This window comes from Lampetra planeri, chromosome 3 (genome assembly GCF_965212315.1).
Source record: "Lampetra planeri chromosome 3, kcLamPlan1.2.h2, whole genome shotgun sequence".
Classification (NCBI taxonomy): Eukaryota; Metazoa; Chordata; class Hyperoartia; order Petromyzontiformes; family Petromyzontidae; genus Lampetra; species Lampetra planeri.
Window position 1 is genome coordinate 14,489,809 of NC_136109.1, and position 144,179 is coordinate 14,633,987.

A 144,179-nucleotide genomic window follows, 5' to 3' on the forward strand; every position below is an offset into this window, starting at 1 on the left:
AGTGAGTGATCACGTAGTGAGTGATCATGTAGGGCCTTTACCATGACCTTTGGTGATGTTCCCCCAAAACTACCAGGGTAATGCAGGACCTGCATCACCAGCCCCGTTAAAACTGGTTCAGAGAAAACACAAAAACAAACACTCGCCAATACTAAATCTCCTTTGTAAGGCACACAAAAGCAGTGGCACAACAAAGATTATATAAAAACACAATGTGCACTATTTTCACGTAGGAATAATAATGAATAATGGATTATAGTAATACTTATTAATTATAATTGTAATTACTGCCCAGTTTTCACACATAGTTTTTGTTGTGGCACTGATAATTATTATTATTATAACAATAAAGCCTCACTGAGTCGTAGGACTCGTTTTTATTAGGATGTTTGATCAACACTTTAAAGGAGTGTTTGGCATGTGAAAGGATATGCGAGAGTCCGGAGAAAACCCAAAACCCACACCAGAACACCACTTTCTAGCCCTATGTCTACACCACCTAGCGGTCACCATTAATTGAATAACCAGTCTTGCACCTGCTTAGCTTCTGAGATCTGATGATGTGAGGCACGTTTGACGCGATTTGATTGGCATGCAAATTTTATTTAAACCACACCTCTTCTTCATGTTAGATTCCAAAGCTATAAGCTATATCTAACATCTGCAATAACAGTAATGAATTCCATCAAATCATTTGTTGAAAGCTCCCCTTTATTCAGGCCCCAGTGTCTATGTTCGGCACTTAAAACTCCTAAGCCAGAGTCTTAGCTAACAGCTGCATCGTCCTCATGATCCAAGTTTCTCAGGCCCACATTAGGCATAGTTTTATTGAACACTTAATCAAACGTGACATTGAACAAAAGTAGGTGATGGCATTCTCTCTTGGCAAACACCAGTCGTCATGTCTCTCTGCAAACCACGCATAATGCAAAAATTGCTGATCGGCGAGACCCCGTGGATATTAGGAGTCATGGATAATAGGGTCACTGGTCAGATAAGTGATGTTATCCTCACGTTAAATACGTGTACTATATTTTTATTCGCGTGCGTAAAGACATAAATATAGCTCCACACCGCCAGTATTATATTTTTTTATACGTGATGATACAAAAGATATTGCGACTCATGCTTGGATGCCATGGATATATTTTGTAACAAGACTTGACCATTCGCCTTTTGAAAAATAATGCATCAGTCAACATCGCACAAGGTAAAAGTGTGCCTCCATTACTCAGTGCACACACAAACTGAGGTGAGGTTTCAAAGATCAAGGATTGACAAATAGAAGCTGCAGAGACAGCATAAGAGTGGTCGATTGGTGCATGAACATGTAACATGCTAGAAAACAGGCATATCGGCACTCTTGGGTGTTAACATGGGGGGCCAAGTGAGATGCACAAAAGCCACAATGGTGATAGGTCAACGAGCACAACAGGTTAACGTCTGTATGAGTTGGGTGACGACGAAGAATCATAAAATCCAGATAGGAAAGCGGGGGGTATGTGAATGAGTCAGCAAGCACATACGTAGTTAGCTTTCGACACATGAAAAAAAATCTTTATTTTCCTCAAGTGTACGTTTGTTAAAACTTAAATTGGATGTCCATATATATTTTTTTGCTGTGTTTTCTTTTGCTTACGGTGAATATGATTCATTATAGCAGTGTGTAACAATGCCCTCACTTCCCCCACTGAATCTCAGAATTTTTCCTCGAAGAGTGTCCTGCATTGGAATGTTTTGCCAATTCTATTGACGAGTGTTTGGCATGTGGGCGGACATGAGAGGACTCGGATTATACCGGTGTGTATATAGGGAGGTAGCACTCAAGAGCACCACGCATATATATATTCACGAGTCTACAGCTGTACTGCCATCAGCCTGTCCAAGTTTCCAACAGCTGGTATACCCCAAAAATGTTCCATTTAAGTTCTAACCAGCCTCAACCTGCGAAGCTTCTGAGATTTGAAATTTGGTGCATTTATTGTAATTTCATGAGACGATTCCTTTTTTTACAAGCAAACGACACTAAAAATACTATCAATAATCTCCTAACATTCCTGGATATTTTAATTCGACTTCAACATCTCATGATAAAATATGACCTCCATCAAAGGTAGCATTGAGTATACATTGTGTTTTTTTCATTGAGTTAACCATAAACTTGTGAGTAACATTGATATAAAATGCCGATAATACATGCGGTACTATTTAAGGTGTTTAATTGTTACATTGCTGCATATTTTACAATCATAATGGCGGCAGGATCAAAGTTCACGGCTGACTGTTCCAGCTAAGCTGGTCACAGCAGGCTTCCCTTTAGCAATTTTCCAACATCTTCCTAATTCCCGGCTTATTTTACCAAATGTACTTTTAATACATCCCCAGGTGGTCAGCTCATTCTTAGATGCACATCATTATTTAAATAGATGAGTTTTCTAAATACAGGGTGGGTAAAATAGTAAATTATTATTAAAATATTTGATTTAAAAGGATGGTAAAACGCATCTGTGATGTGGAGAGACAAGGCCACTGGATATGAAACTTGCAGACAAAATCTTTCCTCAGATCACCTCCAATAATGCACAGTCCTCGTCGTCTGGCACACTGCTTCTTAGTCACACATGTTCTATGATGCTGCCTAACTCTAAATATTTAACAAACGTTTTAGAATATGAATGGATTAAATGCGTTGATGCTGAATTCACCCCATCTCCGTTGTCAAATATGGTCGAAGCACGACTCTGGTTCAATCTTGATTTGAAGCTTTCGTGACTGCAGGAATCCATACTCTTTGGTTCTTTCGGTAAAGTCACGTAGGTAGAAATAAAATAAAATAAATCACGACGTTTCGATCGCAACACAAGCAATCGTCATCAGGTGGGACAACTACAGCAAGAAACAACAGCAACAACAGCAGTTGTTTCTAATAAATAAAATACGTTATTTAATCACTACCTCCCAGAGCTGCTGGTAAAATGTCTTACAGGGAAGTTGATCTTTTATTGCCTCTTCTCCCTTGAGATTAGATAACATGTCTAAATCTGTATTTATTGGTGTTTACATAGCCTACACTCACATGATAAACACAACACGAAGGGTGAACAGCGACTTGCACCACTGCAGTCATACTGGGAACAGCAGGTAGGACTCGACTTGTATGTTCCGTATGTTGAACTTCTTTTGCACTGTACGTAGCCAATCGTGCTAACCGTAGGTGTCTTCCAATATGTGTGTGAATTGTACACATATACAAGCGAGATAAACGCCGACACCATTCTGAATCCTTAATTTATTATGTACTTTTCAACATGGATATAATTCTTCATTTAGGGTTTTCTGGTAAGTTGCCCTTTGCCGCATGCCTGGAAACCCATTGCATTGCATAGTTTGCGAGGCCACAATACAGATGGCTCAATTACAAATGTGATTAAACGTTTCTCTTTAATCAAAAATACATATGACTGCTTGGGAATCCATCGATAATGGGAAGAACCTTGGATACCCTGATGGCTGTGGATAATACGATTTCTGCTGAAGAGAATGATGGATAATAAGAGTTCTGCTATGCTTGCAGATATAACCTGGCTGCTCCATTAATCAATTAATAAATTTTAGAAAATCTGTTGCAATGGCGAGCACACTAATCTCTTTGCGATTCAATCCCTTTTTCTTTCATTGACAGTAAATTAGGATGGATAATTTATAATACAAGTAGGATGATGACCCAAGATACACGAATGATCTAACATTACGCGTGCCTTTGTTCTTCCCTGTCCCATGTTGGCATGCCAGAGCATCGTCGTCATCTGTGCCGCGAAGGATGGCCGGCTCTCCCTCTGCGCAACACGGGAAGCAGGAGGCATCGGCAGCAGAAGCTGCCCCTGAGGCCTATGAGCTGGAGACTCTGATGGCACCACACAGCAATGGTCATGCAATCCCATTCTGCAGTGCAGCAAGAGGAATAACAACCCCTGACACTCTGTTTGTTCAATTGCGAGCCACGCATCCAGCCGCGGTGGAGGCAGAGCTGCAGAGTTTAATGAGCACCTCTCAATATCGTAGTTTGGACAGCCCACAGCAGCTGATTAAGGTAAATCCCATGAGTTGACGTGGGTGCAAAGGTCACGGCACAAACGCGGGCGTACTGCTACATAAGCTTACTGCCTCTCTTAATAAATACATTCCTTCGATACTTGTACTACATAGTGTGTGTTAAGCTTAATACATATATATCGGTGAGTTTATTTTGGGTAAGGCTCGTTGAGCTAAGAACACTTTTCTCAATAACGCTGTTGCCTTACAAGTACAAATATATAAAAGGCAAAATTTCATGCGATGACCGTTCATTTTTGTACGTGCCATAAAGACGATGCATAGCCCAAAACATCACCTATTTTATATTTTACTGTTAACGCCACAGTGTCATTGATGAATGTGTTGGATTTTTTCGTGTTGCATATATTTGTGCACCACTGCCAATGCAGGATCACCAAATGTATGCGTTGTTCTGTCTATTTACATTTCCAATTATAAATGGATGCCTTCATAGTTATGTTGTGTGTACATTGTTCTAAAATAGTGTCACACATCACGATGTAAGTCTGATCAATCATACAGTTTTGTCTGGATAGTATATACAAGGTACCTTCAATTCATAGGATAACATGTCAATGAGTGGTTCAGTAGAACTTTATCATCATATTTTTGATTAACAAAACTGAACATTTGTGCTATGGCAATGTATAAGCTGGCTAACCATTCTTTACGAGGTGCCTACACTTTGTCTGGAGGCAATACAGTACAACTTGCTAAAAAGAATGAGTGGATTATTATGGCTGTGCAGGCATCGTTCACGAACAATGAACCCTAAATTTACTAATGCGACATTTCCATGGCTGCTGGCAAGAGGCTCAGCGACCCAGGAACTGCACTAAGATGTCTGACCAGTATGAAACAGTAGGCCAAATACCCTCTGGAGGGGCTCTTATAGTGGATTCTCTTCTACCAGCAGTGGTGTGAGTGAGCAATTACAGGGTCTCACATTTACCCCAATTAAATTCAGATTGTGCTATCAGCATCATATTATGAGATTAACATTTTTCCATTGAGAACCCTGCAGCTTGCTGTGCGTTTTCCTGTGTCAGAGTACGACCCTGCGAGATAATGTCACAGATCTATTTCTGAAGTTACCTTTCTTTTCACTCAGGGCACACCTGTTAATGTCCTGCTAAGAATGTTTGTCGCATGCTGATGACACCAAAATATTTTAAGTTTAGAGTCAGAATCTTGTCAAATTGAGTGAAAAGACAAAGGTAATAATGAGGGGATTATTTGTGCAGTCATCAGTAATTGGGCTGAGGCCATCAACTTGCTGCACTTGAGGACTGTTTATTCACAGGTGCTGGTTTAATGAATGGTTTGAACCCAGGTATTCAGCGGTGCTGGCTCCATATTCTGCCAAGCCACCCAGCCACCTCTTCTTTTCAATAACGTAAACAGGATGATGTACTGCTAGGTGTAGAGTTGTGAATACATTGTCAGTCAGGTTCAGTTAGGCTATATCAAACAAAAAGTATAAATTCTGTACATTTTCTGCCATTTTCATTTTTACAAAACCACAAGCTTGAAGTCAAAACGAAGTTGACGTAAGTGAGAGAGATAGAGAGAGGCACCACTGACATCATGGCCATTGTCAACAGTGTGTGGCCCTGTGTGAAATGGAGCCTCCCGGCCCACTTGGTGTCAGCACCAGAGCCCGGTTGGTGTCAGGTTGGCTTGGCAAGGCCAACCTGACACCAACCTACTTCCCTGGTTCATGACCCAAGTTGGCTCATTTCCCATGGAAATACTACATAAGTCTTGGCCTTCGTAGCAGCTGTCTGAGCTTTGAGCATTAATAATGAACGATTAGAACCACGAGGATAAGGTAGTGGTGCCCTATACCTCATTGTGGTTGTATTGTTAATGTATCCTGGATGCTAGATGAGTAGGTGCCGTACGTATTGGTGGGCTCAGTCTGTCCCTGCAACTCGTCAAGCAGATGCATGATGTCAGAGGCAGTTACAAGCGATCTGGGGCTTTGACTCTACAAACACTTGTGACATCATGGTGACCCCATAACACGTTTTGCCTTCCTCAAATATTAAACTGAGCCCGTTTATAAATATGCAGTGAAATATTACGGAATATAAAGGTGCGCATATAGCATATCCTAATTGGAGATTTCATTACATTCCACATTATATATACAGTAAGGAATTGACCAATAATTTCTAAAGCCTACTGGCACTCCTTGATCCCACATCCACTCCCTCAGATGGAATGTTCATCCTTATAGAATACATTTTATGAACAGTATGATGATTTAAAAAGCAATAATTATTCACTCTGCTCATTCCTAGAACACACTGCCTACATTTGTAAAAAGTCTTGAAACTCTGAACAATCCCTCACCTTGCTTCCCAATCACCACTCTTCTGAAGCCACCTAGATTTGTGTCGAGTGGGAATATATTTTCCTTGTCTCAGACACGAGGCTATAGTGGGTAGGAAAAGCGTGGTAGGCATGAAGAGAGGGGCAGTATAAAGGAAGGACACAATAGACGAGGAAGCCATGTAGTTCATTGGGACAGCTTTGCACAATTGTACTTTTAAACATGTGACCTCATCCAAACTGTTATATTTACAACAGCAGCAACATTCAAGAGGTGGTCAGGAGGTCAGAGTGCAGAGTCATCAGCGACAATAACCTGGGTTTGAATCCTTGTAGCCACACTGCGATAAAACTGGGATCACAAGTGTAACAAGTTGATGACTGCACCAAAAAAATCATATTCAAGTTGGTTTAGTGCGCAATATGGCTAAATTCTATGTCTAAGCATTACAAATATTTTTTTATTGTTGTGCGGCAAACAATCCAACAGCAGGGTGTGTGATAAATTGCGACCCCTGCTGTGTAAAGGATTAAGAGGAAAATCCTATAAAAGGGTTTCTGCAGCCAATCTCTGAAACACGGGGCATACTGCTATGCAACATTTCTGAAATAATTCTTCATTTCATAAAATGAGGAGTTGATCAAATGAAACCTTCTCAATGACTATGACCACAGTTGTGTTGGACAGCCACGTGAAGCTGAATTTCCCCAGCATAGCCACAATAAAATAATAATAATAATAAAATAGTTGGACAAGCTCGGTTGCATAACTTTGGATTTATATATCAAAGTTAATTCCACCGTTTCAGTAAGAAGTATGCTATTTTGTATGCTGTATTTCCTCCTGGAAAAATGAATGCTTTTGCTGGAGAGGTTCCCACACTGAGGGATGAAACACAGCAGCCTCTGCAGGCCCTGGCAATGTTAACACGATAGGTGTGTCTATGGATAATATTGTTAGCCTATTAAAAAGTTGCAAAATAATTTAGGAGAGTTTTGGAAAAAAAATCTGCATTTCTAATCATGTTTTTTTTTTGTGACAGACAAACACTGCTGAAGGAGCATCAGAGTACTCCGAGATGGAGGTCACCGACAACCAGACATCGCCATGCGCATTTCAGAAGCTGCCAGATGAAGCGGACTTGTTCAACTATGAAGACTCTTGCAGCAGCGCTGCGACTGGCCGTGCTCAGGATCCAGTTAAGGACATTTCCAGTGTAACAGAACACTGTGCTTTCACTGCCCGCACCGAGGTTCAGTGCGACGTCCGCAATGGCAATGGAGATATTGGAGTTCCAGCTCCAGCTTTGTGTACTAAAGACTTCAGCGAACTTTCTGCTCCTCACAGGCACGCTCAGAGTAGTGGAGTCTCAACTGCAGAGGCTCCTGTTTCTGAACGGCATTTGGAGGCAGTTGGTTGCCGCGACTCGCGAGCAGCTTCACTGCAGCGACTCGCAGAGGCAGGCTTGAGTCCCTGCTCCAGAAACAAACACGACACCCTTCACGTCATCACTACCTCAGCTCTAATTCACCACAACCCATAGATCCCACACCAGAATCTCATGTCAACAACTACAGGCATCTCAGGTCTTTGGGGGGAGTCTCACATGCCCGTAATTGCACTCCAGGAGTGCTCTTTTAAATAATACAAGAATTTTCCGGACTTAACATTCAATACAACCGTGTCTTCTGTTCATCTCTTCAGGGTTTAACACATGCCTTTTGTTTTATTGATGTTGTTACTCACTGATACATATTGACTGGAATTGTTTAAATGAGTGGATCTTTTTTTTGGACACAACGTTAAACTCTATCATCTACAACAGCATCAGAATGTCAGAATGTTACTATGATGTAAAATGTTTTTTTTATTCTTATTATTTAGAGTAGCCAAAAGAAAAAATATATATACAGAGTCATGTGTCTACTGTAATGTTTTTATAACCGTTGTTTTTTTAAGTCATGACGCTAAACTACCTCAAATTTTCAAATCAAATTGTGGACGGTTTTATTATCCAAAGTTCACTTGGGCAAAGAAAAGATACCATGTATGATTAGGAAAGTTTTTTAGCGAAATTATGTTGCATACATTTTTCAGAAAATAACACTATTTTAACAAGAGAATAGTTACAACGCCTGGCTTTTCATTGAATGCTTTCCAGATCATTGCCAAAGAAAGATTACATCAAGTCAAGTAAAAGTGTCTCAAAAGTGTCTGAAAAGTGTCTGCAGTGAATATTCGGGATGGCACTCATTTCCATTGGCAGCCATTAACAAATGGTGGAAATTCCATATTCCCATCGTGGGGACCAGGTTCTCCTCAGGTCGACCACTGATGTATTTTTACCTTGTGGTTACTGTTTTTATTGGTCATGGGGGGGATAATGTAATGGGTTGACTTCCAATTATGAGTAAACTACTCCAACTGACAGCACTACCAATATTATTTAATGTTGGTTTGGATGTTTGTGTTTAAGTGCTTATTCCAGTTACCTTACGAAACTTACACAAAAGCACACATATATATTGGAATCGTAGAGATTGCGGAACAAATATTGACCAAGCAAACTTGGCGAGTTTCATTCTGCTTTGCAGGAACGTTCCAGGTGACCTGTGAGAATGTTTTCGTTATTCGGGTGGATTTTATGCATCACAAATCATGTTCCTAATCATCCCAGTATTTTAGGTGATTGAGTGTAGAATATCAGTGAATGTTCTTACCTCAATTCAACTACCTCGGTGTCTTTCATGAAAGTGGCAGAACATTCAAGCCACACTTGTGTATAATTTCATCAAAAAATTGTACTATTTTACAACAGTTTCAGTCTCTATATCCCGTGACAGGATTATTTTTTCATAATATGTAAAAGCAGGGTGTCGTTATGGTGTAATGGCTATCACGCTGGATTTGCAATCCAGAGGTTGCCTGTTCGTTTAATCAATCTAACCGCCCGTGTTTACCTAGCAGTGTAAACGGCAACACCGCACTTAGTGGATCAGCACTTTTCACGTGACAGGGCAGAGTGTGGGTAACTCCCACGTCTTCCAAGAGTAGGCCAAAATACCCTCCAAAGGTCCTCCCTAGATATCCCTGTACTGTAGTGGAGACCACTCTGCCGGCAGTGGCATGTCCAAGAAACTGCAGGATTGCGCCTGTACCGAATATGAGAGCAAGCTTCTGCCGTGGAGTTATCCCACCCTCTCCAATAATATAACCCTATTGGAGAGGGTGAGATAACTCTCTGCAGAAAACATCTATCCTCTCAGCACATGTTTCAACAATGCTATCATTTTAACCACACTAAAGGAATGCAGTTCACACATGCATATTAATGCAAGTGGGTGTCCATGTGTGAGTGTGTATATAGCTATCAGGTCATCTGTGCAAGTGTACTTGTATGGATGTGAATGTGAATGGTGGTATTTTAGCAGCAATGTGGGTCATAATAGTGAGGTCACTGTTGAAGAATTGTAGACAATGTTTACTGTGCTTGTATATTTTTCTTTTTAGTAGTCATACGGCATCTTAATTCAATATTCAAATTATGTTGGTTGAATTCATGCAGATATGGTGTATAAAACTACGTGTAGAATTTGCGAAATGTAGTTACGTGGCCATCCGGAATATATAACCGGCGAAGGAAATAATAAACCAATACATATTTGGATGCATGCAGTGTCTAAATGCAACACTCTACAGAAACAGTGGGCATACGTGCTTTACAGAAAGAGGCTTACAGTCGTTGAGTCTGGTCTTGAATATGAAGAAGGAAGTTGGATGGCTGTGTGGAAGGAAGTTTCAGACAGACTATGAGGGTCAACAGAGGAGAATGAATGACCTCCTACTGAGCAAAGGTTGACTGGGGGCTTCAAAAGACGCCTTGATTACTGAAGTGGCAAGTGTATGGAGGAAAGTGGTGTGAGATGAGAGGGGAGAGGTAGCCAGGGGCAAGTCCATAAAGAACCTTGAAGACGGTGAGTGCGATCTTGAATTGATCCAGGGTTGAATTGGGAGCCAGTGGAGCGATTGGAGTATTCGGGGCAGTGTGGTATCATTGACAGATGTTGGTGAGAAGTCTAGCAGCACGATATCGGATCAGCTGAAGGAGTATGGAATGCGTAGAGGAGGGAGTTACAATCGTGAAGTTGGGGTGTAAGGAAATGGCAGATGCACAAGATGTTGGACAGATGGAGTTATGAGGTCCTGAAGAAATATGTTGGAAGAGAAGAAGCCTTGGAATCCAATGACAATTCCAAGATGGTGCACACTATTCACCAGTGTAATGTCAGGGCCTCAAGAGACAAATACTCAAATTGGAGTATTTCTGATAAGGGGTTTTTCAGTTTTGGCAACATTTATCTGACGGAATACAACAAAATCCAAGATGAGACTGTGTCAAGGCAGAATGTGAGAGTGGCTGGTGGAGTCAATATTTAGTTTGGTGTCATCAGCATATAAATGATTGTCGACATTAAAAGTGCAGATTATGTTTCCACGCAGGAGATGTGTTCAAAAGTGCCGAGGGGCGAGGACAGAACCTCGTAGACCACCATACTCTCGTTAAAGAATAGTGCTTAAATTTGTGGAAACTTTAGAGTAAACTACATATATTTTTCAAACCAAAATACGTATTTTTCTTGTCGCTTAGTACCTGTTTGCATGAACTGATTTCCATGCAGAGTATGCTAGTTTTATTTATGGATGATCAGGTTCACTGGACTTGTTTCCAATATAGTGCTATGGGGAAAAAAGCTTCAATTTAAGAACATGTATATAAGAGTCCTCCGTTTTTTCCTCCATATTTAGAATCAACATGCGTTTTGAGTATTTGGCTGCAATACATTTCTGCAGGATAAGCCACTTCGTTGAGCTATCATTTATAGGCCAGGTCGCTTCTGAAAGAGGGCTCAGTAGGCCTTGCCTGGTAAAATAAAATAAAAATCTAAATTTGATAGAAATTCTGTCCACATGTTAGTGTCACATTGAGCATGATTAGAGAGGCTCCATGCCTGATTCTCTCCATCCCCTTCCGTGTCACTGTCTTTCTTTCCGTCTCCTTCCTATCTCTCTCCCTGTGCTTCTCTCGTATCTTTCATGTCTTCCATTTCAAATTTCTCTTTCATAAAGCTCATGGGCCACTCTATACCGCATCCACACAAACCATGGCAGATGCAGATACCTGATGCACAAATGGAAAATTAGAAACTCTCTGGTGTGCAACTATGGTCACCCAGAACAGACCATAACACGTATAACGACGCAATGCCCGATCCACAAATACGAAGGAGACATCACAGTGATACACTTCGCTAATCCCGACCTCGTTATCTTGCTTGACCACCTGAATGTGAAATTGTAGCTGTTCTAGATTTGAAGCTTTCGTGACTGCAAGGATTCATACTCTTAGGTTTTTTCGGTAAAGTCACGTAGGTAAGAAATACAATTACAATTTATTAAAGTAAAATAAAAATCACGACGTTTCGGAGGCAACACAAGCTTCCGTCTTCAGGTGGAACCGTCACAGCACGATTGCTGTATCAAGTAAAGAGCTTGATACAGCAATTGTGCTGTGACGGTTCCACCTGAAGACGGAAGCTTGTGTTGCCTCCGAAACGTCGTGATTTTTATTTTACTTTTATTAATTAAAATTGTGTTTCTTACCTACGTGACTTCACCGAAATAACCTAGAGTATTGTAGCTGTTGCTCTGCGTCTACATCAGCCATCTAAAAGAAGAAGTTCACATGTCTCCATGTCACTCTCTCTCTCTGCAAATTGGTCTCTCAGTCTCTTGAGTGTATCTTATTGAATGCTTCTCTTGCGTCTCGCTTTGTATTTTTCTGTTTCACAATTTTAGTTATCTGTATCACTGTCTCTGTACTTTTACGTTTCTCTTTGACACAATCCCTCTCCATATACTTATATCCCTCCATTCAGCAATACTATCCCTGCATCTGCCTTAATTATGCCTGTATTTGCGCTTGCATCTATGTGTAGGGCTGTTACGGGAGGGCTGTAAGTGCATACGATCCAATGGGTAACAAACACAGTGGGCGGAGTTACGGGAGTACACGGGGGGGGTGCCCGCAGCGACGTCCGCATCAGGCAGCCTGGGGGGTTGTGATCCTGTTGGGGGGTATAAAGGGGGAGGACAAAGAGAGCTCGGGGCTCAGTCTGGGAACGAAGGAGGAAGAGTGAAGATCCTCTAGCTAGAGCCCTGGACTCCCCTCGACGCCGCCCTTGTCAGGGCTGCAGAGGAGCGAGCCAGAGGCGTGGTTCCGTGAACCAGGGTTAGACCCTGGGACTCCGGAGACCGTAGCCCGACTCACCAGTGTCGGGCCAGTTAGCCTCCCCTAGCTCGTTAGAGGAGGACTTGGGGATAGGTGAGATTAGCTAGGGGGTATCCCCAGTTATCCGGGTGAGGGGGCCGCTACCCCCTCTAGTGTTGTCCTGTACCGATAAGCTGAAAATAAATATACGTGTGCCTCAACCTGGGTGTCCAGCGTCTTCACCGGTACTTCATCTGGTGTCAGAAGTACTACGGACATGGAAACACGTCAGACAGCTCGAGCCAGAGTACCGGAGGAGGACACTGCTGAAGTCGTTGAGCCCGAGGCGGCTCACCAAGACATGGCGCAGCCGGGGGCCGACGCCTTCCTACCGGGGCATCGGCATGAAGAGGGGCCGCAGCCAGACGCGCTACGGCTGGCTCACGAGAGACTGGCGGAGCTACTGTACGCCGCTGCCGCCACGCTGGAAAACATCACGCGGCTGGGGGCTGGTGGTCCACCACGGGGCGAGGGGAGTCGTCAACCTGAGCGCCTTCCCGCCATTTCTGAAAACTCAAACTTTGAATTTCCCGCCATCGTCACGGCAGCTGCGGAGGGCGTGGCCGGGCTCAACCTTGGGTCCGACACCGCTCTCGCTGGGACAGCTGCGTCATCTCCAGCGGAGGGAGCGTCATCACATCCGCGACAGGCGATTCCATCTGCCATTCGCGCCGACGCACAGCCGAGTCCCGGGGATAGCAGCCTACAGACGTCCAAGGCGAACGCTGCGCTACAACAACGGCTGCCTCCGCTGAAAGAATTTGTTGGTGCAGAGGGCGACTGGGGCGGCTTCCAGCGACGCTTCATCGCCCACCAAGAAATGGCAAGGTGGTCCGACGATGAAGCCCTCTGCGCGCTGCCGGCGCTCCTCGACGCAGACGCGCTCGCCGCCCTCACATCGGCGCCGAAAGAGAAGCGGTCTACTCTGCCGAAAGCACTACAGCTGCTGGCCGGGGTCTATGGACCTTCAGCGGAATGCAGAGAGCGGTTCTACGAGCGCAAGCGGGGTGAGAAGGAGTCGCCCCTGGCATACAGGACGAGCCTCCTAGCGCTGGCTAAGACGGCTTTTCCCCGTATGGACGACGATGGCGTGGACGCGATGGTCACGGAGAAAATACTCCTCCTGGCAGACGACCTGGACATCGCTGTCGTCGCACAGGAGGACGCCGAGATGACCTCTCTTCAGGCGGCGCGCCTCCTTCACGCCAACCTTCTGTCCCTGCGGCGGAAAGCCAGCAGGGCATCGGCAGGGCGTGCGGTGGCTGCAGCCACCCTTCCGACGGAGGAGCTCTTCGCCGTCGACCATCGACGGCAACAGGCGCAAGAAGTACGGTCGGCCCGGGACGGGTCAAGCCGTTTCAACCGCCCGTCGTCTCCACCGGGGCTCCCGCGGTGTTTCAACTGCGGCGTCCGGGGCCACGTCGCCTCGGGGTGCCGCTCTCCTCGACAGCGCGGGACGACGGCTCGACGGGACGCCGGGCCTCCTCCTCCCAAGCTCCAGCAACATGACCCGGCGAGTCGCGGCACCACACATGTTTGGCCAAAGCACCTACCCGTTGCACGCTCTCGCACCACAACAAACGGGGGGCCGATGTCGCGTTGCGTGGGGCCAACGCGGATCACTGCGGGGACTCAAATCGAGCCCAAACAGTGGTCCGTGTTGGCCCATCGTGTGGTAGCCGCGTCGTCAGGGTCGTCGGCCGTAGTCGGACACATTGACGGGGTAGAAGTACGCATCTTGGTCGATACGGGGGCATCGGCGACAATCATTTCGGAATTAATTTACAATATTCTGCCCGTACAAAGCCGGCCTTTACTGCCGGTTAACGTCCCATTCTATGCCGCTAACGGGGGCTCTCTCGGCATCATGGGACAGATTCGAGCGCAAATTTCTATTGGGGACATCAAATTGTCGGGGCCGATTTTCGTTTCCTCCTCGCTGGCGGTTCCGTGCCTGCTGGGGACGGATTTCTTAGGTAAAATGCCCATTCGTATTTTGATCGACCAAGGATGCATTGAGCTTCCATCGGGGCGGCGCATGGCGTTCCTGCCATCCCCTGCGGCGGCTCGGTCGGCGTTCGCGACGGTACCGGCGTTCGTCGTTGAAACTGTTCGTGTGCCGCCGGGAGCTCAAATGCTAGTGCCTCTCAAACTTCGTAAGCCCTTCGCTAAGGGCATAGGGGATCAGGGTGTTTTGCTGGGACCGTCTAGGGCCGGGGTTAATGGGCCTCATTTGATTCCGGCCCAGACCGTCGTAAGAGGGGACGGGGACCCTTTCATCGCGGTCCTAAATGTGGGATCGCAGACGGTGGTGGTTCCTCAAGGGACGGTGCTCGCTCACGCGACGCCAGTGCCCTGCGAGGAACCTGTCGCGAACCACGTTGGCACTGCTTCCCGGATGCTCCCACATTCGGACAGCGATGAAGGGTGGATCGACGCGCTTTGTGCGGGATCGACGGACCTGACAAATTCAGAGCGCCAACAGCTTAGAACGCTACTGAGGGAATTTTCCGACGTTTTCAGTCGTGATAAATATGATTTGGGTTGCACTCACCTGCTGCGTCACCATATTGACACGGGTGACAGCGCGCCAATTCGCCAAAATCCGTTTCGGTTAAGTCCCGCCGAAAAGGACCATGTCAAATCGGCTGTTGATGACATGTTAGCCGCCGACATCATTTCTCCCTCCACCAGCCCGTGGGGAGCGCCGATCGTCCTGGTTAAAAAGCAGGACGGCTCGTTGCGGTTTTGCGTGGATTTTCGGCGCCTTAATAAAATTTCGGTTGCCGACGCATACCCGCTCCCACGGATGGACGAATCGCTGGACGCTTTGGCGGGAGCGCGATTCTTCTCCACACTAGATTTACTTTCGGGATTCTGGCAGCTTCCTCTGGACGATGATTCTAAACCTAAAACTGCTTTCCGTACACCGCACGGCCTGTTCCAATTCAACCGGTTGCCGATGGGCTTACACTCAGCGCCGGCAACTTTCCAGCGATTGATGGAATTGGTTTTGGCTGGATTGCAATGGGAATCGTGCCTGATTTATTTGGATGACGTTATTGTCTTTGGTAAAACTTTTGATGAACATCTCCAGAGGTTGCGGGCGGTTTTCCTAAAGATGCGGGCTGCTAATTTGAAATTTAAGCCCCAAAAATGCCATTTGTTACGCGAGTCGGTGCGTTATTTAGGGCACATCGTAGGGCGCTCGGGTATTGCTACCGATCCCGCCAAAACGCAGTGTGTCAGCTCCTGGCCGACTCCCACCTCGGTGGGAGAGGTCAGGAGTTTTATTGGCTTCGCATCATATTACCGACGCTTCGTCGCTAATTTTGCAACAATTGCCAAACCCCTACACGCGTTAACTTCTAAAGGGGTTCGGTTCCACTGGGGTCAGGATGAGGAAGCTGCTTTCTGCTCCCTTCGGGACGCGCTGGTGAAGGCTCCTCCCTTGATTTACCCAGATTTTTCGAGGCCGTTTTTGCTCGACACCGACGCGAGCAACACGGGTATTGGAGGCGTGCTTTCCCAGGTGGTTGACGGCGTGGAACGGGTGGTCGCGTACGGCAGTCGGGTGTTGTCTCCAACGGAGCAAAGATATTGTGTCACCCGTAGGGAACTGTTGGCAATTGTCTATTTCATCCAACAGTATCGCCCATATCTGTACGGTCGGCATTTCACCGTCCGCACAGATCATGCGGCACTGCAGTACGCCCTGAAGGTTCAACAGCCATCGGGACAATTGTCCCGATGGCTGGAGGTCCTCCAGGATTTCAGTTTTGAAACCACTTATCGTAAGGGCGTTCGCCACACCAACGCTGACGCTCTGTCACGGATGCCAACCGCCTCCGAATGCGCATGTCTCCTGGGGTCGGGGCGTTGCAAGCCAGTGGGGGACGTGATGGTTCCGGTCCTGGCGGCGGCCGCCGACGATGAAACGGTAGTCCCCATTGATATCGCCGAACAGGGGAGAGATTCCCTGCTTGGATTGCCCGTTGATGAATGGGGGCGCCTCCAGTTGGAGGATGCCTCCCTCCTCGCGTTGCGTCGTCGCGCCGGGGAGAGGGGGCGTGTGACGGGTCATGCCGACGCATGGGAAACCCATGCGGGCTTGCTTATGCATTGGGACGGGAAATCCCAGCGTCACCGGCTGGTGGTCCCTTCTGGCCTACGAGGTAAGGTGGTGTGGGCTGCTCATGAGCGCCTCCTCCACCTAGGTACCCAGAAAACACTCGCCTTGCTTCAGCTGAATTTTTTTTGGCCGGGTATGACAAGGGATGTCGCTGATCTGTTGGCGGCATGCCCTCAGTGTGCGCAGCGCAAACCACCGGCACGGGAGTCGAACCCGCCCTTACAATCCATCCAGGTCTCCAGAATAAATGAACTGGTCGCACTGGATATTCTGGGGCCATTCCCCGCCACCTCCAGGGGAAATAAATATTTGCTTACTGGGGTCGAATATTTTACGCGCTGGCCTATGGCCTGGCCCCTGGCGAATCAGTCGGCAGCAGCCATCGTCGACGCCTTTGTCCAAGGTTATGTCATGGACAAAGGTGCCCCGGAGCGGTTGTTGACCGACCAGGGTAGAAATTTTTCGGGGAAACTCCTAAAACAAGTCTGTGATCTCCTGGGAACGAAAAAAATTCGAACCTCCCCCTATCACCCGCAAACGGACGGGATGGTCGAGCGTCTGCATCGCACCATCACGTCTATGTTGTCGCAGCATGTTTCGGACTCACAGGCTGATTGGGACTTACAAATTCAAGGGGTTCTAGCGGCATACAGATTGGCTCCCCATGCTGCGACGGGGTTTTCACCTTTCTTTCTTATGTATGGCCGCGAACCCGACCCACCTGTTCGGGCACAGTTGCAGATCCCCGTGCCGCTGGGCAAATCTAAATTGGACGATCACGTTAAATTTAACCTTGACAAACTGACTGAGGCGCGGGATGCGGCGAGGCTAAATTCTGACAGGCGTCAGAAGGCGAACGAGCGCCTCAGACTGGCTCGCGCGCACGTGCTGCAGTGGAAGCCGGGGGACAGGGCATGGCTGCACTGTCCCCAGGTACCACTCGCGACCTCCTCTAAACTCGTACGCCCGTGGCGGGGCCCCGTCGAGGTTATTGAGGTTTTGAGGCCTCAGTGCGTTCGAATCCAATGGGGGAGGCGCCGGTGGTTTGTACACCCCTCTAGGCTGAAGCCGTTTGTTGCGGTGCGGGGGCCCACGCCACGCACGCGAGGCCAAGCATGTGGGGGGTCGACCGACTCGGAGGGTCCGTCGCTGCTCTCGCCTGATGTGTTGCCGGCTGTCCCACCCACAGGTGCACCGGGAATGACGGGCTCACGCCCTGGAACCCCCACAGGTGATGCCGACAGTCGCGCGACTTCAATCGCGACCTCACCTCGCATGGGACAGCCGCCACCGGATGGTCCGCCGTCCGGGGTTGCCCCGTGTGACGGGCCTGCGGCAAGGACGCGCGCTAAAATGCGCAGACTCTTATAATATACAGCAGGAAGAAAAAGAAAAAAATTTATTTTCCTTCACGTGTCATGGTTACTGTATGCTGCGTCGGTGGTGTGCTCCTTGCACACTGAGTGTGTTGTGTTGTGTGGGCGCGGTGTGTGTGTTGTGGGTGCGTTGTGTGTCGTGGGTGTGCTGTGTGTGATGGGGGAGTTCCTGGCTAGTTGTACATACGTGCTTACGGATTTCGTATTTATGCGGGGGGGGGGTGCGTCGGACATTCCCTTCGGGGGTATGGTTGTTGTTCTTGTTGTTGTTCTTCTATTTGCATTTTGTTGAAAAAAAATGAGGCACACACGGGGTCGAGGGGTAATTGTTCCTTTATTTGGAATTGTTGCAGCCGGGACGGCTGCGAGCTGTAATGGGGGGGGTGATGTAGGGCTGTTACGGGAGGGCTGTAAGTGCATACGATCCAATGGGTAACAAACACAGTGGGCGGAGTTACGGGAGTACACGGGGGGGTGCCCGCAGCGACGTCCGCATCAGGCAGCCTGGGGGGTTGTGATCCTGTTGGGGGGTATAAAGGGGGAGGACAAAGAGAGCTCGGGGCTCAGTCTGGGAACGAAGGAGGAAGAGTGAAGATCCTCTAGCTAGAGCCCTGGACTCCCCTCGACGCCGCCCTTGTCAGGGCTGCAGAGGAGCGAGCCAGAGGCGTGGTTCCGTGAACCAGGGTTAGACCCTGGGACTCCGGAGACCGTAGCCCGACTCACCAGTGTCGGGCCAGTTAGCCTCCCCTAGCTCGTTAGAGGAGGACTTGGGGATAGGTGAGATTAGCTAGGGGGTATCCCCAGTTATCCGGGTGAGGGGGCCGCTACCCCCTCTAGTGTTGTCCTGTACCGATAAGCTGAAAATAAATATACGTGTGCCTCAACCTGGGTGTCCAGCGTCTTCACCGGTACTTCATATGTATATGGGGGTTTCGTGAGCCATTCTGAAAAATTCTGCCACTCGGTGTCAGTCGGAACAGGAAATGTTCAAATAATATAAATCCTTTCAAAAAGGGAAATCTGAAAAACCATAATCTCTCATGGATTAAAGGATGCCATACACTTTAAAAGTGTTGCCTAAGTCAGAACACAAACTTATTTTCCAAGCTGAATGCTATTTGTGAGGTTTTTCAAATAAAAGCCTCACAGACGACCCCACCATTGCTCCGCACGACTTTGTTCTGCCAAGAAAACTACGGTGCTCCACGAAACCGCTTCAGACCAGCAACTGGTCGCTGTGCACACCTCCTCCACAAGTGGATATTTAAAGACAACCCACAGTGTGACTGCGGCCACCCGAACCAAGCCATGGACCATATCACAAAAAACTGCATCCTACGCTCGCTCTCCGGCGGACTGAGCGGTGTTAGTTGCGCAACTCCCAAAGCTATCACGTGGCTCACAGACTTAAACTTGCACGTGTGATTTCCACATACTTCCCTATGCTAGACAGAGAAAATGCTATTTGTCATGCAAAAAAAGTTTTCTAAGTATTTTACATACTGCTTGTCTAGTCAGGTGACATGGTTCACAATCTGATATAAATATTCTACATGGTTCACAATCTGATATAAATATTCCACAATATTCTACATTCTAGATTTGAAGTTTGCGTGACTGCAAGGGTCCATACTCTTTGGTTTTTTCGGTAAAGTCACGTAGGTAAAAAATAAAATTAAAATGAATTAAATCACGACGTTTCGGAGGCAACACAAGCTTCCGTCTTCAGGTGGAACCGTCACAGCAAAATTACTGTATCCTGAAGACGGAAGCTTGTGTTGCCTCCGAACCATCTACCATGTAAAATATTTATATCAGATTGTGAACTAATTTACTGTTCGAGAGTTGACTGAAGCCTATTGTCATGACAGGGTTGATCACATCGGTACGACTTTGTAGGAAGTGAAGATTGTCCAACGACTGGGCACCACCATGGGAATGTGGAATATGCACCAATAGCTCAGGGCCACGAATGGAAATGAGCAGCATCACATTGGCTGTTGGATTTTGACTTCCTAATCTGCAGCGGTGACTGAAGCCATACATGTATGTATGTTGAACTTCTGTTGAACCTTACATAGCCAACTGTGCTCATCGGAGATGCACCATGCTGACACAAGGTGACACACTCAGACACACGGTGATGCACATAGATACCATGGTGACACACATAGATACATGGTGACACACACAGAAATATGGTGACACATATGGTGGCACACACGGATACATGGTGACACACAAAGATTCATGGTGACAGACACATGATGACATGCACAGATACATAGTGACAGATACATGTTGACACGCAGACGCTTGGTGACACAGATGCATGGTGACACACATACATTGTGACACTCACAAAATGTGCATACGAGTTGATTCTTTCGTGCCATGTTAAGTTTTTTTAATCCACGAATCCGATTTTCATAAATTCCAAAATTCATTTGGTGTCTCACAAAGATATAGCATTCAGTGGACATTAAACCCCCATTTTTTTTAAATATACGTAACGTATTTTTTTGTCAATTGTCTTTTCCTTCAGGCTGATAATTACGCTATACATTTTCTTTTGCAATTTGACCGTATATCAGAAATTGCGTAGTTTCGTCTTGTTTTATCATTAAAAGTTTGATTTGTGAATATTTTGTCTACAATTTCACCTCTCGGCATTATCCCATCAGCCATCAGCCCTATTGTTAATGCTTTCTTAAAAGTAACACAAATTGCGATGGCTCAAAGATCGAAAGACAGGGACGTAATGCATAAGGACACGACACATTGAAACGGTATACATTAAATCCTTCAACTACAGTAAAAAAAACTGCACGCATTGGAAACACCTGGATATGACTATTAAACTATAAGCAGATGTCTTCTGAGATAATTGCGTGAGTATGCGATTATATAAGAAACATATGGTGTTGATATTTTAAAACGACATATCCCGTGTATATAAGTTTCGTTTAATCACGATTAATTCCATAAAATCACATTAGTAGATGCATTGCTAAAATAAATGTTTTACCATTCACTGACTGCTTAGCACGCAATGAAAAATAAATAATCACCTTGGATTACAACACTTGGAGTATAACTAAACGTTAAAAGTAAAAATTAACTCGTATATGTTTAAATAATTACCATTAAATGTCACAAAGATCCCCCGATAGCCTTAACAGGGGCAAGTGTTGTTAGCGAACACCTATGGAAGCCGACACACAAGGGGTCAGCACCACGCCAAACCGCCTTTGTCTCCCTAGTGGCAATGTTTACACATGGCACCAGGTACTCATTTGAGGCTGAGTCGACTTAGGGGAGGCTCAGAACCGGTTTTGATAAGCATCACTGGTGTTGGCCGTAAGCGGGAATCGAACTCTGGTCGCCGCGTTAGTAGTTCAGCACACCAAGCGCGACACCACCGCTCCCCACTTAAATGTCACTCACACACATACACGAGCATTCCAACATATACAGCAGTATTCAAATTCAACATATACAATTCCATTGACAAAAAACAAACCTTAACAGTTTTTATGAAACCGATTTTTTTTGCTTAAAAAAAATACACGTGTCATCGTTATCATTTATCAGAATGCAACAGTCGTAACGGTGGTAATGTATTGTTTATCTGCTATTAAACACACCGTGGACACTATAGAAAAATGCATTCCAAACACAACCAAAGTAAACGAACTACCACCGCACTTGTGTAAGTGTTGGCACACCATAAATCCAGGCATGCCTCTTAAACAATTGCACATTGTCGTGCATGCATTGCCATTTCCAGGCCGCACTAAAAAGGGTTTTCTTTTGCGAGTGGGTGGTCTCCACTAGTCTTCACCACAATCCCACAGACACGCCATCCTATGCATAGATCTCAAACTTAATTGAGACCATAGCAGGATTTATTTTTCTTACACGTTACACCGTTGCATGCATATGGCAGTTGTAATGTGAATTAGACGGTTTTTTGGATAACCTAGTGGCCATCATTCTTGTTGACGATTCGGTTTACGAGGCATTATATTAACCAAGTGATTTTCACACGTGTCTGGCTAGGTTCCTGGAAGTGTAGGTAATTGTGTGCTGCATCATACATACAAGCCTCATTCGGATCATTACCCACAAATACACTGTAATCGACTCTAAGTACGTATGATTTCCGAGGTCTCGCTCGCAAAAGGGATAATACATTTCATTGGGCTTCTAAAGTAGTAAAATTAAAAAAAAACTAAAGCTTAAATAAAACGTTATGTAATTCAGTAGTTCATGGCTCCATACAGCTCACTGTAACCCACATTATTTATTTGCTCTGTTACTACTAATTTCAACTACAGTCATGCATTGTAAGCCAACCCGTTTATTCTCAAAGCAAGTGCATGGTCATTGCAACATATTTCCCACATAAATCATGAACATTGGCTTAATTAAAGATTACAAAGCTTGAACACGAATGATGACATGAAACAAAAAGTTACATCATTTAAAGCGATCATTGTTGCATTTACCGTTTCAGAATTGTATTTCCGTTCACATTTTGTTTGACTCCATCGCTGTTATGCAACACAATAGTTTTTGTTGTAAGCACACATGTATTAGTGAATACTAGTCCATATGGATAATAAATAAACTAAGTTATCTTGGAATATAACGACTGTACAGTAAGGTACATGCAAACCTTCAGTATGAATGTTTCAATACACTTGTGTGGACTTTGTGCAAAAAACAAGGCCGTATATGTGGTTTTGATTTTACCTGCAAATCGTTACAAGACGTTTTTAAATACATCTTTATGCAATTTTTACTTTATTTGCTATTATCTGTAAACTGTTTAATGAGAAATCCAAAAACCATTTTGTACATGACATACGTAGGCTGTGTATAACTGGAATCCATGATCTCGATTCCATTTACAAACATCTGCTGGCCACTTTCATCGCATATTATTACATCTTCAACAGTGGACTAATTCACAAACGCAACGGCCAAATGTGTGCACGTCCCGCAGTGAAAAGCCATACTTCCTGGTGTCCACGTGACTGCATTAACAACGTCCTTGAACTCTGTGAACTCCCAAGCCCGGGTCATTGCATTGTGGGAACTCTCAACATTGAATGTACAGGCTTGAAAAGTGTCAAGGTGGCACAATGCTGTGAAGCATTGTTAGAAATCAATTAAGTCTGTGACTCACGTTAAGTTCATATGCCTAATTAGCATGGACATTGTAACGACTTTTAAAGCAAATGAGCATGGGTCTTTAAAACAAACAAACCACATAGCAGGCAAAGGAGATGGAACAAAAAAAATAAAACGAGAAAAAAAATACCGTATTCTATCGTTGTTTTCCTAAAGTTTTCAACGTTGTGTGGACGTCTGAAGTCACGTCAGATTCTTATCATGATTGTTGTATTCAGTGCATCTCACCGGGAACAGACTTCACACCCACTTGGCAGTGTCACAGCCCCCCACGGAATAGCATCGCCGCAGAACGCAGAGCTGTGCGCGCGCCTGTGACCGAGTCACACCGTAGAGTGACTGGAGCGACAGATTGTCTATGGGTACTGAATCTTTTCAATGTATCAACGAGTGTAATACTGTAACCAAATTCCCCATTCTGTAATGCGTTTATATATTTTTAATAGCTCTGTATGAACAATGCATTTATGAATACACCCCGTTGTCTTGTAGATGCTGTAGACTTTTAATGACCAAAAGCTTACTTTGTACAGATGTAGTCAATAGATTTTATCAGTGTTGACTCGCATTGCTGCAGTATTTGGTGGTGTAGCTCGGTTAGATATTGCGTAATTTGTAAACAGTCGAGGTTTTAAAAACAATGATTTAGACTACGAGGTTTATGCGTGTAAACTGTATATCTGCAACTATGTTATTAAAGGGGTACTCTCATGCTTCCTCTGTTTGTGTGTCATGCACTTACAGAGACTATTCTGTATATTAGTACCGACTACCAAGACGGACGAAATTACATTATGTTGTAACCTTAATGGTAGCCTCAACCCGTAATCAATTAAACATAACTTAGTTCAGACCTCCATTCTGTATATCTCCACATTTTAGCCACCGGTTAATTGGTTTTCCAGGCCAATATTTTCCCGTAGCATTTGTTTAAGCAAGCAAACTCTAGACCTGGATCCCATCGGCAATCAGGCTTATTAAACAAATGTTGCTGGGTTACGAGATGATATTGGCAAGAGCGCCCTATCTAAACAGTTCGGCCTTGTTCAACGCAAACAAAAACAATCAATACACCTGACCCTCGCTCTGCACTGGTCCTTTCTGCACGGATTTGCAACTGCGCGGTAATGTTTTTGTTCTACTTACGAAAAACATTCGGAAAGCGCACGGGATGGGGTTCGCAGCTGCACGCACGGGTCGAGAAGCTGTGGGATTACGCTTCTCTCTCTCTCTCTCCACGTGGCTTTTGCGCGGCCGCGGGGTGACTGGCTGTGAACGTGGAGCCCTTGAATTTCGGTCAACATCGCCACGTGCTCACCCTACTCCAACAATAGCGCGGAGGGCTGCCCCTTTCGTCTCCCTCCTTTATCTTGAGAACGTTTCGCTTTACTAAAAATTCTGCCCGAACAAGATTTGTAGTCCGGAGTCCACCCGAGCCACTGACATGTGTTTTGGCTTTTTGACCATATTTAAGTGAACCAGACGCACACAAAACATACACCAACACAACTCTCCTGTATTTATGATTACAGATCTTAAGCATTGTTTTGTATTACATCATCGTACACTACAAGTATTACATTTCCTTCTTTATTAGTGCATCGGTGAGAGAGGAGTGAGCTTTACTGGGTCTGGGGAGGGGGTCTGAATGGGTCTGGAACGTAACCCCCCTCGGACTCTGAAAAAACTGCATCACTGCGCGGATTCACTCTGCACGGGTTTTCTCAGAACGCACCTCCCGTGAAGAGCAAGGGTCAGGTGTGTTGTTTACAGATCCATTGTGCGTTTTACAGAGTATCATGGGAGATATTTGTAAACAGACCTCTGTGTGTATTTATATAATATTACGCTTGTTAATCCAGGAAAGCCTCACTGAGACGCAAGACTCCTTTTCAGTCGGGTCCTTGCCAGGTTTTTCGCAATTGGAGCGATGTTGCTACGTGTAATCCCAAATTGAGTAATTTGGTAATTTTTAAGCATTTGGATATTTGGCCAATACCAGTTACACTGATTTTTTTTACTTCTGGAGGAAATCGGAGAACCTGGAGGAAACCCATGCAAAGCAGTGGGGAAACTTACAAGCTCCACACAGGAAGGTGCCCGAGCCGGGAATCAAACCCAGGTTCTTCCTGCTGTGAAGCACAACGTGTTATCGCTGTGCCACCCTGCCAACACTGCAGTGAAGTATCTGTGAGAGAGAGAGAGAACGCACGTGGTGGTGTTGTTCACTGTGACGCCATCCCTCGCTACATTGTTTTTAGTGCTGCTCCACAACAATGCACAATGGTTTGTATTCAATGATTAGGTTCATACTTCGTATTGGCTTGTTTTCGTATTGGCTTTCGAGTTCCATTTAATGCAAACAACCTTAGCCTCAACCGGGTCTTATTGTCAGCATAAAATGCAGCTTGCACAGCATCGTCGCGTGCAATCAGTAAATGAAACTTTCTCATTATTTTCCACATAAAAAATACATGCATTGTGCTTAATTCACAATCATTAGACCACTGGTGCTAAATACCATTAACCCTTAGCTATACACCTGCGTGCATTAATGTGTAATATCGTCGTAAACTTTAGATATGAAATACAATAAATATGACTTAAATTATTCATTAAACTAAATCAAATAAACACAGCGTATGTCCCCCGTTTCCATCTCATTCTTAATTGGAACTTGCAGAGATAGAATATTTTTCTCTGGCATGTACGCCGCAATTTCTAAGGGTTTCTCTTGAAAATGGGATTTTGTTTTACTCTTAATTGATCGCGGCTTAACAAAGTGACTATAAAATAAACCTCAGAGGCATTCAATATTAATGCATGTGAGGAATACTATAAATTCCATAGCACCAAAGGGTAACTAACTTTGAAATACAGAATATAATTTAACAAGCAGGTACTGTCCACACAATAAGAAAGATCGCAATGGCTAGGTACCGTGCAGGATGGAGGAAGGTAGGTTATTTAGGCTGGCATTGGAGTGGACATTCAGAGGTCAGCGATAAAGAGGGGAGACCTAAAGCTAGTTGATGGGAGATTGTAAAAGCAGACCTTGAAGGTCGCGTGTTCATGGTGCAACAGCTAAAAGGTTTAGTAATTGTGATAGCAGTGGTGCCATGAATGGCATGGGTTCTGCTGATTGTTCCAGTCGACATCTCTATGCCAATAATAACGCCATCTCTGCATTACAGCAGCGTAGTATTACATGCCATTGTACAGCAATGCAAGATGCTTTTGTGTCTTACTTAAACAGAAAAGAAAAACAATTCAAACACGTTTTACAAGAGGGACAGAATATTATTACTCACCCAATACATCTGACCAATATCATCATTAGCCCTGATTTTATAAAAGAAACATGTGTAGCAGGCTACTGTTTTGAGCAATTTATTCATAGCAGGGGTGGCAGACAGAATATTTCTTTGATTTCTAGGTGGAGACCACATTTTAAAATGTGCTTTTGGTATGTGCCAAAAGAACAATTGAAACACGTTTTATATTTCTTGTAAGAAAACAATGCTTAGAATTAAAATAAGAAAATGTACTCGTTCCAAATTGCAGTACTGCAATTTTGGGGGTCAATAGTGAAAAGCACTGTCAGTGTGACATTTGTAATCCCACTACATGTATTATGCTAAATACGTCAGTTCTCAGTAGAGTTGACCTCATTTGCAAATACATTCTTAGATAACGTGATATTCTAAAGAAATCGGACACATTACACTTTTACAGTGAAAACATTTAGTCACAAATATAAATCTACAAATACACATGTTCATGCAACCATCTAATACCATGTTCACAATGCAAGTTTATTCAAGCTTTGTAAATTATTGTATTTATATGAAATTATGTAAATCAAATAAATTATAACCATTTTTAATTCACCAATGGATGAATGCCTCCCCATGCAATGTCGACTCATGGGGGATTTGGGGAGGTCAGAAACTGATTCTGATATCACTTTTCAGGAATAAAACTAAGTGAGTAGGTTTAGAGTGGATCACGCTAACCACGTAACGCTGCTTTACCTTGTATGAAATGGTACAGTACATACAGAATTCACGAGCATTTTGCTTGCTACACAAACGTATGTTTTGAATTACGTTGTAGATGAAACATTAGTCCAACGAAATATAGCCACATTCTGCTCTATTTCCACTTAATTTCCGACAGACATCTGAGACTCCACATTATGACATCAAAGTAATGATATATCTTCAATGAGTGTGGCAATTGAAAACCTATGGCGGGTCATACAACGATAGCACCAAAAGCCTTTCACATCACCAACTATAGGTTCACATGTATGTGGGATTGTCAATTACCTGTACAATAATTTTAAGTTCTACACCATCTGTAAAAGTTACGCCTCCGCTGCAATGTACACTTGATACATTTTTAAAGATATTTCTGCAAGGTTGACTAGGAAAGGCCAAAACGGTTCTTCACCTCACCAATGATGGTCACATTCCTAATGACAATCGCACGTTATTTATCATTTGGACCCTCTTCATCTCGCAAGGTTGAACAGTTTTACTGAAACAATGCACATCTAAACTGGTATAAAACACATGCTCCTTATATATTAATCCCTCGGTGTACCACAAGCAAAAAACAAGAAGTTGCTAAATCAGCACACACACACCTGTAACGCGAGAATATCTAATTTTTCAAAGTATAGTATGGAGAGAAAGGTGGTGCAGTGGCATGTGCACCGTGCTATGCTAGGCGACCTGACTTTGATTTCAGGCAACGGCTAACATCAGTGGGTGGTGCCACTTTACCAACCCTTACCATCCAGCGTGGTAAAGTAGAGTCACACAACCACAATGATGATTGGGAGGGCTTCAAGCCGTAGTGGATTGTCAAAGGGCTGCAGATGTTTATTTTATGTTGCTTAGCATATAAACAACTGTCAGATCAGTTGCACCAAACTGAATTGTTTCACCATTCATAACGAAAATCAAAATATTAATTTTAGCATGTTTGCTATGGCAGTATTCCCTCGCTCGTAAAGAGCGTTATTGTACCGACTCAGAGGCGCGAGGAAGAACCACAGACGAGCAGGAAAGGCAGTGAGGCGGTGACCCAGTGACAAATTCCCCTCCAAGCTCTGCGGTCCTCGATATATTAAGGTGTTATCGGCCAATTAACGAGTGTTTACATCGCCATGTTACGCACGGTGCGAAAGAAGTTCAACATACAGCACAGACATACCATCACCTGCCAAATAGAAGTGGACCAATGCGTCGCTTAATGTCAGCATTTAACAGTGTTGTAAAAGCATAAATGTTTTCACATTCATGCAATTTACATGTACAAATGTTGTGCCGATGTTAAATTCTGGCTAACAGAGCGAACAAAAGAGTGCAGACGCGAAGTGAAATCTTGACAATGGGCAAACGGGCAGGACAAAAACATCGATTTTGAAACTGAAACGCGGCCCGGAATCGCGTGCCACAATCCATCAAGCAGCCGGGAGGAGGCAGACAGGCGACGATTGGTCACACCCCTGTACAAAAATAACAAAAAAAACAGTTACTCAACGCGTTCGTCAATAGGCGACGTTTCGGGCAACAATTCTGCTCCTAGTAAGAAGGTCCATTCCCCACAATAAGGTCGTTTTTAAACACACCGTTCACCTCTTTCGGACAGTGTTATTGACAAACGTGTTGAGTGGTTGTTATATGTGCTCGTGCACCAATTCACCGCTGAGAATTAACGCAGGGTCACACACAGGTTGTTTGTGTGTTTTTTTAAACACGTTCAATGGGTCAGCGTCATTCGCGGGACCCAGAAGACGACGAGCAGGAGGATTAGGAGGACGATGACGACGCCGAGGAGGAGGAGGACGACGAGGATGATGATGAGCGCGGCGAGACCTCGTCACGAATCTCGCACAGCGCCGAGACGGCCGCGGCAGGAGCAGAGGCAGAGAGAGTCGCAGCTGCTCCCCCCCCTCCCCCCCACGGTCTATCCGACTCGGCGTTACGCCGCGGTCACCACGTCACCACGTGCTGCTGCTGCTGCCGCTGCGAAAAAAAGCGCACTCACTCACTCAGCGAGGAGGCGCGTCGCACACACACACGTGCGCACACACACACATACACACGTGCGCACACACACACATACACACGCACACGTGCGCACACACACACACATACACACGCACACACACATGCGCATATACACACATACACACGCACAAGCACACGCGCACGCACACACGCGCGCACAGACACACACGCACACACAGGCACCCACGCACACGCAGTGGGGTGATGGGGTCGTGGTGGTGGAGTGTTGTGCCGGGGTGACACTGCTCACGCACACGGGGGGGGGGGTACTATAGCGGCGGTGGTTTTGGATTGTGGTGGGGGGAGGGATGTTTGGATTCGTGTGCCTTAGGGGGGGGCGGCAGCGGTAGCGTGTGGTCGGTGTGTGTGTGGGGGGGGGGTTAGGAGCGCGCAGCGCGAAGAGTGAAAAGACACCACCGCTCTCGCACGCACGGGGCAAAGCAGTCGTGGTTGGTGGGGGTGGTGGGGGTGGTGGTGTTGTGTGCGCGTGTGCGTGGCGGGGAGGAGGAGGAGGAGGCGGGCGGGCGGGCGGGGTCAACCCCGAGAGTGCAAAGGCACCACTGCTCGCGCACGCAAGCACGCACGCCCCGGGGTGTGGGTGGTGGTGGTGGGTGTGGGTGTGTGGGGGTGTGAGTGGGGCGTTGCGTTGCGTGAGCACCGGGGGGGACAAGGGATTGGGGGTGGGGGGTGAAAAGACGGGGCGCTCGCACGCACGCACGGGGGGAGAGAGGGGGGGTTAGTGGCGGTGGGGGGGGGGTTGAGTGCGTGAGCGTTGGGGGCAAGGAGAGTCAGGGGGGTTGGTGGTGGTGGGGCAGTGTTGGGGTTGGAAGACGGCGCTCGCTCGCACGCACGCGGGGGGTGTGTAGAGAGGAGGGGGGGTGGTGGAGGCAGCGAAGGGGTTCTGTGTGTGCGTTAGGGGGGTAGGGGTGGGGTGGGCAGTGTTTGGGGAGGGTGAAAAGACACGGCTTGCGCCTGGGCGCTCGCCTCCGCCAGCGCACCGAGCGAGGCGCGCTCTCACTTTCACGCGGCGCTCGCACTTTTAGCCGGGCGGCGTTGTGCGCGCAAGGGCAGTGGCAGCGGCGATTCCACGGGGGCGCATCGTGTCTCCCCCCCCCCACCACCACCGCCACTACCATCGTTATCACCAGCAGCGCACCACCGACTGCTCACAAGCACCGGCAACCGCCAGCACGAACTCCTCCACCCCCGTCCCCTATACCTCCTGCACGCCTCTTCCCCGCCCGGCGTTAGGGGAGCCGGGAAGACGCCGCGATGACGGCGCGCGCCGCGCTCCGCGGGACAAAAGCCGCGCGCGCCGTGCGGGGAGATGCGCAAAGATGGCGCGAGCGCGATTGACCCCTCGGACCGAGCCCGGCTCTCGGCACCGCTGTCGCTGCTACTGCTGCTACTGCTGGTGGTGACGGTGGTGACGGTGGTGGTGGTGGTGACTCCCGCGGGCTCTTCTCGTGGGAGCGGAGAGGGCTCCAACCTCTACGAGCGTCGCCTTCGCCGTCCCGTTGCTGCTTTTTTGGGTGTTGTTGTTGTTGGTCTAAACTGCTTTTTTTTTGTTGCTCATTATTTTCGCTTCGCTTTCTCATGGCCGTCTCCGACAACTACCTCAGCCTCTGGGCGCCGGCGATGCTGCTCACGCTTCTGGCCGGTGAGTGAACGGTGGCGAGCGAGAGGAGAGAGAGAGAGGAGAGAGTGGAGAGCGCGCGGAGTGGAATCCCACTCCGTGCGCTCTCAGATGGATGGATGTGCCGACAAGCGGAGCGCTCTTGAGTGCCCGCGAGAAGAGCAACCCCCGCGCGCTCTGCAATGGGCAGCGAAAAGTTGTGAAGCCGCGGAATCCCTTCCCCCCCCACCACCACCACTACTCCCTTCCTTCGATTCCTCTCTGCGGAGTTTACCCGTGCCTAGCCTGCTCGGTGAACTTTGTAGCCCAAGAGTGGTGATGATGATGATGATGCGCGCTCATCATCATTACCATCGATGTATATTCTCACCAAATTCCGTGGATCGAAAATGTGTCACAATCGCGCCATACGCAGTAAGGTAAACAAACGTTTCAAGGAGCACGTGGCACAATTCCCAACTCTTGTTTTAGACCGCTACGGGTAGTGTGAGTTGCTTCAAACTATGCGTGCATTGGCGTCACTGCGAAATTACGGTTCACGGATGGATATTCTTTGCGAATCGGTGGTGGAGCGGGACAAATTCCATGGCGTTTTGGTTTTGGGATCTCAACACGATTTCTAAGCTCGGATCTTAGGCTCTTCTTGGATTGGGATCCAGTCGACTGGAGCTTCATGGCCCCACGTAAGTCCACCGGTGGTAATGTTCGCCTCGATCGTGCAAGGTACTCACCCTAGGTCTACTCAGCCAAAAAAAGGGTACGTTGTGCGGAATATCAGTATGTTTTCGTATATCTCCATGGATTACACGTGGTAGCGTGCACCTTCTGCGGTGATGCTCTTAGTTAGATGACTATGAGGTTTGTTCCCGCGGATTTTCATCTAAAAGAGAGAACATTGGTACATGTGTTCGATAAGAGTGTGGGGACGGGAGGTAAGGTGCGTGGAGGATTTCGTGTATGGAATCTGGTCAGCGTGGACAGAAGACAGAAACTTTATAACCAATTGAGGAGGCTCATGTGAGGGGGGCTACAAGTCACCTAAGGTGGACCCGCGTTACTAAAGTAAATAGCAAAGCAGGTACACAGCTAAACAGCGCACAGAGTGACGTTGGCAATCGCATACGAATGAGAGTTCATTATGAAGCATTAGAAACAATTAGAACTTAACATTGTAAACAAACACAAAGCTTTTGACAGTGAAATAGTAACACGTTTGTGCAATAAACCATGTAGAATATGTAACTGGCACACGCTAGTCTGCTGGGTGCTTCTTAAAGCATGCTTTAAGGATTTTAAAACTTAACATGATTGCCAAACTACTTGTCCAATCCACGGCTGGGGATTTGTTTGACCATACTTCACCACACTGGTCAGTGCGTGCTGGTGAAAGGGATGCCCAAGGACCAGTTCAGATACCACGTGGCGTCCACTCATGTTAACCGTGGCCGGTAGTCAAACTCAGCTGGCCGTGTTTCGTGGTGCGGTGAAACCGTGATATTGTAGCGTATGGGGGAACAATCCTTGTTTTAAGCCCAGTGGCAACAGTCAGGCTGGCGATTGTCCTGTTGTTATAGTTAACAGCTGCTGAACGCAAAGATTGCCAGCTGCATTTACCTACTGCTCACGCTGGTGCTGTTGCCAGCCTTTGCTGCTGTTTTACAGAAAAGTTAAGAGTAGTCGAAGGGGCATTAGCAAACGAAACCAAAGTCATTTGCTGAATTAGGAGTTAGCATGTTAAAGCTGTCTTGGTTTAATAATAGTAGAGCATGTGTTCACGTGTGCAATTCAGGATGCAAATTCACGTTTCAAACACTCATCTCCCTAACGCGAGAGGAGCTGAAGAGTAGATGAGTTAAAGAGCAAAGTGAGTCACGCACGGAGTTGGGTTAAAAAAAACGTGGAAGAAGTTGAGCACAGCACGTGTTCACTGTGCAAGGCCATTCCCGTCACGACTGCCTCTGCTTGCCAAGCTCACGCTTACAGGGAGGGGGGGGGAGAGCTTTGTCAGGACCCTTTCAGGGTCTTAACACAAAACACTACAGTACCGCCACATAACAAAAAAAACACCCTACCATCAAAACCCGCTTTAGCGCACATTAACGCAAACGCGCAGGGGTTTAATTGGCAGCGTATTTCTCCGCGAAAACCGACTTTGCGGTTTTTGCTTTTTTTTTCGCGAGTGCCGCGCGCGACTCGCCACGTCTTTGTTGCTCGTCCGCTCCGGTCTCGGGCGGTGAAAAGGCATTTGTGGCGATTCCCTGCTCGGGCAGGACAAAGCGTGGGTTTTGACCGGGAGAGTGATACATGGCTTTAGCAGCACGGCCGCTCACGCGACGCCTCCACCCACCCACCGACCCCCTCCTCCTCCTCTTTATTGCGTTCTGCTGCACATGCAGCCCGGCCGCGGCAACGCGTTTGGAAGTGGCCACGTATTGATTGGTAGCGTTAGGTTTATTGCCGTGTTTTTCATTACTGTTTATGGGCAGATTTGAAACATAATATCCCACTGGCCGCAACGAAAGGACGATGTGGGCTTAATTAAAAGCTGAATGGACGAGACTCCGCTGCGCGTGGTGGTTTTGCTTTTCCATAGGTGAACCAGAATCTTGATTGAGAGCCCTTTACGACTTCAAGTTCCATTTATTTGGTTAAGGGACACCTGAATAGAATGTTGAAAGAACATTGCACTGTTGTCAGTCATGTTGCACGCGCAGGGGTAAATTTAAGATTACATTGCAAATTGTAGTATGATAGGTAAAATATGAATGTGAGAGCCCATTGAGATCACACGTTATTTTCAAAAGAGACCTGGGGTTACTGAAGTAAATACAAATGCAGATACTGCATGTCTCAAAAAAACCTTTGAATAAGTGCTAAACTATGAAAATTATAGAGGTACATTTTAAATTACAGGGCATATCAGCCAAATATTTGATGGGAAAATATTAACTAAAATTCTGGAAAATACAAGATACAAACCAGATTAGGCAGATGGCAATAATGTGGTGCTGTGGCAGAACTCTTAACTCACAATCCGAAGGTCTGAATTTAAATCGTGGTCGAGGGTCAGCTCAATCCATCATTCATCCCGGCCTCTTGGGTCAATAAAGGAAGTCCTGCTCGTGGGAAGTCAACTGTGATTGTCCTATGGCTAGGATGTGAGCATAATTTCTGTCACAATCTCCAACGGAGGTGAGCAAATCCCAATGCCCGTTTGATTATAGAAATACTTTTCATAAATTGGTTACCAGCTGTTGGTCGTCTACTGTAGTTGTAAATGTACTAAGCAATAGTAGTCGGTGTGTTTTTAGTTGAAAATCACTTTGGTGAATAACTAAACAAGCCTTTTGGTGACCGTGTGGAAAGTCTCAATGACCAAAAGCAAACTGCTTCCGATTTACGTTTAGTCCTGGTTTCCCGTATGCAGTTTATATATTTAAGTGATAACCTGAACTAATGCTTACCTGCCCGTATATTGACATGAAGTTGTTGGTTAGACAATGCGTTTATAATGGAATTGCAGCTAATTTTCCTCATTTTGCCAAGCAAATTTGGAAATTTGAAATATAAAAAAAACAGTTCCAAGTGAGTCGATAGGATTTCACGTGCAAATGGAATGGATGAATCCATATTTGAATAATACCTGATGAATAACAAGCCAAGACTGAGTACTGATTGAAACCTAATTTCTCGATTGAAAACTCGTTCTCGATTGAAAAGAATTTCTTTAGAACTGCGTTTTTGTGTTTAGTTTGTTGTCCTTCCCCCGCACCTCCGATTTGCACAGTTGGCTACGTACAGTGCAAAAGAAGTTCAACATGCATGCATACATACTGCATGCTGTCTGTCATGAGGCTGTTGTGACAGCAGACCCTTCAGTGGGTGGGTCCCTGGTGGCCCAGCAGCCTGGCCGTGAGATGCCACACACCGCCTCGTGCTTGACGCTCTTCCTGATGGGGCGAGCGTACATTTTATTGGCTGTTTTACAAGATGCGTGTTTGTGTTTTCATGCTTGTAACCACAAATGAAGTATGTTGTAACTCTGAACAGAATCTGATTGGGCGAGCCTGAGACTGCTTTTATTTAATACACTTGAGTTCGTAGGGACTATGGGGAGTCGCAGTTCCTCTTTGAAATGAGCTCTTGTCTGCATGCATTTAATGGCACGATTTGTGTTGTTGCATTGGTCTTAGGATAGCTTCTAAATATGTTTTACATTGGTCTTAGGATAGCTTCTAAATATGTTTTTACAGTTTAAGGACAAACCACAGTTAAGCATTATTTAAAACACTTATTTTGATTCAGACATATTTCCAGATATGTACACAATGCTACTAGTTCACTGACGTGCACTAGCATATATTTCAGAAAGACTTATTTCATGGCATTTCCCAATGCACTTAACATTGCATTCCTCGCCATGAAATGCGCATCGACACTCTTTCCCAGTTCCATAATAATGGTGGGGGTATTACATTTTACATCACGCATTTCCAGTTTGAGGGCAGAGGAGTGTTTCCTGTGGGCAGTGTTGTTTAGCACGTGTTTAGCATCAATGTAGGATTACATGTGGCCCCACCTTCCTCCCCACTGCTTCCTTCTCTGATCGCTTTAAGGGTTTTATCGCCCAGATGCGGCTAGTAGCTTCCACCAGGGAGCGGCCAGACTGTTTTTACAGCAGGAAGTAGTTACAGCAAGCCCATTCACAGTCGGCTGTCTCCCAAACCACCGATGGCTCGTGTCGACAAATCGAGCCACAGTCCGCTGCACACCTCCAGCGCACAATAACGTGCAGCTTATCCACCCAGCTCACAGGGCCTCATTTCCTGCTCTTTGTCCTTGCGCAAGGAGGCCTGCCCTGGGAGAAGCTGTGGCCATAAACAAAAAAAGAAGTTGCATAGTTCACTCTGAGCCACCTCTGTTCCTTACCCCTAAAGAGGTCTCTGTGATCACTGTGTCATGGAAAGCTATTAGTCCATCACGTGGCTTGCAAAAGCGTGCAGGCATGAGGTTCAATAAACTTCTGCAGGGCCACGCCAGTGTTTATATTTACCAAACGGTCAGAGCCTTTGATCTGCACTGCTGAAAGGTATTCTAATGCAACACTTTCACAAGCAACGAAATGTCACCGATGAGAAGAGTCACGTAGTTTAATAAAAGTGTAACGATGCATGTATTAATCAGTTAATATTAGTGTTTTTTAACTCATGACACCTGCATCTGACCACGTGTGGAAGATTCAACGTGTGTATTATATGTGTGTGTTAGGTAATTGGGCTCACTTTACTCATTCAGCCACTAGAGGACGCTGCATTGATTACAGTGCAAAAAAAAATTCGGCTCTTGAATGGAATCACAACCTTGAATTGGTGGTGGGGGAGTGTGGCAGCAACTTGTTGTACCTCTATAATGTAACCATTGTTTTATGCCACGATAAAAATTGCACGTGGAAAATCTGACTCTCTTGAATGTGTGACGTGCACCACCACCACCACCGCAGGGCCCTGCGCTCCAAGCGAACTCGCCTTCCTCGAGGAGCCCCAGGACACAGTGGGCGTGCGGGGGCAGCCGCTGGCGCTGAGCTGCCGTGCTGAGGGCGTGCGGCCCATCGCCGTGAGCTGGCGGCGAGATGGCGTGGCTCTCGACCTGGCCACGGACGGCGACGCGAGCAGCGGTCCCACGGCGGCGCCTCCCGCCGCATCTGCTACCCCCGCCACGCACGCCCTCCTTCCCAACGGCTCGCTGTACATCCCCTCGTTCCGCCGGAGCGCCGGTGGCCGCGAGGGGTCGGACGAGGGCGAGTACGATTGCACGGCCCAGAATCGCTTCGGCCTGCTGCTGAGCCGCCGTGCCCGTGTGCTGGCCTCAAGTGAGTAACAATGTTGTGCTGAAGGGTCTAGGAGGTCAGGAGGTCATCGTGGCCAATGCCGTCGACACCACCACACCTTGCCATCGATTATTTTGTTCTCCTGCATTCATCAAGTCTCGACGACGAATTTGGAAATCACCCACAACTGAATATTAAATAATTGTCCTTAAGATGGGGGAAAAGCACCACAGGGCATTTTAAGATAGTGGTCCTGCGTCAGCTGTATTTAAATGATGCTCTTTTGTTACTTTAGGGTGTAAACAACTTTCTAACAGGAGATGCCAACGCACTTGTCTTGCATTGGCGGCATCATAACCGTATGCTGGTGCGTGCCAATGTTGTGGTGAGAAGTTCAGGAGGTCAAGAGGTCATCGTGGCTAATGCCGTCGCCATGATCATACCTTGCCATCTATTCTTTCGTACTCCTAGATCCAACAAATCCCAACTTCATATTTCTAAATCACTACCAACTAAAACTTATATCATTGTCCCTAAGAGATGATTAAGTTCAACTACTTTGCTAGCAGAGTACTAATGTAGCTCTCAATTAGCTCGCAAAGTGACCAACCAATACGTTACATTTTAACTAATCACTTAACTTGTATACTTTAAAGGTACATTACATTTCTGAATTTTTTCATGTTTATCAGCCGCAACTGTAGTTATAGTGTTAATATAAACTCTCATATCTCGAGTATAAATGTTAACCACCACATTCAACCCCAGGTTCTTTCTCTAGCTGCCATCCTCCAAATCCCTCACACATCAGCAGCATGACCATTCAAAACCAGATCTAATTTGAGAGCATGTGTCATCGAATGGCATCAAAAAGGGTTGTTTCAATAGGCTAAAACGTTTCATTTTCAATCAGCATAACACCTGATCGCTATCACCGCATTGCCGAAGCCATTCCATTTGAAATCCCGAGCGCTGTCCTAATACACCATAGTTAACGCTGTAACATGTCACACACTGCAGTGAAATTGAATTTAACTACATTTAACGTTAAAATCTGCAGTTGCATGATGGAGTCGCTTAAAGGTTCGATTATAGCCTGCCGTGTAATGCTCGACTATTCGAGAAAAAAGGTAAGTGATTTTAAGTAATTGTTTGTGATGTGAATTTGGTTTGACTCTCACAGATCAATCTTTACTGCTCTTTTATGCAGTGTTCAAAACACAGTACATTCATTTGATTAACCAAACACATTTATCAGGTCAGTTTTTCCTAAGCAAGACGGCATGTATCTCAGAAACCTTTCATAGATGATACTCGAGCATCTCATCATCTCAGGACAAGATTTAGCATTTTTCACATGACAGTTTATTGTGTAAGTCAATCCCTTATGGGCTTTACAGCGCTGTTGAACACTTTGGGTGAATTTGCTCAGTTATAGTTTTTCAACTACGGGACAACACATCACCAACCATTGTCGGTAAGACATCTTATGTGGTAGGCCCTCTCACAATATTTGGCTCCACCAAGACACAGTGGCCAAAACATCATCATCATCATCATAAACCGTGATCTATCCACTGCTAGATGAAGAATTTCCCAAGCTCCTGTCATCTCTCCCGGTCATGCATAATCCATCTACTTGACTTGATAACTGTCTCTGCGATGGATGTATCCTTGGGTGTTTTCTCTCCGTTGGATGCCAAATTGCCGTTAGTCTCGACTACCGACTGTCATCCCTCACAGCGTCATGTCCTGCCCAAGCCCACGTATTTTTATTCAGTCAACTTGCGTATTATATTCTCCAGTCCTCTTTATGTCTCTGAGTAGAGATACAAGCATGCACCTATCCACGGTTTCCACACCACTTTTCAGAGTTCCCATCTCTTTGTTAATGTCTGTGTGTCTGATCCGAGTCATGGCAGATACACGTACACTGGCTAAACACTCTCTTCTTGCTTGAGGGACATTGATGCTCTGCTTTTCTTTGTTAAGTTCCGTTTTTGAAAAGCACTCCGACTTGCTCTCATCCGTCCTATTATTTGATTACAATATTTTGATCCTGGTCCACCTTCAACAGCTAACCTGAGTATATGTTATCACGTGTGTTTTACAGTTGTGTCTCTCCCCAATAGTTTATTCCCTCCAACAGTTATCTTCAATCGCCATGTGATTTATGTCATACCGATTACATGGTGGCAGCTTGTGGGGGGGGGGGGGTGGCTTCATCCATCAGTGGATTGATCATGGCTGATTATTACCAAGTACAGTATTCTTATTAGCTGCAGTGATTGGCTGTGTTTTTTTGACAATTTTTTAAATTAATTTCTTACGGATCAAATAGACCAATTTTTCTCCATTGACACGTGAGGAAGAATTTCACTTGCTACTGCCATCGGAGCAGTAAGTGATTTACATCATTCGCACGGTGCCTCAGCATGCCAGCACAGCAATTCTGACATTTGAGGCCAGGCTGTAGTAGCTTTGATTCTCTAATCACACGGGTGTGCATGACTACACACCGTCACCTAAATGTTCAGCAGTGGCCAGGGCCATTGAGATGCCACAGAATTTGGCATGTCTCTGCTAGGGTAATAAACATGTCAACCGACTGCTCTTTATGCCCATGAGAAGGGTGGAATGCAGTTCTATAGGAGGCTGTAAAAGTCACTTTGTTACACATCAGCAGAACCATGAGAAATATGTGCACACAAAGGGTTTACAAAATATTTTATATTTTGAGTGTGAAACAGATTCCAAAGCAAACATGTTTTTGATGGACACTAATAAGGATGTTTCATTTTATTTTATTAACGTTTTCAAGATGACAATTTTTGTTGACTGCTTATGACCAATGACCCCATCAGGAACAGGCATGTATTTCAAATGGCATACTGTGCATCAGTTAAGGTAATACAATACTTCAAAAGATTAGATGGTAATAAGTTAAAAAGAAAACAACTCCTGTGCAATTACGGTACAGAATGTGAGCTGGCTGTTAGTTTAAATTGTAGGTTTATCTTAGCGACCATCAGCTTGCATCAGCGTGTGCTGTGGTTATAAGGGGAGCGTGATTGGTGCTTTGCGATCCGCACACTGTCGGCTATGTGACCTTGCTGATGCTTTTCCGGTGGTTTAGACTATTTCCTATTCGGTGGATCACTTTACAAACTCGAGTGCCTCATGTCTTAAAAGTCAACAGCATGGGTCCTTGTTAATTGTTTGGCTGTTTAAGAAGTCGTAGTTAGAGTTGGATCATGGGATGTTTATTCCTCTCTGCAGTAGTGTGTCTGTTCGTGAGAGTGCAAGGCTAAGCTCCCAATAACAGTCACCTGGTTACCGATCACTGCATGTGTACAAATCGTGCAACTGTATCTTTAAAATGATTTGCAAGCTTTGTAATGCGTTGTAATTATGTATGCGTTGTTAAACCATTCACCAAGTATACATGAGTCGTTGGGCCACCGTTGCTCCAACATGCCAACATTGGCGCAATGTTGCATGTTTACTGGGCAGTAACGCACGTAATTACGCGTTATAATCAGACATGTTAAACTACTTCTTAACGGGAGATAAACGACTGACCACTATTCTATAAATGTAGAAATACTGTCGTGAAATTGCAACGCCATATACATTCAATAATTAGTGATCGTCAATGAATCATGCAAACCTTTTTTTCTGTGGCCGAAACTACAAGAGCACTACTTCAAACATTCTGTTCTGACATAAAAAACAAAAAATCCTCTGTCCAGATGGGAACCTCATGTTCAAGTTCAGAGACACGACATCAATGGGGAAGCTTGTTTTCTTCTGTCATAGTAGTAATATTACTGGTGAATGACCTGACCCTCTCTTCACCACTCCCATCTGCCTGCTGTTTTTATCTTGGAGTGAATCCAATGTTTTGTGCTCTTTAGCGTCCGATAATTTGGAGTAGAAGTTTTGGCAGAATGCAGCACACATCTGCTAACCACCTTCCTTCTGAACCTGTGACTGACTGCTTAGCAATCATCGATTGTGTTATCACGCAGCTGTGGGGCCCAATGCAGTTTAAGGCTCTAGAGAATAGAAAACAAATCTAATATAAAACAGTCATTACAGATTTTCACAGTCGATGAAATGTTAAAGGTAATAATTTTACATGGTATTGTATGGAAAATTCCTTTTCATGACTTACAAAGCCACATTGGACTGAAAGGATAATTGCTAACGTGTTTCTTTCTCGACTGAAACGAATACAAAGGTAGGCGGTGCAGGGGTTAGCAGTGCACTGCATTGTGAACTCAGTCACCTGAGTTTCATTCTTGTACACGGTTAACATCGGTGGCGAGTGATATCTGCCTACTGCTGCGCTCCCCACTTAACCAACCCATCTAGTAAAGCATGGTGTTGTTAGGCTTGCATCTAGCAGTGGATTGACAACATACTGTCATTTACTGTTTATTAATACTGTACAGGTATAACTATAATACTTGGTTGTAAAATATCTCCCATCACTGTAAATCTTGTTCTATGTTATTGCATATCCATCGTGACTTTGCAGTATATGGATGTTCAAGGAACTACACTTTGTTTGCAAAGACGATGTGTACAACCAATGTTAACGGTGTTATGATAACTTTATTAAGTGCTGTACAGGGGAACATTCTTGGGATACTGTGCAGATAATTTTCATCGATCCATTCATCTTTCTACTGCCATGGTGTTCAATCTGTTCTTCTCCTTGTAGGATTTATGAGTTCTGACAGTTGGCTTAACATTTGGCAGGAATTCACATTGCTTTGTCATCAGGCAGAGGTTGGAGAAGACATCATTGTTTGCAGGCCCAGACGGCCACTGAATCGGAGGTGATACAACGTGCGTTTGTAACAAAAATATCCCTAGTGATTTCATTTGCTCTCAGATTTTAGTTTTACATCATATTCTTACATTGTCGTTTTTTTATGTTTTATTGAACGTTAAAATTCAAGCGTATTCACAAGTGGTAATAGTGTAGAATTTACTCAATGATGTATAAACTATATAGTTTTAACATTTCTTCTCCAGTAACTTAACATGTGTTAATAGACATATGGGGGCATTAGGAAAGCAGTTAAACATGACATTAATTATATTTAATGCTGAATTCCATAACTGGCAGCATTTGTAATACTGCATTATAATCTGCTTCAGGGCATTGTACAATTTGCGTAGAAAATAAACCCAAATTTCCATGATCCCATTTTCATATTAGTGTCGTCTGAATACCATAATTGGCTATGTTTCTCAAATCATCAATGGCAAGTTATGTTTCACAACGATTGGACACACATATACACACGTGTGTGTCACATATAACAATAGATGTTGCTAAATTCTGACAAATTTTGTTAACAGTTATAAAAAAAGAAACATCAAGTTGCACTTTTACAAGTTTCCACTGCAAATCCTTGTGGGTATGCTTGCAATCACAATCCGTTGTTTATATTTCTGCATCTACCCACAATATTCCATGATGCATCTTATATTCTTTAGGGGTTTGTATACGTAGTAATTGATGGTAGCTCTTGTTACCAAAATTGCAGGCGTTTAACTTCACGTTTTACTTGTCAGACATCTTACTTGTGTTGTTTTAGTTGTACTGGAGGATTTAAATTACTGCAATTTGTAAATTGCAGGTGAGTAGGATACATGTCTAGAGATTTCTGAGTTGGCAAAGCCCACACGTGAATGGAAACCCAACGTTTGTCAATGCAGCCTTCGCGTATATGGAGTTCTGGCACTTGACCAGGTATTATTTCAAGGAAAAATGTTTTGTTTGCGATGTTAGAAATTAGAAATTACAACTTCCAGTGGTGGAAAGGGAAGGTTGCCGTAAATCTAAATTGTCTTCTTTGCTTGGATGTTGCCGTCTGCGGCTATGAATTCTGGCAGTGGTGGCCATAAATGCTGTTGATTTATTCATAAGATATAAAATGTGTTTTAAAAAGGGCTGTAGACAGAAGCATATAAAATGCATTAAAACATCCCCGCAAACACGTACCGCCTTTCCACATGGGAAAGTTATGTACAAGGTGGAATCAACATCGCAGTATTATATATATTGATTCATCTGCATAAACAGACTTGGTACTGTGTATACAAATACTTATAAAATAATCTCTTTAAATTAAATACGAGCAATTGCCTTTTGACATTTGTATGATTTTCGTGAGTATATTTTGGCAGCCTTAGACAATGTGTTATCACATTTAAAAACATATATTGTGTTGGTTGTACATGCGAACAGTTTCATTTTTTAATGGATCATCAAAAAATATAACACCTATCAAGTATAATTAAATGGTCACATGTAATGTTTTAGGTTACATGTACGATTGGGAGCCAGCATTTTCACAGAATTCAATCGGTCAAGGCGGGGAGCATATATATATAACGGGACATATAAGTGTAGTATAACACTTGGATTTGCTACACTGCCCCTTTGCTGTCTACCACGTAGCCCTGCAGCATATAACAACCTTTTAGGTGTGGTGGTCACACACCCATGCACTACTAGGGTTATACCATCCTTATCTTCTGAGATATGATTACGTGATTGTCCGAATTGCAGGTGGTTTCATCGTAAGGGATTTTGTCGTAATTAGCTGGTCACAGTAATACATGTATATAGTTCCTATTTCATTTAAAAAGGGTTCATTAAAATACAATAATTGCATGAGAAGAAAGGAATATCTCGATGATTCAGCCAAATGACCTTTGGGAAATATTGAGGCTTATAATGAGAGTATTTTAAATGTCCCTTTACTCTCAATAGGCATAAAGAATCCTGACATTAGTACTTAAAAGGAGTAAGGTTAGCCTTCGAGTAAAAGTCAGAGTGTCTTTTAACAGCAGCCATGGAATGCTGTTCATTTCTGTTGAAGGCCTTTAGCCAGTGGTGGAATTTCCACATTCCCTTTATGGGAGCCAGTATTTTCACAGAATTCAATCAGTGGTGATGGAATTTACAGTACAATATGAATTGTGTTTGAACAAAACAATTATGGAGCTTCGATTGACCCAGCGGATATTTTTTTCATCTTTAAAAGCAGTCATTCAAATGTAAAGTCGTTTTTTAGATTATATATTTTTAAAGAGTGTATATAGTATATTTTGTGTTAAAAGGTGTAATTTATTCTTTTGAAACTGATTTTTAGACCAAGAAAGCACTTTATTTTCATTCGTCATGAATTTCAGTGAGCAGTTTTGTTTCCGTTTGTAAACAACTTGAGGGAATACGTCTGACAGCATGTCGTATCAAGCAGCACGATAATTCAGTTAGCCAGGGGGATAGATACAGTAAGTACTGTTCTTAAATCATGTGTTTTAATGCACATATACATATTTTTAAAGTCCACCTTTAGAGTCTCCCAGATATTCCTTTGGGGTTCACAAGTATCCGTTTTAGTTATAGCGAATCTCCGTCCCAGCAGCCCTGATCTGCCCTTCTGACCTTTGTGGCCCCTCCCTGGTCATGCAGCATTGCCCTGCCAGTTATTTTAATCCTTCCTTCTAATCCCTGCAGCACAAACGACTTCTCCAGTTACCACAGGCAAGTAATTGGCTGTGAGTTGCGCTTCTGATTCTGTTGCTGCTGCTGCTGCTTTTGCTACTTTCTGCGCCAGGATGGCTGCGACAGAGAACCTCAGGGATCTGATAAACAGGCTCCGAGTCAAGAACTGCTTTTCCTTTTATCGGCATCTAGGATCTTAAGTTTGTCCCACACAGCACTTTACACTCGGTCTCTAATCTTACCTTGGGCCCAAAGTGAAAATGTGTTCTTGAAGAGTATACACCAGCAGTGCTCGACCCCTTTTCAAAGTGTTTATTGATGTAAAAAGAAAGTATTTTTGTTTGTATCAATAATGTTCCGAATGTAGTGAAAGGAAAGCCTTATATATTTTTACTATTTTAAATATTGATTTTATTTACAGTTTTATTCAACCAGTCTTTTTTAGCTTGTAAAATTTCATTCAAGTAACAAATCTCATTGTGGGTATACAGTACTGGATTTGGCTTTAGTTGTATTTATAACGTTAATATCATCGTAAATCGTTTAGAATGTTAATGTAACATTTCCTAAATGATTAATGTGATTTTTACAGCTTAAAACCTACATGTACTGAAGCGTAAATTATCTAGATTTGCATTTTTCATAAAATAAAGGCTTCTAATGTAGAAAATTTTAACACAATTTTATTCTGATATTTACGAGTGAGGTTTAAGTGGCGTTGCATTGCTGAACACGGTGCTCCAAAGCACATTGGCTTAAGTGTGATTCTCTGCGGCTAACACCAGTAAAGAGTGATATCTAAACTCATCCTGGCCACCGCCACTCTTTAACGAGTGTGGCGAAGTATGATTGAACAACACCCATGACGTTCGTAGCAGTGGCTTGATAAAGGGCTGCAAATCACGAATGTTGTATTATCATCATCATCATTATTATTTCTAGATTTGAAGCTTTCGTGACTGCAAGGATTCATATTCTTAGGTTTTTTCGGTAAAGTCACGTAGGTAAAAAACATGAAAAAGTAAAATAAAATAAAAATCACGACGTTTCGGAGGCAACACAAGCTTCCGTCTTCAGGTGGTACCGTTATATAAACGGAGTGGTAGCTACTGCAATCTCTCATTTACTTGATACAGCTGTCGTGGCTGTGACGGTACCACCTGAAGACGGAAGCTTGTGTTGCCTCCGAAACGTCGTGATTTTTATTTTATTTTATTTTACTTTTTAATGTTTTTTACCTACGTGACTTTACCGAAAAAACCTAAGAATATCATTATTATTATTTTGTAGGACAAGCTGGACACTCTGAGCAGAAAGGTGTTGAAAAGCTCAGGCTTCTGAAATTAGCAGGAGAATCATTGGAATTCAACAGTCCCTGCGGTTCTGTTTGTGCAAGCCAGTGCGAGAAGCCTCGGTGTGCCTTTTCTATTGTGAGCATGTGGTCTCATGTTCCTTGTATTTTCTGCAGGCACGTGGTATTTTGTGTCAGTGGACCTGATGTAAAGAGGTGACACAAAATACACTTTATACAACGCAGTTGACAGGTGACATTTGTATCAAAAACTGCTGCCTTAGTGTAAGTGATGTAATGGTTTGTTAGTTTGCAGTGTTAAGTAAAATGGCTGTATGTGTGTTTTTTTTAGAAAGCATTGCCAGTTATACATAATTAAGCGTGACATCTAACAACTCATGGCACCAACATTTCATGCTCTTTGAAAAATAAGTGGTTTCCAGTGCAAATCGGTAAAGGTTAAACAATAATCCCGTGAATTGGAAAGACTTTTCGACTTTTAAATGTATGAAGCGTATTTTTTTTGTCTTTTACGCAGTCTGTGCGCTCCATTGGACTTGAAACAAGGATGTTTCCACTTGAAGTGTCTTGCTTCAGCCACCACCCACTGAGCCACCCGCTGTCCCTGAAATGTTTAAAATGCAAAGAAACCACAACCGTCTCACTCTTAATTGCTTCTTTATTTTTGCGTGATGCACACAGTGCACGACGTGAATTTGTTTCATCTCTCGCTAAATATGATCGTCATCGGAGAAAATATTCACTGGAACGTGTGCAGAATTTTCGCGTCATTGTTGCAACGGAACAAGGGAGAGGGGAGAAAATATGCCCTCTCCGACCAGTCACAGCCCTGCTGGGGAGAGGGAGGGGACAGCCTTCTACGTTATTGATGACTCCCTTTGGAAAGGCGTTAGAAGGTTTGGTGGGGGTGGGAGAGCCTTGGTGTTGGCGTTTCTTTCAGTTCACGCGAGGGCTGTGCACGCTTCAAAAGGTGGCTGGGCAGGCAGGCTGGCTGGATTGTTGTGCAAATTGCCAGAGGGAGCTGCATTTGCTGTCAGGATGTTGGGGCCACGCACAGGGGGGGTGTGACTGGCAGCAATGGCTCTCGTTGTGCTGCGGACGATGTGAAATGAGGCCTTTTTGTTTGTGCTCGGGGATTTAATTTAAGGATATCACACACACAAAAAAATCCCCCATCCCGTTATCTAGCATGGTTGTGATGTTGATGTGAGGCGCTTCATGTATCGGCTGTCATTATTTGATGAAAAACGTCAAGATGTGTTTTTTGTAATACGATAATATTTGTACGATTATAATTATTGACTTGTGTATGCATCTGCATACATTTTTTTAATTCCCCCACTAACGTGTATTGGCTAAATCAGTTTGTGTAATCTGCATGGAAATATTCCGAGTAAATACTTAAAGAGGGAATAACTAACTTGGGGGAGTATAAGGCTTCTGGAAAGTGTCTCCATAAAAACGTTTAAGGAGAGGCAAGTTGGTGAGTGCGCTTGAAGAATTGGGTATTTTTTTGTGTGCCCCTTTTTCGTCCCCCCCAACCCTCTCGCCAACCTCGCCAGGGAGGTCACGGCTGAATGTGAACAAGATTGATGGCTGAGGCTTGGAGAGCTGTGTGGTTTATGGCCTGTGGTCTGGAGGCGAAAGCGCCCTAATCTGGGAGAGGGTGGGACCCGCCTGACCGGCTTGGTTGGCCTGACCCTCAGGGTCATCCCCCCTCCCCCGACCTCCCCACAGAGCTCCTCAGGCTTTTAACATCCTGTTTGCTGCCCCGCTAAAGAGAGCGAGCAAAACAAAAATGAGCAGAGAACCTTAGAGGCCAAAGGGAAAAAAGTATAGCTTCCAGGCTTCTCTTATCACATGATTGGGCATCACAAGATATTTGGCATTCACCAAGGACTGACGCATGCCTCATTTGCCAACTCGGACATCAGATAAGGTTGGAGTGCAATAGTCATCAAGATGAATTGGTTAGCAGGCACTCTGCTATATGGAGGGTAATGCAACATGAGGCCTTCAGTATGAAGGTGAACACATTTTAGATATGCTGGAGAAAGCAATGTTGTGGGCAAAAAATTGAAACTTAGAACACTGGTAAACTGAAGCCAAATCAGTAGGTTATTCTTCTGCTGTGTAGAAATAAGATAACAAGTTGAAAGCGTGAAAGCGACGAATAAAACAAGACGAACAAAGATTCAGTTGAAATCAAAATGAACATTGATTAATTCTTAAAAATGCAGCTTTATTGATCAATTCTTAGGACGAATGAAAAGTAGAAGGGACATTTTTTCTTATAATCCTATTGAATCCAACAAACAGATGGAAATTGACCAAGGCGCTTTCAGCAAAGAGTCAGTTGCTTTATCTCCTAGGCAGATGTCCGGACCCTGCAAGCCAGGTTCAGGGGCCACACTGGAGCGGGGAGGGGGAGGTCAGAATCCAGAGGTCATAAACAGGCAAGAGTAAGTGCCTGCATTCTTAAGAACACTGCCTGACCAAAAAACAAAAGTAAAGGGCAACACACAGTTATCCAACATGCAGGACACCAAGTGCGAATAAAAAAACACGTGCATAACTGCACCGTTTTGTGATTATACAGCGAGATGAAAAAAACACGAACACGTATTTAACACGTATATTGTATTTCGCGAGTGGAAAAATACGACATTTCACACACATGGCGGTGATTCACTTTCGCAAGGTATTAAGCTCTTGAATGAGGAGCGTACAAGTACAGCTGCACATAGGTGCGTGCTTGATCTACTAAAACAAACTGTGCAAAGCTCGTGTTGTGTTAGGGGCAGTAAGTTGCACCCTACCAACTTTAAAGGTTGTGGAGACTTCCTTGTATTGAAGTGGAAAAAAAACACATTGCTAGCACTAAATATTTCAAAGATAACCATCAGGGGTGACAGTTACACAAAAAGAATGTTCATGGCCCATAAAAAAATAAATGTTAGAACGCTAATCCAAACTAAAAGCAAACCCTTCAAGGTTTTACATTTACCCATTTTGGCATTTTACTTGATAATGGACATAAATATATAACTTATACATTCAGCATATATATTTTTTATTCATACCACATTTAAATGTGTAATTGAAATCGCAGATATTGCTGTGTACTAGCAATGTAATGTAGACATGTATGATAACCATTGATGTTGCATTAAAGAGGCAAATACATAATTATGTTAAACTGCACTCTATAGTCGAATAATAGTATCATTATTATATTTACCTTTGTTTTGCTTGTCATGTTGAAAATGATCTGATCTTCGCATCAGTATTATTGAATATCAATCTCTAGTAGAATGTTTGTTTTAACAGGAAAGTTTACTTGTGGTTGGCTGAAATCACTTCTTGGTTTCTAAACAAAATACCACTTGTTTGCTCAACTTTTTGGCTTCATGAGTCAAACCTTTGCATGCTTTTGGCTCTTGAACTCAGACAGGTTTATGCTCTTGTATAGTACAAACCACTTTCAGGTCCTTAGCAAAAGGGGTGCTTGCCCAGCTTAATATGAGCCTCAATAAATTCATCAGCATTCAGAGGTGCTCCCTCTGACAGGCAATGCATAAACTGCCTTATCTCTATCCAGCTGTGTGGGATTTATAGTGCGCAGAATACAGGACAGTGAATTTATGGAGTCTTTTTGTTTTGGAAGTAGAGTAGAGAGACTGCAATCTTGATATGGTACAACGTGCTGTGTGCAGGGTGTGGGACAGATGGCAGCAGCCAGTGTCTCTGGGCTCTTGAGTTTACCTAGTGGGCCTTGTTTTCTTGCGCACCATCACCATCAGTCACTCATGCTGTCAAGTTGGGGGGTGAGTTTTGAGGTTAGAGACAGCCAACTGGACATGGATTATTAACAAGGGGAGTGTAATAGGAGGCTTTGTGCTAATTCCCGTGGAGTTAATTTAATTTGTTCTGCCAGGCTGTCAGAGACTGATGGAAATTGTGTATTTACAAGCACCAATGTTGCATAGAAGCATGTATTGATTATAAATAGCACAGTCTTAATTTTAGAAGGGTTCTTTAAACAAGAATTTTTTTTTCCTAGCTAGTTATGAAACGTAAAAGAAAAAAGTAAAAAAGCCTCCGTACTTTGAGGAGTTACATTTTTGTCGTGCTGTCAAAGGACGTGTTGCAATATCTCGATGTCACAGGATTCGCTATTGCTTAACATGTCACATTGCCGAACATTTATCACTCCATATTTCCCTCAGATGTTTTGCTTTATCTTTAAAAAAGGTACATAAGTAGAATAGTGCATTTCCTGCTTTGCAAATGCCACGCTAATGGCCATAACACAGCAGAATCTGTGTCGGGCACAGCCTCAGCGGTTTCTGCCGCGGGCAGCTAATGGAAGGGGGGTGAAAGCCTTCTTGTGGACAGCTCAAATTTCCTGGAATGTGTTTATCCCTGGCACAGACCAGATGCTTGGAGTCATAGCAAGGGAAGCAGAGGAAGTGAGTAGGTGGGTGGGGAGTTTTTTTTAGGATAAATGGCTATCAGTGAAAAAAGGAGTGTGTTAAATTTGTTTAAAAATAGAATTCGAATTTTTTAAATAAAATTATGAAGGCAAACATATGAAGTACTTGCCATTGTTTAGTTATACTATACAATGTATTTGTGAAAAATTACTGAAGGTCCCTTCCCTGTATGCGTTCTCTGCGATATTGACGTTTTTGTTTTGTTCTTGCTGAATCACGCCCCACTGATCTCCCTCGTAAAATATGAATACAAACAGACGTATAGATCTACAGTAGTGGTAATTATGTTGTCAAATATGGAACTAGAGCATTGCACTCCTATGAAGATGTTAATCTATTGCTGTGGTCAAGCAAAGTGCACCGACATTGCTGTGCTTTTATTACTTTATTTTAAATCACAGGCGCTAATTTCTTGCCAACGAAATAAGGCTATACAAACTGTTGATTTGATGTATGACCACCTCATGTCTTAATTTTAGTCTTTGTGGGCGATTATTGAGTGATTTAGAATTCAAGCAGATTGTTCCGTCTTGTCTCATATTGTGTTTTAATGTTAATGAGGGGTACCATTCCTAAACAAAGGCTGGCGCTCTGTGTTTTGCCCTAGCGGTCAATACTGAGATGGCCATGATGGCTTTCTGCTGAGGGTTAACCAAGCTATCAGGCTAATACAATTTGGAGAGACATTTAACGGATTGGTAAGTGCATTCTATTGTATGCTGTGGTGTGATGCCCCATGATAACGCTGAAAAGGAATTAGTTTCCCATGTCAATTGTGCAAGTAACCAGACTGTGATGGTCAAACTAATCTCTTTTCAACATGTTACTCAAATTACCATTGGCAATGAACAAAAACACAGGGTATTGAGATGCATTCGAACACGGCACAGTATGCTTTTTAGTTTCATAAAGCATTCTTTCATCTGCATTTATTGTCATGATTAAGAAGCTATGAAGCGAATATCATAATTTAATAATAATGTTCAGCCTATTGGCAATCCACTGCTGGATGAAGCCTTACCCACCCTATGATACAATGGAGGTTCTTTGACTGTGCTTTACCACACAGGTCAGTAAAGGTTGGTGTTATTCGTGACCGAGAATGAAACTCAGGTTGTCGGTCCTATAAGTGGGTGCCACGGTGGCGAGATGTGAACTACCTTGCCTGACATACGGGAGGTCACGGGTATGATCCCAACCCTGGTACCTGTATATTTGGAGTTTGCATGTCTTTCTCCACGTGGTCGCGTGGATTTTTATCCGGGTCCTCCGGTTTTTCCCTCCACATTTAGAAACATGCATTTAGAGTATTTGGCTGCTTTAAATGTCCACGTGATAAGCCACTTCGTTGAGCTGTCATTTGTGGCCAGGTCGCTTCTGAAAAAGAGCCACAGAGCTCAGTGGGCCTTACTTGATAAAATACAATAAAAAAATTATAGTTTCATAATTCACCGTGGTAAGCATTGTGCCACTTCGACACTCTATAATAATATGTGGTTAAATTTCGATTTAAAGCTTTCGTGACTGCAGGGATTCATCTTCTTGGTTCTTTCGGTAAAGTCACGTAGAAGGGAAGTAATAAAATAATAAAAATAAAACATAATAAAATGAAATAATTCTCACGACGTTTCGGCTACAACGCAAGCAGCCGTCTTCAGTGAGAATTATTTCATTTTATTATGTTTTATTTTTATTATTTTATTACTTCCCTTCTACGTGACTTTACCGAAAGAACCAAGAAGATGAATATGTGGTTAATACTAGATTAGCTCCTATGTGCTTGGTATTTGCGAACTTAAATTAGTATTATACATACGTAAGTGATATCATGTTTTAGAAAAAAAGGAGTAAAGAGCCTAGAGGAAAAAGTAGGTGACCTATTTTAATATATATAAATTGTGAATGGGCAAAAACGACATTTTAATTCATTTAATCGTTTGCAAACAAACTTTGTTACTGTATTTGAATTGTCATGCTGCCCTATAGAGTTTGTTACACACATATATCCAGTTATCTTTTTCAATTATTCTCCCAGTATGCACACTCTGCTGGCCCTTCCCAAAACCGTAGCACCAAAGCACTTTGCAAGTTTTGTATGTATGTTGAACTTTTTCGCACCATACGTAACCAACCATGCTAATCGGAGGTGCGGGGCAGGACAACAAACTAAATACAATCTGTGGTGGTAAATAACTTTGTATGAAGCACATGATCAAATCACATTCGTATCTGGAAAGATAAACTGAGTGCTCTAATGGTGGATTGCCTGGCGTTTATTGGGAGATGCTTAGGTGATGGCTTTGTGTGGAACTTAGAGTGCTGTCCCCCTCATATGTGTGAGTTCTCCCCAGGTTCTCCGGTTTCCTCCTGCATGCCAAATCACTTGTGATTTGAATTTTCAAATATCCCAAGGCCTTTCAAAAAAAAATACAGCCTTAATACTCAGTTTACACTTTCCTGAATAAATACAGGGCCTTATTGTCTACGTTGAGCCAGAGTTATGTCTTGATTAACACTGTGAAAAAAAATACTTGGGTTTATAATCATTAAAGATGCCTTACGACAAGAGAAGTTGTGTTTCTGATATAAGCAGGTGAGAATTGATTAAATAACTTAGCTCTGAGCCAGCATTCGTAATACATAAAAAATAAATGAAGAATATTGGTGATCACTGATCTCTAATGTAATCTGTAGGTTTGTGATATGAAGAGACTGGGAGAATAGCCCCCCCCGGAGTCTGTATGAACACAAGGAAGACCCATTTCCGACTTGTGTGGTCGGTCACACATGATGGCAATGTTGGATTTATTCTGGTTTGTTTGGCACCGAAAACTAATTTTAAAGATGTGAGAAAATTCATATTTTGTATTGTAGTACCATTATATAAAATATTGAGGTAATGCGCTAGCAGTTTCGTGTTTGTTTAAAAAAAAACCTCATTTTCCCAGTGACTGCTGCCAAGTTAAAATCATCATGCAATTTCATCATCACCATAATTTAACAGCCATAATCTATCGACTGCTCACTGAAGGCTTCCCCATTTCATCACCATCCCTCTGCATTTGGCCAGTGATGTGACCTAGCGAAAGCAAATTCTCCGCATATTCCAGAGGTTCTAATCAAGCGGCCACTATAATTATTACTGCGAGTATAATAACCACAATGATGCTAAACGGTGTCTGCTTCACAATGGACGTTAAATGTCCCTTGACTTTCTCTTCAAGAACGGGCCATTGTGTATACAAGCATTAGAATCCAAATTGGCCGCATTCTAAAATTACTTAATTTGGACTATACATACCACTCATTGCCCCCCACTGGCAGACTCATGCCCTAAGTCACTCTTGCAAATGAGACTATCCTGGTCTTTTGAATTATCATCTGGTGAAACAATATACTTTTGAAACTCTTGACGCCACAATGCTGTAAATCCTCTCACACTTCCACTTTAAAAAGAGGCAATAAAAATAGCCAATAAACAAAAATGCAGCTTACATTTCCACAACTTGTTGGGAACAAAACCCCACAGTGCATTATCTTGTGAAGGTATTGGGGTGTACAGCACATAACGATTCGTCAAACTCCATGAATTGTTATCAATGATGTTTCGGCAGTTGTTGTGAATGGCAGTGCCTCTAGTTGCTGCAGGGGTCACATGAACCCATTGCACACAACATTATATATACCGTGTATGAACCCAAAAACATCAAAGCTCACATGCCCAATTTGATGCATGCATTCTGAACATTCAAATGTAATTTAACCAATGAATTGTTACATTCCTCGGAAATAGAACATTGAAATAAATGTAAAATCATGTTTATTGTAAAAGTGGCAAAATGGGTTGCTTCAAATAATTATAGTAGCCACTTTAATGAAGCCTTGAATATAGGCCTCTTTATTGAAGTGTAAGTCATGTAATAGAATACGATTAATGCTAGGCTTCCTCAAAAACATTAAAAAAGTGTCTTTGAATATCCTGTTCACTAAACATTTGACTTTTGCTTACACAAAGTAATGACGCTGTTATTTAAGCTGCAAATAACTGATTTCCGTTTGCTATAACCAGCAAAATGGAGAAATTCACCGAATTGACATACCGAGGAATTTTCACTCAGCCATTTAAGCATGCGCACAGATCTTTATAGATTACAGCATTTCTGTTCGCTTAATTACGTCCGCATTTCCAATACAGTGACGTGTTCTTTTTTTTACATATACATCGACATGGGGCTGTCAACGGGAGATGCGACTATTCGCAGTATATGCTTTGTTGTAGGTTAGGTAAAGTGTGAATGACCATATCTCCCGCAGTGCTGTATAAATAGCATACCGTTCTTCGGTATAAATCACAGCCTTAAGATAATATTTATAAATAGCACAAGCCTTATTAGGATGTAAATTATGCTGAAAGCTCTTAACCGCTAATGTGCAGTACAGCTAGCATAGGAGAAGGTTACACATGCAAGCGTGTCTGTTGATGGGGAAGGTCACAACCGGATATGCAAATTGGTATTATCCCGCAACATCCCAGTGCAGAGTTCATATGGGAAAGGTCACTGATGCTGACCCATGCCCTTGTGGAATGGCAGCTATGCAGGCACTGTGAATAGTCAATGAGGTTGTGTGTAGGAATGCTCACCAAGATACACCATGTACCGACGGGTCTTACAGCTCGAAAACGTTGCTTGATTTCAAATCAAACGATAATTATAAGGAAAAGGCATTTTACAAATTAATAGAGCGGTGAAGCTAATCGCTTTGCAGTGATGGCTCTCTTGATGGTAACGGGAAATGGTGTTGCATCTTGCCCCAGGTCACAAACCTTCTGTATCGTGAAATGCGCCGTGCAGTGTGTTAATGCAGATATAGTAATCAGATTGCTTTTACGGATCACAGGTTGCCAAAATGAATACCATTAGAATACAAATGTTAATAAATGTATAGGAAAAGCTAACAATTTATACTGACTAAATATAGCGAACCCCTTTTTAAAATATGATTTAATTTGAATAACTCTGAAGGTATACGCTTTTTCCCACAACATTACACATTTCACATCAGTTTTATATTTGTATTCAAGCTTGTATATGCCATAAAATTACAGTGCTTGGTATATCATCGGCTTTTGCTGTGGTCCCATGTTTACAATTGTTTTTTGTGTAATTGACTTACAAACATTTATAGCGTACAACTGAAGGTACACTACAGGGTGACACTATAAAGATGTTGACTTGAAGCTGTGCTTCAGTGGGCAGACGAATAATAAATCCGGTCCAAGGTAAGGGTGCAGCCCTGTCACTTTTCTCGCATCACTGTTGGCATAAGGGGCCCCAATCGATGGAGCCCCTCTGGAAGGTATTTTGGCCTACTCCTCCACTCTGGCCAGACTTTATGTCACCACATGTGACCTGCACGATGTAATGCGGAATAACAATTAATCTTGATTTGAAGCTTTCGTGACTGCAGGAATCCATACTCTTTGGTTCTTTCGGTATGGACTGAGATGGGGGAGATTTACATTAAGAAACTTGGCCGTTGTTTCAACTGCTCCACTAGGAGATCGAACTGGGGACAACTACATTGCTATACTAACCGTTACACCACGGAAGAATTCATAAATCCAGGACAGTGTGGTAAAATGGGTTACAGTGATTTCAACTGCTATATGAAATCTACGTCATACTGGTGCCAGTCCCTAGTCTTGTTCAATTGCAATCCTTCTCGTTCTCACATTTTTACCCCACACATTCCCTCTCATTTGCTTTAATGTTTCTCGTTTTGTCTATTTTTGTGTCAAGACTTATTTTAACATGTTTTTGTCAAGTTTATTATTTTATATTAATAATTGTGTTGGATGCAGAACAGAGCAGGGAAGACTTGGAGGATTATGAATTTATTATCAGGACTTAGCACACATTTTACAACTGCTTTTCAAATTTGCGAACCGTATAATAAAGTTAAATGCATAGAAGTAGGACACAAGCACCATGGAAGACCACTAAACACAGGATGACTTTACACTCAGTCAACTTAATTCTGTTTGGAGATAATGGCTATGAGAATATTTGGATCAGTGGTGTAGTGGTTAGTGCATTGTACTGTGAACCCAGCGACCAGAGTTCAATTCCTGGCCACATCTAACATCAATGGCAAGTTTTTTTTTTAATTCATAGGCTGAGCCGGCACATTTTCAATGATGAGTGTTGGTGATCCCTTTGGGCTTGGCAGGGCAGGGGTCATTCTGGAGGCCTTCACAGCCTCTAACGTATTACCGTGCTGTGTTGATGAGAGATATGGGATGTTATTGACTGCATGGTTTAGTGACGCGCAACTGTGTGGAAAAAAACCAGAAGCAACTCAGTTGCATTATTTAACGTGGGATGTTACTCAACATGCAGAGTTCAATACAGTTGCCTTTAACTTCAGCCGGGTGTCAAAGGGTACTCAATGTATTGAAAAGTTGAAAAAAAAAGTCCGTGTAGTTGTTTTCAAATGAATACAGAGAGCGCTATAGATGATCATTATTATGTTCATAGAGAGGTCCACATTGTGTCAATGTTGTTATTATGAATGTTGAAGTATTACAAAGCTCAAGAAGTGTTTGTCTTGCCCTCTGCTGGCACAAGTCCATTATCCAGTATTTTCTCACTATGATGTAGCATATGTAATTATATACAATTTATATATTTTTTATACTATTATGAAGCTGAACATGCAGTTGTGAATGTTAATGTAGCTATAGAATTACGATTACACAACCCAGGCCTTTTTCTTCAGATGTTGGTCACATGCCAATGAATTAGTTTATCTTTACTGCACACAGCATACACATACACACTGCTCGTGTTTTATCTGGCTTCAGTCGCTATTACTTAGCACCGTTTAGAGAGATATTGCTCAAAGGTGATTTCCACACTCTTCATGCATGCAGTTACATTTTTGTTGCGTCTATGTTTATTTATTTGTTACACGGATGAGCCCATTTAGCTAGTTGCCCGGCTATTCTATAAGGGGCAACAAAAACAAATGCATTAACAGGAGTATTGCAGGGAACGAGTAGTCTTTAAGGAATATTCCACATCAATGAGGTATTTACAATTCGTAAACGAAACACACTGGAATACAACAAAAATAAGTGCAAATGTAACATGGGAGCAACATGAGAGCGAGAGGCGGCAGGCAATGTTAGGAGGTACAGGTGAAAGTAAGCTCTGAGAGAGATCAAATCCACTGCGGGTATGGTTTGAGGAGGCAGGGAAAATCCATTCTGTTGTTTTTTCAGCAAGGCATTGTCGGCATTTCATCCTTTAATTATCTCTAAGGATATATTGTTGCTACCTCATTTGTCTGTTACGTACTCATGAATGTTTTGTTGTGGAAAAGTACTCGGACACATTTATTCCGAGATTTAATTTGGGCCACCGTTGTACATGTGCCAAACTAAAATTGCTACACATGCAACATTTAATCATAATCATTAACTTTCAAAGGATATAAATGGCAAGCCCATTAATTGGTGTACAGTATATGTAAATGATATAACTTAATAAATTGCCCTTTGACTAATTGCACACTTGTCGGTCGACTCTGCAAATAGGCTCGTCATTGCATTTGCTGAGCATGGTGTTATGTGTGCGCTGCACGTGGACCCCTGGGGGAGCGGTGGGGCAGCGGTTAGCTCACTGCGCTACGAACCCGGCAACCTGAGTTCGATTTCCACTCACGGTCAACCAACACCAGTGACGATTATCTCTAAACTGAGCCAAGGCCTCCCCTAGGTCGACTCACTGCACCAGTACCTGGTGCACAAAGGGTGGCCAGACGTGGCGCTGGCCACCCACACCCTCGTGTGCCGTGTTGTATGTTGAACTTCTTTCACACCGTACGTTTGCCTACCGCACTAAGCAGAGGTGCGGGGAAGGACAACAAAGTGAATGCAAAAAGCAGTTCAAAATAAATGAGTTTTAAATCTGGGATAAAAAAAACACATTCCTGCGGAGAGAGCTGGTAGGAACTTTGGGTTGCTCGGTCAATGGCCAGGGTCAACGGCGGCGTGGTGTATTCCGCAAATATGCCCGACTGTGAGGGCGGGCCAAAGCCGGCGTGAGTAGGTTAAACATTGAGTTTTATAAGGGCACCGCGGGGTAACCAGCCCCTCCCCACCCTCCCCTCCCAGCCCCTCCCTGCACGACGGACACAATAATCCCCTGTTGGGCTGGTGTAACCAGGATGTTCCTACCAGTAAAAGAGTTCATAGCTCCAGTGGCTTCCTCATATCGGAAAGAAGGAGAGCGCTCTAGATGGTCGCAGAAGCGCATCTGAAAGCGCGCGATGCAGTGAACGCCCCTTTGTTCGATGGCCAGCCAAAAGCCGCGGCGAGGATGACCGGAGTTCACGTCATTGATGGTTCATGCACTTTGACGAGATCAGCAAGGTATTGTGGTTCATCTCACCAACAGCACTTGCCCCAACAAGTCTGTAATGGCAATACGGGGGGTGGGGGGGTGGAAATCGTCGTCTTTGTCACCGTGGCATCCTTTATTGGTATTGGGGGGGGGGTGGTGGTTGCGAATGTTACTACTGTCACGTCTGGCCCAGCGCGTGTCGGTGCGCGTGGACACATCCCTGCAGCGCGGCAGCAGCCGCGGGGTTGGATGCGGTTTGGATGTCCGCCAAGGCGGGCGAGGGAATCCCCACGATTGCGTTTCGCCAGCGCGTGGCCGGCTGCGTGTAGGCGGGTGGGTGGCGGGGTGCTGGGAGGCAGGGCCAGATGGGCAGCCAGCCAGATCCACCCGTGGGGGTTTGCGACCGCACGCGGCTGATCACATTAGAACACCGCCGCCTCTAAATCCTACGTAGCATAGGGGCATGGCGGCTGCACGTGAAGAAAAGCACACTTGCCCAGCGTAGTGTATTGAAATTTCAGGTAACAATATTTGCTGGTCTATAATCCCCCACGTGGAATATCGTTGTGTGCGTCTCTTTTGAGGCTCGGTCATTTCTCTATATGGGTACGTGACTTTAAATGTGGTAGTTTTCAAGCCAACCATTATTATATGCAGTCTTTATGGCCAATGTTTCGTCTGTAATAAAAGAAAATCTGGTTCGAAAAGTGATCTGGAATTCACTTAAGTGAACTGGAGGCAACTCTGATTTACTGGATCATCCCTTTGACCTCACTTTGGCCAATTACAATGGCTTGCTGTGTGGATGCAATGTATAGGCCTAGAAATCGTCTATAGAAGATCTGTTCATTTTAATTCTGAATCCTGTGTCTCCATTGGGATTCCACTTAAGCTGTCAAATAATCCCATTCATTTGAGTGCAGATGCAGGAATTATTAATTTCAGTGGTGATTCCAATTAATGGAATTTTAGTGTAAATTTCAGTTGTACGTATATTGAACTTCTTTCGCACCATACGCAGCTAACCGTGCTAATCGAAGGTGTTGGGGAAAGGACAACAAACTAAACACAAAAAGCAGTTCTAAAGAAATGAGTTTTCAATCTAGATTTAAAAGTGCAGAGCATCAGTAGCTTCCTAATGTCGGATGAAACAACGTTCTAGACGGCGGCAAAAGCGCATCTGAACGGTGACTGTCTTGTTCATTAGAAAGCACACTTTGGAAATCCCTTTCGGAAAATACTGGTCATATATAACAATGCTTTGACTCCTTAATGGATTCATTCATCTGTCTCATAGCAGTGTACAGGAAAGTGCGATCTCTACTGGAAAAATAATAAAATGGTCGCAAAGTCTTTCCCAAAATTCCGGTGAAAAATGCCTTCCACGGTCATTTCCGTCTGCATGCCCATGCACTTTTCTGCAACCTGGTCTGAATATATTCTTCATCTACGACATGATGGTTATAGCTGAAACTGGAAAAAAATTGCCAAAAACCCATCAAAATCACATTCCATTACAAGAGTTGAATTGCAGTTCCATCCTATGGATTGGGGAAATTGCCCAGTCCAATAACAATGGTGAATAGGTTTTAACGGTGCATTGAGTTATCGATTCTGAATTCTCACGATACCTGCTTCAAATTGTGCATGTAAGAATTTTAGTCAAAGCATAATTTGTGGATGTAACTCCAGCAGCAATTAGAGGGGCTACTTTCACCACAGCAACGATTGTTGAGTCGAATTATAAAAAATCTATTGAATCATGAGGGAGGAAATCCTCACCTGTTTAGTGATGAAGGTAGTAGCTGTGATAGTGGTGCTTATTATGGTGGTTGTCATAGTGATAGTAGTAACCATGATGGTGATGTCATCATCAGACATCCCCTGTTGGATGAAGGCATTCCAATGCCATTACCATCCCACGTCCTGCTCACTCCTGCAAATGAGTGAATCTCACTGCTGCATTTCTGTGGTAGTCATCCTCGTTGGCATGTTTTTATCTTTTGGCTGCCATCCTGTTATCAATAATTCTTCGGCCGTTATCTCATCTAGAAAGGTGTATCGGGCATCATCTCTGCCCATGCCCAATTTCCTGAGTGAAAATAATGCCCACGATTTGCAATTGTTATTCTATCCATTTGTTACACTTTCTGTCTCTCGGTGTAATTCTAGGCATGCACGACTCCACGCTTCGCCATACTTCATTGCATGGCCCATATTGATCGTAGTGATCATAATGATGATAATTATAATAGTGGCGGTGATTATGGAATAATAATAATTGCGATCATCATTGTGATGTGGTTATAGAAGTAAACGCATGGATCTTGGTAGTGCATATTCAGTTGCTGGCAATCGTGAAAATATTAACTGTATTAAGGTGATAAATGACTAAAACAAGCCATTCATAGGATGTTACATCCTCTATTATATGTAATGGTTTATCATGTTCATTATTTAACGATACTTTTAGATTAAATTATTCGTTTTGTAAAAAATAATTCAGCCAACAGAAAAAGACTGCAATTTATGTAATACTGCACTGCTATATTTAAAGTAATAACTACAAATGTAATACTGGTAGTTTCTTACACAGCACACATACAAATGGCTTCGAAGATGTATGGTTCTTATTATGTTTTTTTCAATTCCAATCCAAAATCACTGTAGTGTGTAATTAAAGTCTATTGTACCCAGCAAATACAGGTTTGTTCACGACACTGTCAACCCCATTGGAAGATAGGATACATTTGAAAATGGCTTAACAAAAATTACGGCGCATGCTCAATTGAAATCTTAATTCCATTTTTTTAACATGTCTCAAATCTATTACGTTTGGAATATTTGACCTATTGCAAAGTGAGATTATAGAAACAGAGGGATTCGTCTCTATAGACTGTCTGTCAGCAAACCGTTAACGGCTGATTGCTCTGGTGTTCCACGTAAGAAGGCATTTTCTGGATACGTTGCTGACAGAGGTCTCTGGTTTCTTTTCCTTTTTTCTATCGTTTCAGCACTGCCGCGGTTCAGCCAGCACCCGCAGCCGGTGGCAGTGGAGGAAGGTGGGGTGGCCCGCTTCCAATGCCTCATCAACGCCCGGCCGGACCCGCTCGTCACCTGGGAGAAAAACCGTACAGCTCTGACAGAAGATGACGACAGGTGATCAATCTGCTCTCAACGCATAGCTGAGCCAATCGGGAGAATTTCTGCTGAAAAGTGTTCTTTTCACGTCATTTTACACCGACGTGTGTGAACTGTGAAGCCCGCATTCCTCGTTTAATGTCATTTGATAACTTGCTCCTAAATGGCTGGCCTGATTCCAGAAGGGCTCCCCTAATTCAACGTAAAACCCTGCTATAGATTACCTCTGAACATAGAGATTGTTAGCCGAGTGATGCGCCTGGTTTAAAGCTGAAATCCATTTCCTAAGGTGTTATTTCAGCTAAAATCCTTAAGATGTGTGCAAGTAGGTATTGCAGACATGTTTTCTCATCGACATTGATTCACGATGGTGAAATGTGTAAACGTTGTTGCTGAAAGTAAAGCTGTGTGTGGCCTGGCTGCTCTTTGTTGTGGACAGGTACACATTTTTACCTTCTGGAGTACTGCAGATCACAGGTGTTCGGCCAGAGGACTCTGGTTACTTCCGTTGCATAGCCAGCAATGTGGCAGGACGGAGACGAAGCATGGATGCTCTTCTCACGGTCACACGTAAGTGTTGGATGCAATGTTATATGCCGAGTGGAATGACTACAAAAAATACCCTTTTAGTTTTTTTATTTCTTCATTCCAGTTTTTTTTTTCTTAATCCCATGCATTTACAATGTATGCGGTAGATGTATTATTTTTAATAACTCTCACATATGCAAATGTTTTAATCCACACTGGTCAGCAGATCCACAGTTAAAGCTGTTATCTTCAGACCCCTGAGGATTTTTAGATAAATTGGGTGATGGATAAAAACAAAACATAAAAACCCATTTGTGACCTTGATATCATAACCGCAAAACAGTTTTCCTCTCGATCGCCACCGATCTTCAGAGTAGAATGTTTTGTCTGCAAAGCACTTACACGCAGAAGGCACAGAGGACATTTTTTAATGTAATTATAACAGACTTGATATGTGGCTATTATGTGAGTGAAATGGATATCCTCCATCTTGCTATGTGGCTGTGAATACATTCTTGTGAGTGTATATCCACTTTTGGAATATGAGATGCTTCAATCCTAGTTGTCACATGACAGACACACAGTCTCAGTTTCTTGTGTAATCTCAGTGCAACTAGTCAGACTTTACATTCCAGCTCCTTTGCACGCTGTAACAAAAGACATTTGTAAGAAAATTACCCATCTGTCCTAAATTTCGTTGCATCGAGAGGATGAGCTATTAATGATGTTGTTTTAGACACTGAGGCACTTACCAATAGTCAACTTAAACATGTCACCGAGCCCTCAGGAAAAGAAACCCAACTGACTATGCCTGGAATCGGCCTCTCCTCAATCCATCTCAACATTCTTCTGGAAGGGATGCTAGCTAATTATCAGGAACATTGGGATGGATCAATCTGTGACCTGTAGGTCCTGGGAATTATACAACAGGGCCAACAATGTCATTCCAAGAGTGACCACCTCAGGCTGGCAAGATTACATCCTATATACCAAAAAAACTAATTATTGTGAAAGAAATGTCATGGCTGCTGGAGCTTAGGGGCCATATAAGAATACTCTGAGGGTACCAATAAAGGTTGTATGCCTGATACTTCATCGTTCCACAGGGTAATCTGATGCTAAACAGTCATTTTACCCAGATTATTGCCACATCTCGTCGGCATGTGTGGTTTTTAAAACATTTATCTGCACAATCTGGCTGTAAGTCCATGCTAGATGCAATGTATACGGATAAATCAACGTCCCCGTGGCTGCAACATAACCGTTTGCACCATGTGCTGCCTCTGTTTTGCGCGCGGTGAAGCACCCATCACTATTAAACCCGACGTAATCTCCGCGTTGAAAAACTATTAGAATAAAAGTGGGTGACATTGGACAATTTTATTTTATTTATTTAAGGGCAAGGCATGCTCTTTCTTTATCTGACTAGCAAGACAGACAGGTTGGAGCAATAATTGCTCCAACCTGTGCCACTGTGGGCCAGGCGGGACAAGAGCATTTCCCGATGTAACCATGAGTAATAACCACGAGCAGGTTCATCTCGTGATATCCCAGGTCTCTTAGGGCCTGTGGGTCTCATGAGATTTGACCACGGCAGTGCTCGTTTCGTCACGATCAGTGGATATGAACTAAATATGTATTAATTATTCATACTAATTATTTGCAACAATTTGTATGAATTTTAAAATAAAATTGAAGGACAGAATATTCTCGGATTTTCCTGCATGATGTGCCAAATATGACCAAAAAGAATTCTGATAAAAGCTTGCCATGTGCTACAGAGTAAACCAGTGACAGAAACAAGGATTTGATATTATCCAAGAACAATCTCTCTTATCTTAGAATTCCCTTAAACATGAGCTAATTTCATTACTGTATCATGGACAGTAGGCTGTGTATGTAGCCCACACAGACAGCGCAGTTCACATGCTGTAAATTGTGTGTTACAGTCCAGGGTAAGGCACTTTCCTGCAGGCTTGAAATGTAGGTCGTTCCCATGTAAAATAATGCACAATTAAAATAAAAGGGGTGACTTCACCCTCTTTTATGTGAACTGTCACTGCAAGAATGATGAGGCAACAATAAAATAATCCCAACCAAACCACTTCTTCGCACAGCCGGAGCAAGAGTCCACCCTCCTAATGCGCCATCACTCCAATATTGTGAGACTGGGTTTCACAAAGACCACAGGCCCTAAGGGACCTCGGCACTCACATTCACAGTCCCTACAGGATCACAAGGTCATTCACCTTAGCGCTGGAAAAGGAGATAACATAAGCGAGGCCTGTTTTTTTACTTTCACTTATTTATACATTTAATGGAGTAACAACGCTTGTTATCATTTTGTGCAAAAACTTTTGAGCTTGCAGAGAACACAGAGCTTATGTTCCATATAAAATGGTTTATATCCCCAGGCAGTTACTTGAATATTGAAGGTTCCTGAGTTCATTTGCGACGAGACGAAATGTCCGTGATGTTTTTTTTTCTTTTTCAGCGGCAGTTCCAGCGAAGTCGTCCAAGGACCCCGTGATCCTGTCAGGCCCTCAGAACCTCACGCTGACGGTGCACCAGACTGCCATCCTGGAGTGTATCGCCACAGGGAACCCCCGGCCCATTGTGTCCTGGAGCCGGCTGGGTGAGCAGCGGCAACATCTATCGAAACAAAACAAAAATACTAAACTATTTTTATTTTACCAGGTACTGAGTAATTTAGCTTTTTTCAGAAGTGACCTGGCCACGAGATGGCTTATCATCACGTAACATTGACAGCAGCCAAATACTCATGTTGATTATAAATGTGGAGGGAAAAATCCACGCAGCCACGAAAAGAACATGCAAACTCCAAATATACAGGCATCAGGGTGGGGATCGAACCCATGGCCTTCTCCTGTATACCAGGAGAGGTAGTTAACATCTCGCCACCGTGTCAACCACAAAGGGTTAAAATAAAGTGAGACCGCTACTTAAAAACAAAATCTTGATGAAGATAAATAATACACATTTACACAACCAATTATAGATTCAAAAACTGACCAAATGATACTTTACATTTAAGTAAATATTTAATGCAAAGCCTTTGCCCAAAGAACGTGCGCCTCACAGCAGGGTCAACAATTGTCACTGTAGTTTTGTCCTGAAGTGCAGTCAGATTATACACGCCTGATGCCGCCATTTTCACATCCCATCTACAAAGAGGGCAGAAAGCAGATTGTTCTCCTGGTTCTGATGCCACAATGTTGTCCATTATGGTAAAACTAAAATAGAAAAATACATCAATAATACAAATATATATATAACGAACATTATAACTGTGTTAGTCATTAACTGACACCACCAGTTTTTTCAAAATACAGTGTAAAATATAGCTATATAGAGTGTAAGGACATAACTTCAACAAATTCAGGCAAAACTATAAACATTCTTACCTGAATGTTTTGTCCAATATATCAAAGGTTGCTTCGTTGGTTCCAATGTTGCAAATGGGCATGTCACAGACACGAAGGCGAGGAGGACTAAGTGAGTTTGCGTAGCAGCAGTGGGCTAATGTCCACCGCTTAGGGAACAACCCCCCCAATAGCAAATTAACAATAATATACTTGGATAGTTGGTATTAGTTTCCCACTTGTTTGTCATAGAAAGGCGAAAGTAAGCTCTAAGTGAAGAAGACACAACTTTTAGAGCTGACCCTTACACAAGACTGCAACCTTCGGGAGCAGATGCCGGTGAGACACTGCAAAAAATAGCGCTGAGTGCATTCGTTTTCAGGTGAACAACAAACAATGTGAGAATCCGTTTTAAAAAAATGCGAGTCTCATGCGTAATTCACGAGACTTGACATGTATGGTCTGTCCTCTTCCCTCCTTTCGGCATTGTGTTACATTAGCTAGATTTCATGTATTAATATATTCATCTAGTGTGTCTTCAATACGTTTATACTGAGGGACTGACCATACTCTGTTCGCTCATATTCCCATAATGGCAACATTGAGTCATTACTTTTCAGAATTATGTCAATTCACCGCTGGATAAAGCCTCTCCACACCATGTTGGTCTTGACTGTTCTTTAGCATGCTTATCAATGTAGGTTATTGAAGGGGGGGGGGGGTTGAAATGTCACCCACCACTGATATTAGCCATGGATGGTAACTGAACTCAAGCTACAGTGAGCAAACTACTGTGCCACCGCTCCACCCCGAGGGCAATATATAAGGGCCTAATATTAACATAACCACTGGTTTCTTAATGTGTGCAAGGTAGCAGATGGGACATCACCAGAGGACAGGTCCTCAATTTGACAAATGATAATTGTCCCACAACACATAATAATCAACACGGTCTGAATATATAAGTGTAGACATTAAGACAATTGCTGTAAAGGACCAGCATAATAAACTACCACATAGTTGAAATTATTTAAAAGTTCACCATCTACATCATTAACGTTGCCATGCCTATGGACGTTGACAAAGAATATGAAACAAAATCTGAAAAGCACACAAAGCAGCGTTGAAGATGTGCATGCTTGGCATTTCGTAGTCAGAAAGTGGCACACATGGATGAGATGGAACGCGGAGAGGGTCATGTTGACTTAAGAAATGTACTTCGAGACTACTGACAGCGTGGCAACCAAAGTAGGGAAACACACCCAAGAGGGGGAAATCACCGTCGAAATGGAGCGGTGAAATCAGCTTGTACAGTGAAGATGTATGGACTTGTGCTTCGTTAAAACCGTCAGGGATTGGGACTACTTGTGGATGCCATCACCCAGCTGTAGCTAGACCAGGCCGTATGATGATGACGATGATGCATCTGTAAAAATAGGTTACATGGAGAGAAGCGTTATCCTTGACAAAGGTGACGAGATTAAAGGCAAGCACCCTCTTGTTTACCTGAAGAGCATTGAAAGCACTCAGAGCGTTGCTGTACGGGGGTGAGGATGCTCACTAAGTACCGTTGCCGGGAGCTCGGAGTGCTCTCATTGTTGCGCCGGAAACTGCCGTAATTTAAATGGATGGCTGATTGATGCATACTGCAATTACTTGCTTTGATCATTAGTGGAGGCTTCCATAAACCCCTGCTGACACACTGTGGGAATAATATGACAGATCCCTGTTATTAATAGGCACCCTTTCCCCCTTAATGTCTTTACCGCTTCTTTTTGCGTAATCATTAAGAAACGACAACTGCCCAGCACTGTTTAGGTAGCGCTAGGATTCGCCCACATTAATAGCCTTTCCCCCACCACCACATGCTCACTCGCAGTCACCTCTTCACTCTCAAGATGTGAGTGTTCTGCCTTGATTTCTGGAGCCTGATTCTTGATTAACTGAAATAAAAGAGAAAAACAATTGGACGTGAAAGGGTGTTGCGATTGGAATGCCTTAAATTTGTATTTCACTTGATTGGTGCTGGTGCTCAGTGGTTACAATTAAAGGACATTGTATCCCGAAGATTTGTAAAATGCTTTAACTTTTTTAATACAATTATTTACACGTGTTTTTCATGACAGTGCTCGCATTGAACAATTAATGTGAAACACACAGTGAATTTCATTATTTTCTTGCTTTATTTACTCTCCTTTGACAATGATAAATATATATAGTTCAATTGCATTATTTAATATAGAAAACATATTTTTACTTGGTTATGAGTTACCTTAATAGCACAATTGTTTACTTACATATAGCATATGTGTGAAATGTACAATATATGTGTTGTTACTGAATCGTTTTTTTCTCTGAGCATTATTTTGAGTTATACAAAATATAGATTCAAATATATCAATTTGATTTGCCCAAATACTGCCGCGCACATTGCTTGTGGTACCTGCTGACATACGTTGTGAGTTTGGGTAGCACTAGTTCTCAAATTACGGTGTCACAAAATGACCTCACAAAATGAATCATTTTAAATGTGCACCTATTTTTGAATGAAAAAAACAATGAATGCACTTGCCAAACAAGAGACCATTGTGGAATATTCCAAATTATTATTTTTTTATCAGCTATTAGATATTCCGTTGTCAACGTATATATTTTTTTCTCTCGTGACGCTAATGCTGTTTTTTGCACCTCTGTCCTGGCCGTGTGCTTCTTCGCTGACAGACGGCCGCCCCATTGGTGTGGAGGGCATTCAGGTGGTGGGCACTGGCAATCTGATGATTTCCGACGTAGCCGTGCAGCACGCCGGTGTGTACGTGTGTGCCGCCAACCGGCCCGGCACCCGCGTCCGTCGCACTGCTCAAGGTCGCCTCATCGTTCAGGGTGAGTGCACCAACTCGGTGTAGAAGGGGGACACAGCCTTTTTGCACATCAATGTCAGATTTTATATTTTCAGTCATTTTTTTTTAAACCACAATTTTGGGTATTTTTTTTCAGATATTTGCATGTTCTGATCTTTTACATTGTGTACACATTTACTGTCTCTTCCTGTGAACAAAATATACATCACCCAATGTCACGTCACAGATTTTACTGACCAAAGCTTGGAAATGATGTCACAGAAGCGACATCACTTCCGGTAACGTCATATTTTTAGGACAATCCGAAATAATATATTTTTTTGTGTTATAAAAAAATATTGCATCTAGGCCAAATGATCATATTTTTCAGATGAATCCAAACTTTGGGAGCACATCATTATAACCATACCATACAGGCGGAGCAAATTTCACTCTTTATGTGCACTGCCAAAGAAAATAATATGTTAGAAGCCATTGTTATGAATCCACTTGTAGCATGATATTCAATGAGCAATACGATGTGGACTTATATATTGTCCATAAACAGCCACATCTCAAGACACCATGCAAGAACAGCGCAACATGTGCCACCTGGGGAAAGAAAATGTATTAAGTCATTTCATTAGAGAAAGAGGCAGTCAGGTAGAGGAAAATAAGGTCTTCAGCCATGGAATGGACAGTAGAGATGGCTGGGGGAAGTGAGCTTTAGACTATGGTAGGCAGCAGAAGAGACCAGACACCAGTATTCTCCAGGCAGGTAAGGCTTGTCAAGCATCACACTCCTAGTGTAGGAGAAGATGTTCTGTTTTTTTTTTAATTATTGAATGTGTTATGTAGACTGTAGACTTCACTTAGATCCTCAAATTTACTGTCAAAGCTAGAGGTGTAATTGATTCATGCTCATCCAACAATGTTGATCAATTGTGATTCAGGGTCACAATTAACAGAATATACTATCTTGTAACATTGGTTTCTCATTAATTTAGTGGTGGGAGGGGATATGTAAACCCATTACCTACAATATACACTATATACATTCTTCGGCTTGCACATATCTTGAGTCTAATCATGGATATTCATCAATGAACTGAGGCATCGTTACACCTCTCTTGAAAAGTAATTCACCGTTAAACTGTCCTTCAATAAAATAAAGTAACATAGCATCAATTGAAGCAAGAATATTCGCCATTTTTTGCTTCATTTTTGCAAAACCCATGTAGACAAAAACAAGAGAGTGAAGGCCCATCAAACTCTTGACAGTAATCTACCCGTGAAAATTACCCACTTGGCTCTGCAGGGATCTGCATTGCATTTAGAGTGCCGACCGTGCTTGCACAGCAGAGGGGGGCGCATATCGCCAGTCATATCACGAGCGCCGTGTAGTTTTCGGTCGTGGCAGTGTTGGATCACCTTTGCCAGTTTTTTGTGTGTTGCGGGCAAGAGGCACGGGCGGTTGACGTGCGGCAGTAATCCGCGATTGGGTGTGGCAGATTGTGGCCTCCACGTGCTTACGGGGAAAAGCGGGAAGCCCTGTGCATGTGGGGGCGAGCTCGGCTGCTCTTACAGGATAAGAGCCACAGCAGCTGTTAATTACTTGCGGCTTGCTGGAAGCTTTGAGAGCATGGGGAGAGCATTGGATTACAGGCAAGCACAGATTATGGAATACATGTGTGACCTTTTGTCTTGTAGACAATCCATCATGTCAGAACAGGGAAGCTTAGGCAAGTTTTTTTTCCATTGATGTCCACATTAGCAGTTTCTTATGGAGATTAAACAATCATCATGTTTAAGATTAATAACCTGTCTTGTTTTAACTTCGTTTGTCGTTTTAAGTAAAATTTTACATTGCCAAGTCTGTCGTTGGTGTATTTATGCTTGTGAGGCAGTCTGTTCGGTTAAGATCTTACATACTACAAGTCCAATTTTGTCCCTGTAATTAAAGAAAGGTCGGATGGTGTGAAGTTAATGTTTTCCTTTAAAAATAATAGCCTTGTACAATTGTGGTATAATGGTAGGCAATGTAAGCTAACACAGTGAGGTTTGTGCAGGAAATGAAATGCGATGGATATTAAGACTTATGAGTTCTCAAAGTTTATATCTCATTGGTAGTGGTGGCATCGAAAGCAGTCTAACCCGACCAGTCCAACCCGACCGTCACTTGAGTTACCATGATACCTTGATTTATATCACTCGGAGAAATAAAGATAATTTTAAAAAATGTATAATTTTCACGAATGCATTCAGTCATCTCAATTCTGTTAGCATGCACACTTATCAATTAAGTATGTTTCCAAATGGCTTTTTCATTGAAATATAATTAGACGAGGGAGCTAGACCACAAAAATGGAGAGATTGCAGCAAAAAAGGGTGAGGAAAAGGCAGCATATCAGTGAGAGGGAAAGAGAGGACAGGCGAGGCAGAAAGAGGAAACGAAAACAAAACACGCAGGAAGGGACCGCATTAACACGAGACAACACAAAAAGTCAACCGAGATGCACCCACTAATGCAAGGAGATGGAAGGAAGGCTCACGCTGTTTTATGCGCCTCCGCATATCACGTGATGTGCCCATACCTCTCCGTGGTGACATAACGCTAATGGCAGCGCTCCCTGCAGCACGTATTGTTTTTCTTCACACGCAATTGCACGTGAAAGATTAATTAAAACAATCAAATAAATGCACGCGTGGTCATTTATCCGGCTTATCATTTATACTCAAAAACTAAAACTATATAAAAATATAATTTACAATTTATTGTTATTAACAAGCCATTGTTATTAATAATAAAGTATTGTATATTAGTACATTATGTTATTGTGTCCATACTCTTTGGTTTTTTCGGTAAAGTCACGTAGTTAGAAATAATTTAAAATTGTATTTAAATTAAAATTTAATTTATTTCTAACTACGAGACTTTACCGAAAGAATCAAAGAGTATGGATTCCTGCAGTCACGAAAGCTTCAAATCAAGATTGTTATTGTGCCATTATTATTATTGTAGTACTTGGAGCTGGTGAAAGCTTTTGACCACTTTTCTTTGGCTTGAGCATCACATTTCACAAAAGGCAAATACTTGGTTCACTGGTGATGAGGATCACATCTTTTTAAGTGTTTATCTGGAGACTTAAAGCACTTGAGAACTGTACACTGACCCTGCGCTTTGAGTAAAACCAATAAACCTCCAGGCCTTATGGTTTGGGAGGCCTAATTCACATCACTTAGTCAGTCATGATTGTCTCTACACATCACATATTATTGCCGTCAAAAAGTAATGCTCGCATTTTTGTAAATTAATAACACACATTCCAATTGTGCTCCCAGTGCGTCATGTCTCAAGATGACCAGCCTGAGACCACGGAGTTGCTGCTACACTTGATTTAATCGTGGGTGGCTGCGTAGATTGGAAGCGGGGTCGTCAGCAGTGTCAGCCCAGTACTCTGTCCACAGACACATTAAGCCTCCTGCTTCCTATCTCTACACACCACTATATTGAAATATAAGGTTTCCATTGAAAACATTAGTTTTTCCATACAAGCTTGAAGGATTTTTTTTTTACAATTGCACCAAGACCCACAAAACCTTGTAATGCACCTGCATTGGATAAAAAACGTGTGTGCGTGTTCACTTGCGTCCTGTCACTTGAAGGGATGGGACTATTCAAAGAAGCTGCAAAGTAACGCCGGGGTGTCTACTCTAAGCCACATGTGAACATTAATCACCAGTGTCACTATTAAAGGAAACTGACTTTTATCTCCCACTACACCCTGCCAATGGCACAGCTGTAGTGTGCACATGGGAAGACGTGCTCCTTAAGTTAAAGTGACTTGATGACAATGGATGGGTTTAATGCATCATTCGTTGTGCTTGTGAAAGGGTCAGGTTAAAATAATTGCAGTGTGCTGCACTGAAATAAAGCAATGGTATTTTTTCTTTTCACAGAATCCTTACATTTTTCAACACCGTGATATTGTGCGTTTATAAATGATTGATAAACACTGGCTCGTACAATCACTCCATTTCTGTGAGGCTACTAAAATCGTGATGAATGCTACCTTTGTTTAAGTTTATCCCTTTCAGAGAACATTTTGCCACGTTCATAAATTATTAGGCATGAACATACATTTTAATGTTGAAATCAGGTTGGTAACAGGCCATATCTGTTATGCTTTGTGTGTTATTGCTTGCTTAGTGTGAACTGGGGTGGTTAATGTAGCAGTGAAAGCGTATTTGCCACAAGCCCTGATTTACGATCCGAAAGCTATAACTCAGATACACATCCTGTTGTAATGCACATTCATCATCACAAACGTCCAACCCTTTACCAGTGGTGTTTGTATAAGAGCAACAAACAGAAACTCCCAAGAATTGTTTGAGTCTTTCGTTTGGCAAACTTGAGTGTTTGGCATGAGTAAGTGTTCACTCCCCTTGAATGTTGTTCCATCAAATTCCCCTTGAAAGCACGCTCATTCTAACCTCACCTTAGCTTCCTGATGACTGTTAACAACTCTTTGGAGCACTCGCAAAACGGGTCGCTTTTAACGGTTCACGTCCTTGTGCCGCCTCGGCAACCCACAGCGCCACCGGAGTTCATGCAGCCGCCCCAGTCGGTGACGCGATCTCTGGGTGCTTCGGCTGTGCTCACTTGCTCCGCGCAAGGCACCCCAAGTCCGCGCATCATCTGGCTGCACAACGGGCTGCCCCTTCACCAGAGCGAGCGCGTCAGGTTGCAGAACAGCAACAGGTAATGCAAGCGTTCGTCGAGCACTCTCAGCGCTGAGCCGTGCCAAGCGTGCATACAGCGAACCTCCACTTATCCAATTTGATGTGAGGAGTGCTACTGGACGAAACTATATATATTTTTTTTTTACCAAGTAAGGCCCACCAAGCTATAGAGCTATTGCTCAAGAGCAACCTCGCCACAGATGATCGCTCAACCAAGTGGCTTATCACTTGGAAATGTACAGCAGCCAAATGCTCTAAATGCATGCCGATTCTAAATGTGGAGAGAAAAACCGGAGGACCTGGAGAAACATCCATGTGACCACGGGGAGATCATGCAAACTTCAAATATACAGGCGTCAGGGTCGGGATCGAACCCACAACCAGGCGAGGTAGTTAACATTTTGCCACCGTGGTGCCCTTCTACAAGTGGATCCCATTATATCCGTCTTTATCAATGCAAATTATTCATTTTAATTCACGTGGTAGAACACGGATAATAGGACGAATGTTCTACTCTTAAAAGTCACTCCTGTTTATCTGCACAAAGGCTTCCAAAAAGGATGATCACTCCCAGGGTATGACATCAACGCAGAGTCAGATAATATAATTAATTTTCTGCCACTTTTGAGTGCCTCCTCTTATCTGTGGAAAAGCTCACATAATAGGATTTTGTATGGATTAATTGTGGGCACGGATAATCAGAGTATGTGATAACAGGTATAGGTGATAAGAATTTCACTTGAGTTATAACAAAGAAATCAAAAGTTCAAGTGCGTGAAAAAAACTATACATTTACATTGTTAATGTTATTGCATCCATAGTATTCTATTTAAGTGTTTAAGGTTAAAAACAATTATGCTTTATTGGTTGTGTAAATACATTATGACAGATCCATGAAGTGGAAGGATAAAATGTATTTTACTCCAGAATCGTCCTGAACATTTGCCTACACATTTGTTGAAAGATCAAAATATAATGTGGTGATTACATCATCTGAGAAAGTAATTGTTATCAGCATTGTTTTACAAACACATATCTCTGTCAATAGAATGAGGTTTGATCTTAGAGCTCAAACTAACCTGTCCAGCCATCTATCTGCGCTCTTTTTTTATGGAGTAACGTGTTCCATAAGAGGTCTTTTTCGGTGAATGATGCTTCAGATATACATCGTCCTTGGTCGTGTTAATGGTTCCCTTAGGCTTTGCAATGATTATTTGTTTCATCTGGTGTTTGTGTAACTACAGAGAATGGATTCCGTTGTGTTACTATTGACCCATGTTTCTTAGCCAGCTATTGAATTTGGTGAAAACGTGTTCGCGTTGGATTTTTTTCGGATCGTGTTTATACTGGAAACAGCTTGATCTGCCTTTGTAATGCTCATCAAGAACTTAATCTGATTATTTTGAAGAGGTAGTTCAAGATGAATGAGCACTGGATGCGCAAACCCTAATTAAATGGATGGAAACACATTGGCTGCTACAAATCCGCATGTCACCACGGTTTATATATTAAGTCACGACCCACATGGTCTTGTGACATATCCCCACATTGGGCAAAGCTTGTGTGAATAACATAACCGATGTTAATGAATTCAGTCAGCCAAAATGAAGGCGAAGAAAAAGAGAACAAAAGTTAAACATTGTGAAAAGAATTACAGAGAAGTGCATGCCTGGAATTTCACCGACAGACAGGGAAAAGAACACGTTGATAAACAAGAAAACATATCACAGGATCGTGAGGGATGGCAATGGCATTGGAATATTTTCACCCAGCAGTATATTGATGATGGCTGATCATGAACGATCATTAGTATACATAGCCGAATTAAAACTCTCTCGTAGAACCTTGATTTTAGGACAGTCCACGTTTTTTCATTGTTTTATTCCGAGCTAAGTTCTGTTCATTTAGCAAACATTTCTTAAGAGGGAACTGCTCGGCGTCATTTTAATGTAACATCGAAAAGCGAACTCAAAACGCATCCAAAAGGTGTTCTTTAAACAGCTTTAGTAGCTGCGTATGACCAAAAAAAATAATCAAACGCTATTTTTCACCGTTTGCATTTTCCCTTCACTGCTACGGTTGTGCTTATGCCGAGTTTTTCGCGGGTCACTGAGGGCTTGCCCGTGACCTAACGTGTTGAGAATCGCTCGAGTGGGCATGAAAAGGTCTGGAGGGTTTGGAACAGTGCAGTGTCATAGCCGTGGGTGGGGGAAGGGTTAGAGGCAAAACTCTCCTTCCCCCCCCCTTTCCTGCCTCTTGAATTCCAACAGAGATATTTTGTTTTCATTAGGAAACCCAAGCAACACTTGAAATGAGCATGTGACCTAGCAACTGTTGCTAGATAATTAATGTACTTTTATTTCTCTTGTAATAAGAGGAAGATATCTGATAATCGTATCAGGATAAGCACCTTTGTCATCCGGCGTGCTGACCCAAAGGCTATTACTTTTGTTAGAGCATTTTAAGTGTAATATAGCCACTTAATAATCGACGAAACGAAAAGTCTCATGCATTAAATTTAAACATACCTCATTAGAGATGAAAGATTGTGCTTTACGTGTGCCAGTGGTCCACTTGAGCTGGTTAGAACCAAGTGAGATCGATGTTGTCTTTGGAATGGTATGTTTGCTACCTCACCATATGGATTATTAAGTATTAAATCATAATAATTAACAATTGAATCGTTTACATTTATATGTACAAATGTGAATAATACATAATCATGCCCTATACTTAATTGTAAAGGCCTCACTGGTCCCCAAGACTCATTCAATTAGAGGATTGTCCTGCATTGGAACATGTATAACTGGTGTATAGGAGTAATCTAGATTTGAAGTTTTTGTGACTGCAGGGATCCATATTCTTTGGTTCTTTCGGTAAAGTCACGTAGGTATAAAATAAATCACGACGTTTCGGGCGCAACACAAGCGTCCGTCATCAGGTGGGACAACCACAGCAAGAAACAATTGCTGAATTGGGCAAGAGGGCTGTAGCCTCTTGTCACAGAGACAACTCACAAAGCGCTGCACAGTTATATTTATGAATCTATTTGCTGTACTACCATCTCCTAGTCACCTCACAGGCCATGCTTACAATATCCAGTATCCCCAGGCAGTCCTCCATTCAACTACTCGCCAGGCTGATTCCTGTTTCATTTAAGAAATCTCACACTATGAGGTACATTTGAGAGTAATTTGACCAAAGACGATTAGACAACGAAAAGGAACATCATCATCATCATTATGCAGCGTGATCCATTCAGCCCCATTGCACTTCACTGGGGTAGTGTTGGCTGGATAATCAGACTCTGTACCACAATTTTTGTTCCTGGGTAGTAAGTGTTATTATTGAATTGCTTATGCCTAAAAAGTATAGAAAATGGCTTTTATTCCCCACAAACTTTGCTTTTGTGACCAGGACGTTACGTGAACGAAAGACACAAATGCACGTTTTCTTATTGCAAATAGGTAAATTTCTCAATATCACTGTCCTGGCCACAAAAGCAAAGTTTGTGGGGAATAATAGCCATTTTCTGTACTTTTGAGGAATACGCAATAACGAAATAACACTTACTATCCAGGAAGAAAACAATGTTTTGTTACACAGTGTAATTATTGCTACGTACAGTACTAGCTAGGCCTGACGTTTTTTTTTCCCTCTCTCATCTCAACACACAATGCATTTTTAAGCCATGAGACACGAAACTTAAAACCCTAAACTCAAAACCAGCTTGCTCCCACCCATCACGCGAGGTGGCTCACACACGAGCAGTCCGCGCGCACACACACACACAGCATGTGCGCACCATATATCACCACAGGCACACAAAGCACTGTCGCATACACACAGCGGCCGCATTAGCATAACAATGACACGATCTCAATCTAATGCATTGTGGCTGAATGTAGCTGGCAAGCGTTACATTACGGGAAAAAGTCTAAATGGAAAAGAGGTAGGGAGAGTCGAAAAGAGGTGAACGTAGACCTCGTTTTATGCTGTGGCCGAGTGAAGGTGCACGTTGGGATTGACTAAAAGCCAACGGACTTTATTGTTTTTAATCGAAGCTTTTTTATGATCTGAATAAAGCTTCAACCAAATCGATGTCTGTTTTTATCACTCTGAAGCATGAACACATTGTTCAGCACTCTTAGGTTTTTTCGGTAAAGACTCGTAGGTAAAAATAAATAATACGAATTCATAATAATAGAAATAAAATAATAACTCACGACGTTTCGGAGGCAACACAAGCTTCCCTCATCAGGTGTAAAAAGGCACAGCAAAATAACTGCTCAGTACTAATACAAACAATTGCACGTAGAGATTTTCATATCCAACAACCTCCTGCGCATGTTGGTTGTTCCACAATAAACGTGCAACAATAGCAGGTTGACAGCCTCCACTCTTCCCACAATCCTTTCATTGTTTACTGCCAGCTGTGGTAGCCCATAGTTGTGCCGTAAAACAATTAGAGATAAGGCTGTGAATTTACTTGTGATATGCATAATTCGAATTTAATTATATAGTCTGAAGCATAGCAGATACAACCGTTTGCTTACCAAAGGGGTTGTTTACGAGGCAGTAAAGCAAAGTGACAATCAATGGTCTATTGGAGTGAATAGCTCAATTGATGCTATTAGGAATATGGGGATATTGGCATAGTGTGTTACAGGTATTCAGTGTTTTTCCATCCTTAAACATCAGCAATTGTTGGTGTCTTATCTACATCGACGTGTATATTTGTGTGAGTGTTGTCTGTTTATATCATGTATCCAACCAGAGAGTACTTTGGTTTGAGTAATTCAATTTTAAATCCTTGTCGGGGTCAAGTCAGCCTATCATCCTTATGAGATCGATAAAATTATTACCACTTTGTAAAAAGTCAACAGTGGTCATCCTTTGCAGAGAGTGGCTTCTGTCATGATAGTGTGGAATGTCCATCACTGGCTTAGCGCTGCTTGTTGTGATGAGTATCACTCCACTTTTACTTTCGTTTATTTTATTTTATTTCCCGATTAATAAACTTCTGCCAATGTATCCACTGCAATGCTTTACTGACACCATATGAGTCTCTATGAATATGATCCACTGCAATGTTTTTATTTCCTCTTTTATATATGTATTGCTCTATTTTTGGTCTAGTTGAAAATCTTCTGGCTAAAACATTTCACTGTATTTTAGTAACTTGTAAATCAGGTAGCACGCGATTGCCCCCTTCACAAACCCGCCCTAACCAGCATGCTGAAGAATGGTCAAATAATCTCCATGATCAACAAACTGTGGGAAGGCCTTCATCCATCCGTGAATTCATAAATGGCTGTAATTTTATAGTATTTTATTTGAGTGTAAAATGTATCCTTTTAGAATATTTAGCAATTTTGAGATTTTTTTGCTAGTTCTATCCTTTGCATCTCTCCACTTTGGATCAGCTTTACACATGCCGAGTAAATGTTGAGATGTTGGGAACATTGTTGGCAGGTGAATGGTGCTGGGAATAAATAAAAATGTCTTGGGGATTTAATTTACGTGCTAGTAGAATGACAGTTCTGTCAATATTTCCCACAATATGGCCAAATAACCACAATTTTCTTCTGATTCAGCCATTTTTATTTTGAAAGTCAGTCGAAATATGTTTATTGCAAGCACGTGAATTGGGATTTCACGTTCAAAAAATTTACTTCGGTATTTTTTTGACCACAGTCATATTTATATACAATTATTGGATATGCAAAGAGTACATAAGTATATACTATGTGAGCAAAGTTAGGGGTTATTACTCCGTGATCTGGATACATGTGATGAAAATATATAGATGCATTGAACAGGTTTTAGAATATAAGTATTAAAGCAAATTACGTCACATTATTATTGATTAACAGTGCAGCAAACATAAATGATTATTGTCACATTGATTTGACTGCATTTTGACTCTTAAGCCCTTTCCCGTTATGAGGGTGGGTGCCGTTCACCGCTGAATCTCGGAACGCGTAAGCGATTAGCATTAATTTTATTTAGAGAGGCATAGCGCCGTTGTTTTTGAAGACATTGCACTCACCGCAGAGAACTGTAGAGACATGAATGCACTCTATGATAGCTGGCGCCAAACTGTTCCACACGCCCTCCCCCATGGCCTTGTGGAAGCCTGACGACGATACCGTTATTTTATTTTCGTTTTTCTTCTTGACTTTCGGAAGCAAAACTTATGACGTTCACGTATGTCATCGGAATTTCAAGGGCTTGATTGTTGCACCTTGGCTGGGCAGCAGCGGAGCAGTGCAGCAGGAACGGCATCAGCACTAGATGAGGGGCAGGATTAGCCATTTATTGTTTTCTAATTTAATTTGGTGTTTCCTTCAAGTCAAATTGAATGACCAAAAATATAAATGTATTTAATTGCTGGCACTATTACATGGTACTGGCAAAGGACGTTCCATGAAATAGTAAACCAATTAATGGGATTTGTTTTATTATATTTTTCTTGAGATACAGATGCATTAATATGCTTTTGTTAATCCAAATTGTATCGTGTTAGGTTTTGAAACTAAAACGTATACTACTGGAGGCATCCATAATACATTATTTCTTTAGGCTAGATCGCGTAAATATATAAATGTGTCGTTAAACCTGCCACCACCCGACACAGCCAATTAGTAAGGGTTGTCACCTAAACATAACATGCCAATTCGTCACTAGTACAGCACACCAGTGTGTTGGAGAGCCAAGCCACAACATTTACAATCTGTATTATGGATGATATTGTTCGCGAAAGTCTACGTGTTAAACTACTGGAGGCAATTTTAGCTGAATTTTTGTTTCACAAAAAATAATTAATTTGAAAAAGTTAAGTCAATGCTGTTTGAATGAAAACAGTATTTTGTATTTAAACTTCGCATATATTTTAATCGGTTGTTTTGTAAATCAAATTTGAGCTAATTATCCCACATTCATAGCCCATAATTCAATTATTTTTTCATCGTCAACAAATTAACTGTCAGAAATTTGTATTTAGTAGCCAATTTGTAAATATTCTACCATGAAAACGTTTATAAAATAAGCCACTTTAAATATCACTGTTACATATACAGCATTATAAAAGTACATCACTCCTCTAAAATCCCATTATTCCTTGAATATCTCGTAATAAATACATTGCTGTGCTTACACGTTGATGTATATCTATTTTAGCTTTAATTACTGATATAGTTGAGATAAATAAATGTTTATTTGAGGTTTAAAATATATATGGGATATGACTTGCATGATGTACATTTATTATTTGGATGTGAGTAATGTTACAACATAATTTTGCAATAATAAAACCATTATCCTGTTAATTAATGATATACTGTGTGTGTATGCATAAATATACCTATTCCATGTTTAGCTATCAGATATACCATTTTATGTTTAATATCACCATTTTTTATTTTATAATTCGACAAGTACCCGCTTATACATTTGACAGAGGAAATATCTTTCAGTAAAAATATAAACATTTGATTTCCTTTTGACTGCTACAGAATATGTTTAGAGTTTGGCTGACAACGCAAATATATTAACCGTGTTAAACTGCTTCGCCAAAATATATAATCCTGGACAAGCGGTGAATATTCCTCATTTTGTTCAGCCCTGCTCTGTAATCCATAAAGTGACCAAAAACCTAAAATATTTATGCCTCCCCGAAGTAGGCATCCATGACCATCTGTTTATTACCTCCACATTTATACAGCCTCATTGATCTAAAAGCCATTTGCCACTCCTTTTCCAAAGTCTTAAACTAATCCATCAAGCGCTACATGTACATTATGCAGCCAGTGAACACGATCCACAACCTTTTGTTTCAGTCCACGTTAATTCATGACATTTTTCACTGATTGTTTCAAGTGTCCACAGTGTGTGTCAGTGCAAGGGTTAAGTGGATTGGTCAATGCTTCATAAGGAGTAAGCTGTGCAAGCAGAACTTGCTGACATCACTGCAATATGTTACGTTGCATTTTAAGAGCAATCTCATTTGTTTCCTTAGTTAAAACATATTTAATTGAGGACCTTACTAATGAATTTATGCAATGGTAAGTACCCCCACAGCAAATGCGTAGATGCTGGTAATGAATTGACAGCTAAGTACAATAACTACCAGGCATATACAGTGTATGTGTTCTGTACTGCAAGATGATTGGATGTGTCTCCTTGGCTTCTCGGAGGCAAATAACAATTAACATTTATTTGAGAGAGCTTAGGGATTTAGGGGCTTCTGAAGCAACCTGCTGTGGTTAATCTTTGCCTGTCTTCTATGCAACCCTCTTAACTTAGATTCCAGTTGTGGATTCAGGAAAATGTTCCGATTTGCACATACTGCGCTTTTCACAAACCTTGGCATTAGGTTCGTGTTAAGGCCAACCCAATGCTAAGTTACCTTAAATATATTTTAAATATCCGCATTTTTAGCAATTTTCCAGAAATGCCAGTGAAGCGCGTGTGCATCATGTGCGTTGTAGCCGACCACAGATAACACACAGAAAGCAAGGACTTCCTGTTATCTGCTCTGTTAATTGTAAGAGCAGTCGAGCCAGTGAATCCACCGTTTCACCCACAATATAACAGCCAGGCAGTCATATATAAAAGGGGTTTTGTCACAGGTTGAAAATCAGTGATTTCCTGATTTGTAGAGGGGCACCCCCACTTAATTCCAGATAGGAAGAGTTCCACAATTGGTTTCGGTTATATGAACTCAGATTTCTGGTTGAGTGGCGCTGTCAGTTCATGTGCTCAACTCAAACTTGGAAGGATGTGAGTTCATATCTTGGTGTCACATCAGCCTCTCGATCCGCTGGGGCTCAATTCAGTAAGTATCACTTTGTAAGAGGTCAGCAGTGGATGAGCGTGGAAACACTTTGTGACACTGGAGTAATTGAGTGCAGCGATTGACATCCCAGCCCACAGGCTTCGTGCCCCAGTGACCCCCATGACTTCACAACTGTTTCTCGGATGAGCCCAGGTGCCCAGAGTCTGAGCACCCTTGGCAATGAGTGCTGACTTGATCTTGGCCTGGCATGTGGGTGACCCAGGCCTGCTTTAAAATCATGGAAACACAAATCTCCTGGGGATTGCACCAACCAAAAAGGTCCAACTCACTTCAAGCTGGTTGTGGAAATAATACTATAGTGCCTGGCAATATAATAATTATAGGGCCAGATTTTCCATCTTGGCAAATGTTAATTTTCATCTGATTTTTTGCAATGTTTTTCAGCCATTTTGTCAAAACGTGAATCTGGCCCATAGCTTTTCCAAAATAATAATTCTAAAGGTTCCAATATAAATGTAGAATCAATGGAAATAACTTGGATGTATTGTGGTTATTCATTGAGCTGGATGAGACAACCAGTTGCCCATCAATGTGCTTATGAATATTGTAAAGGCCAACGTATTTATATAAAAGTTATCTGGTGCACCATGAAGCAGCTATGCTTTTTAGGATAATGACATCAGCATACAAACACGTATCACTATATTTCCATAGAAGAAAAGGGTGTGTGGTGTGTTTTGTAGTAAGATATTTTTCATTAATGTAAAACAGTGAGAGGTGTGGTTTTTTTCGGAACATGTTATTAAATACCAAGTGTTTCCGTAGCTGAGTAATAATTCACACGTTGCTTGCATTACATATATCACATTGCATTGCAGTGGTTAACGTGTGGTTTCCTGCCTCTGCAATTTTAGAAAAGGATTCTCCCATCTCTGCTAGAATATATTTAGAGCTTTGAAAATATTCGTAAAAGAGTATCACCCTAAACACACGTGATTTTACTTGATCCTTTCGCAGTTCTTTGCTTATTTTCAGATTCACGCAATTGTGCAACTTTTATGAAAGATTTGTTCGATAATAATCAGTATGGCGAAAGAAGGCTTTCCTTTCCCCAAAGAGATTTCATTAGCAGAATGGATTGGGTATTTGGGGCAGCCTCACACCCCGCTGTAATTATGGTGCCTAAAGACTGATGAGAGCTTGAAGGAGCCGTGAGCGAGGGGCCGATGATAGATGATGCTTTGAGAGCTACATCGTGCAAAACGGACAAAAGGTCACAGTGCCTGGCTTAGCCCTGCCTTTAGCTTGCTGAGAAAGCAACTGGCATGAACTCACCATTGTGAGACAGCAGGGTTGCTTCGTAAATAAACGTAAACATGCATCACAGATTGTTCACGAATTGTTGTGCAAGAAGCATGTGAAATGGTACAATTATCACTGTCTTATTGGAGAGAGTGTGATCAGTTTCTTCCTTTGAAGGGAACATTTCTGACAGAGGTCAATATGCAGTATTTTTCTTAACGTCACAAGTCTCAGCTGCATGTGCTCAGGTCTAGTAATGTGGTCGATCTCCCACAGCATAAATATTTTTTGTTCAAATAACAGTAATAATTGTTTACACTTTGAATTCTGTTTCATGAACTGGTCAAGGCCGTGTAATACGAATGACAGCAGATTGATAATTCAGATTAAGTAACTGGATAAATACGTTTATTGTCATTTTAATAAATTGCGCAATTGTTGACTGACATTGCAGAAATACATAAACATTATTTTGTAATCGTGGCCATTAACAATCTGCTACGTGTGCACCACTATGCGATTAAATGGTTAAGCCAGTGCAATAAAAAAAATCCGCTCGCGAAATGGGCTTTGTTTTTGTTTGTCGTTAAATTCCTGCCGTGGCTTCGCAGCACCCTCACGATCCAGCGCGTGTGCAGCGAAGACGAGGGCATCTACCAGTGCACGGCCGAGAACAGCGCCGGCTACACGCAGGCCAGCGCGCGCCTTGCCGTGCTGGGCTCCGACGGGCTGCCCGGCCCGCCGTGGGACGTGCGTGTGCGCGCCGCCTCCGCGACCACGGTGGAGCTAGCGTGGCGCGAGCCCCTGCAGAACCCCCACGGCATCATCGGCTACGTGCTGCACATTCGCCGAGCTCAGGGTACGTCAACGACGGTGCCCTCATCCCCTTGCCCGCTTGCGGTGGATTCCGCCGGGCTTTGCGATATTGGCAGTTTAAAGTCCTTCATATAACTTATCTGGCACAATGTGGAATTGTAGGATAAATGTCCCTCAATAAAGAGAAGCTAGTCTGTTCCGAAATTATGTGAACACTATATGCATAGCATATCCTCGACCCAGTTTGTATTTCATTTTTTTCACTTACGAGCTGCAAGTTTTGGAAGAAATCACTGCAAAGTCAGAGTGATTCAACTTTCGTTTGGCCTTTATATATTACAGTGCCACTATGCACAGTCGAAAGTTTAATTGCTCAAGCTGTTTGGTAATTTTCCTAGAAGGTTACCAATGTTTTGCAGGCCATTTACAAAGTTCACTGTGAAGTAATAATTAAAGACCCTGTTATGTAAGCAGAAGTAGGCCATTGTGTGCAATATCATGGCTTGAACATTGTCCAAGTCAAAACACCAAGATGCTCAAGCGTGAAATGGGCAGTAATCCTCTGCATTAGCCGCCCCTGGTCAGTGGTGGAAGTCCCACATTTTCATGGCAGGGACCAGTCTTCCTATTGATAACAACTGCTGACTTTTCACAGAATGTTACTCATTTAGTGAACCCAAAAAGGATGATATGCTAAGTTGACGCGAGGCCAAAATTGAAATATGCAACCTTACAGTTGTAAATAAAGTATTATATTCACAGGATCCGTGAGCTGGTTATGTGTTTTTTTTTATTTTTTTGCGAAAAAATAATCCTACCCTTACAAAGCAAGATGCACCCAGGTCTTCTTTGCAAAGGAGAGATAATCTATTTAAATGGGAATTGGGAAATGAGGTTATTTCCGTTAGCCGAGGATTCCCAAGGGTGGCGAATAAGAACGCAGGTGACAGATAGCAAAAAAGAAAATGCAATCACGGCCACGGAAACAGTTGCAATTGATCTGTCTATACCGTATCTTCCCTCCCTATTGTGTACAATATTGCGTACAATATGGAAGCATAGGTTCTTATTGAAGTTTCCAAGGCCGTGGACAATAAATAGAGAGCAATTCCCGTGTTAAAACCAAATAAAATAGAAATAAAATAAAGCTGCGGCTTGCTCGCCCTGTCCTTCCCGAACAAGATAGATGAGTTGGAGAAGTGGTTGTTCCGCTCCATGACATCACAGAGGGGCGCAGCTTGCCATGAACTCTTAATCTTGCTTAACGCGCAGTGGGCGCGTTAAACACAGCTAACAAAAGTCTATGGCCCCATGGCCTGGGCATGCTAGGTTCCCTCTCATAACTCATCTCCCTTGCGTTTGTTCTCGGTGGTCAATTGTATGAAATAAATCATCTTCCATCTGACCAAGACTGCGTACCTGGGCAATGAGAGAGCATCACAACACTATTCTGACAACATCATTGCTAGCAATGTAGGCGGGTTCAGACAGAATGTGATGTGTACGACACATACAGATAATTTGAATACAAAGTCAAGAGAAACTCCTCTCGTACCTAAATTATGAAACCCATATTTGAGAAGTTCTACTTTACTCAATTTGGGCATTGCATTACTTTAACATTTTTCAGGGGTTGATGTTGGAACTTGTTCTAGATCCACCTATTAAAAAGGAGCAAAATGCACAGATTACATTTTGGGAAAAAAACTTGTAATGTTATATGCATATGCACTTTTCATCATGCTAATACGCCTTAAGGTCCTAATTGGAATTCACATTAGCGAAGTGGTGGGTATAGTACACTCTGAAATCAGTATCTACGTTCGATTCCTGGCCATAGATAATGTGAGTGGTGAATGATAATTGAACTGACAAGTGTGGTGAAGTATGGTCAAACAACCCCTGCCATGGCTTGACATGGCATGGGGAGCCCTTCATCCAGCAGTGGATTTACAATGAGCCTGTAAATTGCTATTATTGAGCAATACTTGACTTTAGTAATGTTTAATACATTGTACTCTGTGAAATTAAGTAAGTACATTTGGTATTCAATTCACACCATTCTTATATGTCAAAGGCTATCACGGTGACACGATAAATTAATCATGCTCCGTTGATGTTGACTTCATATTCTTGATGAGTAATCAGACACTAAATTGCAGTTAAATATTTTTAAACAAATGTTTACGTACATTAGATATGAGATGAGCGTTTTTTTCACGATTTCTGTGCCTTTAAATTCGTTGCTTTTACTCAGAAATCTACGTTAAAAAAATATGCTCGACTTTTCACAGACTCGGAGGATCAGGAGTATCAGGAGGCAGTGAGCCAGACGACCGTACAGCGCACGGTGTTGGAGCTCGAGCCATCCACCCACTACACCTTCTACGTAAAGGCCTATTCGTCGATTGGAGCGAGCCAGCCCTCCGACTACGTCACCGCTGAAACGCTCGGCGAAGGTAATCCCCCGCTGATGGCCAACTACGCACTGGAGTCAACCGTTGTCATGTTATATTCTTATATTCTTGGTTCTTTCGGTAACATTACAAATTCATTGTAATGAAGATTGCCTTACATTGGTCGTCGTGCGCTCCAGTCCAGAATCTAGTGTTAAATAATGTAGTGGTGGTAATAATGATGGCCTCGACAAATGTTAAACATAAAGTTGAGATATGAAACATGGTTTACGTAGGATACGTAGAATTTACAGTTTTAATGTTTTCTGTTGCTTTATTACCGTATTTATTTTACGTATGCTCTTTTATGGCAGTGTCCATCTTGGGAGAGAGATATAGCACTGACCGTAATATTAAAATTTCGCGGTGCCATGGCTGCTGGTGCCTCTCACCTGCCTACCATTTCTTGTGCTCGACCCCCTCCCTCCACCATCGCACAGTGCCTGCGGTGCCGGCCCTTTTCACGCGCATCCTCAACAGCTCCGCCGTGCAGCTGAGTTGGGAGCCGTCGGTAAAGCTGGGCCGCATCCGTGGCTTCAAACTCTATCACGGCAAGATCTACTCGACACGCCTGCAAGGGCCCCTGGAGCTCGCGGCCAATGTCACCAGCTACGAGCTTGCGCACCTCGGTACGTTGATAGTGGTGTTTTGCACAATGTGAGACGCAGTGGTTTGCCGAGTTTTGAACAGAAAGATTTAAGCTTCGGATTACACCGACGTTGTCCCCGTACCTCCAAACTCGAGCACTCATTGCCCTCCTCTGCCATTCCTCACAATCACAATTCAGAATCTTTTTAGACTCATTCCAATTGCTTACTACTTTATTATATGCATGTCTGACAGTGAATTAAAGTAGGTAAAGAGCTTTTGACCGCAACTCTTAAAAATAATACTTTTTTTAATCATATATTTGAAATCTCATGTGATGATGTATTTGTTCATGCTTTTACAACCAATAATGTCAACCAAGCTAATATACTGTACTTAAAATTGCATTAAAACAAGTGTTAGCGATACAGTACGTTACTTAGAGGTGGAATGAAGGGTCTTAATGTTTGCTTTGCTCACCCTGCAGAGTCCTACGCTTCGTACGAGGTTCGCCTGCTGGCCTTCAACGAATTTGGAGACGGAAACTTCACAGCGCGACTGGTGTCACTCAAAGACAGTCCACAGGCCGCAGGTAAATCACTAACGGTCATTCTCGTGTCAATGCTTCTTCTAATCAGAATAAATTCGACTGTCTCCAAAAACACAAATGGCTTATATACTAAGCGTGTGCGGTTGATCGCATGTATTTTTTACAGAAGCATGGGTAATCCAAATTCATATGTATGTCAGTACAACTGTATTATTGCGATGTTCATGTGTTCTGGTGTCAATTCCACAATCTTGGTTGCAGCATCAGAACATGAAAATTGCTAAATAATGATTTTTGTTGTTTTCATCTGCTATTGCTATAGAAGATGTTTTAGTTTTTCATTAGTGCAGGATGTTGAATTTATTCGTTCGATGATTTTGTATTCGCATATCCTTCCAGGTTCTACTCCATTTGGTAATCAGTGTTTATAGATTTGATCCAAGTGTCATAATAGGCCATAATGACTGATTGAAACATTTATTTTTTATGCACATTCATGATTTGCCTTTGCTCTAAATATTCTGCTGTGTTTTCTAGTGCATTCCATCCACTGGCCTTTTTATTCTGTGCAGCAAACTTGTTGTACGTGACTTTTGTTTCGCTCATATGCATCTCGGGTTCAAATTCGCAGACTTTTTTTTAGGTCTTCAGTAATTTCCAGGACTTCATGTTATTGTTTGTAATAATAACGATGGTCTCAACATATATAACATCAAACTTTCTACTTCTATGATTATGCTTGTACGTTTTTCCTGGCTCCTCTACATTTTGTGTATTGATGATGACATCCAGATCAGAAACACGGACACTGACAAAAACATGAAACTAAATCTTAAAAGTGAGCAAAGAAGCATGGGCAGGTGCATGCTTGGCATTGAACTGAGAGACAGAAAGAGAAGCACGCGGATCAGGAATAAAATGTAAATCAAACCACATCAAATTGACTGCAAAGGAAAGTGGGTTTGGTGGATTTGAACAAGACTCATCACGAGAAAGGATATGAAACTGGTGACAATGTAAGCTAAAGGGTGAACTCACTGGAGAAGGAGGCCCATTGCACAGATGGAGTGATGATTAAATCGGCTCACGTAAAACAGTAAGATGGATTGCGGTGTCACATTGCCGTAAGGGATGTTGATAACGTGGGGAAGCCTTCATCAGGCAGAGGATATAAATGGCTGCTGATGATGATATCAGTCCAGGAGTGATGGTCAATCTCAAGCTGTCCATAATTATGCCTACGTCATTCACCCAGGCAGATTCGTAATGACCACAGGGATAAGTGGCATTGAGAATTGGACATGCATCTTCCCGTTGACATATCTGGCAGCACTTCACAGGTGTAATAAGTTCTATTCAACATTTAAAAGGACCATATGTCTTGTAGAAGTTTAGTGATCCAAGAATGATTGTATAATTGGGATAGGTGGTGCCAAGAAGCGGGCTTTGCATTATGGGTTATGTTTTGTTTTCCTTCAACCAGTGTTGGAGCCAACCGGCACGGATTGTGAGGGAGATACGTGGCAAGATGGGGCATCTACCACAGGCATCGTCATCGGAATCCACATTGGCCTGGCTTGCATCGTCATCTGTGTCCTCTTCCTGCTTCTGGGATACCGACGCAGGTCATCACCTGTGCACCAAATCATGGCACACGCACACACACACACACAGATAGAAGTGGTTGGACGATTTGTGGATAGTGTGATTGCTGCTGAGCCAGTTTACTTCACGTCTTGTGGGCACTACACTATACCTGTCCAGAAATTATGTGAAATCACAACCGCGGGTTCTATTTTATATAGTGTACACTTTACAAATAATCTGACATCAGTTACAAGATTGCAGCTGGTGTCACAGCCAAAACTTGAAACCGAACATTTTCCCATTACTACAGAGTAAACATTAGAATTTGTATTTACAACGTAACATTTTTCCTTAAAGACAAAATTCTCGCATGGTCGGGTAAATAGCTTTGATTAAATGGTTTTAGACTAGCATTTTCATATTGTCTGGCTACATGCTCTGAGAAAATTACACATTTCCCTCGCTTTATGCGGTAGATATGTTCCAAAGCAAAGGGCACACAAAGCCGAACGGCACGAGACAGTTGCTTACCGAGCAGCGCAATACAGTGCAGGCAACGATGTTGTCCAATGTCTTACCGCATAGCTGCATATGAGTGAATTGAAACTGCATATAGAAAATGTAGGGTAGAAGTATATTAGCCGCATTTGTACGAAATCGCACAAATCGACTCTGCATGAAGTGAGGGAAACCTGTACTCTACAGCACATTACATTTTGTTATAACATTTTCTAAAACTTCACATCATGATGGATACAATAGCACTTTTAAGATAACATAGTAAAATCCTATTTTCTCCGTGCACTCTATTATTCACGGTGTCCAAAGCATCCACAATTTCTCCATTTATCCATGGATCCTTAAGGATTTACAGAAAAACTCAGATTAAAATGTAATGTAGATAATTTAGATGACAAAAAAAACGTTGCTTCAGTTTCGCGACTGTGGATGGCACCACCATACTCTGATGTTGTTCTCTAATGCATTCGAAATGAAGCAAGCCACACTGCTCATTTCTTTCAAGTGAAAATGCAATCGCTCAGCTCCACGGAGGAATTAGTTGCAGGACCCTTATGCGTTGTGTTTCATGCACCCAACACACCGACGTACAATGTAGGTCATTGCTCTTCTCGTGAGCAGGCATCATAGTGAGTGGATGCACATAGATAGGCCCCTCACCTCGTCACCTTCCAACCGGTCAGCAATGGTGATGAATCAAATTTATTTTTTATTTAAAAAACAATCCATTCCTTGTGTGGCATCACACCAATAGCATGAGAACGGCAGTTCCTTCAAACACACAAGCCCCAAATGACGATTGGGCTTCCCTTTAATTGCTTTGCTGGTGATGGAGAGGAGGTGAATGAGGCTGGATGCCCACATCATATAGTGAACACCAATTGATATGAACAGAATAAAAAATTACGTGTGTATTGCGGCACAAACAAAGTGCAGAGTGACGCGATTTATTTTGCGTCGTTGCCTGTGAATCACTGTCAAGGGCAGCTACTGTTACCCATGAGCTGACTTGTCCACGACCTAGTCCACTGACATCATGAACACTTTCTTTTTATTTAGGATCTTCACTCCATTCAGCAGATGATACTCATTCCATAGGTTAGCCTAAAAAGTGTGTTATCAAACGTAAGAAATGTTTAAGCAACCGTTACTTGAGAAGCTGAACTGCTTAATTTTCAAAAGTGCCCCAACGGATTGTGCTTTTGTCATATGCTACGCTCTACTTCTCAGTTATTATCCTCGCCTCGTCCAACATTTTATTCATTTATTCACATATTTATTTTTGTGACTCACGGCGCTTTGACTTCCTCGTATAAATATGCTTCGTATGTGTAATGTATTGCTATTTTATTATTTTAAAGCTAAGCACTGTTTGCCATTCACCCGTCAATTGGCGATTCTGGCGGGGTTGGCTCACGCCGTTTCTCTCCGCACTGCGCGCGTTGAAGGTTTTTCGGGTGGCCCGGTGTGAGCGAGGGGCGCGCGGGCCGCCAGCACAGCAACGGGGCGGCCCTGGGCGGCGGCGGTGGCGGCGTCGCTGGCAGGGTGAGGGCCAGGCAACCGGCCCCCGCCGCGGGCACCGAGAGGAAAGGGCCCCAGCAGCACCAGTCCACGCTACTGCTCGCCGAGCCCCGCGAGCTCGAGTGCTTGGTGTCGGAGCCTGACATTTCAGACCTTGTGAGTGTTTAGATTTCGATTTAAAGCTTTCGTGACTGCAGGGATTCATCTTCTTGGTTCTTTCGGTAAAGTCACGTAGAAGGGAAATAATAAAATAATAAACATAAAACATTATAAAATAATTATCACGACGTTTCGGCCACAACGCAAGCAGCCGTCCTCAGGTGAAGAGGACTGCTGCTTGCGTTGTGGCCGAAACGTTGTGAGAATTATTTTATTATGTTTTATTTTTATTATTTTATTATGTTTTATTTTTATTATTTTATTATGTTTTATTTTTATTATTTCCCTTCTACGTGACTTTACCAAAAGAACCAAGAAGATAAAAAGTGTTTCGATTGTAACTGTGAACTTTCTTTGCACCGTACATAGTCAACTGCCCAAATCGGAGGTGCCCTGAAACAACGATAAAGTTAGTATATGTTTTAAAAATGGCAGCGGTGTTACGTTTTTTTTAACCCTAATTATGTGCTGTGAAGCGAGGGTTATTAATCTGTTTAACATTCTTTAACTCGTTATTCCTTCTTTATTTTTTATTTTTTTTCACACATTAGTTTAACAGAAGTTTGTCATATGCTCATTTTCACAGGAATGATGTTGGCACAAGCACAGTGACCACTTTAAAAGGGGTAAACATCTGATCCACTTGTGCTTTGCTTTCATAAAAGTGGAATACTTTTTCATTAAGTTAGTGCTGTAACGTTCATATTAGCTTCATCAACCAATGTAAGAGAAAAACATATCCTGATGCTAACTCATATTAAGTAGCAATACTGCATTTACTTAATGTTTTCTGAGATACATGTAATACAAAAAGTGTCAATGATATATAAAATTGGCCATCCCCTCTCACCAACTCTACCACTGAAATAATCATCGCCGCAGTCATCATCACTACTACCGCTGCTATCTTCATCACAACAACCGCCACTGTAATCATCACCACTTCCCTTCACCTATCATTCCTCCACTATTCCACCGTCATGGTATGCCCACCTGGCCCTCCCTTTGCTGCCATTGTTTTGGCATGGCCCCTAGCAATCCCACCCCATCCTTCCCTGGGTAGTGCCCCCCAGAGTACCACCCACTTTGAAACGCACTGGCCGATTGAAGGATTATGTGCACAGAGTGAAGGGGTAAGGGTGGTCAAGCGAAGTAGTGAACAATGCTGAATGAGGGGTCAAGCAGAGCGAGTCATGGGTTCGGTGGATTCAGTGAATGGTTGTTCACTTGTGTGCATGCATACCACTGAGGGGGTAGAGTACTGTAATAAGTTACATGCGGACATGAGATGAATTAGAGATGCACATGGCAGAGAAGGTTATTGCCAGCTTGGAGAGGCTATTGTCTAAAAGTGGATGAAGAACAGTTGACTATGGTTTGTTTCAATATTTTCTTCTAAAGTTTCATATCAAAAATAATATAAATATTTGCACATTGAAGCAGAGCCAATAACATTAAATAAAAATACAGGTTTGTAAATGTATAGCATTATCCCTTCACTCTGTAAATATGTAGACTTTGTTATAATATTTGGCCATTTAAATTGGCAAAAAATATTTGGTTTTATGTTAACAGGTAATTTTATTATTGCAAATGTGTGAATGATAGAAGACCGTATTTAAATCCTGAGAGTACAAATCTGAAGTCTGAAATAACAGCGTACATGACTTTAACACAAGTGAAAATTGAGCTACAGCGAGACTTTTTAGCTAATCGGGATTGATACATGGGTGAAGAGGGGCCATAACCTTTAATATAATTCATATATGTGGTATTCTTTCTTGCAGGTCAATGGAACATTGACCAATGTTGATAATGGCGTATTGATGGATGGTGTCTGTGTGGACTTCGACTCTTCTTCGGTTCCACGTGGCAACCCGTTAGATCAGCAGCAAAAGGCTCAGAACATCCCTCAAGAGTCGCACTCCATTGTGCACAGGAACCAAGAGTCCTCCGAAGAGCTCAACGCTGACTTAACCTCGCAGTGCGATACACAGCCGACTGCCATCACGAGAGTGGATTCAGCAGCTTCTGTGGAGATTGTGTCGTATGTGAGCGACCTTCAAGAAGTTTCAAATGAGTCAAAGGAGGAGAGCAACTCTGACATTTCAACGGATGAGGCCCAAGAGACAAGCATCCTATCGAGTGGTGTGGCCACCAATTCATCCGCCGATTCCTCCCCAAAACCATTTTGCAAGCTGTTGGAGAATGGCTGTGGGAAAGCAGCTGCGACGGAGATTTCTGTCGCACTCCGATAGGCCGGCTAACAACCAAGGAGCCTTTCCAAATGTTTCAAAAGTACTTTTTAATATAACCACAAATACCGTCTGAATGTCGAATTGCTATTACCGATTTCCAGTCCACTGTTTTGGTATAGCACTGATGAAGGAATTTTCTGGAATAAGCAACTACCTCAAGGTTATTTTTTGTTAATTTTTTTACACTATTTGATAATACAATTGCTCAGATGGAGAAGCTCCTTGCTCAGATTTTATCACAGGCCAGTGTTGTCACTCAGGTCAAAAGTTGAAACTCAATGCCCAACGTATCTACCTCAGGGCTAGCAGGAAACCCACGTGGCGTACGTGGGACTTTGTGAGGTCTCTTTCTTCCGTCAGGTACCAGAGTCAGCCTCTTGGTCTGGTGGAGAAGCCAGTACCAACATACATCGTCCGCTTCACAGCCTGGAACTGCAAGGGGCTATAGGTGTTTTTTTATAGCTGGGACTTATTACTACTGACACCTCTGTGTGAAACTAGCGGGGTTAAAGACAAAACAGAAACACGTTATTGTTTTACAGACACGTGCATATTGTTATGTCATGTGTCTTAATGTGTTTTTTTTTATATCATCCATCTGTTACAAAACTGTGTTGCTGTGGCAAGTCTATAGGTTGGGCTGCGGCCTCTACCTCAGTGCAGTATGAATACCAACTCCACGAACAACGCTGGGCTCTTCAGACTCGCACATTCCTTCCTCACAGGTGGCTGTTACGAGCTGTGTCTTCCAGACCCAACACTTTACCACACTCCGGCAGGCAAGCAAGCGTCACCATAGGATTCAGACATGTTTTGCTGTGTGCTCCGTTCAGTGCAGATGCCTTGAGCGTCCAGTTGGGCTTCTTAAAAAAAGTGAATGTAGCCAAAGCCAGAATAATTTATTTCTTTGGCATGATGCGCATCTTTTAGTTCCTTGCTGAAAACCTAAGGGCATTTTGGAATTTTGTTATTGAGGCTGAGACTTCATATTGTTATATATTGAAATTGAATTTGTGTCATACTCAAAATCATTATGAGAGATAATGTCAAATACTGTCGTTGGGCGGCAATTGCAAATACAACGGTTCAAGCCTTAAAGCATTAGGAAGTCTAAAATGTATGAACATTCAATATCAAACAATGATGAAATCCAGCCTTTGCTGTTTTATTAATTATTTTTCATGTTTTGTGTTTTTTTTATTAACAAAGTTGAAATGTGCATAGATTACGTGTATTACAAAGTGTTCTTTTTTTTGTTCTCCATTACAAATCACTTGCAGTTCTCTCCAGGCAGTAATTTTACATATTACAAGTAATTTAATGCCAGTATGTAGAAATGTCAGGTTTCATGTTGTAATGTTGAAGAAATATATATGTTAACATTTCCTTGTTTTGTTTATCCCTTTTGAAATACACTTCGTTGAAGTGTAGAATATAAAGGCATGCTTCTTGACCAAATCATTTGTTTTAGTGGTGTGAAGAGATGTAACTGAACCATGTGTACATTGATGTAGTCCAAAGTAAAAGGTGTTTGTTTTAGAAGGATTAATTATCCATGCATGACACATTGAGCATATGATACGTGGACAGTTATTTTTATTCACGAAGCACTTAGATTACAGATATTAAAATACGATAACTCTAAATTGCTGTAGTTGATTACTTGTAAGTTTGGCTTTAAATAACCTTTGTTGGTATATCTTTATTTTAAATCAAAACCAAAATGTTTAAGTTTTTTTCGGGGGGGGGGGGGTATTGTCAAACTACTGTAAAATATAAATATTTAAAAGTGTTATTGAACATTAAGGTATCATGTATTCCTTTCTTGTTTGCCAAGTTATATTTTTTGTGGAAATGGTTTTCTGTATACCATGTTTTCACAGTCTATGAAGCTTTATCAGCATTACTAGCTTGCTCTGTTTTAGTAGTGTTTAGTCATTACATGGCAACACAAGTTAAATCATGTAAGTGTAAAAAATAAAAATAAAAAAATCTGTGTTTTTGCATGTTGTTTTGTAGATTGTAAAAGGGTTATTTAGAAGAACTAAAACTGCTCAGCTTATCATTATATTACCTTCTAAGGACCTCTCAGACTTAAAACTGATGAAGAAAACCAAAATATGTGTTCGTATAATGCTGGAAGGCTGCACACTATCTCAAGAAATGTTGGTGCTCTTGAAAACAAAACCGTCAGTATTTTACTGGAACATTGTGAAACGACAGTGTTCTCACCTCTCAAACAAATATTGTGTTGTCTCACGTACGGTGAAGATACAAAAGCGTGATCAAATATTGCGGATGTGATAAAAACGTAGGACAGTCAATAATACCTCTTCAAAAAAAAACTACTACCACAGTTCAAAACTCGCTCATGAATGCAAAACCCGCACATCGGTCGTACCACGGCGTAGCTTTTCGTGGCTGTGTTGTGAAGCTCTGACCGATGCGTTGCCGGGTCGTGCCGCGCGGCTGTTCGGCGCGATGTCTGACATTTAGCTCTGCAAGCTGGGAAATTCACGTGGAACTGCAGTGAGACGTCATGCCGAACAGCACGAAAAAAAACCCATAGACACATCGGAGGAGCTCTCAAACATGCGAACTTGACGCATAACGCCAACGAATATCGATCAATCCGAGGCTTCTGCAGAAACCGCATGTGACTTGCGTATTAGTTAGCCTGATTGACATTGTAACCAAAGTAATTGAGTGAAATCCCATAAAATTCGATGTTCCATGATCTGGCACTGCTCTGACATTTGTCGATGCGGTTGGCATTGTGCATGCTGGTTGAACTTGGTTGTGTCTACTGTAGCCGTGCAGCTGAAACACGTGGCTCTCTTGTGATCGAGTGACCCTTGAGGAGCACAGACATCTCAGGGAGGGAACAAACTCTTGTTTTATACGTGTTTTAGGATGAATGTAAAATATTCACAGGGTATTTTTTTACGCTGTCCGGTTTTTCTTATCTGGGCATTATTCATGCATTGGGAAAATGCAAATGATCACACATCCTCACAATATAACTTCGCAGCCATTCATCTTTGCGTTCACTATGTAATGTAAGGCATTTGCAGAAAACCATTGTTTGCTAGCAAACTTGGGTTAGCCATGAACTGTATCTCGATGGCAATTTTTTTTTTCTTCCAGTGGACTGTGTGACCACTTGTATGCTTGTGTTGACCGATTGATATTCTTGTAACGAGAACACTTAGGGTGAAAACTATGTGCGTACATGACATTGATTTGTATGTGTATTGTATTTTACCCTGATTGATATGTGCTTTAAAAACGGTACCAGTAGAAGCATTTAGGCGAGGTAGCTAAGTATTGAGTAGGTTGCGGTAGTGAGTAGGAAAAATGGACTCGGCTATGGTTTAAACAAATGTTATTGATCTACCTATTGTAATGCTTTGGAAAGAAAGTAAGCAAATTTCCAGCATGTGTTAGTGAATAGCTTTGCTCGTGCGCGCTGAACCATTGTTTGAAACCGCGTAAACCAATGTGTTTTGAATGTTGACTCACCTCTAAGCCTCAGCCATCTTCATAGAAAATATCACCGCCTCATGGCACTTCAGTTAGAGCACTTTTGTACGTGGAATTGAAGCATTCACTTAAACACAAAGCACCATTTCACCGGAGTTGTTTTGCTTTATACCGTTTGTATTCTGTTCTCATTGACAAAGTAGCAGCCTTAAGCTGGGGTTGTCTATTAATCTCAAAAGTGATGTAAAAAAATAAATTGTCATCATATAAGCTTACAGTTGTCCGTCTGTGAAGTTTTTTTGTTATTGTTTTGGCTGTGGAATGTTGTACATTACGCTTATGGTAGTGCCTCTTGTGTCTGCTGGGGTTTTGTGACCCCATTACTCTACAAATGACATACACACATGAAAAATAACAACAATAACCTCCGCTTATCACGGTTGGCTATGTACGGTACGAAATAAGTTCAACATACATATATGCATGCATTTCAATGTATGTGTCTTGAGCTTAAGAATTAAGTATAGCTGCAGTGTTCCACACGGTTTTACCAGCACAACTACAATTGTTTCACATACGGTGGGATGCTACTTAACATTTAGCTCCGAAAATAACATGTGTAAAAGGCATAGCATAAATAGTGAATTTATTTTAGTTTTCTTCAGGGTACGCAGCTGAAATTCAGAATTTTGTTTTCATTATGGTTGTGGCGATGAAATTATATAATGTAATGTCACGTTCCATCATAGATAATATTGAACAAATATTTGACGTACGTTTGATTTTAATTTCATAGGAAAACGCTGAATCTTGGTTGGCCACATGTGTCGTACATGTTTAACATGTAATGTTTGTACAAAACGCACATGTCAGAAGTGAATAATCACATTGTTGACTGAATTTCATTTTTCATTGCATACTACAGTTCAGTGAATACTACATACTGCAGGACATGGCGGGGGCAGCGACGGTGCAGTGGTTTGCACACTGCGCAATGAACCCGACAACCTGAATTCAATTTACGGCCAAAGCTTACATTAGTGGCAAGCGATATCTGAACTGCTCCTGGGCCTGCCTTTCACCAAACTCCATTGGGCAGCGTGGTGAAGGTCTCAAACAACCCCTATGACTGACAGCATGGGGGAGGCCTTCATCCAGCAATAAATTGTGAAATGGCAGTAAAAAAAAAATCATACTACACGACAGTTCATGAAGTTACGTAGTTTTATGATATTAATGATTCTTGCATAGACGTATTTACGTTTCTTTTCATCAGTCTTGCAGTGTGTGAAAACCAGCTTACTTGCATGTGTTATTACATCGCTTTTAAACAAATGAGAATATACCCATCTGTTTTGAAGCATGTGAGAATCACCACCTGTATTTACAGTTCCGCGAAAGATACTTTTGCTGCTGCTGCTGCCGAGAACCAAATCACCCAGAACCTGCATGGTCTCATGAGCTAAGCAGGATTTTTAGGCCTGGAAAATGCTTCAGTGGATGACCACCATGCACGCTCAGGTTGTCGGAGGAATCTTCGGGGCTGTGCAGCATCGTGGGAAAAAGTGCAGCCAAAACTATTGTTTTACTGTATTTCTATGCGCCCACATGTGCTGCCTGCTCCACTAAGTCGCATTGACCAATATGGTGAAGTATGGTCAAGTAACTCACGACTTCCGGTAGTAGATTTACAGATACATGTGTACTTTAACTGCTGCAAATATGACGAAGTCAAAACTGTCCTTTATAAAAAGCAGGTGAAAGTGTCCTGACCTATCTGTTTTGTAAAGTAGGCCTGGGATTGAATATAATCACAAAGTACATAGATAAGGGGGATACAATCTAACAATAGTGATTTTGCTTTAGCAAGAAAGACATTTCAAAAAGCAATGTAATTAATACAATGAAACAACATACAACTGAAATATTACATTTGTCTACAAAGCATAATACAAGACGAACATTTACTTCATCTGATTGCAAATCATACGGATAAAGTGAATGAGACCCATCGTAAATAATCATACGCGCGTGTTTATAATGTTCACTATCAAAGCAGACAGAGCCATTTCCCTTACAAAACAATACATTTAACATTGGTGTGTTTGGTTGTTCTTTGTAAACAAGATACTAGTGTACATGTGTACACAATGTGTGTATACTTGTATTTTGGGTAGTGTGGAGAATTTATTTCAGTGGAAGAAGTTGGTTTGGGATCCGCCACACTTCTACTGAGATATTCTAGACCTGAACCAAATCATCTGATTGGGTCTTAATAACCATGAATTGATCTTCGCAGAACGTGCTTTTGTCACGTATTCCTGTGAAGCTTCACGCTGATAATATAGAAAAATCAATAATCCTTTACCAGTTTGACCCCCTGTAATAACATACCACACTTGCAATATTGACATGGTTATATAAATCCTGCTGATATTATGGTAGGCATTTGGTTTTGATGGCCAGCGGATATTAAAGAAAAGTCATTAGCTTCCCATCCGGCAGTGGCCTCTGGAGCTGACAGGCAGGGTCATGGTGAATTTATTTTCCAAAGGTTTCCACCTCTACCTCTCCACCCCTGCCAAGGCCGGGGGTCACGGGGTGAAATGTAAAGCACAATTAAATCAAAACCTAAATGTCAGATGATGGAGATTAGTGCTTTGTGTGACTCAGCTTTAGCAACGAATACTAATGGTACAATGTGCCGGCTGTTATAAAAAAATATATTGTAAAGTTAAATACGTGAAAATAAATACGATTAAAATAAATATCATTCACGTAAATATTATTCGCTGAACTCATTTATACACGAAATGTACCCTTCACATTATATTTGTGTCTGGTTTTCAATAAATTCTGGGGCAGGGCAATGAAAAATTAGACACAAGCAACATTATGTGAAAATAATAAATGTGAAAGCACCCATAGAACATGTCTTACAAAATAAACAAATACCACTTAAATGAGTGATTAGGCGTGGGCATATATATTTGTTGATATTCTGTTTATAGTTCACAATGAGAATATGTATTATACTGGAGGAATTCGATGCGCTATAAAGCATTTTTTCATAGATGTCCAGTTAGGGCGGGTAAGAACGTCACAACAACAATACAAACACATGACAATAGTGCAAAGTACAAGAAAGGTAAACAAATCACCCAAACAAATACAAATCAAACTTAACCATCCCCATCCTACCAGACAAAGCCCACTAAGGTATTAACTTCTTTTTCAAAAACGACCTGGCCACAAATGATCATTAAAAAAGTGGCTTATCATTTGGAAATTTCTAGCAGAAAAATTATCGAAATAATCTCAACGTATGTTTCTAAATGTGGAGGGAAAAACCGGAAGACCCAGAGAAAAAAATCCACGCGACCACGGGGAGAGAGACACGCAAACTCTAAATATACAGGCGTCAGCGTCGAACACCAAACCTCCTGCATACCAAGAAAGGAAGATAACATCTCACCACCGTGATTGAAGTCAAGCTGAATAGAATCCATATTCTTTGGTTCTTTCGGTAAAGTCACGTAGATAGAAAAATGAATAATAAAAATAAGTGAATAAAAATATCACGACGTTTCGATCGCAATACAAGCGGTCGTCATCAGGAAAAGGGGTTAGCCTCTAAAGGCAAACTGTTTAGAAGCTAACCCCTTTTTCCTGATGACGACCGCGACCAAACGTCGTGATATTTTTTCTATCCACGTGACTTGACAGAAAGAACCAAAGAATATGAATTCCTACAGTCACGAAAGTTTTAAGTCAATATTTAATAGAATCCATTTATATGAAAGTACATGTGTTTCTTAATACACGCAGTTGGATAGAGATGTCACATGCGTGGTGCATTGTACAGTATATATTTAAATGTCATTTAATATAAATGAATTATAAATAATTATAATTAACTTATATTTTGGGGTTCTGTTAGGAGTATTTTTTATGAGCGCATCCTCCTGATCACGGATCAACTCAACACATCTCTCGTTGATAAAAAAAAGTAGTTGATCTAAGAATGATCATTCAGTGGACTCTAAGGCCTCCAACCTGACTGACTCTTCATTCCATACTTTCAAACACGACATGCACGTGTTGCATCGCACATCTAACATAGCTTGTGGCAAGAGTGTTTAAAGCAAATTCGTGACATGACGGTGGCACAGTTGCTCAAGGATATGCTTACCATGAAAGGAAATATGGGCTCAAATAGTCTCACAATGAGGGCTAAAGTTTTCATCTATAGCGTAAATTAAATGATTTGCATGCAGTAAGCAACCTTCAAAAGAGCATAAATAAGTGGGATTGATTCCTCAGTAAGAGAAGTCTGCTGAAGTGACAGCAGGCACGTGGTGGCGGAAGATGCCATTGTGCCGCTTATCGGTGGAAAGGAAAAATAGCAACAGAAACACACGAAATGCATATCCATCCTCATGCATTCCGCGAAGAGGAGAGCCCGCATGTTTATGCAGATGTGCTCCACGTGGCAAAATGGCAGTCGGTGTGAGGGGATAGAGTGCAGCCAGGGCAGGGCCAATGGGAGCAGGGGCATTTACCCCGAATTGATGGGCTAGGACAGGGGATCGGCGACCTTTCAAAGAAAAAGAAGAAGAGCCATTTTTTTTCTTTGACTGAAATAGTTCGAGAGCTGCATTGCACTGCAGAGCGACTTGTACACATACACAAACACAGCAGATATACAGTCGATGACAAACAAATTCTGACTTAAACAAATATTGGTGATGGAATATACTGCGTCTCTTTCGTTTATTTCCCCCTTCGTTATTCTTTAACAACACAGTTTGACTGAACATTTGGTTGTCATCCAGGCATTCCATAGCGACCCATTCCCTGACATATTTAGTCAATCATCTTTACGCTGAGTTACGTTTAAGATGCACGTCACCTTTTAAACAGCTGCCTGCAAGGGGGCAGCCAAAGAGCCGCATGCATCTCCGGAGTTCGAATTAACACATTCAGAGCTGGTAGTAACGTTGGGTTGCTCGGTCAATGGCCAGGATCAACGGCGGCGTGGTGTATTCCGCAAATATGGCCGACTGTGAAGGCGGGCACAAGCCGACGTGAGTAGGTTAAACGTTGAGTTTTATAAGGGCACCACGGGGTGACCAGCCCCTTCCCACCCAGCCCCTCCCCACCCTCCCCATCCAGCCCCTCCCCACCCTCCCCTCTCCACCCAGCCCGACCCCTCCCATTTTTGGATGCACGACGGACGGACACAATAATCCCTTGTGGGCTGGTGGAACCAGGTGGTTCCTACCAGTAAAAGTGATCTCCTACACAATGAGCTCGAGGCAGGGCCCATCTCCCGTTTACAGCCCGAAACCAGCGGTGGAAATTCCACGATCCTATGGCGCCGGCGAGTCAACTGCCCAACTGTTAACTTCCCCACAAAATGGTATTAATTTAATTGACCCTGGAGGAATGATAGCTGTCAACCTCCGAGTAGAGGTTTTAAATTGTCCATTTTCAAATGTTGTGAACATATTTCTGTAAAAATGGAATGTCCCCGTTCCATATGCTGTGAAAAGACTCAAAATGCAGGTTCTGGTATGTGCGCATTATTTCACTCAAAGACACATACGCACACAAATATGTTCGCGTGTTTGTGTGTGGGAGATTACAAGCGTGTATATGTGAGTCTGTGTGTCTTTGTTTTTTAGTTTTTAAAAGCCAAAAGGGCATGTTCATGCATACGTTACACACTCACTGAGATATTCAGTCAAGGTCAGAATTGTTTGAAAGATTAGTTCACACACACACATGCACTGCAAGAGCTGGTCCACCATAAATATGAGTGTCACTGATCAGCCCAGCCGTACTGGTAGTAGAATTCACGGATAAGAGGATACAAGGGTCACTTGTAATGGTGGAGCTGGGGAAAAAAAATTGTGAAACGTAAGAATAGGCTTTACCCTTTCTGCCAATAAAACAGGTATTAAGATGTTAAAACACCAAATAGAAACCTTCATCAGCACACGTACTTGTGGTGAACATGCAAACAAAACATGGTCTGATAATTATATATGCATTGTCTTTCAAACTGATTGGCATTTAGTAGAGACACAGCCTTCTTTATGGCCTAGTCTCACCAGTGTCTGACCAGGGAATGCAAAAGGGCGAACAGTACAAGGACAATGCACACATCAGAGCATTTATAGCTCGGGATGAGCCGCTATATCATGTGATACCTTGATATATATTATATTATCAGAGCATGTTTTATTTGCATGTTCACCACAAGTACGCGTAGTTGATGCAGACTTGATTCCTTGTAAAAAGTATCTATTTGGTATTTAAACATCTTAACACCTTCTTTGATACTGACATAAACGTTCCCATGATAGAACATTGTGGGTTCAAATTCTATTCGGTAGTCGACTCCACTCTTCATCCCTCCAGATTTGATCAAACGAGTACCTCTCTGTGGCAAAGTCCTCAGTGGTTGTCCCATGGAAATACCTACCCCCATTATAGAAATGTGGAATTTCCACCACTGACGCAGGACTGGAAACAAATGATGAGTGTTATCCCACTCTGAATTGAGCAGGAAACCACTTTGATATATGTTTGATAAAAGGAGTCCCACCGAATGCATTATAAAAGCCTGTACACGTGTATGCTACGAACAACAAATGTATACACGTGTGTCAAGATCTGGGACCTAATGGGTCGGCTTCATCCAGGAGCTAGGATTATGCCGTGGCTTCATGATGTTCTGGTGTAATCATAACAGCTCACTCCCACTACGTGGATTTGTCGTCGTTTGATGAGTGAAAAAGGGTTCTGTCCATTTTGCCTAGTGGAATGGCACTTACAATTTTATCAAAAACTGGACAAAAGTTTCTTGGCAAAAAGATATCGCCACCGGAATTTTCTGCCGCAAAACAGAAAGTAGTTCACAGGTATCAACTATCCATTCCCAAGTATACCATCTGATGCACAGAGAACATGACATATTATGTGACATTCCAACGAGTTGGTGATAATGAACAATTATTATAAATTGTGATGTTTAAATCACTTGCAACTAAATCCCAGTGATATTTAATGGTTCCTCAAATAAATATAATATCACTTGAAAAACACTGTATATTTATAAACAATAGAAGCAAACTATGCACACCTTAGTGTGGACTATTTAAGTTATAATTAAAGTCATCAGAATATTTTCGTTTTGTTGACTGCCCGAAAAATGTATAATAAATCGTATTGAATTAAATGCATTCCACGGTCCACGTTGCTTATTGCTAAAATGATGGCAAATAACAGGCGGCTCTTCACAGTATCGCTATTTACCGCAGTGACTGCCAGTGCTTCCTTGTGGACCTTTATTCATCTCGTGCACGCTGCCTCAAAAGAGACCTGCCAATATTCTGACTTTAACACATTTGACCTTGTCATTTGAGGCAGGGGATGGTCTACCAACACGGTCCATGACAACCAAACAGGAATCTTTTAATTGGCTGACAAAAGACCTTTTGGTTGTGACCCTAGGTCATCCGTAAACCCAAAGCTATATGATTTAGGATTTTGTTCAATAGCAAACTCTGGCAGGAAAAGCTGCAGATTCATAACATTTATTTGTATAAAAAGGAATGTGGTCCACATTTGTTTGCCTTTCTCAAGACGATATTTATTACTGTCAACAGTCAGCCGCGAATGCGTATTTACCAAACTCATAGCCTTTGAACAAAAAATGACCATCAATACGTGTATGAAACTGTTGTGCTGTAAATTGACAATCACACCAAAGGTCATCTTTAAATTAAAATTGAAAATGTATCACGTTATCGGACAATCCGAAGCAGAATAATCATATTCTTGGTAGTATAAAAATATATATTAGCATTGTACCACTTTATATTTTTGTGTGGAATATGACAATAGACCGTCTGCAGCCCCGTGAGGTTTGTTTGCATTCGTTGAAACCTTATCTGTAGTCAGCAGACCCCATTTATCTGCAGCATTAGACTATAGCTGCCAAATGCGATTGAAAAAAATCCCCGTTGCAGCCCTGTCACTGTGTTTTTTTGTGACCTTCAACCAGGATTTCTTTGCAAGAAAGACGCCTCTTTGTTTAAACAATTGTGCCCCCCCAACACGTGTTTTGTTTAATCGATGTAAGGCAACATACACGTGTATATGCCTTTATCTTTTGTTGTTGTGTATACGAGACCGGAATGATTTGCTTGACTGTGATCGCAAGTCAATCATTTTTCGCTGTTGGACGACATCTTCATGATGAAGAAGCCACCTCCCACCGCGTGGACCTCACCACCATCTCTAGAATAATAATTCATCCCCAAGGCGAGTAGATGAATTATTATGATTAAGGATCCCAATTTGATTCAAGAATCACTTTTCTTATATATTATTTTTTACAGAGTGGTAAACGGACGCACCTCTTAGTGCCTGAAAGTGTGACGCGAACCAATTCTACGCAACAGCGTACAACATCAAGCAAGTGTTGACTGCGTATTCTCACGCACAAGCTTGAGAATGGATATTAATCAATCGAACTGATCCGTCGCCCGAACCCATTCCAACAACCGCCTTCCGTTTTGACCGTGATGCCCCCCGGTGCCCTTACGAGCACGGAGTTGAATGAATGACGGTGATGACGGGTTAACGGGGACGGCTAACGTGTGTGGGGGGGAGGGGGGGTGATGACAACGAGTCTTCGGGGATGGTGTTGCGGTGCTTGGCGTGTTACGCTGGAGCGGGGGAGAAGGGGCTTTACTGGAGCGGATCGGCGACTCACGTTGAATGTGACAAAGTGCGTGGGGAGCGGTGGTGCAGCGGTTAGCGCTACGCTGCGCTATGAACCCAACGACCCGGGTTCGATTCCCGCTCACGGCCAACACCAGTGACGATTATCTGAACCGGTCTTGGGCCTCCCCTAGGTCGACTCAGCCTCAAACGAGTACCCGGTGCGGTGTGTAAACATCGCCACTGGGGAGACAAAGGCGGTCGGGCGTGGTGCTGGCCACCCCACCCCCTCGTGTACCGTTCCGGCCTTCATAGGTGCTCGCTAACAGCACTTGCCCCTACAGTCTGTTAAGGCTATACGGGGGATCTTTGTCTTTGTATACTAAAATGTGCCGACGTTTGGGAGGTCCCCTCGGCTGAGAATGGGAGGTGAAGCTTGCAGCTCGGGCAGCTCGGGGAGGGGTTGAGAAAGAGGCTAAGAAAGCGCTCCAGCACCAGTGCTTGTAGGAAAGCGCGGCGAGCGGAGATCGCTCAGCGTGAGTAGGGGGCCGTCCATAAATGACGTCACGCGATTTTGGACGATTTTTTACCCCCCCCCCCCCTTCGTCACACGGCGTCACAAAAAGTCAGACCCCCCTGCCTCAAATATGACGTCACAAAGCTCTGCCCCCCCCCCCCAAATTTATAAAGCATGCTTCAAATCGCTTTAAACTATTGTCATTGTAGTGCGTATTTAATGTGGCTCTGATGTTGTAGGAGAAAACTATTATTAAAACGTCTATTTAATTAAGTAGAACGTGTTGTCTATATTTATTTAAAGTTGCACATTTTTATGTGACGTCACATTTCTCAAACCCATCGTCACACATCGTCACAGATGTCTGACCCCGCCCCCCCCCCAGGTGCGTGACGTCATTTATTGACGGCCCTTAGACAGCCACAGTGTATGTCGACAGAGGGTGCCCCCCCCCTACATTGAGGCACACGGAATGGCGACGTGAGTTGCTCATCGTTGTTGGCGACAATACGAGACAGACACGCGGGGTTACGTGCGAGTACGCGCGTCTATTGTTTAGCAAGCACTGCAGCATCAGCTTCTGTGCAAAGAACCTTCGTTGTATTGTTGCCAGTTATTGCATCCACGATATGACGTTCGCGCACGTTAGAGCAGCTTACATTGTTTCTTTAAATCGTTGATCCTTTTTGTAAGTATATGTTCGTGGAAATCGTGAGAAAAGGCAGAGAGGGGATTGTGCGCTCCAGATGAGTTCGCTTCTGCGATATTCGCCACTCTTAAACGTGCGACGACATTTGCCAATGAAAGGCGGACACGGCAGACACATGCGTACGCGTGTTTGTCAGTCCACCGCTGCATAAGTGCCCCCTATCCCCCTCCCTTTGATGCTGCTAATCCTGCATAATGCACGGGCATAATATGACTTTGAAACCCCCCGCCCATCTCCTACGCATTTCACAAGTAGTACTAATCACATACCTGCATTTCCCATAAATATGCTAAATTCCTCTTGATATGCAAATTATTTTGTCAAGGCGCCCTTCCCTCCTTCCAACCCAGCTTAAATATACGCTCCAAGCGTGGTGGTGTTTCATTCAGACGCTGTCTCCCCGACAGACCTGGTCTTCACCTGAGGACGGCTGCTTGCGTTGTGGCCGAAACGTCGTGAGAATTATTTTATTATGTTTTATTTTTTTATTATTGCATTACTTCCCTTCTACGTGACTTTACCGAAAGAACCAAGAAGATGAAGAAGTGCCCCGTTGTGTGCGCTTTCAGATGCGTTTCTGCGGCCGCCTGGAACGCTCGTCCTCCCGACATTCCGAGGCCACTCGGAGCGATGCACTTTGAAATCGAGGTTGAACGCTCGTTTATTTTTAGAAGTGCTTTTTGTGTTTAGTTTGGGGTTTTTTTGTCCGTGGCACGGTTGGCTACGTACGGTACGAAAGAAGTTCAACATACACGCACTGTGCGGGTCATGATGGTTATTTGACCGTATACTTCACGCTGATCTTCTTGGTTCTTTCGGTAAAGTCACGTAGAAGGGAAGTAATAAAATAATAAAAATAAAACATAATAAAATATTTTATTATGTTTTATTTTTATTTTATTATTATTTTATTACTTCCCTTCTAAGTGACTTTACCGAAAGAACCAAGAAGATGAATCCCTGCAGTCACGAAAGCTTTAAATCGAAATTTACTTCACGCTGATCGGTGCGTGTTGGTGAATGCGGAGGGCCATACAGAACAATCAATGGATTTCGATGCACTGCCCCCTACTGGCCACAATGTCCATTACTCATGTCGCTATGCATGGTCATTGCCGATCCAAGCATCATCCAGGCTAATTTCCCCACTTAATGCGAGATTTGATACATTCTGGGAGATTTAGCCATTAGCAATCTACTCGATGAGTATTTGTTGAGAATTGTCATCTCAATAACAATTCAATGAAGGTTTTCCGTCCACCGTTTTTGTCTGCAAAAACAAACATCTCTTACCACCTTCATTTAAGTGTCTATAGGTCTTTATCTTTGTTGTGCTCTATTTGAGACCACAATGTCAAGTACATTTAAATCTCCACATTGAAGTCAGTTTTACTATTTTGCTTGCCATTTTCTCTACTTTGAAGAGGATATCTTGTCCATAATTTGTCCTACTGGTTGTTTTTGTTAATAATGACATTAATACAGTGATTCAGTAACGTCTCATTCGCCACGAACAACACCGTTGAATTGTGGTTCAATGTTTATATTTTTTGTAATGTGCACCATTCAGCATGGGTTTATTTATACTGTGATAAAAATGCTGTCACTGATACTTTGGGTTATTTATTTTCCTTCTCGTTTTCAAGGATCATTCCAACCATATAACTATGAGCTGTAACTGAAATAAAGCTACACAAAAAGTACGTTAATATTTGTATGAGTACTGTAAAATAAGCTTTAGGTTTACAAAGGATAAAGTGAGAACATATTTGCTTTACACAATGGTATTTTTTTCATATTTTATTTCCTTCTGTCACTGAATGGCTGGAGAAGCAGTGGTGAGCGCACTTCGTTACGAATCTGGAAACAGTTTTGATTCCCGGCTATGGCTAGCAGAAGTGGCGAGCGATAACTGCACTGGTCCTGAAACCCCACCCCTCTATTCAACAAACCACAATGACCAAAGTGGTGAAGTATGGTCAAACAACCCTCTTTGAGTAAATATTTAGAAGCACATATTCTGCTATGTTGCCACCGGGTGTAAATTGTTTTTTTTCCAAACTAGTTTTAGTTTTGTTCTGCAGGGAATATCCACTTCAGTTCAGTCACATAGAGTACAACTAACCTTAATCACAGGCCTCTACTCTGCTATCCATGGGGTCCGGACCGATCTTTTCGTTGTCCAATGATTGGCCATTCCTATTACCTGGGATTTCTGTGCGATGCACGGACATGAGAAGAGCCCCAGACACCACTCTAGGTAACATGCAGGCCCTCACAAAAAGCTGCCTCTTCAACCAAGCGTTTACGCCGATTTCTTGTGATTCATTCTATTAAACATGGAACGATCCACCCTTTCCCCGACCTCCCCTATCCAGACACACAGTTGGAGGTTGCTATTGTATTCATCAATTGAATGTTTTAAACCATCTCATGCGTAGCATTTGTAGTGGTCCTCTTTTATTCTGTCGTATTCGTAAAGTTTTGTTCATTTGTTACCAAAAATGTAAGATTTCCATTTAAGTAGAAAAATGGCAAACGATAAGTTATTGCGTCATGACCGTAGTCTATTTTTATGTAAGAATTGTTGTATGCATATGGTCCACGGCCAATATTAAAGTGCACTTCGGCACTCATCATCAATGTGTAGGAAGTCCCATGTTGAAAAACTGTAAATGAAAGCGAGCAACATCAGCCTCAAAGCAATTTTTTGAGGACGTATCTTGCTTTCGTCATGTGCCGTCAGGCGGACAATGCAAATCTGTAAAAGTGATGTTCAATGGAATTGTGGCACATCAGAGAGGAGCCTTAAGGCGTGTGTTGATCATGCCTGCTGTGTGATGAATACAACTCAATCAATAATAACGCTTCCTCCGTGTTCAAATCATGGCTAGGGGCATGGGATGAAAAAAAGCTTGGTAAAGCAAGCTTTTTTTCAAAGCTTGCTTTACCACAGAGTATTTGTTATGCTACCTGAGCATCGAGCCACTCCTTCCTGGCGTGACATAATATGGCATGCTGCTCGGTAAGACCAGGGAAGACCAGGGTGGTGGACACCTCGACACTGGTGAAGTCGACGAGTTTGAAGTTAATACTGGTAGGAACCACCTGGTTCCACCAGCCCACAGGGGATTATTGTGTCCGTCCGTCGTGCATCAAAAAATGGGAGGGGTGGGGCTGGGTGGAGATGGACTGGTCACCCCGTGGTGCCCTTATAAAACTCAACGTTTAACCTACTCACGCCGGCTTGTGCCCGTCCTCACAGTCGGACATATTTTCGGAATACACCACGCCGCCGTTGACCCTGGCCATTGACCGAGCAACCCAACGTTCCTACCAGCTCCCTCCGCAGGAATGTGTTTTAAAACGGTATCAATCCACCATTAATTAGTGTATGCAGCATATGTGTCACCCTCTAAATATTGTGACACACATCGGATAAAATAACGTGTGCTGCAAAAGCGATGTCCACAATTTTGGTGATACAGTACTGAATGTTGTCATGCTTCACTCATGACAACAAATCGGGGCATCGCAGCCTTTTTATTTTACAATGAGAAATTTTGACTACATGAAAGAGATTGGAGTTATCATCATCATTCCGAAATGTCCTACTGTCATGAGAGGCTTATGTAGACTCTAAACTCTTTCAACACTTTCTACCTTCGACCGTAATGTCGACACTCGACCTCCAAAATCTGGCTAAGCAGTCTCCCACTGCTATTTACTCTGAAACCTTCCTCTTGCTAACTGGGCATATAACATCTGCCAATTCCTCAACTACAAATGATTTACAGCCTCTGCATGGTGTCTTGTTTCTGGCTCTGACTACTCCCCATCTTCTGTCTTGTTTGCAAGAACAGCAACACTGTTTTTGATACTTACTTGACACTTTTTACACAGGCAAAGGGAAAATGCAGCCCTCTTGGCAGGGTCCAACGTAACAGATAGATGTGGTTAAGGGAGAAATACTCCATTTGAAGGGTGATGATGCGTAGTTTCGTACAGGTAGGCCATCTTCATAAACTGGCCATCTCTGCTCTGTGGTGAAGGTCAATCAAATACGGCTGGGGTACAGCTTGGTACACTACATGAATCACCCATGGCGATACGTTTGTGACACACCAGCCTCTAATGTAATGCTCACCTGTGAGTCGGCTTGCAAATGGAGCTCTATGCATAACTGTCCCCGTGGGTTGTGTTTATATGTAAGCCCATTGTGATATTGGGGAAATTCCGAACTGACACTCACTACGATGTCCCTGCTGTTGTAGAAATGTCTCACTTGTTAAATAAGAGCCTCGTGTGCTCCAAGTTGTTGTCTTTGGTTTGCATATCCTAGCCCCTCTGCATGTATTAATTTACTTATGGTAAGTCCTCGCTGAATGCGTGCTCACACAACGCGTTTTCGCTATAGCACGGTTCTTCCATCGGGAACACTTAATGCGTAATGCGCACCGTTGTAACGCCGTTTCTGAGCGGCCGATAACAAAACTACTTTCTTGAGCTGCGTGGCTCAGCGGAATGATAAAGTAACGCGGTGGCGTACCCTCAGAGCTTCCTTCTGCCATCTTACTTTGTGTGCGTACAACCGTACATCGAATCTCGCCAAACTTCGTGGAAATAGTTTTTTTATTAAGGCATTTTTCCGCTTAATGCGGCACTTTCCAGGAACGCATCTATCGCGTTAAACGAGAACTTACTGTATAGCTATGCCTGGGCAATATTAGCTAATTTGTCAGTTACTGCCGCAATATAGCACGGTTGGCTACGTATGGTGGGAACGAAGTTCAACATACTTATAATGTTGACGTAAAGCTTTCGTGACTGCAGGAATTCATATTCTTGGGTCTTTCGGTAAAGCCACGTAGATAGATCAAATAATTTTTTTTTTAATGTGGCGATAGCTCCCAGCAGCTCTCCTGCGATATTGTATTATTTTTTTATATTATTTGATCCATCTAAGTGGCTATACCGAAAGACCCAAGAATAAACTTATAATGCCTAGATCTGTATACGCTTTGAACAGATTGGCAACGAGTACTTAAAAAAAAATCATGCAAAAAATGTACATGCGTGCTCGTTAGAACGCGTGTAAATTGGCACAAGTTCGCGCATCCAATGCTTGCATCTTTTTGTGCGTTTGTGTGAGAACATTTTCATTGTACATTTGAATTCTCTTGGAAAACGGAGGCTCTCTTAACAGGCTGGCTTCACGGCTTGTTTATTATCCAAGGGCAACTCTTTAATCCACAGCCATCTTATCCACGATTCATAACCTGCGAGAATTTTCTGTAATCCACAAATTCTGTTATCTGTGACTTGGCCCCCTACATCATTGCAGATGAGTTTCCTTATACTGCGTATACATCGGTACATTTCAACATCCTCTCCACCGACGTGGTTAAATACTATCAATGTACCAAACAAAAGCTAGGAATATAGTTGGTAAACTATGGTATTAATAGTGTTTCAGTTAGGTAAAGGTGAGGGTGCAGCCCTGCAATTGCATGCTCACTCCACTGCTGGCCGAAGGGCCTTCACTAGAGGGAGGTCTAGAAAGCCACTCAAGGGGGTGTTTTGGCCAACTCTTCTATGCTTCTTTGGTTCTTTCGGTAAAGTCACGTATAAAGATAAAATAATAAATTAATTAAATACTAGCATACGACGTTTCGATTGCAACACAAGCAATCATCATCAGGTATAAATTAAATAGAAACACAAATCTAGTATACTTAGAAATGTAATGTAATACAACAGAGAGTCGGATAACATAACAACTTCTATGCTGGCTAGGCGACTTGGAACTGGTACCCACACTTTATCCCGCTGTATTCGACGTCGCAATTGGCTGTGGTGTACCCGTTAGTACTCCTGGGTGGACAGAGATGTGGGCATTGAAGAAACCTGTCTATTGTATCGACTGCCACGCCAGGAGATTGAACCAACGACCTCTGCATTAGCACATTTGGCTATATACGGTGCTAAGGAAATACAACATACATAAAAAAATATCTCTTTTTATAATATCAATGTAAAATTTGCATATCTTGCAAAGAAAGTGAGGCCAACAGCAGACCAAGCATCCCATGAGACAAAAACTGTGAAAAGCGTTTTATGTGTATATGCTCATGACTAGTTAATGAACTCACCATGTATAATATTACGTACAATACAACTTCTCTCAACCATCATCCGCTTACCTGCAAATCGTTACGTGTGCAAGGGCCATGCTTCTACAACTCTTAGTGTTATCCGCAGGTCTCCAAGGATCGTAAACTAGATGAGAGATAATGTTTAAAAACCTGCCGTCCAATCTTAGCATTAACAGTGACCTTGATGGAATCACCCGCTGTCTTGTGTGACTCCCTCTATCATACAATAATATATTTACCATTCGTGGGAGCCTTTGTTAAAACAAAGGCAGGTAACGTGCTACCCTCCCGAAATCCTCTGCAGCTGGATACAAGGTAAGGATTTATTTTTAGTTTTAATGTAGTACTGTGCTTAAATGCTAATGCGTCTAAAATGTAGAGCTCAACTCCATCGCAGCAATTTTCTCTTCAGTGCTGCAATTTCCATGCCATATTTAGTAAGCCGTGGCATGATAAATGCCGCTAAAGACTGGGGCGGCTCTTCCTATTTCCTGAGCCATGGCGGTCAGGAAGGAGAGGGCCTCATTTGCCTTGCGTTTGGCTCGGAGGGATACGAGGCAAAAATTTGAAGTCCCATCAGGTCGTGTGAAATGAACACTTCTTGGTGTGACATGACCTGGGGTCTGGTGCTGTGAGACACCGCTCACCCCGGAGACTCTAGGACTCGCCAAACTGTCCTGAAATTGGCACACCCAATTAGTGGAAACAGAGATGATGTGAAATTTACATGGAATACATTAATGTATTTTTTTTGTCCCTTGCGTGACATAATGTACGGTAACCTAGAGATCCTGCGGATATTAAGGCAGCAGCTTGTGGGTTATTTTAGATTGTCTTCAGCAACTGCTCTTATCTGAGAGGTCCCTTATCTGGAACACCTCCTTCGCACTTTATCTTGGATAAGAGGAATTTGCTATATATAGGCATACTTAATAATATGCCTATGACCAAGTTACCCAAGAATGTGCCCTACCTCCTCAGATCTAGGAAGCTAAACTGGGCTAAGGCTGGAGAGTACTTGATAGGTAATCACCATGCTCAACAAGCTGTGATAGGCTTGCAGGAATACGTGATGGGCAGCAGGGAACATTACATCAAAATACATTGTTGTACTTAACATCTATGCTCCCACATCCATGCTCCTCACTTTCTCCAACCCAGCGCGGTGAAGTCTGGTCTAATAACCCCGACGACCCACAGGGTATGGGCAGGCCATCAGCCAGCAGAGATATTCTTCTTCTTCTATTGTATGGAAAGCAGTTGGATAAACACAAGGGCTGTACATGTACGCACTTAATAATATATGTAAGACTCGGCTCTTGATTGACATTGCTATATAGCGCCACTTCTACCTTCACCCTGCGACGCTTGTACGTAAAAGCGAATGGCAGGCATACACTTATGAGTGAGCAATGGAATTATTTCTGTATTTATTACGAATGATTTCTCTAGTTTTTGGTCTCCTGGGACATGAACGGATCACTTGAAATTAAGATAAAAACGAAATACTCAACGTATCCATTCGAAATGTTGGTAGCTGCTTAAATATGCGCGTAGCTTTCTCATGATACCAATATATACAGCAACCAACATTCTGGGTGTGAAGCATATTATGATACGGAAGATCTGCTAACTATTGATGTATAGGCATATACTGGAATTGTATACATAACACTAATTAATTAAATACAATTTATAGCATTTTTTACAGAGTAGTTCTCAAGAGTTTGACCTCCAGAGAAGAGTTTAAATTAACCCGAAGCCAATACAACTCAGTGAGCACTGGACGGACATGATCGGACCTTGCAGTACCTATCACGACACGAGCCACATTATTTTGTAGATGCTGCAGCTTGGTAGATATTTCATGCCTCTGTGTACTTTCTTACATGTACGCCAACACTTATATGGAGGAATTCTCAAAAGTTTGCCCTCCAGAGAAGAGTTTAAATTAACACGATGAGTTGGACCCAAGGTACAATGCAAAATACGCCTGCAAATTTGTGGTCAGGTAATTTGGCATTAACATAATTTTACCAAAATAAGAGCAAACCACTTAAGAAAACAGTTGAACGGTGTGCTTTTGTGCGTGTCGACATTCGTATGCAGAAATATGTACATCCAGTTGCTAATGCTTTTTTTTTACCACGCAGCTTGTGTAATAAATTGCCTTGCCGAATTGTATAATTTAGACACAGGCCTCATCCCACAGATTAATTCAAAGTGCACGTGACATATTACAATCGTTTTTCAATTTACTGTATTACTGCGGTGGATTGGACGAACCTCTGAAGCCACCTTGGTAATCTCTATCTCGTGCCTGACATATGGTCACAGTATCACATTTCTCACGCTCCAGAATAAGGCATTTCAGCTCTCTCCACGCGCATAGCCCATAATTGCATAATAGATATAACATGATATCCTGGGATGAGAAAATGAGGGCAGTGAATGGATCAGGAAGTCTCAGCGACGTATTGAGCAGTGTTCCTGACTTGCGACGGGATGGTTTTCATCTCACTTCAGAGTGAGGCTTTCAGCTGAAATTGCAGTAAAAGGATGACAGAAGTGAGCACTGAGAGGCAACACTCGCTGAGCCCTTCTTTCATCAGAACAATGCTGCAGTGTACGACGCTGTGGTGCGCAGTGTAGGCATGGGGTCATGGGCAGTCAGATAATTTGACTCGTGTGATTTTTCTTAAACTTGACCACGGAAAAAAGAGTATCCACGTATCATGTTTTTTTGCCCTTTCTTTAATGTGGTTTGAATATGTCCGTGTTACTGCATTGCAAATTCAGACAATCTAACTTTGTAAATTCTCATAACATGGGTACACTTTTACAATGCAAGGAGTAAGAAGGCTATGATTTAGGCTCTAGTTATAGGTACTATAAATGTTTTATGTTGTGGCATAGTCAATAAATGTGGGCCAATAATTTGTCAGAATTTGATTGCATTTACCTGTTGGTTGGTGATAAATATGTGAATGTCTTGTTCTTAAAGAAAAACAAATGTATAATATGCAGCTACCACCAAGTGGTTAAATCACTGAATTTGTACGTTCACAAGAAGAACTGTTTTTACACTTTAATGATAGTTGTGGAGACATGTCGACAATAAAACATCTTATTTCACGTTCACTGGGATGCTCTTTACCCCTCCATTCATGTCACTACGCCTGTGGCCTCGATGTTTTTTGTAGAAGTAAGTTTCAATCCACAAACCAGTCTGTGTGGCTTGTGATTGCAGAGGCCCATTGATACAAATTAAATCACCCCCACAACTAACTGAAATCATACAAAGCATCCTCCTATATTGTGACAAAAAACACCTCAAACATTCGTTAATAGCACTGCCTTAAAATAAAAAAATATATAATAGGTGATGTTTAGGCAATGACTTGCGTTCACAGCACATACATTCATTACACTGTGTAACAATTTATTTTTGTTCCTGGGTAGTAAGTATTATTTCCTAATTGCTTATGCCTCAAAAGTACAGAAAATAGCTATTATTCCCCACAAATTTTGCTTTGTGACCAGGACAGTGATATTCTAAAATTTACCTACGACTCGCTTCTAAATCTTTTGTAGTCATTTTTGTTTCACTTGAGTATAAATACATGTTAATTTTGATTAATATATTGTTTTTTTCTGACTTTATGTGAACGAAAAGACACAAATTCGCCCATTTTCTCATTGAAAATAGGTAAATTTCTAAATATCACTGTCCTGGTCACAAAAGCAAAGTTTGTGGGGGATAATAGCCATCTTCTATACTTTTTAGGCATAAGCAATTACGAAGTAACACTTACTACCCAGGAACAAAAATTGTGTTACATAGTGTTATTAATAATGCATATGCTCTGAAGAAGAGCCATTGCCCAAAACGTCACGTATTATATCGTTTTTCCTTTTATGCAGTGTTATTGATGAGTGTGTTGGGTTTTATCGTTGCTTGTGCCTGTGCATCAACGCAGCGTCACATTTTTATAGGATGAGAAATTCAACGGCAGGATTGTGTACACATTTAATTTACAGGTTATTTTTTAAATCCTTTATATTAAGTTCGCTTGCTTGCTTGCGTGCTTGCGTGCTTGCTTGCTTGCTTGCGTGCTTGCTTACGACCGTGCAAATCTTTCGGTCGTTTTTGAACCCACTTCCCGTGATCCAATCGAGCTGAGATTTTCCACACAGACTCGTTGTGCGAGACAATTAATGTTCGTGAAAAAAAATTCCCAAAATTTTACACTTTTTAGGCAAAAAAAATTTAAATATTTAATTACCAATTGCTTAATACTGGCAGACAATCATCTGACCCATAGGTGGCAGCCATCTCAAGCCAGAGGACGAGAAGACTCTAGCCGCCACGCATATAAAGGATTTATAGTGAAAAACTTTGTTTTTACGGGTTTACTTGTTTAGAATTGCTTGGCACACCCTCTCACATATGCAGGAAGATAAATATAATGGGACAACATTACCATGCATGCTTTGAACAGAGAGTTCATTATTCTAGATTTGAAGCTTTCGTGACTGCAAGGATTCATACTCTTAGGTTTTTTCGGTAAACTCACGTAGGTAAAAATGTTTAAATTAATAAAAGTTAAATAAAACAAATTAAAAAATTCACGACGTTTCGGATACAGCTGTCGTGGCTGTGACGGTCCCACCTGAAGACGGAGGCTTGTGTTGCTTCCGAAACGTCGTGAATTTTTTAATTTGTTTAATTTTACTTTTATTAATTTAAAATGTTTTACCTACGTGATTTTACCGAAAAAACCTAAGAGTATAGTTCATGATGCGCCTGATTATGTTGCATCAGTGTGCCATATTAAAGGGATTTTGAGCAGCTGTGCAGCGACACCATGTAAATCGGGGGTAGCCTCCGAGGAAATGTTTCTCGGGCGTTATTGGTTAGATTACAGATAGCAACCATGAAGTATTCCCCTTTCTTAGCCCCCACCGCCTGAGATGTTTAGGCGGTGGTGGCACGATCGGCCAGTGGTGGCTTTGAAACGCCTGTTAAATCAGCACTGTGGTGGCAAGGGTTGGTGGCTCGCACAAACGTTGTGACACTCCTTTCTCATCCGTGTTGGGGCACCATATCCTGGATTGCCAGGAAACGGTGGTCCAGCAAAATGTTGACTAGCCTTCATCTCTTCCATCTGTATGGGCTAGAGTGCAGCCCCCACGGATGTCTCGGTTTTCTCCGGGTGCTCCGCTTTTCTACCACGCTTAGAAACATTCTTGAAATTGGCTGAAAACATCAAAATATATCCACCTCCGTGTTTGCGGATTGTGCTGTGTTGCGAGATGCAGCTTGCATGAATTGTGCTATGTAAAAAAAAAACAAATCTTCTTATTTAACTGCTGTTCATGTGCTACTATATATTAACATTTTCTATCATCAGCAAAACAGCATGTGTGTCACCTTGCTGAAAAGATCGAACCATGGCCTCTAAAACGCCATAATTATTGTCGAATTAGCATAGTTGGCTACGTACGGTGCAAATGAAGTTCAACATACATACATTAGCCATATCTAAAAATGTTGGGGGTCTCCACACAACCACGATACCTACAGTGTCTGCATCCTTGTCTTGGAGCTCCTGACACATAACTCTCTCATGGATCTCTAACGGCTACCTGCTAATACAGAACTGGATCTGTAGAATTAACTAGAGCCAATATGCCAACTGATCCTGTGCTCTTTGCAGTTGACTTGATCTAAAATATTCATATTAAACTCCTGAAAACCTGCGGGCTAAAGAATGGCCCACCAGAGGAGATTTCATATAATTGCTTCTATAAATTGAGATGTTAGTTACTTCGCCTCGTAAAAAGGAGGTCGTGGGTTCGATCCCGACTTTGAGGCCTGCTATATATTTGGAGTTTGCATGTCTCTCTCCCCGTGGTCACATGGATTTTTTCTCCGGGACTTCCGATTTTTCTCTCCACATTTAGAACATGCGTTGAGAGTATTTGGCTGCTATACATTTCCACGTGATATGCCACTTCGTTGAGCTATCATTTGTGGCCAGGTCGCTTCTGAAAAAGAGCTTTGTAGTTCACCTGGCAAAATAAAAATAAATAGTTTAAAGTTTGTATGGTTTATATTCACACAATGAGGGGCACACTTTCCCGCACATCTTGCTGCAGATAAGTATTCATCACAGAGTGTTTAAACTTATATTAAAACAACAATTCTGACCAGGAAACCTAACGTGTCAGGTTAAACAAAAAAAATCTCATTTAATCTGATGATTTTTTTGAGTAGTCAGCGGCGATGATCCTGTGACCGTTAGCCCGCTAGACTTGAGAATGTGCTCATTCACAGATGCCCTTCCAGATTGAACCCAGGCTCCCAGCAATGCAAGCTCAGTGCTCTACTGGACATCTGTGAAACTACTGGAGATCCGTGACAAATACCTTCATAGCTCATGGGATTCCTCCAGTAAAAAATAATTTTATGATTCTGCTCTGAACCTTGAGCCACAGAGTCACCACATGTCCAAATGTCGAACTCTTCAAACACGAACATAATCACTTGATACATATGAGAAGAACATGTTGATACGAAGCCTTACATACTATCGTAAAAGTATCTGCTCATACTCAAATGAAATACATTAATTGTATCATTTTTTAAAATCTCTTTTGAGTTGTTTCCGATTTGTTTCTATCTTGTTTGAACAGCTTTGTTCACTCTGTTAGCCTAAATGTTACATGAACATTTTACGTCATGAATTGTAAATAGTCCATTCTTACATGCGCAATTCATTGTATGCATTACGTCCGTAAGGATCAATATTACCCAATGAACCAATGCACAAATGCACGCCTAAAACAAACTACTGTATTGTAGGAATTATATAATAAATAATCAGCGGAGAGTCTATTTTCACCACCAAAATGATGAAGGAACATTTTGCTCCTTCAGCCAATGGGCATCAGGGACCAGCGTTTTCCAGCAGCATTTTTTCAAGCAAGAAATCACTGGAATGGTTTAGACTTGTTGAGTTTCACCAGGAGTGTGTGTGGTCTGTTCAATACATACTGGTGATATAGGTGAGGCCCCTCTCACAACCACTGTGCGGCCCATTGAGCTTATGGAGACCGTCAACATTTTGCATATGTCTGCACAATTAACCACATTCACGTGCATATGTATTATTATTTGATCTCATGTAAAGTCGGAGCTTATAACAAACAGCATAGACACTACATCCACATAGAGGGCTCGTGTTCAATCGTGTGACGACTGCTTTGCAGTTTTAAAAGATAAGCAATGGAAGCCTTGCACATAATTCATCACTGAGTGATTTCATGTCGGTTTGGTTATGTCATCTATGTACATTCCTGCCAAGTCATTTTCCTTATATGCTGCTTTCACAGCTGGCACTTTCTGTTCATTGCTTTCTTCGCAAAAATAGATTACATCCACTTCAGTGTCATCTGCATCATTCCACTTCTGCATTGTCAAGTCCGTTTCCATTTTCATGAAGAGTGGCTTAGAATGGCAGGACTATTTTCCAGCATTCTATGCTCGACAGTGAGTCAGTGAGAGGAGACTTGACATATTTTTGAAGGCTTAAAAAAATATAAAAAAGCAACTAAATACGATGATACCTTGATTATCGACCACCCTCTTCTTCACAACTTCTATTACCTGTAAGGTTGGGCCAATCCGCAATTATTCCTACCATCCAGAGATTGGCACATCCTCTTAATAATTATCTTGTGAAGATTCAAGTTTATTTTCTTAAACAGGTGAGAAATCAACAGACCAGGATTGTCTCATTTGCAAGAGTGACGATAAATGGAAGAGTGTAGATGGAGGCACATTTGGACATTATGGCTCCCTAATATCTGTGGAGTCCAGAGACAAGAAAACCCCTTAGACAGTCTCATGGACAAGATGCAGACCTGATGGGAGGCTTTACTTTTAGCGATTGTGCAATTATCCTTAAAATGGGATGACCACGAAGTGTAACGTAATATTGTGCAACTATGGTTCCCGAGTGGACTACACAGGCATTGCTAATCTGGGTGACACCTGAACTGACATAAGATTTTTATTTAATGGCCAATGTCATGGTGTGATGGTTGGTGGCTGGCAAAATATTGTACAGTAGCAGCTGTTCTCCCAGTCTTTGTACATTTCTTTGAATCCCTGGGTTTATCTACCTTTGATAGCTGTGCTATGTTAGGGAGTCCCAGAACCCGATCCGCACCTCCAAATAGCACGGGTGGCTACGTACGGTGTGAGAGAAGTTCAACTTACACACATACATCCCTGGGACACAGCCACATTCACCATGCATGTATTTTGAACTTCTAAGTTGCCAACCGTGATAATCGGAGGTGCGGGGGAAGGACAACAAAACCATTACAGTACTTTTGGATGACTGTTTATTGGTGCTGCCCATCTTCCATGACGAGGCTGGTGGGTTCGCATTTAAGTCGGTTAAATTAAAATAAAATGCATGGAATGTTGGCTGCAATAGTTAGTCAATGAACGTGGGTCTTCCAGTCCATGGTGGAGGGAGAGTGTGCTGCATGATACACCTTCCATTGCATTTCATCCTCATGCTCTGAGGATACCAGAATCAGTGTCGCTGAACCTTGGGAAATTGTGTTTTTAAAAATATATATTTACCAGTGACATTGCAAGTAAATTTAAATAAATGTAGTTTTATTTCCATGTCATCATTACTTTTACACAACTAAATACTGTACATTAGTGTGCGTGAAACATTCAAAGTACAGTTGGTATAAATCTACAAATTTATTTGAGAAAATAACAGGATAAAATTTTAAAAATTCATATGACATGTAACCTCTAGACCATTTGTCATCTTATGCCGGTTTCTTAAGCTATATTATATAAATATGCCAGGTATAATACATATAGCATAACAACCCACAAATTCAATCATCCTATCAAGTTTTTTCTTTAAGTTTTTTTCGGGAAGAAGTTAACTTTTTTTTTTCTTCGTGTTAAAAAAACTCAAAATGTAGAAGAAAATTGCAACAAACTATAGGTTCATCATAAAATATTTAAACATAAAACAAAAATAACTTTAAAATAAATAAATTTCACATTACATCTAATCCATGCTTACTGGATAGAAACAGCATTACAGTTAAATATAATTAATATCACAACTATGCAAAATTATACATTGCCACACTTCAGATGCGAAATTATTCAGGATTTGATCCTTTTATTTTGTGATGCACTGTAGCGCCTCTGGTGGGTGCAGGGACAAGATTAACTGCGGCAATGAATAAACTATACATGAATAAAAAATAACCATCACTGGCAAGCATGATTTGACGCAGGTATCATGAAAAAATGAATCTATTTTAACTGCTGAATTCTGTAAATGTATATATCGCTACAGGACTGGTTATAATAAAACTGCAGCAACATGAAAACATTATATAAGGAAACCTCCCTGCAAAAAAGACAGAGTGTTCAAGGTGTATGGTTGTGGCTTCACTGGTTTTTCTTTACCTTATCACAGGCAGGATCGGCATTAAAAGCAAGAGACCCTTCTACAGAAATGTCAGTGGCTGATGGACATAGGCCCTCGGGGTAATGAGATGTGTTTATCTCTCCATGTGGGTGCCGTGCAGAGCTGACCGGTAAATCCTCCGCTTGTCCCCAAATAAAGCAGCCGCTGGAGGAGTGTGTGTGAGATGCGATGACCCAGAGTGTAGTGATCCTTGCCAAATGTCAGGCGTGAAGGGTGCTGATGGCGATAGCGCTCTTTCATCCTAACCTGCAGATTACAATCGCCCGAGCGATTGTTATGTAAAACTCACGGGCAAAATTAGAGTTTCTGAGGTTCCTGAGCACTTTTAAACATTTTTTATTGAACAGCGTTCGCTTGGCATTGTTTATGATTCAACGTGTGTCACTTGTTTAATATGTATCAGAATGAATAATGCTGTTGTGTAATTTTTACTTTTGTTTTGGTATATTAAATGTATAGACATATAAACATAATACGCAATTGTCTTGTGAAGATTTCAGGAATAAAAATTCCAAGTAATTAATCGGTGAGAGATAAGATTTGTAAAAAAGTATATTATTTTTGTAATGCCATAGTTAAGCAGTCTATTCATATCTTGACTTAAAGCTTTCGTAACTGCAGGAATTCATATTCTTTGGGTCTTTTGGTAAAGCCACGTAGATAGAAAAAAAATATATATAAAATTATCACGACGTTTCGATTGCCACATAAGCAATCGTCATCAGGTGAAAAAAAAATAGTGAGAGAGCTGCCGAAACAGGATAAAATACAGCAGGAGAGCTGCTGAAACACGAAGTTATATAGGCTTGAGATGGGCTCAGCCCAAGGGTAAGTGGGCGGGGCTAGAGGTGGAATTTGGATGTCAATGTAAGATCGGTGATGTACCTCCACGACGACGACGCAGCTGTGGAGGTGGCCATTGCATTGTGAGAGATTAGCATGTCAATGTAAACGAACCAACGCAACTGTGGCTGTGCTAGTGAGACATCCAGCTCGTTAGAAAACACAATCATTGGAAGGACGTTATTAATCAGTTTAAGTCATAACTGGCTGTGATGTTTCCATCCTACCTGCCGATGCTAGCAGTTATTTCTGTCTCTCTGAATTACATACACGCTAAATGTCTCACTAACACAGCCACCGTTGGTCATTTTCCTCGATGTGGTGTTGTCCCTCGTGTTTTTTTAACGAGCTGGATGGTTCTTTTACATTGACATGCTAATCTCTCACAATGCAATGGCCACCTCCACAGCTGCTTACATTGACATGCAAATTCCACCTCTAGCCCCGCCCACTTACCCTTGGGCTGAGCCCATCTCAAACCCATATAACTTTGGGATTCAGCAGCTCTCCTGCTGTATTTTCTCCTGCCTCGACAGCTCTCTCGCTATATTTTTTCACCTGATGACGATTGCTTGCGTTGTGATTTAATAATTTTATTATTTTTCTATCTACGTGGCTTTACCGAAATACCCAAATAATAGTATATTCATATATATAAATGTATAGTGATATTAATAGCTATTGATCACAATTGGCTATTAATATAGTTGTTTACAGCAAGCCACCAAATGAGTTGCTTTTGAATAAATTAATCACGAGGTAAATTGCTGATCTCCTGAGATTAAAAAAACTAGCAGTTAAACAATGTTCATGCGTTCTGTAATAAGTTGGAGGTAAAAATTATATAAATTCACATTCCTTTTCAGACAGCATTTCCTATTTTGGCTTAGCCACTTCTTACCCATCCCCTCATGATCACTAATGTAAAGCAACTTCGGATTGTATTACAAAATGCACTGTGTAACCTTTAATCGGTATAGAAAAAGAAGCAACTACAGTACTTGAATTGTGACTTTTGATATACAAATGATGTCACCATGTGGTGCTCAATAAGAAGATACAATACCCTTCTGAAAGATCCCTTTGGGTATAAAGACAGCTATTTCTTGACGAATTAGGAATAATTATTTACAAACTTGGAACTTTCGCTGTTATATCACAACATAATGTTATATTGTTTATGATGTAAGAAGAGTCTCTAATTTCCACTGTAAGATGTACAAAAAATAAAGGAAAATGTGATTCATTATAATATGTGGGCATATGTATAGTTTTAGTGTAAACATGTGCTACTCGGAGAGATACAATCTTTCAATGGGAGCATCCAAGACTCATTGAAACATCTACCATAACCCATCCAAGTCTCAGAAAAAATCATTTCAAATAAATTGACTTGTTTAGCCATTTTGTTTGAGATGTTCCCCAGCTTAAATGGACATTCTAACCCCGGGCAGGTGGATATCAGAACATCAGTGAACTGATTATCCCTAATCTCATTGTACGTAGTTTCCATGACGCTTTATGGCTGAAATTTGAGATTGGCCTCCTTTTATCATTCGAAATTGGTGGCAAGGACACGGCGACGTGCTTCGAGTCATGCTCTGGTGGCAACTCTGAGATACTGTAATGTTACACGTGCAAAGCTGCCTAAATATTTTACACCACAGGGTGACCACAGATTGGTATAATAATCTACATTGTGCATCCCTTTCGTAAATCCACTGCTGGACGAGGGCCTCTCCGTAGTTATTTGACCATACTCTCACCGAATTGGTAAACGTGGGTTGGTGAAGGCGGGCAGCATGGATGTGAGAGTTATAAAATCACAATGCAACACGGTTTTTTTTCTGCACTGCCCTCTGTTGACCACGTAGCACAGCTAGATCCACATCCACCTATAACAACCTGCAATGCTCCGCGGTCGCCCATACAAGCACTATCCAGGGTCATCTTTGCTTAGCTTCTGAGATCGGAGGAGATCGGGTGAAAATCGGGTAATTCAGTCATCGGCCTACTTTTTCATGATAACAACAGTTAAACATACGAAGCTAAAACCTCAAAGCCTTTCCAGGAAGGCAAATACACTCTTCAAAATGTTCAATGTTATGGCAAAACGCACTATTATAGCCAACTGGAACAAAGCACGCTCCCCCAACACTGCAGGAATGGGCCAATAGATTGTAAAAAGAAAATGTCACTTTAGAGCATCCAAGTACAAAACTAAGGGGCAGGGAGGAAGCTTACCACCAAACATGGAACCCTTCACTACCTCTCTTCCAGTGGGCATTGATTCTTAAGAGCATTCATTAGAGTATTTAGCCCACCCCCCTTCCACCCCTCCCTTTTTTTCCTTCTCTTACAGGGATATCAGAGCTTAGGAAGACACCAGAGGGTTGTAGAGTTTATTGAAACAGTTTATTGAAACACGCGGTGTAGACAGGTTTCCATTGAACTACAATCCGTAATGTGTTTGTGTTGGTGTCAATCCCTTTCATATCCTCTGTGTGTACCTGAATCGTTTTGTAAATAAAACAACTTTTGGAGAAACAATAGAAAGATAAGTAAGTATATTGCAGTATATTATAAAACAGTGAATGGTATTGCAGGGAATACTGATACTGGCACATGGATATAAAAAAAACCTATCATATCTGTAATATATGAGAGAAAGAAACTCACAGTTGCTCTTTCATTTTACAGGATGATTATATATTCAGATTTCTGTCATCCATTAAATGATTGCATAACAGAACAAACATCTGTTTTCCCGAGGACTCTTTTGCCCGCCCACTCCGTTCTGACACTTGGGCTACGCCCATTTTAAACCTTTATAAACAGTTTGCCTTTAGAGGCTAACCCCTCTTTCTTCTCCACCTGATGACGACCACTTGTGTTGCGATCGAAACGTCGTAGTTGTTATTTTCTTTGAACCTATATACGTGACTTTACCGAAAGACCCAAAGAATATGGACGATATAGTAAACCACTGGAGTTTGCGCTCCATCAATGGAGGAACAAAACCATTCGAACTCTGTTCTTAACCCCTGTCGTGGCTAGCAGACCTCGACATTGGCATTTAGTTCATGAACATATATTTCCATACGTAAGAGCCGATAGAAATTGTGCAAAGTGCAACTGACCTATACTCTTAGGTTTTTTCGGTAAAGTCACGTAGGTAAAATAATAATAATACTACATTAAAATAAATCAATTTAATCACGACGTTTCGGAGGAAACACAAGTCTCCATCTTCAGGTGGGACCGTCACAGCTAAATTTACTTGATACAGTAAATTTAGCTGTGACGGTCCCACCTGAATACGGAGACTTGTGTTGCCTCCGAAACGTCGTGATTTAATTGAGTTATTTTCATGTTTTATTATTTTACTTTATTATTATTATACCTACGTGACTTTACCGAAAAAACCTAAGAGTATGAATCATTGCAGTCACGAAAGCTTCAAATCTGCAAATGACCTCCCAAAGGGTTTGCACATGTCCGTGCGTGCGAGATGGGCAGTCAAGTTTACGATAATGTGACTTTTCTTACAAATCAAAGCAATATCAAATGTTGTGGCGAGCTGTCGTTTATGACATCTAATCTGTGAATGACAAATATGTGAATAATACCTCATACAGCACACGAAATAAAACAAAACGAATTTCCTACTGGTTGGGCTACAAGAATCAGCGTTTTTGTGCTTTACAATGTTTAGTTTTTCGATGCCAGCTGGGCACCTGTTAGCAACACGTTGCCTCTAACTACAACGGAATATTTTTGTTTGATAGAAAAAAAACCAGCATCTTGAGAGATTCACCGTGAAGTTGTGCTCATTTAATATGACCTTCTTTTGCATTTTCATAGTTATGCATTCCTCAGGGAGCTGAAAGCCTATATGACAACTCGACTCATTTTAACTTCAGGAAATTATGGATTACGACATTCATTTATCGAAGAAACTGTTTCATCGTGAATAAATGTGATAAGATGTAAAGTTTTCATGTTGTGCTTCCTTACATGGTGGAATCAACTGTGGCATGGATCATAATGTAAAATGATTTGCAGAGAGAGTGCTTGTTGCAAGGCATTTCCAGTGGAGCATTGTAAACCTTAACTACATTCCAAGCCATAAATCCAGTTATGCCTGGCAAATTGTAGATAACAGGATCGATTAAGTGAACAACTATACTCATATACTAAAAATGGATACCATGATTTTAGATTTGCCATATTTTAACCTCTCTTATCCTCAATAAAAAAAGGGCACTTGGGTCATTTGACTTTGCAACAATGTGTAGCCGGTGTGAGCTTACCTGTGATTAATCATACATATTATTGGGCACTTTGCTACGTGTTGCTGTAATTGCTGCGGAGAGCCAGTTGCGTTTTATTAAAAATGATAATAGGCAATGATGATCAGTGATAGGGACCCCAAGCCTCACGTGCACAGCAGGCCACGCTGAGCAGCGTGTAGACCAGTGGTTCTTACCCTTTACTGCAGAATCCACCCCTTTGGGTCTAAGAAAGGGCATCTTGCACCCCCAGGGGGTGCATACACCCCAGGTTAAGAATCACTGGTGTAGACTATTCACGGTACAGGGCACGCCCCCGATTGAGATTTGGGGTGGACTCAGGGCCGAGGGATTGAGCTGAGGTGTTGTGTAACGTGGAGGGTGATAGGAGTGCTCTCTGGTCATTATTGCATGCGCACACTTTTAAATAAAGTGTTGGCGTTTCAAAAACCTCTGGTGCTCATCTGTTGTGGAGGTGCCCACTTCTCAGGAGGACAGAACACAACGCAGAACTTTATTATTTGTGTTGTCTATTTCGCCGACCTCGTTACGTTTCACGGGAGGAGAGGGACAGGGCGGGCTGCCTACACATAATTTATATTGACATATAGTATGAGTCCATTTGCGTTCCAAACGTTTTAACAGTAGATAATTTAGCAAATTGGAGTCATGTTTTGTGTGCTTTTGACATTATTCCTACAGTTATCGACATATTGCAGCTTTATTCGAGTCTAGATTTCATTCGTCTTTACAACCACAAAGCAATACATACTCACTGCTCTTCTAAAGTGCAGTTGTGCAAGGGTGTTGCCATTTCTCATTATTGGGTGTCATCCAGGGGCAAAATCAGTTTTATGTGGGTAATTTTACATGAGTAATTCTAATACCTACATGACTTTACCGAAAAAACCAAAGAGTATGGATTCCTGCAGTCACGAAAGCTTCAAATGAAGATTAATTCTATATCCACGATGCAAGTTTTATGAATATCACCATTAAAATAATTAATTGTTTAGTATATTTATTGAAACACTCAAATATGTTATGTTAATTTATGCTTTCAAAAACATGCGAGAAAGTCTATATGGAATGCATGTTGCCAGAAAACAATGGTAACGATAATATGAAACGTTTTCATTTTGTCTGTGAATTAACAGAACATACAACGTTTTTGAAGAAATTATTTTACCCACAAATCATCTTACCAAGGCCTGGGCTCCTTCATCTTTTTGACAGTCTTATTCTTATCCGTGAATTCACAGATATCAGACAGAACCTGGTACCAGAAAAACAAGTAATTGTATATAGCCCAAACCTCAGCGAAATAGGAGCTGTGGTTAATGTGAGGGCAGCACATTGACGTGCATATTGTATGTGGCATATTCTTAGGTTTTTTCGGTAAAGTCACGTAGGTAAAATATTAAAATTAATTAAAGTAAAATAAAATAAAAATCACGACGTTTCGGAGGCAACACAAGTCTCCGTCATCAGGTGGGACCGTCACAGCCAGATTTGCTGCATCAAGTGATTAATAAAAATAAAACAATAAAAATCACGACGTTTCGGAGGCAACACAAGTCTCCGTCATCAGGTGGGACCGTCACAGCCAGATTTGCTGCATCAAGTGATTAATAAAAATAAAACAATAAAAATCACGACGTTTCGGAGGCAACACAAGTCTCCGTCATCAGGTGGGACCGTCACAGCCAGATTTGCTGCATCAAGTGATGCAGCAAATCTGGCTGTGACGGTCCCACCTGATGACGGAGACTTGTGTTGCCTCCGAAACGTCGTGATTTTTATTTTACTTTCATTAATTTGAATGTTTTACCTACGTGACTTTACCGAAAAAACCTAAGAATATGAATCCTTGCAGTCACGAAAGCTTCAAATCTAGAATGTATGTGGCATATCAGTAGTCTACCGTTTTATTGATGTAACTAAGATAGATGGTATGACTTCAGAGAGAGGATAACTGGATGTAAGTCGTATTGGTATGTGTTTGATTATGTTTCGTCTTCTTTGTATTAAAATAGTTTATTCCTAAAGTCGCTGTGCGGAAATATGCTGTTAAATGGTGTATTATTAAACTTAAATGATGATGAACATAATATTCTGCAAAAATTCTATATAGGCAGAATACAAATACCACTTAGCAGTTGTGTTGCAATTGTTTCGGAACAATATTATACCTTGCGCCTGGGGCTCTGTATTTCACCAGTGAGCATAATGGTTAACATAAGAAAGATAGTGTCACATTCTACCCATAACTCAAATAAAGCTCTCGCTTCGATCCCACAGGCATTCTGAAAGGTACATTTTTATAAGTGGTGGGGATATCTCTGGATGCCCCTGTCAAACTAGCAGCAATTGACACATTGTCGGAAGCAGAAATAAAGGACTCAGACTAATTTGTCTCTTGAGTTTTGCTGGAAACTAGCACTGTCAATAAACCGGAGGCTCTTGATGATCAACGCAGGAGGCTTCCCACCCCAAACGCGCGAAGCCATGAAGTTCAGATTGATTTTCTAGGACAATGTTATTTGAGAGGTTTAGATGTACCAACATACATGCTTTTCCCTTGGGACTGTTTCATTTTCAGTTGCTTCTTCTTCGCCAAGGGGGTTTAACTAAGGCATAAGCAAAGAGCGTGTGTACACATATAAGAAATACATGTGTAGCCATCTGTCAGAAAACTGTCTTTACTCCGTTGAAGTAAAGGATAAAGGTGTCACCTATTCAGGTCGGTACACCAAATGGATGTGTAGTGTCATCAATACATCGCCTCTCTCTCTCTCTTCAGTGCTGATGTTCACCTACACCAAGTGAGTGACTCGTTAAAGACTGAGTTGCTTCAGAGGAGACCCAGTTCTGCTTCAAATACCGCTTACAACTGATGTGCACAGACTTTAAAGGAGTGTGGATTACCAACATCATAGTGCAGTGCGTTAGCCATTATGCCATCCGTCCTGAAAGCACACACATGCACGCGGATTGATGCACATAGCTAAGCATGTATGTATGTATGTTGAATTTCTTTCGCACCGTACGTAGCCAACCGTGCTAACTGGAAGTGCAGGATACAGGTATTACATGAAATGCTCGAAGCCATGCACATTATAAGCGATGCAGACAAAGTGTAAAGTTTCGTTTTACTTAAACAATGTATTGCTTAACACTCATTGACGGAATTAGACACACAATCCATTGCAAAGCCCACCTAAGAGTGAGTCTTGCGACTCGGTGAGACGTTCTTGTGGAAATAATGGGCAAGATTATATCGGTGTATTAGGCAATGCATTCACACAGAGAACAGCACAATTTAGCTGGGAGATCACCAAAACTATCATGTGCACCACAATCATTGGCTGTAGAAGAGCAAATTCACATGTTCAGCCACCCACATAAACACATTAAAATGGCAGGAAGACCCTGCTAAGATAGTGGCGTTGCCGATATCACACTAATAATTTTCCATAAAGGTTTGACTCTGATGGCTGCGTGCTATTGTGGGTAATGTCGACGTGAACCAATGCCCCCCATTTTCCAGTCATTGCATAAAGTTGAAAGGGTCTAAACTACAGGGAACATATAATGTGCAACGGCAATCATGTTCTTTTTTTATCGCTCTCTGATTTTATCTGGAAATAAAGATTATCACAGGCAAAGGCCTTGATGCAAATCATCATCGAAGAACAATGCTATTTCAAAGCGCATTGCTTTTTTTTATTGTTTCATAGAAGTTCTAAGCCAACAAATAATCAAACAATCAGTTGTAAACCCTGCAAGTGAGGCTGTAGATTTAGAAAACCATATTGATTTCAGAGGATGGTGCTGGCCTTTGTACTCATCCTCCCCGACAGGAAACATTTATGGCCTTGTAAAAGCCTAACGGGCCTGCCACAGCCCAGCAGTAAATGCCACTAGTCTGTTCTGGGCTCCATAAAATGCAATGTGCTCTGGGTGCTTTTAAGCTTCTGTTGATTTTGTGCGGTACCGTCAGTTTCATGCTGACCGCAAATGAACGGCATAAAAGTACAGTTACTGTGGTTTTGCTCAAAAATAGAGCTACGTTTAGATGGAAACCCAGCATCACGTCGTTTCAATTAACGGCCATGCTTACAATTATTTCCTATAAATTACTGTGAGATCCTATGCTGAGCTTCCAACTGTGTGATTCTTAGTTTTCAACATTATATACTTATTACTCTGACATCAAAGTAAGCCGTTCTCATGTTGATGTTATTCATTTCATCTTTGGATGATCTCTTTAGGCTCTATACATGTACTCAATGAATATCGGTTACCTCTCCTCAATATTTTCTGGTTAAAATTCATATTGGCTCAAGACAATCATACTTATATATTAATAGCTGCCCAACGTATTTTTTTAGTTGCATTTTTATTCAATAATGTTGGTAGGCATTCTAAACATCAATAACGGATTATTATTTTTTTGATCCCATGGTGGACACGTTTGATTTTTAGAGCCAAAAAGATGGCAAAGCCTCCAATGAGATGAAGCAGGAAATTGCTGTGATCTGTGGGAGAGATCCTATCTGTACCCATTCCAAGCCCAAGCTTTGAAACACAATCATTAACCATCCAAGTGCCCATGCTTATTCTCCAACCATTAGCATGGTCTGATAAAACCACAGACCACAGGCATCTCTGTTATCTCTGAGAAGACAGGATCGTTTTATAGTTGAACAATAAAACCAATGAATAAACCTATTTCGTCAACAGCCATGTGTTTCTGAGCACTTCATCATTTTAAAATGATTAAACATTTTAACAAAATAAGATCACCTGCTTGTAGAAAATATATTGCGGAGTGCATACTGCTACAAGGTTACTTAAAATGACATACAGCATAATAAATAACGATGCCTATTGGTAATGGGGTTTTATACAGATTAATATGTTAGTCTATGTAATAGTACAGTGATTAGTGCACTGCATTCTGAACGCAACAACTTGAGTTCATTTCCTAGCCACAGCTAACATCAGTAGCAAATTATATTCGAATTGGTCCTGGCCCCCCCACCTTTCATCAATCCGCTGTGACCTGTGCGGTGAATTCTAGATTTGAAGTTTTCGTGACTGCAAGGATTCATACTCTTTGTTTTTTCGGTAAAGTCACGTAGGCAAAAAATTATAATAAATTAAATCACGACGTTTCGGAAACGTCGTGATTTAATTTATTTTAATGTTTTACCTACGTGACTGTGCGGTGAAGTCTAACCAAACTCTCCTCATGAACAACAGGGTTTGGGGAGGCCTTCATCCACCAGTAGATTGAAACGGGTATGCAAATGATTATATTCTTATTTAATGTACAATGCAATAGAGTGGCAACCAATTAAATATTTGGTTCCATGCAGGTTTCTGTGCAGAATAATTTAAACCACAGCATTGCCCCTCCACACACCCCTGGCCTATCTGACCAAGCTGTCACTCCGGTCACCATTAAAACGTCACCAATACTAAGTTACCAAGACAAATAAAAAAGATTTTTAACCCTTTTTCATTCAATCCACTGCTGGATGGAGACCTCCCTACACTGTGTAAATCAAGGAGTTATTTGATCATATTTTACCCTGCTTGACATTGTGTGTTAATGAAGGGGTCAGCCAGAACCACTCCAGATATCACTATCCGCTGATGTTGACTGTGGCTGTGAATCACACCCAAGTCGCCAGGGTCATAGGGCAGCATACTATCCAACGGCGCCACCACTTCCCTGTGAAATTAATGCCATATCGGCATTCACATTATCATATATAGATATATAAACTTACGTGCTGTACTTTCATGGCCAGTTGGACGCAAGCTCGGACATTTCACAAATTTGTCTATTGAGGATTGCACAGATTCCCAACAGTAGCCTTATAGGTTCGACCAGGCATCAAACGACCTTTGCGAGTGGACCGTGTAGCTTTATTTCAGAAGGAAGCCACGTGCTTTCACATAGGGCCACCTTCAGAACCAGCCGTGACACTGCAGAGTGAAAGTGAAGAAAGGATGCATCGGCAATGGAATTTCTCACGCAGTTAAACTTCAGAGCTGTGTGTTGTTACAAACACATGACGTACAATTATTTGTGTTTAAAATAATAATGCTACGTAATGGATGGAGCGGTGGAGATGGAGTCAGCGGGGTGAAGACCACAGAGCCTCATGGCTCACACAGCATTAGGACACGACACGTATCCAAGTTAAGCTGTTCATCCTGGGCCACCAAGCCAGCTTGCCAATAGTCGTGGAAACGGAGCAATCAGCTGCAGAGCTATTCGGTATTGCAGCCCCAAAACGCTCTACTCGTATGTATGTTGGACTTCTTTCACACCGTACGTAGCAAACCGTGTTCGTCGGAGGTGCCACCACACACAATGTTGCCATCTTCCGCTCATCCCTTTCCAATAGCTGATTTAACGACTTGAATGTAATACTCGTTTTAAAAAGACAAAAGCTACCATTATGTAAAATAAAACCCTACAATTTCAGGAAGAAGACTCGTAGCAAGTGTGTGGGTCCACGACCGTGAAACAGAGCCCTTTGGGGAATTATCAAGGGGAATACTTCACGCTTAAGATTGACAAATATTGAGAACTCTGAACAGCTGTGTGGAACTGTTTTTGCAGTGAGCAGCCACCCACACTTGGAAGAATTTCTCCAGCTGCATGCCGGGAATGGAGGGCAGCACAGGGAGGGTGTTCGACATTATCTTGTTTTCATGCACCGTGACTTTGTGGACACCCAATGTGCGTGTGTGGTACGCCTAACGGATAGAAAGCATTCGAAGAAGAAACACATTTACTTTATTTCCCAAATAATAGTGCATGGCAGTTTGCTTACACATTCCGTACAAGCCTATGCATTCTGCATGAGTCCACATATATCGTATGCAGTATTCACAAGCCTGAATGTGAAACCACTCGCTGAATCAAATAAAGTCCACATCTGATAGTCTCAAGGACTTCTCGACAGAACAGTTCGTCTTCGCACGTTTGCGTACAAACCTCCATTGTAAATGGGGGCCTATTCAGCGAATGCGTTTGCTCACTTCCAAGCCACGTCAAGGCCACATCAGTTACTCGTACTCCAGTGTTGGAGACACAGGCGCTCTGCAGGACAAATTGTTCGATGTTGGCTTATCCTCTTGCCGTTGTGTACACCCGCAAACAAGTTCACCTGGCCTCGAGCAGCAATACTCTCACTTGATGCAGCTAATTCGGCTGTGACGGTCCCACCTGATGACGGAGACTTGTGTTGCCTCCGAAACGTCGTGATTTTTCTTTTTATTTTATTTTATTTTCATTAATTTTGATGTTTTACCTACGTGACTTTACCGAAAAAACCTAAGAATATGATTCCTTGCAGTCACGAAAGCTTCAAATCTAGAATCAATACTCTCCCATCGGGCATGGCGCTGCTGCCCATTGTCTGCCTCGTCCAGGCTCCATCCACTGCTGCACACAGCATTGGCGAGGTACGCTCACACTACGCACGGATTGTCGTTTCGCTTGTAGCTACTTCCATGGCTACTTGCCTCACTTTTGTTCACGGGAGCAAATTAATTCACTGTGCACGTACGCGTCAATGCATGCGCATTTCGCCGAGGATTGTTAAGCAGAATCAGAATCGGTATTTACACTGAAGGAATCCGATGAGCTATGAAGCTCTTTTTAACAGACGTCCAGTAGGGGCGGGTCAGAAAGTTGCAACAACAAACAATACAAAAACACAAAATAAGTGCAGAGTATAGGAAAGTTAAGCAAATCACAAAAAAAGAAAAGTAGTTGATGGTGTTCTGAATGAAAGTGGCAAGTATAATAAACTTTAGTGAATATAAATTAATGTAGTGTACTTCAATTTAAGTTGTAACAACGAAATCTGTTTTGTTAATGTAAGGTTATGGTAATAGGTATGCAAATATTATTCAGAGTTGCAGCGTTGTGCACTTTTTTAGCAATCCTATGTGAAAAGCACATTGGATTGATTCACACGTGCCCAATACAGAGCATTTGCCGTACTGCATTTTAATTGTACACACAGTGTAGGAATTGAGATTATCCACCAGTGGCGATGCCAGGTAGGCAACTCAACACCTTGCTGCCGACGCTACGACATTTGCTGCTAAAATCTGCAGTAATCCTGCACGCCGCCATCTCCTTCTGATACTAAATTCACACATTCAGAAGAAAATAGTCCTTACAGGCGTCTGTTCACTTCCTCGCCGGAACATTCTGAGCTCGTTGCAACTCCATCTGAGTGCCCCTTTACCCCTCAAGGCCATCACCCTGGAGTGGAATGATTTCCGCACAATCAATGAATAATTGCTCCCTATAGTAGTAGCGTGATTCTCACCGCAAGCTTAAAAGCTTTGACTTAGTGACACCAGCAATATATATAAATGTGTTCTATTCTACTACTATATATGTATTACGTAGCAGGATATAACACATGTATTATGTATGCGTAGACTGAAAGCCAGGACAGAGTCAAATACCAAATGCCAATGATGTGCAAGGCCAGGAATTGAATCAAGGATGCCACGTTAATAGCTCCTTGCACTTTCCATTAAGCACATATGTGTATATATACATATACAGTATGTGTATATATATACAAGTGTATCACTCACAGACAAATAATAATTAAAAAATCCCTTCTTTAGCCTCAGAGTGCAGCAGCATGTCCTATGAGATGTGGCACTTACTCAGGATACACACACACACGACTATATGTGGTAATTTTAAATAAATTAATTAAACTTTGCGAGTTTTTTTTATTTATAAAAGGAATCGAAATAAAAGCTTCAGTATTTGAGAAACACGAATAAAGCAATGAATGGAAATTTCTCATATTTTCTGAACCAGTCCATAATTTGAATACAACAAAGATCAACAGTTTAAATACCATATTGACACGAATATTGAATTGATTCTACAATAACAAATGTGTATGCTGTACTAGTGACGAATTGGTATGTTCTTTTTACGTACTAGTTGGCTGTGTCGGGTGGTGGCGGGTTTTAACGACACATTTATATATTTACGCGATCTAACCCAGAAAACCTCTATTATGGATGATATTGCTCGCGAAAGCCTACGTCATGGAACGCCATATGAGACGAGGCTCCAAAGAAAGCTGTCTCTGGTGTGGACCAATCAGTTTCAAAGACAATGCATACATTACCAGAGTATTGTTTTTTGTTTGCATTTGACTGCAAGTATTATGGTTAATGTAAACATGATTCCTTGCAAAAGGTGTCAGCTTTGTTGCCAGAAAAAAGGGGAAACCCCCTATTAGAAAGCCTACGTGTTAATAGGGTTAACCTTATAAACTGCCGTCATAATGGGGATTAAATTGGGCCACTTTGCAGTTGGCCATTTGGCTGAAAAGCCTTTCCTAGAGCTGACCCATCACAACGTCCGAAATCTCGATTTGAATTTAGATTGAAAACGCATTCCTTTAGATTAGCGCGGGTGGCTACGTACGGTGCAAAAGAAGCTCTACATACATACACATACGGCTGAGTGTGTGGCAGCCGAACTTCAGGACCAGCTTACTGAGCAAATACCCATTTGATCTCGTCAAATGAACGTACTAAAAATCTCGCTATTGGTGAACTCCATTCAACAAGGTGGTACCATAAGGCAAGGATATATTTCCTTTGATGAGACACTGAGGTCTTATTTATTTCGTGGAGTGTGGACATTAATGCTGATGTCTTCGATAAAATCCAATTAGAGGTCGATAATATATTTGACCTGCAGGATACTTATCCAACTTGTTCGTCTGGTATAAACGACACAGCAACACATTGTTGAATTACCCACGACTCTCTATTTTTGCACAAGCTTCTACGTTTTTTTCTTCAATAACATTTTCTGTAGATACACTCCTATTATTAATACATGTTTAGGGGGCTTAAGTTGCTGTAAAGGCAACCGATTCAGATCCTTGCGCAACATCTGCCCACTTCCACCACACGCTACATGTGTATCTGGAGGGACGGCATGCTGATATAGCATGCACCGACGGACACGAGCACAGGGCACATAGGATAAGATTTCTAATGTATCATGAATGAAAAGCACGTTTTCCTGCATACAATGTTGTATTAATCTCACAGCATCTATCATAAATGTTTTATAGTCTAGCTGTACGGTATATATATATGCTTCGTGTTGTCATATATTATTTGCAGAGGACTGAAAAGGATTTTCAGGTTGCATTTGATTGCTAATGGCACTGGACCATGACGGATGCTGTCACCGTTATTCTGCTATTACGGGCAGGTCGCAGACCACACGCTACCAATGAAATGTGCTTATTGAAGCTAATGAAATGATGCTGTGAGGGTGAACAGCTTTCTCTTAATTTATATATGTTTTATTTTGATTGTTTTGTTTGCCATCTGACCAGGACTGTGGTGTTGAGATGGGATTGCATGGAATGTTTGACATTTCAATATGACACCAATACGGGATCGCAAGTGCCCTGTGCAAATGTGTGATGATCCCGTGTTTTACAGGATAAATGGCCACCTAATGGGCTTTTATTTGGTGGGATACACCACGTGCAGTTACCCTGGCAACCAGCAGACCGGATACTGCACACTGCTTTGGTGGTAGGGGACATTAAATCATTTATATATATGTGTATGTATACACACTGTGTACGTATAAACACTCTGTAAAACGGTGAGGAAATAAATGAGGAAATAAATCAGAGAACACAACACAAAAATGATTGAAGATGGCACCGCAAGCACGAACGCTGAAAAAAGAGAGGTTTATTAGTGGTCCTTCCACAATTGTTATTCCTAAGGAAGAAAAGGTGGAACCTTAACACCAATATTTAGAACCTCAAAATTAGTGGAATAAATGTCGAATGTGTTTTTCTTATATATATACACAGTATATCCCGGTACTCAAATCATTTTACAGATGAATAGCAAGTAACGGTTTCCACACTTATATTAGATACTCCCGTTCGTGGTATAAAATAAGAGAGAGCTCGTCAACCAGATGAAATAACTGTCGACATTACCAACATAGCAGGGCCAACCGTTGGAACAAAATAAACTGACATATTTACTAAACATTTACATCGAAATAAAATGCCTCAATTCTGGAGCGATGCCTCGATCATTCTTCTTTTCAAAAAGGCAGACAGAAGCGACGTGGACACTTACAGACCCATTAGCCTCCAAGCAGACAAATATAAATTGTTCACGATGATCATTGGGAACAAAATAATGGACAATTTGGAAGAGGACAAGCAACTGCGTGAGCAAGCTGGAATTGGAAAAAGGTTTGACTGACATTGACTGAATTCTTTTATTTTTAGAGACCGCACTTTACAATGTGGTGAAAACATTTGAACATTTTATATCAGCTAGCAGTGTCTGCATTACTCAGTGTCTGCATTTGCAGACACACACACACATATATATGCCCGTTTGCAGACACTCAGTATTACATTTTTTAAAATCTTAAATCCTTGATAAAAGCACATCAAGATGCCAGGTGACTTGGTGATCAAAGTACTGAACCACCACGCTGAATCCGGGTTTCAGGCACCTTGAACATGTCTGATGATTGTTAAACACATTCCACATAATGGAGAAAGTGCTGACTCAAATAAAGGGCACTCTACATCATTTGGGACATACACACAAAAGTCCACGTTCATTTTAATCAGCGCTATGTCACTCGGGATGTGTGTAGCAAGCAACAGGCACATGCAGTATGTATTGACTAAACTTGTATATGTATGTTTATACAACGTATATACATATAACAATGACTTTATACATGCTTATATTAATTATAAGCTGTTACAAATGCATATTATAAAAATAAATATATTGGTTTCTCATTTGTGTATTCCAAAAAGATGAAAATATTCAGGGACTCTTACCAGGATGAAGGAAATCAAATGCACTCATGACCAGAAGCATGGCTACCCAGTGTTACCTTTCTGTTGATTTACTGCTATTAGGGTGGTTAAAAGAATTAAAATCCTTGCAACATTTTTTGCTGAAACCACATGACATGCAGTGTCAGGGAGGTCAGGTCTACTAAATTATGCAATAGCAGTTGGGATATAAAAGCAGTTGTGGCTGAATGAGTTGAATTTTAAAACAATGTTCCTTCAGAGTCCGGTATGACCGGGTTCTCAAATGTAGCAAGTTCATGGTTTTACCCTGATCACCAATGACAGTGTGGGAAAAAAAATCCATCATATTACATTAGTTTTTGTGACTTAATTTGACAAAGCTTCAAAATCTGAAACTTTGTTTGCCTGCTATGGAAAGAACATATTTATTGCACGGTATATGGGAAGGTGCCATAGTGTGGATTTGACGTCACATGAAGGGATCTCTGAAGTAATGTATGCTGGCAATTAACAAAATTATACTACCTGCTGCGAAGCAGACGTTTTAGAATTATATATTTAAAAAAAGCTAAAAACCTATAAACTCTGTTAATTTTACCAGGTAAGGCCCACTGAGCTACATAGCTTTTTTCAGAAGCGACCTGGCCACAAATGATAGCTCAACGAAGTGGCTTATCACGTGAAAATTTAATGCAGCCAAATACTCTAAACACATTTTTCTAAATGGAGACAGAAAACCAGAGGACCCAGAGATAAATCCATGCGGCCACAGGGAAAACATGCAAACTCCAAATAGAAAGGCATCAGGGTCGGGACCGAACCCACGACCTCCTGTATACCAGGCAAGGTAGCTAACATTTTGCCATCATGGCGCCCACACAGGCGAGATTAAAACAACCCATCTATGAAAGGGAATTATGTTTTTTCTGCTATCTTACGTGAATCTGCACCTCCTCATCCACCATCACCCAAAAATATTTAAAACCAAATAATGAAACACATAAATGAATTATAAAAAGATAACTGCCCCCATATACTAGTTGGCACTTGGCATGAGAATGTGTAATTTCCACTACTAGTTCAGGGCCATAGATGGAGCTGAGCACTGTCCCATTACGATTTTGAGAAATGGGACATTTTGACACCTTGCCATGAACAAGATCTCTCTTGCAAAATAATGAATCGCAATACATTTGACGTATTAAAAAAAGGTATATTACATTTGACTTGCATTGGAATAAGTGTATTAAAATAATGGCAGGTTCTCGTTACATATGGTGCAATGCTTGTTAAAATATAATTGCCTGAATTGACAGCAAGATGTACAGCTGTCAATTTCTTTGGCCCAAGGTCCTTCGTCCGGATGAAATGCGCCTCTAAATTGTAACCCTCTTCCTTATTGTCACTTGAAATCCACAATAACAGTGCATCCACACAAATAACCACATTCACTTCATTCTATTTAAAGTCAATTCCCCTTGTTGTCATGCAATTATAAAATCCCAACACCATTACTCTGAGCGGGGACCGTTATATTTCCATTTTAATAACCAAAGGGAAAATGCTTTACTTTTCCTGAATCAATGAGTGGATTTGGACGCCCTTGGCAATTACGGCGTCAACTGTATATTATCTAGCAACGTGGAACAGTTTATTTTTGTAACCATTAATATTAATGGTTACTTCTCGTAACTTGGACAGTGCTGTGCCCCTTCATTCTAATTGCTTAACTGGTTGATGCTTCCTACAGATGTGGCTTTTTCCTGACAATTAATCTGGTCACCGCTGTAGCTGTTTGCGGTTAAACCAGGATTCCCAAAACTCCAGTTCTCGAATCCCACGGCAGCAATCCTTCCCCGACCTATCAATCTTTTCCGTTCAAATGCAAATCAACTTGTTATACCCTTTCACGTGCCCGATGATTGCTGAACACGTCCCACATGATGTCGAAAGAACTCGTGAAGATAAAGAGCTCTTTCGAAGTCACTGGGGATCACACACACACACAAGGTGTCCATATTAATATGAGCAAGCACCGTCACATGTTTTGTAATAATTCGGTGCATGAATGTACGTAACAAACTTTTTTGTTCTGAATAGAGAACATAGGTGAAAGGGAGAAGGTGTACTGCGGTGGGTCATGAGGAATGCCATAGCAGGTACACTGGGTTAATTTAACACGTCAGCTTTCGCATTCAATATTATTGATAATACAGTTTTTTGTGGTTAGATTGCATAAATGTAAATGTGTCGTAAACCCACCTCCACCCGACACAGACAATGAGTAAGGTTTGTCACGTGAACAAAACGTGCCTATTAGTTACTACTTTAGCAGACTGGTGTATTGGAGAGTAAAACCACAAAATTTACAATTTGAGTGCGACGTTTTGCTACTGATTACAACCAGCTTCGTCACGCAACTTCCAGAATTGCGAAGACATCTTCATGTTTCCGGTCTTACATAGTTGATGTCATCACTGTGTGCCTACAAGTACGAAGAACCCAGGGAGCGTTAATATATTCATAACCTTACTCTATTGGTCGCGAAATCCTACATGTTATGGGGGGAATATTTTTCTTAAAACCAGAAAAATTGAGACACTCTGCATTCATCGGGTAAAACTGATGTCTTCACTGGCATTCCTCAAGAGATGCAGGGATTATGATAATTAACGCCTCTGGGTTCGGAAACAGGAAGATGGCTTCACAATTCTGGCAAGCTGATTGTAATTATCAGAGAAACGTCGTACTCAAATTGTAAATGTTGTGGATTTAATCTCCAACACACCAGGTGTGCTGAAGTGGTAACTAATTGGCACGTTTTGTTCACGTGACAAACCTTACTAATTGGCTGTGTTGGGTGGAGGTGGGTTTACGACACATTTGTAGCGACGTGAATGGAGTCACTCTGGTGTTTAGCACCAGCTACTGTCACAAGAGTGGAACTGTGCATCTTGAGCCTCTCTCTGGCACCAGAGTGGGCATGGCATGGAAGAGGGCCTAGGGGGCATGGTTCTGGTGACGGTCAGAGAGAGGGCAAGTAAGGACGTGATAGTCTGGGGGGCCCAAAAGGGGGCTCGAGGAACACGTGATGCTTGGTCGAGAACCTTCTGACAAGACCCAGAAGGGGACATGGCCGAAGGCGGAGTGAGCCCACGCTCGGGAGCATAAAAGGGAAGTCCCGAGAGCGATCGCGGCTGTCTTCTGGAATCAACCCACCGGGCTACGTCTCCTCGATCTTCAGTCTTTGGTCGTCACGTTCGGTATCGTGGGTCCGGCAGGACGTTACTGGCCTGATCCGGTTATGTAGTTACCCTGTTGGGGTAGAGTTCACTATCTTTGTACGTTATGTAGTTACCCTGTTGGGGTTGTAAAATAAACGTGTTGCCTCCAAGTTCAAGTGTGTGTCTCTGTTGAATACATTACACATTTATATTTATGTAATCCAACCCAAAACAACTGTATTATGAACCCTGGGTTAAACTGTGCTTGCTGCACACATCAATTCACTGGCTCTACATGGTTTGCCGTCTTTTTTAGAGGTACAGTAGAGGAATTTCATCTTCAAAGTCATAATGTTAATATCTAAAATAACATTCTATAGGGATTTTCAGTAATCCTTCTTTACTTCATTCTGCTTCCCAAAACGTAGCATAGTGCTGGACAAAGCACATTTTGATAAGGCACGTGTGTTTACAGCCTACAGGCAAAGATTTAAGATTTATTATTTTTATATTTGCTGAGTGGATATATTTCACACAATGTAATAGTGTAAGGACACAATAGATATGGGAAAATCTTTTGCTTGACTACCAAATATGTGGCATGTTGCATATATGAGTTTAAAGCTAAAATGTAAACATGTAGCCTATACCACTTTGCGAGTGCATGTACATCTATAAAATGAAATTACGTTATCTACAAAAAAATATTATTGTGGTTTCACACAATCTGCATGGGCTTTCATCTTGATCAAGAAATGTAAATTTTCTTATGAATATATGCATTGCTATCCAGTGTTCTACCTGGGTCACT

General features: G+C 42.0%; 1 protein-coding gene across 1 annotated transcript; it reads left to right on the top strand.

Moving 5' to 3' along the window:
• The first annotated feature begins 30,536 nt into the window (after nucleotides 1-30,536).
• On the top strand, nucleotides 30,537-97,710 carry IGDCC3 (immunoglobulin superfamily DCC subclass member 3). The gene is made up of 14 exons (XM_078621488.1): nucleotides 30,537-31,211; nucleotides 36,688-37,056; nucleotides 61,779-61,923; nucleotides 62,345-62,475; nucleotides 64,928-65,068; nucleotides 68,538-68,696; nucleotides 73,250-73,415; nucleotides 84,110-84,357; nucleotides 86,609-86,773; nucleotides 87,211-87,399; nucleotides 87,846-87,950; nucleotides 89,392-89,533; nucleotides 91,463-91,691; nucleotides 93,482-97,710. Exons 1-14 carry the CDS (start codon nucleotides 31,148-31,150, stop codon nucleotides 93,950-93,952), a joined length of 2,724 nt encoding a protein of 907 aa, XP_078477614.1. The 5' UTR covers nucleotides 30,537-31,147; the 3' UTR covers nucleotides 93,953-97,710.
• The last annotated feature ends 46,469 nt before the right edge of the window (nucleotides 97,711-144,179 follow it).

Bases quoted from the DNA above. Each gene is read 5' to 3' on its own strand.
- IGDCC3 (XM_078621488.1), top strand. From the start codon at position 31,148: ATGGCCGTCTCCGACAACTACCTCAGCCTCTGGGCGCCGGCGATGCTG. The intron at 87,400-87,845 runs GTACGTTGATAG...CTCACCCTGCAG, and splicing joins CTACGAGCTTGCGCACCTCG to AGTCCTACGCTTCGTACGAG. The intron at 89,534-91,462 runs GTCATCACCTGT...CGCGCGTTGAAG, and splicing joins CTTCTGGGATACCGACGCAG to GTTTTTCGGGTGGCCCGGTG.